The sequence below is a fragment of the Panulirus ornatus genome, chromosome 1 (genome assembly GCF_036320965.1).
Source record: "Panulirus ornatus isolate Po-2019 chromosome 1, ASM3632096v1, whole genome shotgun sequence".
Taxonomy (NCBI): Eukaryota; Metazoa; Arthropoda; class Malacostraca; order Decapoda; family Palinuridae; genus Panulirus; species Panulirus ornatus.
In genome coordinates, this window is record NC_092224.1 from 34,610,633 (window position 1) to 34,754,811 (window position 144,179).

A 144,179-nucleotide genomic window follows, 5' to 3' on the forward strand; every position below is an offset into this window, starting at 1 on the left:
CGTCAGTCAGTCGTACCTTCACAGAATGACTTTGATTCACAAGACTGCAGCAACTTGTGAATCGTCAGTCAATCGTACCTACATGGAAGATTTTGAATAAGGTCAGTAACTTGCGAATGCTTCCGCTGATCAACACACCAGTAACTGGCCATCGTTCTAACTATGCGATTAGAAATGTATAGGTATAAAGCCCACTACCACGTCCAGCTGATGAAACCATGATGCATGTACCAGACCCTTGCGCCTGTGATGAACACGTCAGCAGGATTGTTCCACTGAACACTTGATCCGCATTAAAGTTCACAAGAATATTCCATGATCCCGCACGGCAGTGTACCACATCTGGGAGGTTACGAAAATGGTTATTTGAATTATGGCAGTCTCTTCGTTATAGGCTTTCCTTTGTATGTACTACAGTCCCCAGTTTGTATATATGGGACTTTATATAATGAACAAGGTGCTGCAAACAGTGTCCTCCATAGGGTTGTGTCCCTTGCTATAATATAAAAGACCTCTTTTGTGGTGGAAAATAAGAACAGCTTATTCAGGCCCACCTTGGACAAAGCTTTGGTGTTGATATGAATGTTCCAAAATAAAGAGTTGAAATAGATAATCTTGTGTTAATACAGCTTAAGAGCGTTGAATATCTTACTGAATTTACAGACAGGCTGCAGACTTGGGGAAACGCATTGAATGCATTGAGAGATTTATTAAACGACTACAGGTCCAGTGTAACCTCGGGCAACCTACGCTTTGTTCATCGGAACAATTCGTCCTTGAGGGCCTCTCACCAAGTCCACACAGTGAAACACATGTTTGGTAACAATACATCACAATGATGTTAATGAACAAGATATTATCGAGTGATTTATTACGCATCTTTAGTCAGCAGTGAGTAGAGAGGAGGCCAGCATGAAATGTGGACAAGCGAATACTCAGAATTATGAATACCGCAGCCAAAGTATGACATGCAATCAACACATGTATACAACACAATACGACATAGTACATTGAACTCTGGTGTAGTTTGTAACAAAGGTTACGCACTGCGAAGGAATTTAAAATGCTTTCGTATAGCTACAGCAGCTTTAAGTTAGATCACCTTTCATTTACGGGGTGTAGTATCCTAGTACGAAGGATAAAAAGCAGCTTTGGCTTAACCTACAAAAGCAAGGGATGATCCAAAACGTCAAATTCTTAAAGTGTTGAAGTGGTGTTGTTAATCTTCGAGGAACAGAACCCGTATATATGCTGATGAAACATCGCCCTTAAAAGAATATTGCATCAGACAAGCGGACAAGGTACGCCTAAGAATTATTCAGCGGACAGCTAACCCACGATCCACGCAGCAGCTACCTAGCTAGCCCGACCTACTCTTGGCGCTAGTGAGCAACTCGCTTCCATGTAAACCAGTCACTTATAGATGGACTTTGTACGCTCGGTCCATTCAAAGCAAAGGTCCTAGATGGCTGGTATTAATTAAGTTACTATAGCTTTGTGTGTGTGTGTGTTATTACTAGTTGTGTAATACTTGAAGAAAGTTTTACACACGTGTTGCCCCATCTGTCTTAACCTTGTAATATTGTGTACCTTTTCTTTACTCCTTTATGTGTATATACACACTCACACACCCCAGCCTAAGCCAGGTACCCATACATAGACCAGCCCCGAGGAGAGGATGAACACGGGTTGTGTGTAGGCGAATGCCGTGGCCAGGATTCGAACTCATGTGGTTTCGGTTAATATATATCGCGGGAAATGGCGAATAGTATGAAAAAAAAAAAAAAAAATATATATATATATATATATATATATATATATATATATATATATATATATATATATTAACCGAAACCACAAATTTCTATGCCCAAATTCACTGCATTACACATGAGAGAGGGAATGGATTCCGGGCGCTGCATCGTTAACACGGCAAACTAGGAACAATATATATATATATATATATATATATATATATATATATATATATATATATATATATATATATATATATATAATGATTCTCATTAAACTTGTCCTCGGACACGTTACCTGAAAGGGTCCTAGAGATACTCGCGGACCCCGTCGCCCTCTGTCTACCACACCGTTCCTGTTTGCTCTCTCCTTGTATGTTCAGGCCCCGGTCCCTCAAAGCATCTTCCACTCCATCCTTCCATCTCCTCATCGGTTTACCCCCTTCTTATTCTCTCCGCTTTGACGCGTATATCCTTTTGGCACGTCCTTAGTTTTCTTTTCCACATTTCCGAAGCATTTCAGCACACTTTCTTCACTTCTCTGTCATACATATTCTTACTATTCCACCCCACTGAACCCTATCATTTCTTATTCGACCAACCCTCCTTTCATGCATTCACCTACCTCGCCACCCTATACACACACACACACAAACACATATATATATATATATATATATATATATATATATATAGAGAGAGAGAGAGAGAGAGAGAGAGAGAGAGAGAGAGAGAGAGAGAGAGGCAACTGCATATCGGTAAACAGACAGATATAGTGTCGAGAGGCCACCAGTCGATAAACAAATAGGCTGTTCAAAACAAAATTCGCTGGTGAAAACATTTGTTTTACGCTCATTGGTCTCGGTGACATCACGTCCGTCAGTTGTAGTGCTAATTGCACTTTGAATGATGAAGTGTTATTTTTGTTGAACCGCAATTAATTAATTCAGTTCGGCCGATGGCGCTTTTAGTATCAGATCATTAGTGTGTCCAATGCGTGAGAGTCTTTGTGCACCTGACGTAAGAGGTATGGTTGGTAAGGCTGCCATGAGGGGTGCCGTTGGTGAGTGTCTTATAAAGCAGTACAGCTGGTGGGCCTGACTGAGATGATACAGATGGTGAAATCGTCTGAAGTGGTACAGTCAATGGAACTGTCTTCTGTAAGTGGTACAGTTGGTAAGCCTGTCTAAAGTGGTGCAGCTGGTAAACCTGAATGAAGGTGTACCATTAGTTAACTTGAAAAGTGTTGCAACATCTTTTAGACAGGAAAGACAATATAGTATTGGCAAAGCCCACCCCAGTGCAACTTGATATTGGAGTGGTACACTAAAATACATGATAGACCCACAAAGGAGTAACTCCATACTGTAGTGGTACGCTGACGTACCGAGTAAGTCCACCAGTGTAAATTGATACAATATTAGTACACTGATGTATTGGGTATATCCACCAGTGTAACTTCATACTCTACACTGATGTACCGGTTAGGCTGTAAGGCGTAAACATTAATATTATGTAAACAATCATAGTGTAACCTTGTATGCTTAATTGATTACTCCAATGTCGTCAGGGAAAAGCTGTAAGCAGACTGCATATATATATATATATATATATATATATATATATATATATATATATATATATATATATATGTGTGTGTGTGTGTGTGTGTGTGTGTGTGTGTGTGTGTGTGTGTTTTAAGTTGATAATAATAAATTTCATTATCACAAAGATGGTCATACACACAATTCAGTCAGTCGATCCTCTATAATGATACATTCAAGCAGCTGGTCAGATCGTGTATACATCCCAGTCAGCTGATCAAGTCGTATATGAAATTTAAGGAAAAAAGGGGCGTAATTATGCAGGGTATTGCCAGCGGTAGAGGACTGTTGACATTCAGATTAAAAGATAGACAAGGTAATGATGGCTGGTTTGTGAAATGATGAATGTCGAACGAACGCGGACAGACAGGAGTTAGGATTGCGCCTCATCCCACATCACATCATCATGTACTGCGCGACAGAATGAGGAGTAATTAGGGTAGCGTTTAGTAATCATCGAAACGTCTCATCTCCGTCTGCTGATCTTTTGTACTTATGTATAACTTTGTATAGAATATGTGAGGAGACAAAGGGGGACAAAGAAAGAAAAGAAGGGGACATGAAGATAGAGAAATATGAAAGGAAAGAAACAGAGAATGTTAAATGAAAAAGGCAGAACGTGTATAGAAAGGCTATTAAGGAGCGAAGAAAGTCCATTCTCATCGTAGGGAGATGAATGAATGGTATTAGTTTTGAATCAGAGTTACAAACCATAAAGCTGTCATGGATGAAGGGTAAGATTCCCATTCACCTTCTATCATCAGTCATGAAATTATCATTTTGACAGTCTTGCTCTTCACTATCGGAGGACATTATGTCATTTTCACAAATTCACAGATGAGGACAAACTGTCATTTTGACACATGTCATAGTTGAGTTCTGAGAGGATTCTCGGGATTACATATGCCCTCTTTCCGTCCCTCTGTACGCCTTTCTCCCTTTCACAAACTTTATTTTTGTTTCTCTCCCCTTTTTCCGGGTTTCTTCCTCTTTTCCCTTGCTTGCTTACATTTTAAATCTTTTTTTCTTTTTACTTCCGATGTTGCTGCTAATATGACAGCGTAAGTAATGAACTTTGTAATCCCATTGGGGTCTGACAAAGACCCTTTGTGATCTCTCTAATCCTTTCGCGTTACCGCTCACACAGCTCATGTGCCACAACAGAGTAGCCGCTGACAGCGGCACATCTGTAATCAATAGAAGGGACTTCAGGGGCAAGAATTAAATAACCACCAACACCGACTTACGAAGGAATTGCATTCTTAGAAACTGTCTCAAGTCGAGGCATCTTGAGTTGCGATTAAAGCCCACTATGTAAGCCCCTCTTAGAAGTTACAATCCTGATGTATTATTTTTGTTTGTAACTCTTGAGTATGGAATACACAAGAAATTATTTAGGGCAAGAACTGTACAGCACAGTCTCTTCATTTGTTTTAGATTACGTACATAGAAAACAGTGTGTGGTGATGAGGGAGGGTTAGCGGGGAGGACGAGGAAAGGTTAGGGTTGTATAAACTTCCTTTCTCTCTCTCTCTCATCCGATCTAGCCATTATTTTAAATGGAGGAAGTGTTCTTACGTCTTTTGAAAAACTGTAGCATACCATTTCTCTCTCTATAAAGCTCCCTGTAGCAACACGGATGAGCTAAACCTTTAAGAGAACACGCAGTTCATGTTTGTGATTAGGATCCATGTCCCAAAGGAAGATTACCACTTTGTCACGGTGGTCGAACGCTTGCTAACCCCGTTTACAAAGTGGCGTATGGGATAAACATAGGTGGTAGACCAACTCATGGGAAACGAAAATACAAAAATTGAAAATCAGGAAAAAAAAATACTTTCATAATAGGAAAATCTTCAGTAAAGGCAGATATAATGCAACATATGCGCGTACCCATGTTACAAAGTAACTGAATAAAATGATTGAAAATACTAAAATTGTAGTGTTCCAAGAGTAAAGTCTTGAATGAAAGCATAGTAGTGCAATTTCAGGGATGTCATGTTCATTTGGCACTAGTGCCGGAAAATTCAATTTATTCTTAAAATGATTGTGTGTAGATAACAGTGCAAAACTTGGGACCCCGAAATATATAGAGATGATGGGAGGAAGCTGGGGGCCCAGGCCTGTGATGCCATGGCCCATTGTTACACTGTTATACACACTCGGTGTTCATCTCACGGATAAGTACTCTGTAGGATCATTTTGTGATATAGTAGCGATTTTGACTGAGGACGTTCTGGGCATCTTCCTTGGAAATCCTATTGCACACCATTGTCATTAGTCAGGTTAGTCACTTACACCCATAGTTTATCAGTTGTAATGCTATAATCCAGGTTCACCTCAAACAACCGACAGCGGAAAAGCTGTCCCAAGCTTGAACGTATTTCAAACCCTCAGCTCATGCCCATCCACTTCACTGATATCATTCGTCGATTTTGGGCAACAAACCCAAGTCAGCAACATATGTCCTTTTTCCCTACTTCATACATAATCCAAGTTTTAAAGTCCTTACAAGAGCAGCTTCTATATTTGCTCAGTAATGGTTTCTTGGATACAAACACAGAGTCATCTTACATGTGTTTAGTTTTTTCCTTAGAGCTTGTTATAGGCTTCATTCCCATATATGGTTCTTGTACTATAGGTAGAAAGTGTACATTTATTTAATCAAATTTCTTTAATTTTAGGTGGAGCAAATCCAGACTGAATACAAGGTACGCGCACTGCAGTTGCACCCTGACAAGAACCCAGATAATCCTGAGGCTGAGGCACAGTTTCAGAAGTTACAGGTTAGGCATAAACCAATGTCTTCTGCATATAATTTAGTAACTTGATGTACCTTCAGTAGTGACCTAACCCATACGAAATATCTAAGCATGTAAAAGTTATTGTACATAGCACCATTTATGATCGTGCATATTGTTATATAAGGCACAGTTATGTAGGTATGTGATGCACTGTATAAAGTATTTATGAAATGAAATCTGTCTGATGTTTATTTCTCTTGGAAAAAAATAAGGTAGCAATACTTGGTTGAAGGGCTTAATATGATATAGCACCCTATCTTGTACAGAACAGAGGACTTCCTTTTCATTCTTTTATGAATATATTGACAGCCTCGTCTCATGTGGATTGGTGAAAAGAGGTGGTGAGACTTGCATAAAATGAAGTGTGGCAAAGCAACTAGAGTCGGCAGAATTGATACTAAGAGGTATATGTTTGTTGAGTATACATAGCAAGTTGTATTGGAGAGTAGTGATTGAGAGAGCAAAAGCATGTACAGAGCATCAGACTGAGGGGGGAACAGTGTAGTTTCAGAAGTAGTATAGGATGGGTGAAACACAGGTGTTTGCTTTAAAGAATGTGTTTGAGAAATACTTAGAGAAATAGATGGATTTGTTTGTCATTTTTGGATCTTAAAAAAGGTATATGTTAGTGTTGATAGAGATGCCTTGAGGAAGGTCTTAAGAATATACAGTATAGAAGGAGAGTTGCAAGAAGCATTGGGACATTAGATAGATTTTTATGTCGTTTTTTGATTCTAAAAAAGGCACATGTTAGTTTTGATAGAGATGCCTTGAGGAAGGTCTTAAGAACATACGTTGTAGAAGGTAAGTTGCGAGAAGCAGTGGAACATTTTTATTAAGAGTGTAAGGCATGTGTACAAGTAGGAAGAGAGGAGAGAGAATGGTTCCAGGTGAAGGTTGGTCTGTGGCAGGGAAGTAAGATGTGACCATTATTCTTTAATTTGTTTATGATTGAGGTGGTAAGGGAGGTAAATACGAGAGTCTAAGAGAGATGGGCATCTCTAGAGGATGAGAGGGCGTAGGAAGTAAGGCAGTTGTTGTTTTCCTGATTATCCAGCACTGGTGGCAGGTTCACGTGAAAAACTGTTGATGATCGAGTTTGGAAGAGTGTGTGAAAGGAGAAAGTTGAATGCAAATGAAAATAAGGGTATTAGGTTTATCAGGGTTGAGGGACAGGTTAGTTGTGGTGTGAGTTTGAAATGTAGGAAAATTGGAAGAAGTAAAGTGTTTTAGATACCTGGGGTGGACATATCAGTGAATGGAACCATAGAAGTGAGTCGCAGGACAAGTGAGGAGGTAGAGGTTTTGGGAGCATTGAAGAATATGTGGAGAGATCATTATCTTGGAGGGCAAAAATGGGTATCTTTGAAGGTATAGTAGTCCCAACTATATGATATGGTTTTGAGGCATGGGCCATAGACAAGGCTGTGCATAGGAGGGTTGATGTGTTAGAAATGAAATGTTTTGGGACAACATATGGTATGAGGTGGCTTCATCAAGTATGTAGTGAAACAGTAAGAGAGCAGCATGGCAATAAAAAGAGTGTGGTTGAGAGAGCTGAAGAGTGTGCTGAAATAGTTTAGACATATTGAGAGAATGAGCAAGGAAAGATTGACAGAGAGGATATATATGTCAGAAGTGGAGGAACAAGGACAATAGGGAAACCAAATTAGAGATGGAAGGATGGAGTAAGAAACGAATTGAGCGATGAGGCCAGAACATGCAGGAGGGTGAAAATGCATGCACAGGATAGAATGAATAGGAAGAATATGGTATATAGGGGTTGACATGCTTTCAGTGGACTAAACCAGGCATGTGAAACATCCATGGTAAACCTTGGAAAGGGCTTTTGGGCCTGGTTGTAGATAGGGAGCTGTGGTTTCAGTGCTTTTCACATGACAGTTTGAAAATGCATGTGAACAGAAGTTGCCTTTTTTTGTCTATTCCTGTTGCTACTGTGCTAACTTGGGAAACAGAGCTCTTGTATGAAAAAAATAATGTGTGTGTGTGTGCATGTTTGTGATGAATGGCATTGCCCGACTATGCCTCCTTGTGGTTTTGGCATTGGTGAAAAGTTGCCTTCAGTAGGTTGCATCATCAAATTATAATCTCTTCAAGGATCTTCTCACTTCCAAGTTCATTTTCTCCCTGCTGTTGAGTGTAGCACACCCTTGGAGCTTTAGGAGCTTCTGGATTAGGGTTCTTTATATTATAGCCCTTTAAAGACCCCTTGGTGTTTAAAGGGGCCCTGGAGTAGCATTATGATAAATATTAATGAAATTCATCATTCAGAAATGACTTAAGCACTACAAGAAAACAAATACTTTATTAAATGCAGAGTCTTTTCATTTCCCTGTTCAGGTTGCCAAGGATACACTCACTGATCCAGACAAAAGGGCCCAGTATGATCGGTGGTTAAACAGTGGCATAACTGTTAGTTATGAACATTGGTGTGGCATGCAACAACACATGACAGCGGTAAGTTTTGTTGATAGATACTTTGTTTGCCCAAGTTATTTATAAAGATTGTTTTTCAGAAAAAGTGGGGAGACATAGTAACTTTAATACTTGTGATCAGAAAGTTAATCTTAATACCCTTCCTTTTGTTATGTTCACCTCAGAATGGACTGTATCATGGGGAAATCTAACCTATCCTATGATATCTAAAGGAATATTTCACAAAGCCCCACCAGCCTTTTCCTGAAAAAGGAAGTTAGTAGCAAGGTTTTGGTGCCAGTGAGTCCAGACAGTCTAGAAGACACGAGGATTCCTTCAGTCCCATTATGTCCTTTAGAGGCCTAACTGTTTCATTGTTGGTCAAAGGTAGGCAGCTTCATTACTGGCAGAGTTGTCTAAAAGATGCTTGGGTTTAAAATATCCTTAATAAGAACCTGACCTGGTCTTGGACCCAAACTTCCCTCCTTTCTCATCGCTAAGGCTAGCCACTCACCCATCTTACTCACCAGTTACATTCAGATTATTCTGCAAAGGGTCATACAGCCAGCAACAGACTCAGTGTACCAAAACGTTTTATTCACCATGGCTAAAACATTTATCCAAGAAAGGATTGATCCTGGATCTGTTCACCTTCAAGGTCATCAGCAAGATACCCTAATTCATTTCTCATACGTATACATGCATATACATACACAGACATATACATATATACACATATACATGTTCATACTTGCTGACTTCATCCATTCCCATCACCACCCCACCACACATGAAATGGCACCCCCCTCCCCCAGCATACGTCCAAGATAGAGTTAGGAAAAGACAACTAAGGCTACATTCGTTCACGCTCAGTCTCTAGCAGTCATGTGTAATGCACTGAAACCACAGCTCCCTTTCCACATTCAGGCCCCACAAAACTTTCCATGGTTTACCACAGACACTTCACATACCTTGGTTCAAGCCATTGACAGCACGTCAACACCGGTAAACCACATCCTTCCAATTCACTCAATTCCTTGCACGCCTTTCACCCTCCTGTATGTTCAAGCCCCGATCGCTCAAAATCTTTTTCACTTCATCCTTTCACCTCCAATTTGGTCTCCCACTTCTCCTCATTCCTTCAACCTCTGACACTTATATCTTCTTTGTCAATCTTGCCTCACTCATTCTTTCCATGTGACCAAACCATTTCAGTACACTCTTCTGTTCTGTCAACTACACTCTTTTCATTACCACACATCTCTTTTACCCTTTCATTACTTACTCGATCAAACCACCTCACACCACATATTGTCCTCAAACATCTCATTTCCAACACATCTGCCTCCTCTGCACAACCCTATCTATAGCTAATGCCTCGCAACCATATATCATTGTTGGAACCACTAGTCCTTCAAACATACCCATTTTGCTCTCCGAGATAACATTCTGGCCTTCCACACATTCTTCAACTCTCCCAGAACCTTCTCCCCCTCCCCCGACCTGTGACTCACTTCTGCTTTCATAGTTCCATTCGCTGCTAAATCCACTCCCAGATATCTAAAACACTTCACTTCCTCCAGTCTTTCTCCATTCAGACTTACCTCCCAATTGACTCTCAGCTTTTGTCTTTCACACACTTTACCAAACTCAGTCACCAGCTTCTGCAGTTTCTCACCCAAATCATCCACCAGCACTGTTTCATCAGCGAACAGCAACTGACTCACTTCCCAAACCCTGTCATCCACAACAGACTGCATACTTGCCCCTCTCTCTAAAACTCTTGCATTCACCTCCCTAACAACCCCATCCATAAACAAATTAGTCAACCATGGAGACATCATGCACCCCTGCCGCAAACCGACATTCACTGGGAACCAATCACTTTCCTCTCTTCCTACTCGTACACATGCCTTACACCCCCGATAAAAACTTTTCACTGCTTCTCTCAGCTTACCTCCCACACCATGTACTCTTAATACCTTCCACAGAGCATCTCTATCAACTCTTATCATGTTCCTTCTCCAGATCCATAGATACCACATACAAATCCATCTGTTTTTCTTAGTATTTCTCACATACATACTTCAAAGCAAACACCATTTCCCACATACATTCTTCAAAGCAAACACCTGATCCACACATCCTCTACCACTTCTGAAACCACACTGCTCTTCCCCAATCTGATGCTTTGTACATGCCATGACTCTCTCAGTCAATACCCTCCCATATGATTTCCCAGGAATACTCAACAAACTTATACCTCTGTAATTTGAACACTCACCTTCATCCCCTTTGCCTTTATACAGTGGCACTATGCATGCATTCTGCCAATTCTCAGGCACTTCACTATGAACCATACATACATTGAATATTCTCACCAACCGGTCAACAACACAGTCACCCCCTTTTTTATTGAATTCCACTGCAATACCATCCAAACCCTCCAGCTTTCATCTTCTATGTATGGATGAGGTGGTTAAAGAGTTAAAGATCATTACATGAAGTATTTTTAGGTGCTTGTATGAAAAAAATTTCATGCCTGAGCTAAACTGTACCTCTTTTGGATGCACTTACAGACATTTCACTGGGCAACACCTAATACAAAGGAGAGAATGTTAGAGCCTGGCACTTCCCAAGCTGCTCCCCCCAAGCCCAAGCCAGGAGCCAGAAGGAGTTCTGAGCAAGGTTTACTATATAGTAGGGGGCATGAATCTGTCAAAATTTCAAGACCCACTGAAGGATGGGAGCGTGATTCTTCTGAGGTTATGAGAAAGTTTAGGAATTATGAGATTTAGAATGTATTTTGATCATGTTACCATGTCCAGTACGGCAGGCCTGCAGAACTTGGAAAGTTTTCCTGAGTTGAAAAGACATTCACCACCCTAAAATATGCTTAATCTAGAGCAGATTACTGCCAAACAGAACATAGCTGTAGCTGGGAATAGTTATTGCTTATTAAGGAAGTCAGGAAAGTTAGATATCCATTTAATATATCTCTGGATCTGTAATTACACTTATTTATTACTATATTTTTAAGTGGAAGCTCAGATGTCTTTGTCAATTCTTCAAAATAGATTTCTATATGGCGTTTTTTCTTTAGTGGCATCATGTGTCACACCATATTTTGCAGGCCTGAAGTACGGTAGAGGAAATTATGATGATGGTTCATTCCAAAGTAACATTCATATATTTCATATATTGTAAGTGTTCTCATGCTGAAATTTTTATTTACTTGTAAATGTCTGTGATGTTTTACATGTTTTTGTATATAAATTACACCAAATTACTTGAATTCCTTTAATATTGTACACATAAAAGAACACATTAGCTTATTTTATGCATGTCGGTTATTTCACTTTGTTCTTGGCATTCATTTGAGGCAGTCAGGAGCACATGTTGCACATATTTCAAAGTTTCTCAATAATATCTGAACATTTATTGACTGTTGATGTGTAAAATAATTCATGGTACAGTATTTGTTAGCTTAAAATGACTTGTCACTTGCTGTTGTTATGTATCAAAGTTTTCCTATAAATTGGTACTTACCACATGCATGTTTAAATTAGTTTTGTAATTTTGTACTCCATAGTGAAACTAATACTCTTAGATCTGATACTTTAATATCCAGAAATACAAGTCTCAGTATATACTAGTACAGCTGGTTTCTCTGGTTTTATCTGTATGACCATAGTGTGCCACAAAATTATAAATTTTCAGTGGAATGGAAATGTTTATGTATAGGTACATGGGAAGTTCATGGCTGGTGAAAATGTTACCAAATAGTTGTTTTGAATTTGGTAACACACTATGTCTTAGATTAAATAAGGTACTGATTATCTTTTAAGTTGCTGCTCAAGAACAACTGTCTAACCACTTGTAACAGGATAAGCATACCTAACTGTGATCATATTCTGCAGTATATTTAGCTTTTCTTCTTTGGCCTCCCTACCAGTGCTACTAAGTTGTTTGAGCTGTAACTGTCTTATTCAGTAAATGTAAAAAAAGTTATATGTAACTTAAGATTGCTTATTTTTTACTGTACTATATTCCAGATTGAAGGTTAATTCTTCTTGGTGATTTAGCAAACCATTTCTGAATTAAATGTGTTACCATCATCATCTTTCATTTAGATAAGTCATAACTGAGAAGTTTTATAGATTAGAATATTCAGACCTATTGGTTAATGATCCAAGTTACAAACCAGGGTGGTATTCCTTAGTAAGTTGGAGTTCATGTCATGGTTAGCCAATGAAGTTTGCTTACAAGACATTGTCAACTCCTCACCCCTGTGGATGAGGGATATGTTATTGGGATTGAAGCATGAAGCTTTCTTTGCTTTGTCTTGGTTAGTTGGTAACTTTATAATTGGTATTGGGTTATTTGGTTACTTTATAACTGTTACTCGACAATGAGATGTATTTCCAAGGAAAAAGGCTATGCAATTATTGGCACATCTAGTCACCAGTGATTTGACAGGGCTTTGAGTTGGACATTTTATTGCTTCTTAGAAGTTCTATCCTGTGATGATGAATGGTATGGTTTCGTGTTTAGGATTTTGCACCACTCATCATTATGTGGCTGTAAATGCCTACCTTGCTCTTATCTAGTTCACCTCATTAAAGTTAGCTATATATGTATAGCTTATGGTATTCTTCTGGAATGTCTTTGCAGTGTATCATACCTGATAAAGTAACATCTATTAGTTATACAGAAAAAGTATAATGCTTTCATATTACACAGTAACATAAACCCCTAATTGTATATTTTAATCAGTAAAGGGTCCTTTATGATTGGCAATCTTTTAAAATACCAGTTGATAAAGTATAATTTTTGTAAGAAATTTTGGGGTGTCACTTTAGCTTTCCAAGCACAGATTCGTACTTTTTATGAATAACTGAAACTTATAGAATGATAATCATTCCAGACTCTAATGGCTCTTGCCATTGGTATGGACATCACAAGGAATTATTTTCTAAAACCTTAACCACATAGCTAGGTGCTCTACCAGGAACCACATTATACACTTCATTTTGATAATTCAGTCTTTGGGAATAGAAGTAAAATTATTAATATAAAAAGAATATTTACCTGTTAAGACAACAGAGTTGTAGTGTTTGAGTTCCTTAATTCAAAGTTCATAGGAACTAATCTGGTTATTTAACTAAAGAACTCTGCAACATCATGTTTCTCATGCTGTGAAAAAGATAGCATTATGGGACCACACTTTTTCGATATTATTAGTAGGTGATACTTTATCAGGTATAGATGGATATCTGTTCATATTTATGATACTGGAAAAATATAACATTATGGGACCACACTTTTTCTGTATGATTGATAGATGGTGGTACTTTATCAGGTATGGTGTAGTGCAAAACATTTTAGAAGAATACAGTTAGTTATGTAGCTACCTTTAGGGAGATGAACTAGAAGAAAACAAAAACAATTCAAATTACCCTTCCAAACATCACTCATTTTCCCAAATCACAAATTCTTCCACCTAGTATATTTAGCAATCTAAGTCTATAACTGTACTGTGACATAGATGAAGTGTTTGAGAACCACTAGCTAAAGGTATGAACTAAGTCCACATCAGCCAATTTTTGGGTTCTTTTGAATTTGTTGGAATCAGGTTTTTGAACTTAGTCATACATTGTTTTATTCAAGAGCCCATGGTAATATTTCAACTATTGAATATGATGTCTGATCATCACAGTATGATTACATTTTCTTAATCTCTAAAGTTGAGTGAATGATATTTCCTTGGCTGCCAGACAGCACATATCTTTTGAGATTTTGTGTTACAGTCTCTTAATAGATTTTTAATCAGTTGTTTGAGAAAATATTGTCCCACAAACCAGCAGCTTATCCAAGAATAGATTTCAGTGCACACATGTTTTTTTAAAATTACGCTATCTATGTTCTCTTTATACATAGATTTTATAGGCTAATGAATTATTATTTTTACTCTTTTGACCTTTTATGGGCGAATGAATTATTATTTCTACTCTTTTGACTTCTTATATTCAGTATCATAAATGTAAATTAAGTATTGCATTAGTGAATATTTAGTCTGTGAATACTACAAAGTCCTTTTGCTGTGAAATTAGTGGAATGTGTTTTATACACACAAGAGCTTCCCAAGTAGAGTATCCATTAACTATATTACATAGACTATATGTTTAGTTTTGTGTATTTTTAGTGTTATCCCTGTATGTAAATGTGTCTTTATGTGCATTTCTTGTGTCTCTTATCTTTGTGTATTTGTTGTCTGAAGTGGGTGACACAAAAGATTATAATGCTAAAGGCTTGCAGACATGCAGATTAATTAGATGAAGAAATGGGGAAGGAGGAGAGAAAAACGTATACTTACCAATCTACAAGTAACTACAGTATGATAAGATTTTGCTAAGAAAGCAAGGTGAGCACATAGCACTCACCCTGCATTTTGATTGATGAATGATATTGTTTCTCTGACACCACATGTGGTACATAATTGTCAGTTTGAGGTTCATCAGGGACTGATCTTAATGTATACTGATATCCCCAGGTTATGTGGGAGATACTTTCAGAAAACCGAGATGTAAGTGAAGAATCTGATATTGGAACCAGTATTATTATAAGATGCAGTAGGATATGGAGGTTATGCTCCTGTTGATGATTTTTTAACCTCATTTTCATGCACAAATGTAAAGGAAATGTCAAAAAACATAAAATACAGTGCAGATACACTATTAATCTAAGAATTATATAAAGAATAAAGCACAAAATGTTATATTTAAGTATGATATAGATAACACTTATCAGAAATGGTTCAGAATCTTGCATGTTGAGGCTGCTGAGGGTAGGGAGGACATGGTGGAGGTGTGCAGATAATGTGCCAGGATTGTCTGGCTTTTCATTTAAGGATAGACATTTGAAGAATTTGTCCAGCAGTAGCTAAGCACTTCTAACTCTCCATACCATAACCATCATTATGTTGACCAGTATCAAAGGACCTCAAAATGTCAAACTTTACATCCAAGCTAATGCTTTAACTGCTTTTCTTGCCAGAAGCAAGAGACTCATGTGGGCACTTTCAAATTATAAGGAATTTGATGAGGTTGTAATGCAGTACTACAATGTAAGAATGCAGGTTTTATCACCACTGTACAACCGTGTGATTTAAAATGCCAGCCTTGATATAAGCCTCCACATGCTAGCAGATGATCTTTCACCAAAGTAATTACCCTCTACTGCTACACAGTTTTAGAAACTTTTTTCTTCATTATTCTTTTAACACACCATATATGCAAATCTATTTTCCTAATACTGTATGGGACCCTGACTGCAGGTTTGAGATGATGTCAACTCGCACGTTCTTCTCTTGCATAAAATCCTTAACTTTAATTTTGTTTAGGTTGAATTTTATCAACCATGTTTCAAACTAACTTTGGAGTCTGTTTGGGTCCCATTGAAAGCTGATGCAATCCTCACTTTTCATCTTGTATGTGTGTGTGTTTGTGTACATTTGATTACCCATTTGTGCATATAAAGCGAGAATATTCCTCTCATGGGGTTTGATCTCAAGTATTTGTTATTCGATTTCTTTAACTTTTGAATTTTCAATTCTCACTACATTCACTGTTTCGTTGCGTAACTAATTTCATTCATCCATCACTTCTACGGCAGCGATTTCTTCACATCCTTCCCAAGTTTTTCTTGTTTAGTTTCTTGATGTGCTTTTTCAGTAATTGGTTCCTGTTTCAAAAAATTTTTGAATAGTAATATTGCTGTGTTTGAGAGTATTGCATTTTAATCATATCTCTTCATTTTCTCTTCCAATGGAGACATGTCTGTGGCTGCTATCGTCTTGTCCTACTTTATTGCCCATCATTGCACATTCTCTCGTAGTTCTGTAATTCACCTGAAGTTGGATGACCAAATTGATGCTTGTTGCATATTTTTTTTTGAGATTTTTGTCTTTTAGTCATAACAGCAATTTTGACACTGACAAGTATATCAATTACATTTCTTATAATGTGGTGTTATGCTGACAGGCTAGGCACATGTCTTCTCCCAGCCTCCAGAGTTCCTTTAACATGTAAGTTCCATGTTTGTATGCATTTACTTTTATAATAATGAAAATCTACTGGAAAGGCCAGAGAATAAGTTAAAGGATAGAGCTAGAGTCTGTGATTGAAAGGGATGTCACCTTAGTGGGGATTTTACCGGTGTAAAGTGGAAGTACTGTCTGGATGTTTCTGTATGGACCATCCAGCTGTAGAGCAGGAATGAAAATGTAAGAATAAAGATATATAAATATGTTCCTCATAATATTATTAATCTATGCATTCATTTCATGCATGGTCTGTGGCTGTCATTGTACCAGATGTTTAATAGTATCTGTTTGTTGCATCTGTGTTTGTCAGTGGATATCACTGTTGTTGCTCTTTATATTCATCTGCTTGTGTAGATTCTGTGTTAATGGTACTGTTTTTGTCATGATGTGTCTGTGTGTTTATATTTACAGAAACTTCATTCTGACATTGAAAAGAATCTCTTAGTATGAAGCAGTGAGGCCTTTCAGGATATGTCTTTCTGTTCATATTTACAGAAAATTCATTCTGACGTTGAAAAGAATTTCTTAGTGTGAAACATTGTTGCCTTTATGAAATAAAAGAAACAAAATTAGTCACATGAAATAAACTAAATCAAGAAAATCTTGTGTGCAGTAATTCATGCTTGATTACCGAGTCAGATACATTTTTCATTATCATCAGCTTTACAAAATTCCATCACATTTTACATGAAAGTTCTCATCTTTATAAGGGTTGCCATAAGATCAGTGGATATGAAATGTATGAGTTATTTATTCTGCCTGTGGGACCAAAATGTATAATTCCTATCATGTAATATTATTCATCTTTGATCAAAACATGAAAATTACTCATCATTTATTGGTATGAGTAATTATATGAAACATAATTATCAGTTTCTTATCCAGCTTAGCACTGTATTCTCATATGCAGTTAGAATATCAGTGTGTAATGAGTAATAAATATATCTTTATCTAACTTGTGATATTTATCCTGAATTGTAGCTTACTTGTTTTTTCTTCTTTTTTCTTTTTTACTGTTGAGCTGAGAAAGGAGTGTTCATTCTTCTTGAAAGCTCAGGTTAGGGTGTCTGAATATGTATGGATTTAACCGGGATGAGGAGAGTTAGGCAGCATGTTTGGAGAGAGGAAGCAGAATATTCTGGCTGTGAGAAAAACAGCTTAAGGGGAAGGGAGAAATATGAATTAGTTTTCCTTTGGGGTTAAAGTGTGGAATGGAATGGATGTAAGGTTAAAGGTAAAGGAGGGAGCACCACTTCTGTTGAGAGAGTTGTGAGAATACGCAAGTTTTAGTATGTGAACCCCCAAGCTGTTATTGGAAGTACAAAAGTGCACTGTGGGATGTTGATGATTGTTAGTTAAGTGTTTATACACCTGGTAACAAGAGGAGTGAAGATGAGAGTAGTGTTTTTGGAGGAGCTGAGTAAGTAAAGTTTTGATGTGAGACATTAAGTATCAGTAATAGGTGATTTGTGGCATGACTAGTGGCATTCCCATGGGATCAGTCTTGGGACTTCTATTCTTGAAGATATCTTCCATCGTTGCGAGCGAGCCATGAGTATAGATACAGAAACATACACATTCTGCACATAAATTCTCTAGAAAATACGAGAAGAAGGGTGACAAAAATAAAAAAAAAAAAGATATGCTTGCCATAAGAAATCTCGCGAGGAGAGACCAAGAAAATGACATTTACGTTTTCTGGGGTTAAAGCAAGGTATGATTTTACAAATGGACTGCAGGAATAAATAAAAGAAACAGGGGAGATAGAATATCAATATCTGCTTACCGATGACGTGTGGGCAACATGACCAGACAATATCCAGTCAAACAGGAATTCATTAACATGGGTAAGAAATTTATGAGGTTCGATTTGATATGAATATAAGAGTGGTGATTTGAAAAGTGTTGTTGAGCGGAAGAATAAGCTGCCAAATGGTAAAGAAAGTGAATCTTCAGTGCATACCAGAAGACATGAGTCAACATGCTTAGACTAGTTTCATCTCATTTGTTACCACACCTAAAACAGATAAATAATGATGCTTTTAGGGATTGTTAAATAGATATTGGTATCAAGTAACGAGAATATAACTACAAATGAGAAATCATATGCCTGACGGGAAAAGACTGTTATTAGTAAAAATAAGAAGCTGAGTTGTAAATATGCTTTACGTGTTATCTTCGGTAAAACTGAAAGAAAGATTTTGCCAATAAACTCACGAAGACTACAAGTCTCTTGAGGAAACTCAAAAGTTTAAAAAGAATACTACGAAACAAACGGGGTTGTTAGTGTAGCTTACACCGGACCTCGAATCATATCATTGCAATAGATTATTTACTATAACTTCTCTTTAATATCATCTATTTGTTGCTCTGCTATAATATGTGGGTTCGAAGTATGTTCACCAATGTAAATTATTGTTCTCTCGCATCATAATCCTCACGTGGTCAGTGATCCCCAAATTTGATTTTCCCCTTCCCCTCACACTCTTGTGTGCATCGATTTTACGTTTAGTCTGTAAGCCATTGATCGTTGTCTTGATTCGTGCACCAAGTGTGTACTCTTGTGCAAAAAAAAAAACTAAAAAAAAAAAAAATTATAGACGTAATTTTCCTGTTATCACATGTAGCGAATAATACTTTCACATGGTGATAGTCTGCGCTGGAAATCTTGTGCGTCCATATGTGTTTGTTTGGTGTATTGCTCGGCTGCGTGAGTGTCTGTTGTTGACTCGTTCAGTTGTACTCATGAGGGGTTGAGACTACTGCATGCACTAATAGATTTAAAACAAACTCCACTGCAAGGACAGAAGTAATTATGACTTCAGACATGGCAAATGATGATAATGCTCTCGAAGATATGCAGTCACTGGACGATTATGTGAAGGTGAGTTTGGGATAAACATTATTATGGTTGAAGGTTTACTTTAGGGACACCACAAAGGTAGCACATTTATTTAGCAGGAATGCAAATGAATTTAAGAGGAACTCACATGAGTGGATTCCTCGTGCTTTGTAGAAGTGGTTCAGAACGTGAGAGAATGGTTTAAGCCAATAGATATAAATTACATGGCAGGTATAAGACAAGAGGGCTCTGATGACCAAGGAAACCTTGGGTGCAGAATAAGTTCACTCACTAGAAAACAATAGAATCTATAAAAATCTCACGCATCATTATATAGCAGTTGATATTGACTGTAAATTTTCAATGTTATGATTGAACTAACCAACAACAAACTTCCTCTTTCTCCACACTGTTCCTGGACAGGTTGCTGTACAATCATTGAGCTTTGTTAATGAGCCTATGTTATGATTGAACTAACCAACAACAAACTTCCTCTTTCTCCACACTGTTCCTGGACAGGTTGCTGTACAATCATTGAGCTTTGTTAATGAGCCTTTATTGACCTCATATGTTTTGTGATGTTTTAAGTAGGTGAATCATCATCATGACACCTCATTTTTTGGGGTAAGATAGTGTTTTGAACCTCCCCTTCATTAAATAGTAAGTGTCCTTTCAGTTACTCATGTGGCTAGGATAGAGTAATGGGTGTTCATTCGTGATATCCTTCATTTATAGAATAAAGGGTTGCATTTGCTATGTGGGGAACATGGCATTTTATACTTGTTTCGCTTCATAGATATTTGCAGAGGTGTTTGTACCACAAGCTGTGTATAATTTTGTATAGTGAAACATTTTGCTCTCTGGTTAGCTTTTGCATTTATTTTACTTCATATTTACACAATCGACATAATATTTATAGGGTTACAGTGGACCTAGGTGGTGCAACATTTACTCAATAGTCCACACCATCCCATCACTGTCATAAAGTTACACCCACTTCTCCATAAATTGCCCTGTCATTGCTGCTTAAACTACCAATGAAGAAACTTGAAAGTGTCTCACAATAATTTGAAAGAGAAAAACGCAAGGTCTTTGTATTAAACAGTATGCTAGTTATTCAATGAAAAAATTCATGTTCTCTTATCTGCAACTGTGTCTTTACCTGATCATTTCAGAACATCATGAGTACTGTTCGGGGATGTCAAAAAGTGAGCAGCGAACTTCAGGGTTGGCATCATTACCGTGATTATGGCGGGGTTCAACGAACAATGGAACAAGTCAACTCCTGTGTTACATCACTGTAAGTATTCCCTATGCTCTGCATTGTGATTAAGTTCTGCAATGAATTTGGAACTACTGTAGGATATCTGTAGGATATACTGTAGGATATCTCTTAATTTGTTTTCTTCATTTCACAGAATTAGTAGCATCTTCAGTCATCAGGACATCAAGTTGGGTTTATCTGAGTACAAGCTACTTGACCAGTTTGACATGATAAGGGAAGGAAATGATGCTCTGCTTGAGAGAATAGTGAGTAGAATTTTTAGATTTGCACATTGTACATTTTCTGTGTTTCATTCTGTTGTTTATGTTTTGTTGTTGTAGTTGTTGTTTTGCTTTGTTTAGTGATGATAAGGAGACTGTATGCCTTGCCATTTAGGTTAGGCCTAATTACAACTACTACTTAGAAAGAAGTAGCTGCTATAGCATTTACCAGATCTTAGATATCAGACTAAATTATTTTGATTGCTTATGGTAACAGAACCATGGTACACTGTATGCTGTATTCTCAAACTTCAAACCATCCTTCACTATTCTACTTTTCTTTTTAATCTTTTTTATAATTGCTTCAGTCTTGTCATGCTCATGCTTCATTGCATTTTAATTCATTCCTTTTTATATACTTCCCAAGGTAAAGATTAGTTTGGACTTGCATCAGGATGTGGAACAAGAGAAGTGACTGATGCCTTTCAATGTTAGGAGGAAATTTAGAGGTATATGTATGTTGTCTTTTCCTAGCGCTACCTCGTGCATATGTGGGGGGGAGGGGGGGTGCCATTTCATGTGCGGTGGGGTGGCGATGGGAATGGATGAAGGCAGCAAGTATGAATATGTACATGTGTATATGTATATGTGTGTATGTATATGTATGTATACGTTGAAATGTATAGGTATGTATATATGCGTGTGTGGGTGTTTATTTATATACATGTGTAAGTTGGAAAGGATCACAATTTTGCGTGTGATCAAGATGTTCTTATGAGTCCACAGGGTAAATGAAACACAAAAAGTTCCCAAGTGCTTTTTCGAGTAATAATCACATCATCAGGGGAGACACAGAGAGAAATATAACAGTCAGTTGATATACATCGAAGAGACGAAGCTAGGATGCCATTTGGTAAACATGTGATTGTTTTGGACAATCACATGTTTACCAAATGGCGTCCAAGCTTCGTCTCTTCGATGTATATCAACTGACTGTTATATTTCTCTCTGTGTCTCCCCTGATGATGTGATTATTACATGAAAGTGCACTTGGGAACTTTTCGTGTTTCATTTTCCCTGTGGACTCATAAGAATACATGTGTATGTGCATGGGTTGGGCCATTTTTTTGTCTGTTTCCTTGCATTACCTCGCTAACGCGGGAGACAGCAACAAAGTATAATCAAATAGATAAAATATGTATCTTTTATTGACACTAAGAAGGCTTTTGTTAGAGTTCAATTGAATGTGGTAAGGAAAATATTGAACAACATGGGTACTGATTAGAGAGACTGAAGATTGAATTCAAAACTGTATTTTGGTCAGACTTTTACAACTCGAGCAACTGATAAGAAATCATGGGCTATAGTGAGAAAAAGCACTTTCAGACATTGATGAAGGAATGAAAGTTGGAGGTGAATAAGTTCAAGCAGCAAGTATGCCTTTTTCTTCTCTTCCACAACATTTCTAATCACATCTGTTCAACATGCGTTTTCCCCTTTATTCGTAATCTCACAAGTGGAGTTTCGTCATAGAGTTTGAATATTATTGTAGTGTGAGAATGTGAAAATAAATGACAACTCTTTCACCCTTGATGCTACATCCATGGGCAAGTACTACTTGAATGATCAAAGTGCACTCTGAGGAATTCTTGTTGCAGTTGCAATGAGCATATTATCTCTTATGGGAAGTTATGCTACAAGAAATGTGTAGGTCTTGAAATTTGATAAGAGCCTAACAACTGCTGATACAGATATTGGAGGTGGGTAAAGTCAGATATCAAGAGAAATAAGTGAAGAGGAGTAGAGAAGTGAGAAGATAGGGAAGTAAAATAGCAGTGGGTGAAAGACAGCCTTCTGTTTGGGTATACATGTATTACACCACCAAAGATGATTATGTACTGTTTATTGATAGAATACAAGTTATGAAGCATTATTAGAAGATATGGAAATGATTCTTATAACACGTAAGTTCTTCTGTTGATAAATTATGTTGTAAACTAAATAAGATAATTTGTTGAAAACATTTAAAGTTGCTTTGATATATAGCCAAATATTTCTTGATTTTCAGAATTCTGACATAGATGAGGCTTCTGGACTAAAGAAAAATTCAAGTGCTGAAGTGCTAGATACAGAAGTGAGGAAAGTTCAGGCAAGTATTATTTTTGTGATAAAGCAGTACACTGAGATACAATTTTTATGAACAAAACAGCAGTGTTTATCAACCCTCCCAGTACAGTTGGCATCATTGTGCATGTATTTTGCAGGTTGTTGCTAATGTCAATCTACATATTTGATTTGCTGCTACAAGCTGAATTCCATGCATTCAGTAGACTCTGTTGGCTAGCCACAGATGGCAACCCAAACAAAGGATGAGAAGCCTGGAGGCCTTAGTAATCTTCTAAGGAACATGTTTGGCAGTTATGCATCTTTACCCTTGGGTCATGCCACCTGAATCCACTTTGGGTGATAGGCATAATTGTTATTTAAGTGTAACAACAGTACTCTGATGGGCAAATTTTATTAGAATAAACCTGATTTGTGAAATTGTGTAGCTTCACTAATTCTTAAAACCTTTGGTGGTCAATTAATTGCATGGTAGTGAGCTACCCACCTTGATTTTTCAGTTTAGAGCCTGTTTAAAGTTTTTTTTTTTTTTTTTTTTTTTTTTTTTTTAGCTGACTTTTTTCTTAGGTATGTGTTTCCACAATTCATATATGTTTTAGTTAAGAAATATTTGTTTTATATTCCATATTTATATTCCATATGTGTGAAAGGAGAAAGTTGAGAGTAAATGTGAATAAGAGCAAGGTTATAAGGTTCAGCAGGGTTGAGGGACAAGTTAATTGGGAGGTAAGTTTGAATGAAGAAAAACTGGAGGAAGTTAAGTGTTTTAGATATCTGGGATTTGACTTAGCAGTGGATGGAACCATGGAAGCAGAAGTGAGTCACAGGGTGGGGGATGGGGCAAAGATACTGGGAGCGTTGAAGAATGTGTGGAAGGTGAGAATGTTATATTGGAGAGCAAAAATGGATATGTTTGAAGGAATAATTGTTTCAACAATGTTATATGGCTGCAAGGCGTGGGCGATGGATAGGGTTGTATGGAGGAGGGTGGATGTGTTGGAAATGAAATGTTTGAGGACAATATGTGGTGTGAGGTGGTTTGATCGAGTAAGTAATGAGAGGGTAAGAGGTATGTGTGGTAATAAAAAGAGTGTGGTTGAGAGAGCAGAAGAGGATGTGTTGAAATGGTTTGGACATATGGAGAGAATGAGTGAGGAAAGATTGACAAAGAGGATATGTGTGTCAGAGGTTGAGGGAAGAAGGAGAAGTGGGAGACCAAATTGGAGGCAGAAGGTTGGAGTGAAAAAGATTTTGAGCAATTATTGCCTGAACGCACAGGAGGGTGAAAGGTATGCAAGGAATAGAGTGAATGGGAATGATGTGGTATATAGGGGTTGATGTGCTGTCAATGGAATGAACCAGGGCATGTGAAATGTCTGGGATAATCCATGGAAAGTTTTGGGGGGCCTGGAGGTGGAAAGGGAGCTGTGGTTTCGGTGCATTACACATGACAGCTAGAGACTGGGTGTAAATGAATGTGGCCTTTGTTGTCTTTTCCTAGCGCTACCTGGCACGCATGTAGAGGGGGGGGGGATGTTATTTCATGTGTGGCATAGTGGCGACAGGAGTGGATGAAGGCAGCAAGTATGAATATGTGCATATGTCTGTATGTCTGTGTGTGTATATGTGTATATACATTGAAATGTACATGTATGTATATTGCGTGTATAGGCGTTTATGTATATACATGTGTGTGTGGGTGGGTTGGGCCATTCCTCGTCTATTTCCTTGCACTACCTTGCTGAAGCAGGAGACAGTGATTATGTATAATAAATGAATATATTTGCTTTTCCTTCATACTTGTACTTTTTGAGACTTGTATCATGAAAATCAGTTTTGCAACTCTGTATTTCTTTTCTTCAGGGCCCTGCTCCAAGCATTACTACTGGAAAGAGTGTTGTTCTGCTAGCATCCCGAAATGTCCAGAAGCCACAGATGTTCTTTGAAGTAAAGATCAATAATTCAGCTAAACAACCTTTTATCCCCATCATCAAAGAGAAACCCAACTCCCTCAAGCCACTTTCCATCTTGATATGTGTTGACAGTTGTGGTCGAGAATAGTGAGTTACTATAATTCTAAATGTCGATGGTTTTTGCTTATTTGAAGGTGAGTGGGTAAAAGAGGTGATGGCAGCTGTGTGAGCACTGGCTTCCTCTGTCATCTTGACCCATTTGCAGCACATCTAGCCTCACATCCCTATCACCTATCATCCCTATCATCATCTAGTACATCCCATCATTTCATACAACACTTCATATAACCTAGTTCCACACCCTTTTCACTTAGCCCCAGAACTTCACTGCCTGATCATACTCACCCATTACCATACTCCGCATCCCATCACCAAGCCCCACACCCTATTACCTGGTACCACTACCCAACAGAATGAAAAAGAAGGCTAAAGTTGATTGTCTATGTGCTTGAGATCTTTAGAATTAGTGGCAGGTAGATACCAGCCAGATGGCTAGTAGGATGATTAAGTCCTCATTTTGTGGAGGTTTGCTGATTGGTCATTTGGTGAATCCAGGCTGAGCCAGCATCTTCCAATCACTGAGAAGGTTGTTAGTAAAGGATGAGTGGTATTTACATCATTAAAACGCTGGGAGTTACAGGTTTGTAACACCCAGCCACACTGGAAAATGCCATATATGTAGCAAATTCCAATCCAGTTAAAAGTTGTCTTATGTATTCTTATTACTGAAAAGGAAGCTTTTTTTAGTACAGTTTGCAAGTGAGAAGCAGAAAAACCTTTATTCACATCTTACCTGGGAGTGTATAGGCCTGATCCTTCCTAATGCTCAGTGCTTTCCTGTTAAGGACCCTTTTTCCATTACCTCAGACTAGACATGTGCTTTTTCTTAAATTAGTCGCAGTTCATATCATATGTGGATTAAAGTACAGTATTAGGTAAAAGCAATGAAATCTAGAGTACATACTCTTTTTCATCTGTTTTACAAATCAAAGTTAGCATTACAAGTATAGTGACAATCAAAAATTTAATGATAATGCTTTTATTATAACACTGATAACGTTATTCAGACTGAGTATGAACGAATGTGGCCTTCGTTGTCTTTTCCTAGTGCTACCTCGTGCATGCACGCCGGGGGAGGGGGTGCCATTTCATGTGTGGCGGTTGGCATTGGAATAGATGAAGGCAGCAAGTGTGAATGTGTACATTTGTATATATGTATAATATGTATGTATACGTTAGCGAGGTAGCACAAGGAAACAGACGAAAGAAATGGCCCAACCCACCCACATACACATGTATATACATACACGTCCACACGCAAATATACATACCTATACATCTCAACATATACATATATATACACACAGACATATACATGTATACACATGTACATAATTCATACTGTTTGCCTTTATTTATTCCCATCACCACCCCGCCACACATAAAATAGACAACCCCCCCTCATGTGCATGAGGTAGCGCTAGGAAAAGACAACAAAGGCCACATTTGTTCACATTCAGTCTCTAGCTGTCAGGTAATAATGCACCGAAACCACAGCTCCCTTTCCACATCCAGGCCCCACAGAACTTTACATGGTTTACCCCAGACGCTTCACATGCCCTGGTTCAATCCATTGACAGCACGTCGACCCCAGTATACCACATCGTTCCAATTCACTCTAATCCTTGCATGCCTTTCACCCTCCTGCATGTTCAGGCCCCAATCACTCAAAATCTTTTTCACTCCATCTTTCCACCTCCAATTTGGTCTCCCACTTCTCCTCGTTCCCTCCACCTCTGACACATATATCCTCTTGGTCAATCTTTCCTCGCTCATTCTCTCCATGTTACCAAACCATTTCAAAACACCCTCTTCTGCTCTCTCAACCACACTCTTTTTATTACCACACATCTCTCTTACCCTATTATTACTTACTCGATCAAACCATCTCAAACCACATATTGTCCTCAAACATTTCATTTCTAGCACATCCACCCTCTTCCGCACAACTCTATCCATAGTCCACACCTCACGACATATTGTTGAAACCACCATTCCCTCAAACATACCCATTTTTGCTTTCCGAGATAATGTTCTCGACTTCCACACATTCTGCAACGCTCCCAGAACTTTCGCCCCCCTCCCCCACCCTATGATTCACTTCCGCTTTCATGGTTCCATCCGCTGCCAAATCCACTCCCACATATCTAAAACACTTCACTTCCTCCAGTTTTTCTCCATTCAAACTTACCTCCCAATTGGCTTGTCCCTCAACCCTACTGTACCTAATAACCTTGCTCTTATTCACATTTACTCTCAGCTTTCTTTTTTCACACACGTTACCGAACTCAGTCACCAGCTTCTGCAATTTCTCACATGAATCAGCCACCAGTGCTGTATCATCAGCGAACAACAACTGACTCACTTCCCAAGCTCTCTCATCCACAACAGACTGCATACTTGCCCCTCTTTCCAAAACTCTTGCATTCACCTCCCTAACAACCCCATCCATAAACAGCTTAAACAACCATGGAGACATCACACACCCCTGCTACAAACCTACATTCACTGAGAACCAATCACTTTCCTCTCTTCCTACACGCACACATGCCTTACATCCTCAATAAAAACTTTTCACTGCTTCTGACAACTTGCCTCCCACACCATATATTCTTAATACATTCCACAGAGCATCTCTATCAACTCTGTCATATGCCTTCTCCAGATCCATAAATGCTACATACAAATCCATTTGCTTTTCTAAGTATTTCTCACATACATTCTTCAAAGCAAACACCTGATCCACACATCCTCTACCATTTCTGAAACCACACTGCTCTTCCCCAATCTGATGCTCTGTACATGCCTTCACCCTCTCAATCAATACCCTCCCATATAATTTACCAGGAATACTCAACAAACTTATACCTCTATAATTTGAGCACTCGCTTTTATCCCCTTTGCCTTTGTACAATAGCACTATGCAAGCACTCCGCCAATCCTCAGGCACCTCACCATGAGTCATACATACATTAAATAACCTTACCAACCAGTCAACAATACAGTCACCCCCTTTTTTAATAAATTCTACTGCAATACCATCCAAACCCGCTGCCTTGCCGGCTTTCATCTTCCGCAAAGCTTTTACTACCTCTTCTCTGTATACCAAATCATTTTCCCTAACCCTCTCACTTTGCACAGTATATTATAGCATATTATAGTATATTATAGTATATTATAGCAATAAATCAGATGAATGCTGCTGCTTTATCACTTGCTTTGTGAACCATATATTTTCATATCATGGTTAATGATGGATGAATTTTAGCATTAGAAATCAGAGTTTGTCAACTCAACCGTCTTTTTGAATTAACGGAAATATATATTGTGCACATGGAGAGAATGAGTGAGGAAAGATTGACCAAGAGGATATATGTGTCGGAGGTGGAGGGAACGAGAAGTGGGAGACCAAATTGGAGGTGAAAAGATGGAGTGAAAAAGATTTTGTGTGATCGGGGCCTGAACATGCAGGAGGGTGAAAGGAGGGCAAGGAATAGAGTGAATTGGATCGATGTGGTATACCGGGGTTGACGTGCTGTCAGTGGATTGAATCAGGGCATGTGAAGCGTCTGGGGTAAACCATGGAAAGCTGTGTAGGTATGTATATTTGCGTGTGTGGACGTATGTATATACATGTGTATGGGGGTGGGTTGGGCCATTCTTTTGTCTGTTTCCTTGCGCTACCTCGCAAACGCGGGAGACAGCGACAAAGCAAAAAAAAAAAAAAAAAAATTGTGCACAGGTGTTTTGACTGCTCTACTGCAATGAAGGTTTCAGTAATGTAGCAGAAAGTAGGCATGATTTATACAGCAGTCAAAATGTGAAAAGTTAACTTACTTAAATATCTTTAAGGGAAGAAAATATTAGGGTTAGAGGTTGTGATGTTCAACCCATATAGGATGGAGTACATACCTAGGAGTGCCAGGATTTTACTTACCTCATCCTGTTTTGTGGGTAACTGACACTCTAGAATATTTCCCTTGTGCTACTCATAGTTGCCTGAGACATAAGGCATCCCTACATATACACACAGCATACTTTCCAGTTCAAATGAGAGCAAGAAAAGGCAAATTATACAAGTATGCCTTCAGTTTGGTTTGGGCTGAACAAGGTCAGGTTGTTTCACTTATCCTGTTGCTTACCTGTAGTGAGTGAAACCTACCCCACATTTTCTAAATCTGGTGTCAGAAAATGAAATGCATGAATGAAACTGCACATAATGGGCTCATGCCGAGCAGGGAAAAAGGTAAATACATTTCATTTTCATATCTGTTCATCATGTCTTTACTTAGGGAGGTAGCCTTTGAGGCAGAAATTATGCACAGTATTATTTCATGATTTCAAGGCTGTCTTTGAAAATATAGATGAAATGAAATATCTGTTTTAGTAATTGAACTGGTTAAATCAATATTGTATATAAAACTCCTTGGTTTGCAGTTACTCGCATCCATATGAATATGAGCTCCAGCACTGGAATCCACTACCCTCACAGCTGCAGCCTGTTACCCCAACACCCCCCAAACCTATGGCAGATACACCTTTCATTATGGTAAACACTGAAGATGACTTAAAGAAAATGGTTGCAGAACTCAGTACTTGCACAGAATTTGCTGTTGATTTAGAGGTAAGTTACCACAATTGAATGAAAGGCATATGTATATTTAAAAGAGTTTTGTATGCTTATCTTCCAAAAACGTTTTGGCTACTGACCACTTGCAAGTGCAAGGGGCATAATAGTCATACTCGGATCATAATAAGCTTTCTGTGGAAACAGTTGCTTGTTGCTTACATAGTGAAATATAAGTATGGAAAAAATAGTTAAGATTACCTTTGCAAGCATATATTAAAAAGAAAGTAGAGGCTAAGAAGTGAGAAAAGATAAAAGATATAAGTGAGAATAAAGAATAGAAGAAACAGAAAATGGTAATTTCTTCTACATAGGTAATCCCATTAGCATCAGAAAGAGAAATATAAAGAAAATGTTTTTCAGCATAATAGTCCCCATAATGAGATTTTGCCTAAAAGGCAGGCTAGTGTGAAGTGCTCGTTGCATGTCTTGCATGTTGAATTATTGTTTCTCTCTTCCTATATGACCATATGCTTTCTCCAATCTAAAGGAGAATTGTCATTTATGGATTGGATTTTAAAAGAAATGTTAGTAGGAGTATTAGACTATTTTCACACTTAGAATTAACACTTGTAAGAAAGCAGCCAGGTTACCACTGGTTGCACCATTTCTTCAGAATCCTGAAGCTCTTGGAGGCAAAAGAAAGATTAATGTACGTAATGGTCACACTTCTAACGCACCCAGTAAAATTGTTAATGTGAGTTTAAGTGCTCTTGATACATGATATTACACTCTTTCCATTTAAGATTTACCCTCCACTTCTGGTTATGACTAAGTAGATAGGTTTAAGATGTTATGGGTTCTATGCTCAAAAATAACACAGGTAAGGGATATTAAAGTAAGGGTATTAAAGTCTTGAACCAATCTTCAGGTTTAAGAGTTCAATGCAGTCCTTTAAAATGCCAGTATTATGGCAGTTGTTCATGTTGGAAATCATTGCATACTCAAATTCATTTTTCAATAAAAATCCTAACTAAAATTTGGAAGTGGTTCTCAAGGAATGTAGTATGACTTCTGCTATGTGGAAACAATATTTGCTGTGATATTACAAATGAAAATTGATTTCCTGGTGGATTAGTGGGATAGGAGAGAGGGAAAGAATACTACCCATATATCTCCTGCATGTTGTAGAAGTAGAAGATGACTAAAAGAGGCAGGAGCAAGGATCTAGTGGGAGCTAGAGGAGCTAGTGAAAGATAAAAAGAGGAAAAGTGAAGTGTATGGATGATACCTATAGGGAAGGAGTGTGAGTGATTGAGAGACGCACAAGAGAAAGCAACAGGAGGTCAAGAGAAAGTTACAGGGGCTGAAAAAGATGGCAAATGAAAGTTAGGGTGAGCATACATCAGCAAACTTCAGAGAGGGAAAAGATAATTTCTTTAAGGTGAATAATTGTGTAAGGAGAAAATGAGAACAAACTGGGACATCAATGATGGTAGCAGATAGGGAATTAGTATCAGGTAAGGATGGAAAGAGGAGCTGGAGCATTTTGAAGGACTTTTGAATGAGTTAGATGACAAGATGGCAGGTATTGGGTATTTGGGGCAAGGTATGCAAAGCAAGAGAGTCACAGCAAATGGTTTGATGAAAAGAGAAGAGGTGGTGAACACCTTGAATATGACGAAGTGTGGCAAAGGAGCTGATGTGGATGGGATTGCAGGTCAGTTTCTCAGGAAAGGGTTGTGTTATGGACTGGTTGGGTAGGATTTTCCATGTATGTACGGCCCAAGGTGAACATGAGGACTGGTAGAATGCCTATATAAAGAAGTGCCATTATTAAGAGGCATGACAAAAATTGATTCACAAATTACAGAAGTATGTCACTTTGATATACCTTGTAATTTGTACTGGAGAGTCATGATGGAGGGGATGGTGGCATGAATAGACATCAGATAGGAAAGAACAATGAGGCTTTAGGAGTTGTAAAGGATGTGTGGATCATATATGTGTTTTGAAAATTTGTTTAAAAAAAAGAATACTTAGAGGAAAAGAGGGATTTGTTTGTTGCATTTATGACACTGGAGAAAGTGATTGAAAGAGTTGACAGATGTGCCTTGTGGAAGACGCTACCATATATGGTATGGGAGGAAAGCTACTAGAAACACTGGAAAGTTTTTATGTGGAGAGTAAGGCATGTATGCAAGTAGAAAGTAAGGAAGGTGAGTGGTTTCAAATGAAGGTGGGTCTGTGTCAAGGGTGTGTGATGTCATAGTGGCTGTTTAGCTTGTCTGTGAATGGGGTAGTGACAGAGGCAAATGCAAGGGTCTAAGAGAGAGAGGCAAAACTTCAGAGGTAGAGGTTGTCTGAAAGGTGAGTCATTTCTTGATTGCAGATAACACATCTCTGTTGTCAGACTTGAATGTAAAAATTTCAGAATTAGGTGTCTGAGCTTCGAAGAGTGCTTAAGTGGAGGGAGTTGAGAGGGAATGTAAATAAAAGAAAGGTTTTGAGGTAGTAGGGCATGATGGGTTAGTCTGACTGTGAGTTGAAATGGAGAGAATTTGGAGGTAGAATGATTTAGGTACCTTGGAGTGAACAGAGCAACGGGTAGACCTATGTGAGCAGAAGGGTGATTCCTTGTTATCCAAACTGTGATTAAGGTATTATTCTCTTGATGTGGATAGAGTATGCCATTTTATGACAACGCTCTTTCTGAAAGCACACATGAAATTTACCCTGTCAGGTTATTCTCGAGTGTGATACAAGCAGCATCTGAAGCTCTTATATTATTATACTTAGTCGCTGTCTCCATGTTAGCGAGGAAGCACAAGGAAACAGCGAAAGAATGGCCCAACCCACCCGCATACACGTATATACATAAACGCCCACACACCTGCATATACATACCTATACATTTCAGTGTATACATACATACACATGCACAGACATCTGAAGCTATATCTTGAAAAATCATGTTATAAACTGAAAAGTGGGATGGGGTGCAGTTATCTGATAAAGACATTTGCATCTAAGTTACACATAAAATTTGCTTAATCACAGAAAAGTTCTTTATAATGCTATTATAGGGCTGCTCATTGTACAGCATATTATTATATGCCTTATTCCAGGATGTTCTTCAAATCATTGGAATGTGAGGTTTTCATCCTGACATTTTCATATCCATGATACATTAAGAAACATATGTCCTTTCATGATGATTGTTTATAAACATGATTTACCCTCTTTATTACAGCACCATGCATTTCGGTCGTATTTAGGACTTACTTGCCTAATTCAAATATCAACAAGGGAACAAGATTACATTGTTGACCCTCTCAAATTGAGAGGCAAATGCACTATACTTAATGAAGTATTCACGAATCCCAAAATAACAAAGGTGAGTTTTCTTTAAACTTTTTTCCATAACTACATAATTGTCATTTGCATGAAGTTTACCATATTCCATGTAAAAATTGTCTCTCTCCTTCTTTATCTCTTTCCTGATATAAGACACTTATTAGGATATTTGATCAAAAACAGCAACATAAACGAAGGCTATTATGGATTGGTATTAGAAAATGTATGCAAACTCATTTTTAGCCCATTACAATAACATACATATTTTATTGAGGGAGAAATGATGGATACTTTTTCTTGATTTTACAGGGGCATCTAACAAGGTAACAAACTCATAGGCAAACATTTTACCTTTTACTTTTTCCTCAACAAATTGAATGATTTACCTATTAGAGTGATTGAAAAGTAGCACCATCGATACATTTAAGAACACACTTGATAAATATTTTGCTTCAGATCCACATCCGTCATTGATTGTGCTTCCTTAGCTATATGAAAATATTATGATATTTTTCTAATATCTACTTTTACCACAGTGATGTATGACTTTCACATCTCTACTAATAGAAACAGCCTCAAAGTTACCAGTGGTCTGTTGCTGTTTGAATTCCTCTGTATTCCTTTCTATGTCCACTGGTTAATCTATCCTTACATATCTCAGAGATCTGTCCACTTCACCAATCTCTTTTAATATCTTAAAGTTTGTGATCAAGTCATCCTTCAGTCTTTTCTATTCCAAGGTGGGTAAATTTAAAGCCTCCAGCTTTTCCCAGTAGCTTAGCTCTCTTAATTTTTGTACTTTGTTGCACTCCATTAAACACTCCCATGATTTGGAAAGCAGACTTTATGATGTTGATTATGCAAAGTTTTTAGGTTAGAGTGGGGGATATAGTCATTTTCAACAAGTTTGTGTTATTACCATGTTGAATTGTAATGTTTTGAAATTCTTTGGAGGATGATGAATTATCAACACTGCTTTGCACTTCTTTCCCAGTGTTACTCTTTCCATTATGAACTGTTTGACTGGGCTATCCATCCTCTCCCCATTTGTCATCATTGCCTCATTGTTATCATTTTTTTCTGTCTGTATCTTTATCTCTGATGCCCAGTCCCTTTGGGGACTCCCTCAAATGGTTAGCCACAGCAAAAGAGTCTCCATAACTGTCAAACTCCATTGTTGCTCCTTTGCATTTAGTGATTCACCCTTAACAGGCCAATGGCATAGGGCAACTCTAGTCCAAAGTTTTCAGAGGCTCATACCTAATGTTCCTACCAACTACTACTAACCAGTGTGTTTATGTAATATTCCTGCATAATGCTATAACCTAATACTACTACTAGCTCATTCTCCCAGTTAATGCTCCTGCCGATTACTTTTACCAAATGTTTCTACCCAAAGCTCCTGTCTAACTTTTCTACCTACCTCTTCTATCTATTGCTCCTACCATTTTGCCAAAAGGTAGGGCTAGTGTGGAGCGCTCATTGCAGGAAAATCTGGAGTTCCCAAGAATGAGTTATGTAAGTTAATTGTTGTCAAGTGTTATTTGTGACAAGGAGAAACTTTATGTTTGTGGACAGAATACCAGCAGTCCATGTGTGGGTGAGGCAGAAAGAAAAGACAGCTACCTGGGTCAAAGGGGTACAACTAGACAACCACAGAAGTGTTGGTTTCAGTACACAGTCATCACTAACCCTCTCAATACCCAGGCAGGCAGTACCAGTAATATACCTCCCTGGTCAGTGGCTGCTTACCAACTACTACCTACCATTTATTATTTATCCATTTTAACAGATTCTATCTCTGTGCTAAGTTTTGTCTCCAGTTTTCCATTGAGAATGAACTGTTGGCTTTGTTCTTTCTAATTTGGTCCATGAACTATAGCTCATTTCCATCTACTACCAGTCCTAACATTTTATCGCCATACAAAGTTTTTTCTTTACTATTCCAGTAATACTGAACTGTATCAGGTTTGTTGTCCCAAATTTGGTCCATGAATTATAGCTCTTTTTCATATACTACCAGTCTGTTTGCATTCATCAACATTATTTTAAATCTGACATTCATATCACCAAACATTCTTGACCTTTTTGAGGTAGTGGCTTTGCTCTTTGCCCTCTAATCTCTTGACATCTCATGTTTTTTCCCATCTAACTATGTTCCTTGCTTTTTCCTCTTTCCTCCATAGGTCTGTTACCATTGATATGTATATATGTCTCTGTGTGTTTCTAATGTAACACAATTTTATTTCAGATATTGCATGGGTCTGATTATGACGTTCTTTGGTTACAAAGAGATTGTGGTGTGTATGTGGTCAACCTTTTTGATACTCATCAAGCAGCAGTAGTTCTTGAATACCCCCACCGCTCATTAGCTGCTCTCTTATCTCGTTTCTGTGAGATTCAAGCCAACAAGGTCTACCAGAGAGCAGACTGGAGAATAAGGTGATTTTTAATGTATTTGGTTTATTTTAAAGTTGAGGTTTATTTTCAAAGGCCCCATTTTACATGGCCCATTCCTTTTTTTTCTCCTTGGAGAAAATTATCCATAAATGTAACCAGATAAATTTTCTCCCAGATGTTGAATCAATCCACAAGAACCATAAAATTTCTTTGTCAAGGAGTTTCTTTTATCAGAGACTTTTCTTTTATCATATTTTTCTTCCTTCCTCATGTGATGTCTTTGTATTTTCTCATTGATAAGAATTTTTATGAATTTTTACCTCTGTGACAATTTTTACTCCTGATTGGAGAAAAATCCAAATAATCTGTGGCCTGCATGAATTTTTGTATCAGAGATTATTAATTTACTGTATTTAATGATTGAAGGAAAGTTGGGCAGAGGATTAGCAAACTTGATTGATAATATGATGTATTTGTTGTAGGTTGATATGGTATTGATCTGGTAATATTGTTTATTTTTTTTTTTTTTTTTTTTTTTATACTTTGTCGCTGTCTCCCGCGTTTGCGAGGTAGCGCAAGGAAACAGACGAAAGAAATGGCCCAACCCCCCCCATACACATGTATATACATACGTCCACACACGCAAATATACATACCTACACAGCTTTCCATGGTTTACCCCAGACACTTCACATGTCTTGATTCAATCCACTGACAGCACGTCAACCCCGGTATACCACATTGCTCCAATTCACTCTATTCCTTGCCCTCCTTTCACCCTCCTGCAAGTTCAGGCCCCGATCACACAAAATCTTTTTCACTCCATCTTTCCACCTCCAATTTGGTCTCCCTCTTCTCCTCGTTCCCTCCACCTCCGACACATATATCCTCTTGGTCAACCTTTCCTCACTCATTCTCTCCATGTGCCCAAACCATTTCAAAACACCCTCTTCTGCTCTCTCAACCACGCTCTTTTTATTTCCACACATCTCTCTCACCCTTACGTTACTTACTCGATCAAACCACCTCACACCACACATTGTCCTCAGACATCTCATTTCCAGCACATCCATCCTCCTGCGCACAACTCTATCCATAGCCCATGCCTCGCAACCATACAACATTGTTGGAACCACTATTCCTTCAAACATACCCATTTTTGCTTTCCGAGATAATGTTCTCGACTTCCACACATTCTTCAAGGCTCCCAGAATTTTCGCCCCCTCCCCCACCCTATGGTCCACTTCTGCTTCCATGGTTCCATCCGCTGCCAGATCCACTCCCAGATATCTAAAACACTTCACTTCCTCCAGTTTTTCTCCATTCAAACTCACCTCCCAATTTACTTGACCCTCAACCCTACTGTACCTAATAACCTTGCTCTTATTCACATTTACTCTTAACTTTCTTCTTCCACACACTTTATCAAACTCCGTCACCAGCTTCTGCAGTTTCTCACATGAATCAGCCACCAGCGCTGTATCATCAGCGAACAACAACTGACTCACTTCCCAAGCTCTCTCATCCCCAACAGACTTCATACTTGCCCCTCTTTCCAAAACTCTTGCCTTTACCTCCCTAACAACCCCATCCATAAACAAATTAAACAACCATGGAGACATCACACACCCCTGCCGCAAACCTACATTCACTGAGAACCAATCACTTTCCTCTCTTCCTACACGTACACATGCCTTACATCCTCGATAAAAACTTTTCACTGCTTCTAACAACTTGCCTCCCACACCATATATTCTTAATACCTTCCACAGAGCATCTCTATCAACTCTATCATATGCCTTCTCCAGATCCATAAATGCTACATACAAATCCATTTGCTTTTCTAAGTATTTCTCACATACATTCTTCAAAGCAAACACCTGATCCACACATCCTCTACCACTTCTGAAACCACACTGCTCTTCCCCAATCTGATGCTCTGTACATGCCTTGTTTATATAACTTTTATATTTTATTTGTTATATGCCTGGATCAGTGCAATATATTTACTGAACACCAAGGTTACTAAACATATTTGCATATCTGCCTTTCCTTGCATATTTGTCATACACACTGTTATTTCAGTGATTATGAAGAAAAGATGAATAGCAAGAATACTTTTAAAAAGAAATTTTCATGCATACTCGCCATATCCTATGTCAGCAATATAGCGTCAAGAACAGATGACAGAACCTTAGAGGGAAAATTCCTCAAATATTGGCTCCTTACTCTGTTCTTCCTTTTAGAAAGTAACACAGGAAGGGAGGATTTCCAGCCCCCTGCTTCTGCCCCTCTTAGTTGCCTTCTATGACATGCAGGGAATGTGGGGGCAGTATTCTCTTTCCCTTACCCCCAAGAATAACAAATAATTCGTATGTGTTAAACTGTTTTGGAAAATTGTTTTGGAGGATGTCTCTGATAGCGCTTTGTTTCAGTTACAGAATAAATGTTTCATTTTCTACCTTGTTTACCTGTTGATATAAATGAAAGAGTTTTTATAGTGCTTGTTAACAGTTAATTCTTTCTAATTTTATAGCATAGCTTTTCACCATTATCTAAGCAGCCCATGATATATGTTGAAAAAAAAATGCATATTATTAGTGTTAATGATCATCCATATTTTCAGGCCTCTTCCTGATGATTTCATTGACTATGCAAGACAAGATTCTCATTACTTATTGTACATATATGACATAATGAGAAATGAACTTATTGAACGTGGTAACCAGCTGAACAACTTGATTTCTGCTGTTTATAGCCGTTCTGCAGACATCTGTATGAAGGTAAGAGTTTCGTTGATACATTTATTATTCTTTACTTTGAATAGGCATTCTTATGATATGATTATTGTAATATTCTCATTTTCAGAAGCATAGATTGTGATTAAACAATTATTTTGGGGAGGATATCTGTAATGATGGTTATCTGTGACTGCTTGATAATGGATCTTGTAGAATATACATATTGTAATGGTTTACAGTTACCACACTACTCAGTAAGAACTTACTTCACATTGGAATTTTTTTTCAGCGATATGAAAAGCCAATTGTTGGGCCTGACAGTCACATGGACATGTATCGCCGCAGTCGTAAAACTTTTAATTCAAGACAAATGTTTGCTTTACGAGAACTGTATCTCTGGCGAGACAGAGTTGCACGAGAACAGGATGAAAGCCCAGAGTAAGTTCCCAAGTACTTATCACATTTTGTCCATAATTATAAGCCACCTTGAATACATTCTATAGTTATTTGCCTTTTGCCAAAACTGTGAGTGACTGCAACTGATTTTATTTTATTTTTTTTTTATTTTTTTTTTTGTCGCTGTCTCCCGCGTTTGTGAGGTAGCGCAAGGAAACAGACAAAAGAAATGGCCCAACCCCCCCCCCCCCCCATACACATGTATATACACACGTCCACACACGCAAATATACATACCTACACAGCTTTCCATGGTTTACCCCAGATGCTTCACATGCCTTGATTCAATCCACTGACAGCACGTCAACCCCGGTATACCACATCGCTCCAATTCACTCTATTCCTTGCCCTCCTTTCACCCTCCTGCATGTTCAGGCCCCGATCACACAAAATCTTTTTCACTCCATCTTTCCACCTCCAATTTGGTCTCCCTCTTCTCCTTGCTCCCTCCACCTCCGACACATATATCCTCTTGGTCAATCTTTCCTCACTCATCCTCTCCATGTGCCCAAACCACTTCAAAACACCCTCTTCTGCTCTCTCAACCACGCTCTTTTTATTTCCACACATCTCTCTTACCCTTACGTTACTCACTCGATCAAACCACCTCACACCACACATTGTCCTCAAACATCTCATTTCCAGCACATCCATCCTCCTGCGCACAACTCTATCCATAGCCCACGCCTCGCAACCATACAACATTGTTGGAACCACTATTCCTTCAAACATACCCATCTTTGCTTTCCGAGATAATGTTCTCGACTTCCACACATTCTTCAAGGCCCCCAGAATTTTCGCCCCCTCCCCCACCCTGTGATCCACTTCCGCTTCCATGGTTCCATCCGCTGCCAGATCCACTCCCAGATATCTAAAGCACTTCACTTCCTCCAGTTTTTCTCCATTCAAACTCACCTCCCAATTGACTTGACCCTCAACCCTACTGTACCTAATAACCTTGCTCTTATTCACATTTACTCTTAACTTTCTTCTTCCACACACTTTACCAAACTCAGTCACCAGCTTCTGCAGTTTCTCACATGAATCAGCCACCAGCGCTGTATCATCAGCGAACAACAACTGACTCACTTCCCAAGCTCTCTCATCCCCAACAGACTTCATACTTGCCCCTCTTTCCAAAACTCTTGCATTTACCTCCCTAACAACCCCATCCATAAACAAATTAAACAACCATGGAGACATCACACACCCCTGCCGCAAACCTACATTCACTGAGAACCAATCACTTTCCTCTCTTCCTACACGTACACATGCCTTACATCCTCGATAAAAACTTTTCACTGCTTCTAACAACTTTCCTCCCACACCATATATTCTTAATACCTTCCACAGAGCATCTCTATCAACTCTATCATATGCCTTCTCCAGATCCATAAATGCTACATACAAATCCATTTGCTTTTCTAAGTATTTCTCACATACATTCTTCAAAGCAAACACCTGATCCACACATCCTCTACCACTTCTGAAACCACACTGCTCTTCCCCAATCTGATGCTCTGTACATACCTTCACCCTCTCAATCAATACCCTCCCATATAATTTACCAGGAATACTCAACAAACTTATACCTCTGTAATTTGAGCGCTCACTCTTATCCCCTTTGCCTTTGTACAATGGCACTATGCACGCATTCCGCCAATCCTCAGGCACCTCACCATGAGTCATACATACATTAAATAACCTTACCAACCAGTCAACAATACAGTCACCCCCTTTTTTAATAAATTCCCCTGCAATACCATCCAAACCTGCTGCCTTGCCGGCTTTCATCTTCCGCAAAGCTTTCACTACCTCTTCTCTGTTTACCAAATCATTTTCCCTAACCCTCTCACTTTGCACACCACCTCGACCAAAACACCCTATATCTGCCACTCTATCATCAAACACATTCAACAAACCTTCAAAATACTCACTCCATCTCCTTCTCACATCACCACTACTTGTTATCACCTCCCCATTTGCGCCCTTCACTGAAGTTCCCATTTGCTCCCTTGTCTTACGCACTTTATTTACCTCCTTCCAGAACATCTTTTTATTCTCCCTAAAATTTAATGATACTCTCTCACCCCAACTCTCATTTGCCCTTTTTTTCACCTCTTGCACCTTTCTCTTGACCTCCTGTCTCTTTCTTTTATACATCTCCCACTCAATTACATTTTTTCCCTGCAAAAATCGTCCAAATGCCTCTCTCTTCTCTTTCACTAATACTCTTACTTCTTCATCCCACCACTCACTACCCTTTCTAATCAACCCACCTCCCACTCTTCTCATGCCACAAGCATCTTTTGCGCAATCCATCACTGATTCCCTAAATACATCCCATTCCTCCCCCACTCCCCTTGCTTCCATTGTTCTCACCTTTTTCCATTCTGTACTCAGTCTCTCCTGGTACTTCCTCACACAGGTCTCCTTCTCAAGCTCACTTACTCTCACCACCCTCTTCACCCCAACATTCACTCTTCTTTTCTGAAAACCCATACAAATCTTCACCTTAGCCTCCACAAGATAATGATCAGACATCCCTCCAGTTGCACCTCTCAGCACATTAACATCCAAAAGTCTCTCTTTCGCACGCCTGTCAATTAACACGTAATCCAATAACGCTCTCTGGCCATCTCTCCTACTTACATAAGTATACTTATGTATATCTCGCTTTTTAAACCAGGTATTCCCAATCATCAGTCCTTTTTCAGCACATAAATCTACAAGCTCTTCACCATTTCCATTTACAACACTGAACACCCCATGTATACCAATTATTCCCTCAACTGCCACATTACTCACCTTTGCATTCAAATCACCCATCACTATAACCCGGTCTCGTGCATCAAAACCACTAACACACTCATTCAGCTGCTCCCAAAACACTTGCCTCTCTTGATCTTTCTTCTCATGCCCAGGTGCGTATGCACCAATAATCACCCACCTCTCTCCATCAACTTTCAGTTTTACCCATATTAATCGAGAATTTACTTTCTTACACTCTATCACATACTCCCACAACTCCTGTTTCAGGAGTATTGCTACTCCTTCCCTTGCTCTTGTCCTCTCACTAACCCCTGACTTTACTCCCCAGACATTCCCAAACCACTCTTCCCCTTTACCCTTGAGCTTCGTTTCACTCAGAGCCAAAACATCCTGGTTCCTTTCCTCAAACATACTACCTATCTCTCCTTTTTTCATATCTTGGTTACATCCACACACATTTAGGCACCCCACTCTGAGCCTTCGAGGAGGATGAGCACTCCCCGCGTGACTCCTTCTTCTGTTTCCCATTTTAGAAAGTTAATACAAGGAGGGGAGGATTTCTGGCCCCCCGCTCCCGTCCCCTCTAGTCGCTTTCTACGACACGCGAGGAATACGTGGGAAGTATTCTTTCACCTAGTTTATCCCTGGGGATAGGGGAGAAAGAATACTTCCCACGTATTCCCTGTGTGTCGTAGAAGGCGACTAAAAGGGGAGGGAGCGGGTTGCTGGAAATCCTCCCCTCTTGTTTTTTTTTTTTTTTTTTAATTTTCCAAATGAAGGAACAGAGAAGGGGGCCAGGTGAGGATATTCCCTCTAAGGCCCAGTCCTCTGTTCTTAACGCTACCTCGCTAATGCGGGAAATGGCGAATAGTATGAAAGAAAGTTGACATGATTCTTTCCATTACCTTGTGTTCATATATTAATTGATTTTTTTCCTAGAACATCTAGTTTGATTAATTCCATGTTGATTTTTTCTTCTCCAGGGTCAAACAGATCCTTTGAACCTTAAGAGCATTACTAGAAACCCTAACCCCTTGCTTTTTGGTGAGGTGAATGATTTTCACTCCTTGCAAACCACCAGTTTGGTGCTAGTGGCCTTCTGGCTCAGCTTGGGTCTGTCCATCAACCAATCAGCAACCTCCACTTGTTGATGTTGTCATTGTTCTGTTGATAGTCAGGTTGGTATGTACAGACTCAATACGTGATTCTTAAGGTCTCAGTCACAAAAGAACATGACCCCAGCTTTCTTGTTTAGTCTGGCTTCTTCCACCTATCATGGATGGATATCCTTTTGCAAGTTAGGAAGGATGAAGATTTAGTAGTTCCAAGTGAACATGGGTTGATGTCAAGTTTTGTGTGATGTTACCATGGCTGTTTAAGCTGCTTTGGCAGGGGTAGTGAGGGAGGTAGATGTAAGGGTCTTAGAGAGAAGTGCAGGTCCACAGTGTTCTGGGGATGGGGAGGGACGCCTTGAAAGTAAATCAGATGCTGTTTGTAGATGATGTGGATCTGGTGGCACTTAGAAGCTGGTGTTCCTGTGTTTATAAAAGTTTATGTAAGTAAAAGTAGGAAAAGGGGTGAGACAGGATGATTCATATGCGAGTTTATTTGGGAAGAACCTGGAAGAACTAGATGTAGTGTTTTAGGTACTTGAGAATGGACATGATAGTGGATGAAACCATGAAAGTTAAAATCAGTCATAGGGTAGGAGAGGGGAAAAGGTTCTGGCTGCATTGAGGAGTGTGTGAAAGGAAAGGTCATTGTCTGTTAAGGTAAAGAGGGTATATTTGAAGGTATTGTTGTTTCAGTTGTTTCTTAAGGATGCAAGTCTTGTGCCTTGAATGCATAAAATCTGAAAGGATGGCTACATGTGGAATTGAGATGCCTAAGGACAGTGTGTAGTGTGAGGAAAGTTGATGATATAAGATATGACAGCATGATAGTGAGGTATGGTAATAATTTCTATTTCAGAGAGCTGGCCAGTGTGAAATGGTCTGGTCATATGTAGTGGATCATTATAGAATGATTGCCTAAGAGGATCTACATGGTAGAATTTGAGGGAGCAAAGGGTAGAGAAAAGATCAAGCAGGTGTTGTTGCTCTCCCATATCTAGCTTCCTCTCTGACCAGTCTTTTTCCATGGTTGTTGATGGCTCAACTTTACCCCTACCCTCTTCTCCATCAACATCATTGTCCTTCAAGGTTATGTCCTGTCTCCTAAACTTTTTCTCTGTTTCATCAATGATTTCCTTTCTTCCACAAATAACCAAGTGCACTCATACATTGTTGACTCAGTACTGCATTCCTCTACATCCTTCAATTCTACTCCTTCTCTCACTTCATTTGCATCTCATCTCAACACAACTTCCATTATAAACTCAGACTTGGATAAGATATCTCAGAGGGGTAAACAAAATCTGGTTAAGTGTAATACCTCCAAGACCCAGTTTCTACCCATCTCTCAAAAGTTCCTCACAGCTCTCTTCTGTCCTTTGATGGTTGTGTAATTCCACCTCTTGACTCAGTGAACATACTTGGTATTACTGTAACTTCCACTCTTTCTTTGAAACCCCACATACCAGAAATCAATAAGGCTGCCTGTAAGAAACTGAGAGTCCTATTTAGATGTCAAGATTTCTTTTCTTCCAAACAGTTGCTCTGTTTATACAAAGGATTGATCTATCCTTGAATGGAATACTGCTTCACATATGGGGTAGCTGTGGCCCTACATCCTTACTTGATGGAGTTGAGTCAAAAGTAGTGCAATGTATAAACTCTCACAGACTAACTTTGAAATGTGACCCACTTACTGTACACCTCAACATTGCAAGCTGATACATCACATGATTACTGTGTAGCCATCAGCAACTCAAGGGTGGGCCATTTTGATAACTATTTCTTTCCCTGCACTTTGAACCCTTGGAACTTTCTACCCTATCATGTCTTTCCAAATAACTATGACCTGACACATTTTAAAAGACATGTTTTTCACTTCCTTCAAAATTTGTTAACACTTTCCCTTGCCTCTTTCTTCCCCTCTTATTAACCTCTCTATATTTCAATTGAGGCCAGCCTTCATGTGTACTTTAGTCCATGACTGAAATCTCCAATGAAAATAAATGAAAAAATCCATGTAACTCATCTCTCTAAATTTTGGTATTGTCTTTGCTCCCTGCCTCCTATAGTTGGCAGTATGTACAAGCCCCAACTTTTGGCAAAATCTTATCTTAAGCACTCTTAAGTAAGTACTCTTCCAAGGCCTTGGTTTTAGAATGCCATTTGATTTTCTAGTAATTTGAAAATCAAAAGATGATTGTGACAGACAAGAGTTACAAGTCCGGAGTACTATTTGAGAAGCATTAATCAACCAAGAAAAGTCTCACTCGATTTGTTGGCAGAATTATAATTGACTCAGAATAGAGTGGTGCATTCATATCATTCTTTTTGTCTCTTAAGGTGACAAAGCTTTGGACTTTGTAAACACTGCCTTGATACTTGGCTCACCAGTCCGTAGTGTCTTTAACAGTGCCTTAAGCACTTTTAAGGAAAGTTTGATTTTGAAGCCCACAGCATTGATAGGGTGAGGTTACAGGTCAAGTGATGACATTCTCAGTAGACAAAGCTTATCCATCATTAAATAGAGATCTTCAGGAAGCTTTCCCTCAAATACTTCTCTTGATTCCTTAAGTTGGTGAAAAGATTTGAGGAATCTTTAAGGTTCTCCCATTTCCTTGATATTAAGGTTTAAATGGACATGACCTTCCAGAGGAGGCATGTAGACATGGGCTTTTAGGAGGAACAAAAGTCCTCATATGTTAATGTAAAAGTATTGTTAGTTCATATCCTTGAGGATAGGGGAGAAAGAATACTTCCCACATATTCCCTGCGTGTCGCAGAAGGCGACTAAAAGGGGAGGGAGCGGGGGGCTGGAAATCCTCCCCTCTCGTTTTTTTTTTAATTTTCCAAAAGAGGAACAGAGAAGAGGGCCAGGTGAGGATATTCCCTCAAAGGCCCAGTCCTCTGTTCTTAACGCTACCTCGCTAATGTGGTAAATGGCGAATAGTTTGAAAGAAAGAAAGATTGTTAGTTCATGGTTCTTCACCTCCTAGTATGTCCTGCATCTTGGTTCTGGATTCTTTTCTTCATGGATGACACTCCTGAAATCCATTGCCTAATGAACAAAGGCTCTTGCAAATCCCTTCCTTTATTCGAACTAATGGATAAATTACCTCTTGAACAGTGTACAAAAGAGAGCTTGAAGAAGCTTCCTGTCTAGAGAGAGTTTGCAGTGTATGGGCAGACACCTTATCACAATCAGTATCCATAACAACAGAAGTTATTTAGGGAGAGATGCGTTCTGTTAGACCCTTTCATTAGGGGTGGCTGCTCAAGTAGATCTATTTGCTATTAATGAAAATGCCTTGTTGTGAGCCTATTCTCTCCAGTCTTGAAAGAGGGTCTGTAGCAACAGATGCCCTTATCATGGACTGGAACTGTTGAAACAATTTATTTCCCCTCATCAACATATCTAGGGAGAGTTCATCCAAAAATGGATTAGATTGTGGGATTTATTGACTAATGTACCCCTAAAGCAGGTGAGACAAGGCTGGTACCTCAAGTTTAGTAGATCACTTTAACCTAGGTTCACCAACTTTGAAACTCGATTTTGGAATTTACATGAATTAATTTTCTTAAAATCTTTTGCTGTCAAAGATAATATCAACCAGTCTGGTAACTTTCCCACTTTCTCCTTGAAGATTTGATTCTTCTAAAGTTTTAGAATCTTCCTGTTTTGAATCCTTTTCTAGCCTTTTTCATGACAAAATCAGGGTTGATACACCAATTTTTTGTGTACCACCTGATTACCCCTGGGAACTACTTTCAGTGGGTTGTAGTATAAGTGGGTTATAGTATAGACCTCTCTCGACCTACTTGGAGTAAGCTTCTTCTTCTTCTTCTTTTGAGAATTTCATTAGTAATGTATTACTTCAACATCTTCTTGACTTGCCTGGGGAGCTGGTAGAGTTAGTGAGATACATGCAGTGCCTAGACTTCAGAACCTTCTCATTTTCTATGATAACATGTCTGGTTAAGGTCAATCTAAACCCTTGATGTTTGTCAAAATTGAAATAAATGAATTTGGAAATGCCCCTTTCTTTTCATTTGAACAGTTGCATTACTTACATTAAAGGTTGATTCATCTTTGGATGGAGTCCTGTTATCACTTCTGTGGAGGATCTGGCACTACATGCTTATTAGGTAGAGTGAAGCCCGTTATCACTTCTGTGGAGGATCTGGCACTACATGTTTATCAGGTAGAGTGTAGCCCAAAGTCAGTCAGACTTAGCTACTCTGCAATTGTCCTACTCTGGATTGTTGATACATTTTCCTTCTTCTGTAGTCATTACTCAGGTTTCTGCTTCTTAGAGCTGGTTGGTTTTGGACTTCTGTGGTTAGATTATCCACATGATACACAGCATGTTACTACATCTTATGAGTATTGTGCGACTGTTTGCAGCTCAGGGATGGGTGGTTTTGATAATTCTGTCTTTCCTTCTTTTTGAAGATTTGGAACTCTATTCCCATTATTTCTTTCTTAACAGTTACAGCATACCTCTTTTTAAGAGAATTTTCACATCCTTCGAAACTCTTTAGATATCTTTTCTCTTATTATTCTTGTCTTGAACACTATTTCTTATTTCCGTGAAGGCCTTGCTTTGAAAGAGTGTTTTCACTTCCTCAAAACTCGATATATTTTTCCTCTTATATCCCCTGTCTTTAACCCTTTTCTTATTTCAATTGAGCCATGGCTTCAATATGGACTTTTATTGATGACTGCAACCATAAAAATAGAAATAATTTTATTCTTGGAATACTGCAACAACAGAACATCATTCCATATGCCTAGTTAAGTCTCTGCACAATTTCTTGACATCACTAGAAACTCCTAAGGAGAATGGCTATTTGTGTGCCATAAGGCTTCAAACCTGTCTCAGTCTCAGTAAGGAACACTTTTGTTGACCCAGTCTTTCATGCGTGTTAGAGCCCATGATATTTGGAAGGTGCTTCTCCGTGCTGTTTTTGAGGAACTTCAAATAAAGAGAACTTTGGTATTCCTCAAACACATTTGCTAGACAGTGCCTTACTGTAGAGGTTGAGGATTGCTTTTGTGTGATGATAGGGTTACCAATTTTGGGGCAGTCAAACTCACCTGTGCCATAGTAAAACAGTTAAGACAACTTTTTGCCATGCTTTATCCTTTGTTTTGAGACAAGTTATGCTTTCAAGTCTAATAGGATGATCTGACCCTAGAGAGAAATGTTTTGTCAATTGATCACTTTTTCCAGATTGTTACATGCCCTTCCTTCCCTTCTCTCTTGAAATATTTTTTTCTGTGAATTAAATGTGCCCTCCATTGGGGTGGCTTCTGTGTTTCAAGAATTATGAGGTTGGTCATTACCATTTGACATTGCCGTCATCGTTGTATGGAGGTTGCTGATGAGTTGATAGGCAGATCACTGCTGAGCAAGCAGGCTGCTAGGTCTGACTTGGTGGTTAGTGAGGAATGAAAAGCACTCACCTCACCAGAATGCATTGGGTCAGAAGATTCTAGCCCCATGGATCCTAAAATCTTTCAAAATTCATGGGAAACCATATTGAGAAAAGGTTTTTATTCTTTAATGCTCACTCATATTTCTTTTATGGTGTCTGCATGACATGACATTCTTGTACAGAATATGTTTGGAAATAATGTGTAAAAACGGATGATATTTTTAAAGCTGTGAGAGCTTTAGTGTCACACTTTTAACAGTGAATTGGTTGATAATGGATACACATCTATTGTTTATGGGCAGACAGTTGAAGCTTTTGTTTGAGCTCACTTGTTGATAAACTGTTTTTGAAAGTGATGGAGTAAAACATGGGTAAGATTTGTTGGTGTGAAAATGCCTTCATCCACAAAAATCACAGTCCTTATTTGATCACTAAAAGTGAAATTTTGTGGATATTACTGTTGTGGACGGTTACAAACCTCTTTTTCCAAAGAATAATTTGTCTATGAAGAAATTCAAAATGCATGTATACAGTCAGTGATTGAGCACCACTGCTTGATTAAGTTGCACTCCTTTACCATTGCTATGTTCCTTTGTCAGTTACAAGGATAAAGGATGTAACATATATACAGTATTACTGAGAGTGAATATGACTGATAAAGTTGAAAGAGAAATACAATCTGTGAATTTAAACACTACTACTATTTGGAGTTTAAAGCTTTTAGCAAAGGATACTGCTTTAGAGGATCAAGAATGCAGGAGCCTGATGAATGAGATATCTTAAAACTGATACATAAAGAAAGATCATCGAGACCTATAATCAGTTTGTATTTTTCTTTCATTTAGAGTCATGTTTTAGCTTTTTATACAAGCCTTGACATTTGACACTTTTTTTCCCTCTATTCATTACTTTTTACATAACTTGCATGGCATGATAGACACTTTGTCCTTGCTCATTGTCATCTTCATCCATCCTTTGTCCTTCCATTTGTTATCTAAAGTTACACTTTAGTGTAATGGATACATTTAATCTAACCCATAAGGATGACATCAGTGCACCATTTGTTTCCTTGCATCTAAGAATTATTTTGCCTGATAAGAGTTATGCCCCTTTATAAGAAGTTTTAACCAGAAATTTAGCCTACCTCTTGTTTTAATTTGAAGGAAATTCCACCTTTAGTCAAGGAACTTCATACAGATATTTTCAGTCTTTTCTAATCGGTATTTCCATCAGTTCTTATGTCATTCCTATTAACTCTGTTGCAGTTAAGGAGAATTAAGTGTTTTTCTCCCCCACCAACTTCAGTAATCTTTTTTCATCCTACCCTTAAAGTCCAGCAGTCTTCTCTGGCAGCCATTATTAATGTGCTTTTTGAATGCATCCACAGCATCTAACCCTCATAAAGTACCATACTCTTCTCTTACAGCCTTCTAATTGGATGAGGACAGTTTCTTGTACAAGCAATAGAGATGTAGTTGTGATTTCATGGAATACTTATTATCTCCGTAGGTATGTACTCCCAAAGCACATGCTGCTACAGATATCAGAGGTTCTACCTAAAGAGATGCAAGGAGTTCTAGCATGTTGCAATCCCATCCCACCCCTAGTCAAGACTGAGCTGCTCACTATGCACACAATCATTAGGGAGGCTAGGGAGCAGCTTCTTATTGATGTAAGTTTTCTGAAGCTCAGCACTGTTGCATCTTGAGGCATGTTTTTTTTTTTTAAAAAGTCATCATATAAGTATGATTTATTGAGTCTGTATACCATGATTGATTGAATCCATCTCTGTGCAAAATCACTCACACACATCCCACACATCCTTAACGTATGACTAGTGTGTTAAAGTGAAACATAAATTTCCACATTTACCAAAGTGCTTCTTCCTTTTCGACTTTACACACTTGGTTCATCATTTGAGACAAAGTCTTCAGTTATAACACTTCCATACAGTATGCTTCTGTTGCTTTCAATCTGCAACCATTTCCTGTAATATTTTCATCTAAAATGTTGTAAGTCTTGATCAGTTCTTTCACTTCAGCCCTCTGTCTTTTTTGTTGTCTGCCCCTCCTTGTACCTTTTCGTGTACTACAGTTTATGTTCTTAACGAAAGTATCATCATCTGTTCTATCTAGATAAGTATACCATGCATAGACAATTCATCCATGTGCCATTCTGATAACTTCCACACACCATATAACTTCAAATCTTCATTTTTCATATCATTATGATTCCAGCTGTGCTCTGCAAATTATACATTTCTGCTGCTCTTGATTTTTACCTATTCATGTAAGCATAAACTTGAGTTAAACAACCATACATCAGCATAATAATAAGTACTCTTTGATGCAAGCATTTTGTGTACTCTGTGCTTAGATTTTTTCATTTACCATAGCTTTGTGTGCACCCCAAATTTTTCTTCCCTTCTTTACTCTCCATTTCAGTTTAGATTTTCATGTTACCATCCCAACTAAATTTCACTCTGAAATATTTAAACTCATTTACAACTTACAATTCACCTTGCAAACTGGTTTTACAGTCTATATTGGATTGTACATTTATTCACATGATTTTTCAGCATCCTTTTCCTATGTACATCATCAAAGCAGCTAACCACATATCCAAATCTCCCTCTAATTTAGCTAATAGCAGTATCATTTGCATACAACTGTTGCTGCATCTTCCAGTCTGTTTTGCATGATTAAGTATTACACCATCATCATTTCACTTTTGTTGAAATATGTTTTTGAAGTGTAAGACATGGGTCAGTTTTTATAACTATTAGGGAGTGGATGTTGATTCAGGAATGGTTTGGATCAAAAGGCTTTAGTGCTGTTTTAGAGAACTGAGTGCTAAGTAAGTTAAGGTGCAATTGTATTTCAAATATTTGTATTTCATTGTGCATATTGAATGTTTATGGTGGCAAGGCACTAAGTGCTTTATTTAGTGTGTTTTGCAGCTTTGTTATATTTGCATTTTACAAGGAGGATGACTAGGCTGGTTAAGTGTAGTTTAATATGGAGCAGAGAGATTTTTGGATGATTCTAAGACATTCTTTTTAATCTAAATCTTTTACAAGAGCTTTGAGTATTTAATTTGTTTATGACATTTTTTGTTGATTTTTGTGGTGTGGAGGGTGAGTGCTACGAGTTTGTCATACACAAAGCCCGTATGGCTGATGTTTTGTTGAGTTGGAGAAACAGGAAACAGGTGTTTGTAGGTTGGATTCTTGTCTGTTATGGGTTAAGAGTGACAGAAGACTTCTTTGGTGATGCAGTCATTCAGTTTTGAATGAACCAGTGTTCTGTTTGTATAATGTTGTGTTGCATGTTTGTTTTTGCTTGGGTAATTTCAGGATGCTGTTATGTGATATAATGTGCACACATTGAAAAGCTCCTAGTCATTCTAGTGGTATATGTATCCTCTTTCTTCATTGATATTTCTTTTCAGATTAAACAAACCTCTTTGGAACATCAACTCCCTTCAGTAACAACACAGTCATCAGATGACCTAAGCTTCAACCTCATCTGTAAACATGACTTATCACAATGTGAAGAACATCCATCAGACCTTCCTACCCTTCTCAGTCCAAGAAAGACTTTGTTAGGAGATCTCTTTTCACAGTCCAAAATTAGTGCCTCTTCAAAGGATTGGTCACAGATGTTTGGGTGCCCAAAGGTAATTAATTAGTATTGTTTTCATGAATGAGTCAGTTGGCATATTTGAATTAATTTATGTTCCTTTCAGTATTTTGATCGTTTTGCATTGGTGCCCTTGCTTAGATAACTGAAAATTGTGTTCAAATTCATGTTTCACTATAGAAACACATGAGTTTTTTGATTGTTAGGTTCCATTTGAAGGTAGAAAATAACCAGTTCACATTCAAGAAAGTAAAAACATATGTAGAAATTGATTATCCCTGGGAATAGGGGAGAAAGAATACTTCCCACGCATTCCTCACGTGTTGTAGAAGGCGACTGAAGGGGACAGGAGCAGGGGGCCAGAAACCCTCCCCTCCTTGTATTTTAACTTTCTAAAAGGGGAAACAGAAGAAGGAGTCTCGCGGGGAGTGCTCATCCTCCTCGAAGGCTCAGATTGGGGTGTCTAAATGTGTGTGGATGTAACCAAGATGAGAAAAAGGAGAGATATGTAGTATGCTTGAGGAAAGGAACCTGGATGTTTTGGCTCTGAGTGAAACGAAGCTCAAGGGTAAAGGGGAAGAGTGGTTTGGGAATGTCTTGGGAGTAAAGGCAGGGGTTAGTGAGAGGACAAGAGCAAGGGAAGGAGTAGCACTGCTCCTGAAACAGGAGTTGTGGGAGTATGTGATAGAGTGTAAGAAAGTAAATTCTAGATTGATATGGGTAAAACTGAAAGTTGATGGAGAGAGATGGGTGATTATTGGTGCATATGCACCTGGGCATGAGAAGAAAGATCATGAGAGGCAAGTGTTTTGGGAGCAGCTGAATGAGTGTGTTAGTGGTTTTGATGCACAAGACCAGGTTATAGTGATGGGTGATTTGAACGCAAAGGTGAGTAATGTGGCAGTTGAGGGAATAATTGGTATACATGGGGTGTTCAGTGTTGTAAATGGAAATGGTGAAGAGCTTGTAGATTTATGTGCTGAAAAAGGACTGGTGATTGGGAATACCTGGTTTAAAAAGCAAGATATACATAAGTATACGTATGTGAGTAGGAGAGATGGCCAGAGAGCGTTATTGGATTACGCGTTAATTGATAGGCACGCGAAAGAGAGACTTTTGGATGTTAATGTGCTGAGAGGTGCAACTGATCATTATCTTGTGGAGGCGAAGGTGAAGATTTGTATGGGTTTTCAGAAAAGAAGAGAGAATGTTGGGGTGAAGAGAGTGGTGAGAGTAAGTAAGCTTGGGAAGGAGACTTGTGTGAGGAAATACCAGGAGAGGCTGAGTACAGAATGGAAAAAGGTGAGAACAAAGGAGGTAAGAGGAGTGGGGGAGGAATGGGATGTATTTAGGGAAGCAGTGATGGCTTGCGCAAAAGATGCTTGTGGCATGAAAAGTGTGGGAGGTGGGTTGATTAGAAAGGGTAGTGAGTGGTGGCATAAAGAAGTAAGATTATTAGTGAAAGAGGAGAGAGAGGCTTTTGGATGATTTTTGCAGGGAAAAAATGCAAATGAGTGGGAGATTTATAAAAGAAAGAGGCAGGAGGTCAAGAGAAAGGTGCAAGAGGTGAAAAAGAGGGCAAATGAGAGTTGGGGTGAGAAAGTGTCATTAAATTTTAGGGAGAATAAAAAGATGTTTTGGAAGGAGGTAAATAAAGTGCATAAGACAAGGGAACAAATGGGAACTTCAGTGAGGGGGGCTAATGGGGAGGTGATAGCAAGTAGTGGTGATGTGAGAAGGAGATGGAGTGAGTACTTTGAAGGTTTGTTGAATGTGTTTGATGATAGAGTGGCAGATGTAGGATGTTTTGGTCAAGGTGGTGTGCAAAGTGAGAGGGTTAGGGAAAATGATTTGGTAAACAGAGAAGAGGTAGTAAAAGCTTTGTGGAAGATGAAAGCCGGCAAGGCAGCAGGTTTGAATGGTATTGCGGTGGAATTTATTAAAAAAGGGGGTGACTGTATTGTTGACTGGTTGGTAAGGTTATTTAATGTATGTATGATTCATGGTGAGGTGCCTGAGGATTGGTGGAATGCTTGCATAGTGCAAGATAAGTGGATAAGAGTGAGTGCTCAAATTACAGAGGTATAAGTTTGTTGAGTATTCCTGGTAAATTGTATGGGAGGGTATTGATTGAGAGGGTGAAGGCATGTACAGAGCATCAGATTGGGGAAGAGCAGTGTGGTTTCAGAAGTGGTAGAGGATGTGTGGATCAGGTGTTTGCTTTGAAGAATGTATGTGAGAAATACTTAGAAAAGCAAATGGATTTGTATGTAGCATTTATGGATCTGGAGAAGGCATATGATAGAGTTGATAGAGATGCTCTGTGGAAGGTATTAAGAATATATGGTGTGGGAGATTGTTAGAAGCAGTGAAAAGTTTTTATTGAGGATGTAAGGTATGTGTACGTGTAGGAAGAGAGGAAAGTGATTGGTTCTCAGTGAATGTAGGTTTGCGGCAGGGGTGTGTGATGTCTCCATGGTTGTTTAATCTGTTTATGGATGGGGTTGTTAGGGAGGTGAATGCAAGAGTTTTGGAAAGAGGGGCAAGTATGTAGTCTGTTGTGGATGAGAGAGCTTGGGAAGTGAGTCAGTTGTTGTTCACTGATGATACAGCGCTGGTGGCTGATTCATGTGAGAAACTGCAGAAGCTGGTGACTGAGTTTGGTAAAGTGTGTGAAAGAAGAAAGTTAAGAGTAAATGTGAATAAGAGTAAGGTTATTAGGTACAGTAGGGTTGAGGGTCAAGTCGATTGGGAGGTAAGTTTGAATGGAGAAAAACTGGAGGAAGTAAAGTGTTTTAGATATCTGGGAGTGGATCTGGCAGTGGATGGAACCATGGAAGCGGAAGTGAATCATAGGTTGGGGGAGGGGGCGAAAATTCTGGGAGCCTTGAAGAATGTTTGGAAGTCGAGAACATTATCTCGGAAAGCAAAAATGGGTATGTTTGAAGGAATAGGTGGTTCCAACAATGTTGTATGGTTGCGAGGCATGGGCTATGGATAGAGTTGTGCGCAGGAGGGTGGATGTTCTGGAAATGAGATGTTTGAGGACAATATGTGGTGTGAGGTGGTTTGATTGAGTAAGTAATGTAAGGTTAAGAGAGATGTGTGGAAATAAAAAGAGTGTGGTTGAGAGAGCAGAAGAGGGTGTTTTGAAATGGTTTGGTCATATGGAGAGAATGAGGGAGGAAAGATTGACCAAGAGGATATATGTGTCAGAGGTGGAGGGAACGAGGAGAAGTGGGAGACCAAATTGGAGGTGGAAAGATGGAGTGAAAAAGATTTTGAGTGATCGGGGCCTGAACATGCAGGAGGGTGAAAGGCGTGCAAGGAATAGAGTGAATTAGAACGATGTGGGATACCGGGGTCGACGTGCTGTCAGTGGATTGAACCAGGGCATGTGAAGCGTCTGGGGTAAACCATGGAAAGTTCTGTGGGGCCTGGATGTGGAAAGGGAGCTGTGGTTTCGGTGCATTATTACATGACAGCTAGAGACTGAATGTGAACGAATGGGGCCTTTGTTGTCTTTTCCTAGTGCTACCTCGCACACATGAGAGGGGAGGGATTGTTATTCCATGTGTGGTAGGGTGGCGATGGGAATAAATAAAGGCAGACTATGAATTATGTACATGTGTATATATGTATATGTCTGTGTGTGTATATATATGTGTACATTGAGATGTATAGGTATGTATATTTGCGTGTGTGGATGTGTATGTATATACATGTGTATGTGGGTGGGTTGGGCCATCCTTTCATCTGTTTCCTTGCGCTGCCTTGCTAACGTGGGAGACAGTGATAAAGCAAAATAAATAAATAATAAATAAAGAAATTGATTATGAATTTAGTATTTTTGACTGCTCTTAAGAATATTTATTTACTTTGATGTAATGGTGTCATTTCATGCATGGATAACTTTTTTGCAACACTGTTGTTGTTCTTTATTAGCAGCACATTTGGTGTATCTCCATTTATGACATTCCCGTATTGTCTCCTCCACTTTTAGCATATGTCCTCTTTATCAACCTTTCTTCTTTTATCCATTCTATATGACCAAACCATATTATAACACTCTTATCAACTCTTTCAGCCATACTCTTCTTATTTCCATACTTTTCCCTTATCATTTCTTATTCAGTCAACCCTCCTTGCACCACGTGTTGTCCTCAAACATTTCATTTCCAGTAAATTCTCACTCTTCTTACCGAATTAGATTTATGCATACAGAAATATGAAAAATGAAAAATGAAATCCATCATCTGCCCTTGTTTTGCTGTGGTGGAGTTTGGTTTGTTGTAAATGCAACACTTAAAACAGACTATATCAGACAAAGTTGATGCTATGCATGCAGAATTGTGAAAAATTAAAATTTTTTTTTTTTATTATACTTTGTCGCTGTCTCCCGCGTTTGTGAGGTAGCGCAAGGAAACAGACGAAAGAAATGGCCCAACCCCCCCCATACACATGTATATACATATGTCCACACATGCAACTATACATACCTACACAGCTTTCCATGGTTTACAAAGTAACAAAGTAAACCCATTTCATACAGATGTTTTACCATGGTAGAGCATTGACATTGGTGAATGCTGCACTTAGAATGTAAATTGAGAGATGCAGAAATCTTGTCTCAGGTAGTTCATGTAATTGATTGTGTGCCACCAATGATGTATGTTGTAGTTGAGGGTCGATATTTTCACCAGCTAATATGTGGTATTAACATTACAAACACCACTGTGCATGAGTAACTTTGAACCAGACTCCTCTTATACATATCCACCTCACTTCTGTTCAACAAAGACGGTAAAAAATAAATGCCAAAAACGTGTCACCCACACTACTAACTGAAATGCCAAAGAGTATAGGTTAATGTAGGAGAACTCTAATCTTTGTTTAATGCTACTTTTGTAGTCTTACTATCTTTATGTTTATTTAGTTAACTTTTTTCTTTTTTTATTAAGAAGGGTTTGAATGTGCCCAGGGAACATACATATAGGTAAGGAACTTTGGAATGCTGTCAGACACCAATCATAGGGTACTATTCAACCCTTAAGAGATGTACTTTTCAAAGGGGGTGACCCATGAATCTGAAGTTTTGCCATCATTCCCACCACCATTTGTAGCACTTGCCTACACACAGATAGAATCAGACATTCCACCTGTTGCCCCCTTTTGGCATGTTCACTTCCAGTAACAATTCACTTATCAACAAGGACATAATCCAGTAATATCCCTTTACCTGTTGATGTAAAAAAACGTTTAAAGGAAATTTTCTTGTGGGTATTACGCTGTACTGTGAGAAGTGTGGTGTGTTCATGAGTTTGTGATGCATATTTATTCATTTTGTTTATTTGTATAGTTTTATCAAGTACTTATTATTGTTTGAAATGTGAAAATGAAAAGTTTTCATACCCCGTAACAATTTTCTTTTCTAACCATTGAAGAACTTTAAGTGCAGATATTTAACATTTAGACATAAGTTTTGTTCAATACTTTTCATTTGTATGGTGTAGCCCAGATCTGATATTTCTTATATATAGTGTATAACTTTTGACTCTGAGTAACAAAGATAGCAAGAGCTCAGAAACAAGTAAATTTCCATTGGACCTGACTGTTACCACAAGGTAGGTGTAAAGGAGAGGTGACATTGGTATTTTGGGATGTTGGTGATAATGATCCTCTATGGTTGTGATAGACCAAGCTGCAGGCATGGGTCAGTCTGCCCTACTGATTGGCTCTCATGTCACTGTGGGTGAGGAATTCCTCATGTTAAACCTGAAGATGTAGCTGTAACATTTTTGCTATTACCTTTTCCTTGTGTTTTGCATGGAATTTTCGTACTAAATTGGCTTTGAAGATAATTTTCATGATAGTATATGCTGTACATTTATGGAAGGGTTTAATTGGTGTACTGGACCAACTCCTGCAAATGTACCAAAACTAGTTTTTGATTATTTCATTTGTCTTTCTTGACCAACATATAGTATTTTTCTTGATATAAACTTCCTTATCATGCAAGAAACAGCAAACATTTCGAAGTAATAAACTTACTTGCCAGTGATAGACAAGCATATGGTGTGTGTGTGTGTTTGTGTGTCTGTGTGTGTGATTCTGCTGTATTTTTGGAGAATCATTCATCAGCATTTTGATTGAAAGGGAGGAATGCAGGGATGCTTAAGGAAGGAGATAGAAGGAAGGAAACAAGTGAGAAAAGGAAGAAGATAAAAGGAGAAGAATAAGAAAGGAAGGATAAAGGGAAATACTGATGATAGAGAATGATGTTAGTACAGTATTAACAGTGATGAGAATAATTATAATGATATTGCAGGAAATGGCAAATGTTAAAATCATAATAATAAGTGCTTGGTTCAGATCCTTTTGTTATGGTGAAATACATCTGTACTTCAAATCTTCTGTAAGTGATTTGTTTCACAGCTTCTTGCTCTTTCCTTTAGTTGATCTTCCTTTGCTAATTTTGAAGACTGTACTGTCTGTTGACACTGTTAGATTAATGCAGAAGTTTGAAAGATGTAGTTATGTTTCCTGTCCTTCATCTGTCTTCCAAAATGTACAGGTTTGTAACCTTTAATGCCTCTATGAATTTGCTGTAGGAAGAAATTTTGTTGCCATGTGTCAGAAATTTTGTATCAGATCTGTGTGTTTCTTCAGGTGGAGTGAGCAAACTGATGATGCATCCTCTAGGCTTGGTTTGTCATATACATCTACTGTACTCACATATTATCAGTGAACTGTTCCCACTATGATATTAATCAGGCATGTAATACACCCAACATCACTCACAGACAACCTCAACCCCTGCCCAGTATTAAAGTGAAAGCATTGATTTCCTTACAAATAAAAGTCACTTTACACTCTGAATTGATTTATCATTGTAGACCAAGTAAAAGCACTGCTGGTATGGCAGTTCTTGTCAGATAGTATGAAAATATCTTACTCTGAGTTACATGCTCTCTGTATGGGGACTTATTTTGGGTAACAATGTTGTAGCTTTAGATTGTGATAATGATTCTGAGATGAAAGATAAATTGCACTGTTTTCATAATTTTTTGCAGAATCAGTTACAACACAGAGGACATGAACATATACAAGTAACGCAGATCTTTATGAGTCCATATGAGAGGTATACTGCATACGTGGAGATGAAGCCAGCACCAGATGAAGAGAAGAAAAAGAAGGAAGAAGGGACTGAAGATCTTGAGCGGATTGATAGGGTATGTGTGTTAGTCATTTTTTCGTTCATTATTTATAACCTGAGAAGTTTTGTATTCCTTCAGTAGTGGCAGAAGGAAGTTGAAATGAACTTTTGGGCAAAATTTCATAAGTATAACATTTTGTAAGAAATCTGGGTATTGTCTTGTTTTTAACAGGCATAATTTTATGCTTCAAAATCAGCCATATATATGTGACATTTTCAGTTCAGCATAAAAGTTACACCATGTGATTTAGGTAAGTAGCCTGTTACCATGTAACTTAATGAATAATAGATGTATTCTTTTACTTAAAATTCACAATCCAAAATGTTTGGTGTACATAGAAAGAAGAAATAGATTTTTTTGCACTACATTGCCGTTTCCCACATTAGTGAGATGGCAATAGGAACAGAATGAAAGGCCTCATCTGCTCACCATTCTTGAGCTGTCATATGTAAGGCACCAAAACTAAAGCTCCCTATCCACTAGCAGGCCCCACCAATGTTTCCATGGTTTACCCCAACTGCATTACAAGCCCTGGTTCAGTTAGTTGACAGCAGATCGACCCCAGTATACCACATCCTTCCAATTCACTCTGTCTCAGGCACACCTCTCACCCTCCACTTCTGACACGGATATCCTCTTTGTCAACTTCTCACTCATTCTCCAGACCATTTCAGCATACCCTCTTCAGCTCTCTCAACCGTACTTTTTTTTATTACACCTCTCTATTACCTTTTCATCACTGATGTAATCTAGAGTTTACTTTCTTACACTCTATCACATACTCCCACCACTCCTGTTTCAGGAGTAGTGCTACTCCTTCCCTTGCTCTTGTCCTCTCACTAACCCCTGACATTACTCCCAAGACATTCCCAAACCACTCTTCCCCTTTACCCTTGAGCTTCGTTTCACTCAGAGCCAAAACATCCAGGTTCCTTTCCTCAAACATACTACCTATCTCTCCTTTTTTCTCATCTTGGTTACATCCACACACATTTAGACACCCCAATCAGCCTTCAAGGAGGATGAGCACTCCCCGTGTGACTCCCTCTTTTGTTTCCCCTTTTAGAAAGTTAAAATACAAGGAGGGGAGGGTTTCCAGCCCCCCACTCCCGTCCCCTTAGTCGCCTTCTACGACACGTGAGGAATGCGTGGGAAGTATTCTTTCTCCCCTATCCCCAGGGATACTATGAAAATCCTTACTAACCAATCAACATAGTCTCCCTTTTTTGTAATAAATTCAACTACAGTACCATCCATTCCAGCTGCCTTGCCACATTTCATCTTACATAAAACTTTCACCACCTCTACTGTCTTCACCAAACCATTTTCCGTGACTGTTTCACTTTGCATACCACCTCAACCCAAAAAAAAAACTACATCTGCCACCCTGTCATCAAATACATTCCTCAGTCTTTCATAATACTCAGTTCTTCTCCAAATAACTTTATCATTACCTGTTACCACTTTCCCTTATTCCCCTTTCTCTGATGACCCTATTTGTCATCTTGTGTTTTGCACGTTATTAACTTCTTTCCAAAGCATCATCTTATTCTCCCTAAAGTTTATGGGTACTTGCTTACCCCAACTCATTTACCCTCTTTTTCAACCTCTGTACCCTCTTCTTGACCTCCTACCATTTTCCTTTATATTTTATTTATTTATTATACTTTTGTTGCTGTCTCCCACGTTAGCGAGGTAGCGCAAGGAAACAGACGAAAGAATGGCCCAACCCACCCACATACACATGCTTATACATACACGTCCACACACACACATATACATACCTATACATCTCAACATATATATATACACACACAGACATATACATATATACTCATGTATATAATTCATACTGTCTGCCCTTATTCATTCCCGTCACCACCCGCCACTGCAAGGTAGCACTAGGAAAAGACACAAAGGCCACATTCATTCACACTCAGTCTCTAGCTGTCGTGTATAATGTACTAAAACCACAGCTCCCTTTACACATCCAGGTCCCACAAAACATTCCATGGTTTACCCCAAACGCTTCACATGCCCTGGTTCAGTCCAGTGACAGCACGTCGGCCCCAGTATACCACATCATTCCAGTTCACTCTATTCCTTGCACTCCTTTCACCGTCCTGCATGTCCAGGCCCTGATCATTCAAAATCTTTTTCTTTCCATCTTTCCACCTCCAATTTAGTCTCCCACTTCTCCTTGTTCCCTCCACCTCTGACACATATATCCTCTTTATCATTCCTCTTTCATTCTCTCTATGTGACCAAACCATTTCAAAACACCCTCTTCTGCTCTCTCAACCACACTCTTTTTATCACCACACATCTCTCTTACCCTTTCATTACTTACTTGATTAAACCACCTCACACCACATATTGTCCTCAAACATCTCATTTCCAGCACATCCACCCTCCTTCGCACAACTCTATCTATAACCCACGCCTCGCAACCATATAACATTGTTGGAACCACAATTCCTTCAAACATACCCATTTTTGCTTTCAAAGATAACATTCTCGACTTCCACACATTTTTCAACACTCCCAGAACTTTCGCCCCTTCTCCCACCCTGTGATTCACTTCCACTTCCATGGTTCCATCCACTGCCAAATCCACTCCCAGATATCTAAAACTCTTCACTTCCTCCAGTTTTTCTCCATTCAAACTTACCTCCCAGTTGACTTGTCCCTCAACCCTACTGTACCAAATAACCTTGCTCTTGTTCACATTTACTCTCAGCTTTCTTCTTTCACACACTTTACCAAACTCAGTCACCAGCATTTGCAGTTTCTCACCCGAATCAGCCACCAGCGCTGTATCATCAGCAAAGAACAACTGACTCACTTCCCAAGCTCTCTCATCCACAACAGACTGCATACTTGCCCCTCTTTCCAAAACTCTTGCATTCACCTCCCTAACAACCCATCCATAAACCAATTAAACAACCATGGAGACATCATGCACCCCTGCTGCAAACCAACATTCCCTGAGAACCAATCACTTTCCTCTCTTCCTACATGTACATATGCCTTACATCCTCGATAAAAACTTTTCACTGCTTCTAACAACTTGCTTCCCACACCATATATTCGTAATACCTTCCACAGAGCATCTCTATCAACTCTGTATCATATGCCTTCTCCAGATCCATAAATGCTACATACAAATCCATTTGCTTTTCTAAGTATTTCTCACATACATTCTTCAAATTATTTGCACCTCTTTCATGTCTATGCCACCCAAATGCCTCTCTTTTCTCTTTCACTTGCAACTTTACTTTTTCATCCTACTACTTTTTACCCTTTCTAATCTGCCCACCACACACCTTTCACATGCCACATGTATTTCTCACACATGCCAGCACTGCTTTCTTAAATACCTCCCATTCCTTACTCGCTTCTGTTTATTCATGTACTCTCACCTTTTGCCATTTTACATTCAGTCTCTCCTGGTATTTTATCACACAAGTCTCTTTTCCAAGCTTGCTTACTCTCACAGCTCTTTTTTCACTGACATTGTTTCCTCTTTTCCTAAACCCTCTACAGATCTTCACCTTTGCCTCCACAAGATAATGATCAGACATTCCACGAGCTGCCCCTCTCAGTACATTGTGTCCAGAAGTCTCTTTCAGATGCTTATCCATTTATATATAATCCAATAATGCTCATGAACCATCTCTCCTTTTCACATACATATACTTGCGTATGCCTCTATTTTTAAACCAGGTATTCCCGATCACCATCCCTATTTCAGCACACAGCTCCTCAGGCTGTTCACCATTTCCATTCATGATACTGAATACCCCTTGTTCCCAAGTATACCTTCAGCTGCCTCATTACTTACCTTCTTATTGAAATCATCCCTCACTAACACCCTGTCTTTTACAACAAAACTGCTGACACTCACTCAGCGGCTACATAATACACTTGCCTCTCATTATCTTTCTTCTCACAGCCATGTGCATAAGCATAAAAAACCAGCCAGTTATTGCTGCCCATTTTCATTTTTCCCTGCACCAGTCAAGAATTTACATCCTTACACTCATTCACACTCCCACAACTCCTACTTCATGAGTAGTGGTACTCCTTCCCCTTTACACTTGAGTTTTGTTTCACTCATCCAGAACATCCAGCTTTCTTTCCTCAAACATACTTCCTATCTCTCCTCTCTTCTTATCATGTTTACATCTATACACATTGACACAGATTAGATGAATCAAGTCTTAAGCAACTTGTTAGATGAAGATTATCAAAGCTTTTGATCATTTTTTAATACTTATGTTAGATCACCTCTTAACTTTCTCTTTTCTAAGCTAAATAGATTCAAGTTGTTTAATCTCATCTCAAAGGATTTGTTTCCCAGTCAGAGAATCATCTTGTTAGCTCAGGGCTGTAGTCTGTACGTTCTGTCTTCGTCTTTTTTAGGTAGGGAAACCAATACTGAACACAGTATTCAAGATGTGGACGATTACCCTGGACATAGATTTGAAGGCTCTGCTTATTCAACCAAGAATTTCGTTTGCTCTTTTCATTGCTTCTATGCACTGCTTACTAGGTCACCAGAGATTATTACACCCAAGTCTTTTTCCTCATTTACCTTTTGTAATTCAACAGAATTCATTCTGTAGCTTGCCTTTTTGTTTCACTACCAATATGTAAAACTTTGCACTTATAGATATAAAAATTCATTTGCCACTTATGAGCCCAGTTCATCAGTTTGTGTATGTCAGTCTGAAGCTTAGGCATTCAAGTTCATTTGTATATATATTTTCCAGCTTTGTATCGTCAACAGATTTTGATATCTTACAATGCAGCCCATTGTCATTATCAGTGATATATATGAGAGAGAGAATTGGTCCCAAGATTGATACTTGTGGGACTTGACCATTAATCACTACTATTTATTTTTCAGCTAGTTAACCAGTTTCCTATCCAATGAAGTACAACCTCATCAAAGAGTGACTTAAATTTTGCTAGTAATCTTTGATGTGGAACCTTATTGAAAGCTCTGAAAGTCCAGATAGATAACATCATCTGCTTTACTTTCATCTTACATGTTGATTGTATCATAAAAGAAATCAAGCAGATTTGTCAGGCATGAGTGACTTCATCAAAAACCATGCTGAGAATCATTTATTAAGAGGTGGACTTTTAATGGTTTACAATTCTGTCTTGAATAATGGTTTCCATAAGTTTTCCAAATACAGACTTTAAGCTAATACGATGTTAATTTCTAGGCAGCAACTTATTAGTTTTTTTTTAATGTCAGTGTTATATTGGCAAACTTCCATTCATATGGAACTTTTCCTGTAGCAAGTGACTTATTCAGAAGAGCTGTCAAGGGCTTCACTATCTCATTTTTCATCTCTTTCATTGTTCTTGGATAAACTTATAAGGACCTGCTTTATATTTATTTTCATTCTGTTTATTGCTGAAAGTATGCCCTCAGCTTTTCAGTCAATTTGTCTCTGTCATTTTGAAGCTGTAGGCATTCAAGTTCATTTGTAGATTTATTTTCCATCTTTATATCGTCGACAAATTTTGATACCTTACAATACAGCCCATGGGTTGTATCTTCAATCGTAAATACAGATGCAAAAAAAGTCATTTAATATTTTTGCCATGGCTTCGCTGTCTTAAGTCGTCACCGTTTTCTGTAATTAATGGACCTGTTTACTTGGTAAAGACTCCCTGGCTTCTAATATAACTGCAAAACTCCTTAGTTTTTTCTATTTTGAGTAATGAATGCTTCATAATGTTTACTTTTTTTGTATAACTCTGTTACTTTCTCTATGCAGATTTACATACATTACTCTCATGTTTGTTATTAGATTCTCTGAGTTCCTTATGAGCTACTTTGTCAAACAACAGGCATTTTTTATTTCATCATTCCACCAGCTTGGCTTTGTTTTACAAATAGACCATGTAACTACCAGAGTTATGTGGAACATGATAAGCTTCTTAGGGAAGCACACTTCTCGTTATCAAGTCAGCTGAAATACACAGATGTATATACATAAAGTTTCCGAACCAAAGCTTACACTGAGTTCAGCAAACATGTTATATTGTTGTCTGCCACTTTTGCCAGTAAGCTAGACGTTACTTTACAATAGCAGATTAGTTTTCCAATTTACCTTATTAATTTCATACTTTGTATTTCAGGTTAAGGAGCACTTCTTTTCACTAACACAGAATACCCCAAACAATTCAGAAGAATCTAATAGTGTGGTAAGGAAGGATAATGTAGAAGGAGATTTGACAGTTACTGCTGAGCCAGTCCTGAAGTTTAGTGAGAAACATTCTCCACATCACGTAAAGTCAAAAATCTTACATTCTGAACAAGAATCAAGTACAGCAGAAAAAAAAAAGAAAAGAGGCCCTCATAGACCAATGATTTTAAGTGAGGAGGTAAGCAGTTTCTGAAATATTTTGTTAAGTACCTTTTCTGCAGGTTCAGGCCTGCCTAACATATTTGTTTTCTGACATTAATGTAATGAAATTGGTTTCCTTGAAATAAACAGTTTAGCTGTTTCCCACACATAGGCTGGATGATATATACATACGCAGATGATTTTCTAGATGCTTATATCACCATGTATTTCTTGCAGTTCATGTGTTTAAAACCCAGCATTCAAAACTAGTTGGAATGTTTTTTTATTTTGGATTAGGTATTGTTTACAGGCTTATCACTTTGCTTCCCTAATAATTATCATAACATACCACATCAGATTCCTGAAATGAAGAAAAAGTCATTGAAAAGAAGATCAGAAGAAGAGAATAAGGAATCATTAAAGATGAAACGAGTTGATCAGGTAAAGGAAACAGAGAAGGATGCTGAAATGGAAGAAGGAGAGTTATCAAATGATTCATCAGCACCCAGTGAAAATAAGGGTGATGGACTAACATCTAAGAAAAGTTTTGATTATGCATCTGCAGATTACACTATATTCCAGAAGGCAAAAGAGAAAGTGGAAAGAAATAAACAGCATATCAAGGAGAGATTCAGAGGGAAGGTATGTGATTAGTTGTTAATATTTGTCTGTGTTTTTTTGTGAATTATTTTGGTTAGCTTTCAGTAGTGGACCTGGAGTGCTTTTGGTACTTCCTATGAATGGATGTGGCAGCAGATTAAACCATATTGATGAAATGAGTCACAGGGAAGGAAATGGAGTAGATATCCTGGGTTTGGAAGGCAAGGTCATTGTCTGTTAGAGATGGGTATATTTGATGATATAGTAGTTCTGGTAGTATTATGTGGATGTAAGACTTGGGCCTTGAATGTATAAGAAAGAAAGATTGTGGATGTTTTGGAAATGGCACATGTGATGATGATTTGTGGTGTGAAATGGGTTGATCATGTATTAAATGATGGAGTAAAAGTGAGATGTGGCAGCAAATGTAGTTTAACTGAGAGGGCTGACCAGAATGTTCAGAAATGGTTCAAACACAGGGCGAGAATGAGTGAAAAAAAAGACTGGCTAAGAGGATCCACAAGTCAGAAATGGAGGGAAGAAGGAGAAAGGTTAGACCAAAAATCAGATGGAATGAAGGAGGCTTTGTGGTATCAAAGTTTAATCATTTAGGTGAGAGTTGTAGGTGTTATGAAATAATTGAATCGATGTGAGACACAAGTAGTGATGCATCTGAAGGAGTCAAGGTACACCATGCAATAATGTGTGGAGCTTATTTGTGATTGGTCGGCTTTGGTTTCAATACACTGTAAATTACAAAGAGTGGATCTCTGTAACTGAGGAATTTGTTTGTTTGCTCCTGTTGTTGCCTAGTTAAGGAAAAAGAAGCAATTAGGTATAAAAATTACTATTTTATTCTTATTCATTTTAATGACATAATTTGAGAATATGGATTACAGTGTACTTAGTGAAGAGGAACAACGCAGTGGAATCATGATTTTAGAAAGTTGAAAGACCAGAAGAAATTGAGCTTAGAAGAGATGCTAAATATTCTAGAAAAAATTGGTTTTGAATGGAGAGCAAAGAGTATTAAATACTGAGTCATAAATATATATCTATGTGTTATCATTGGTGATGTTCCCATCTCCTTGGGTGGATGAAGTGTATATGTGCCTCTTTTAGGGGATCTGATTTGGCAAAATTACGATCCCTAACTTTAAACGCCTTAAGAGCATGAATGCTTAATTCCCTAGAGTTAGACTTCTTCCTTGCTACCCAAAAATTTTGAATGAAAAAGAAACAAAATGACCTGTGAATAAAAGGAGAGCAAATGAGGATCGTGCATGAAGGATTGATAACAAGTTGTTAAGGAAGTAGAAGCATGGTCAGTGTGAAAAGCGAGAAGCTGGAAAGATTAATTATGACAGGATAAAGCTTGCAAGGGATGTAGAGGGCATTTAAAGAACTGATTTCAGAAGATGGTAAGAGAGCCATGGATATTGCCATTTTAAGATTGGAGGTAAGAAAATTGCCAAATCGAGAAGGGAGGTGAAGGTATCGTGAAAGAGGTGAGAAGAATGGTGAGGCATAAAGAAATGGAAAACTTTTGAGTGTTGATGAAATGATGGTTGCAATGAAGAGTGGATGTGAAGCTGGTGTTTAAGGATTTGAAAAGTGTGTATGGCACCTTGGAAAAATGGTATGCACGAGATGACTTTACAAATACATTGGATCATGGTAAGGTGTCTAAGAATTGGCAGAATGCATGGGTAGTGCCATTGCATAAAGGCAAGTGGGAACAAATGTGAGTTCAAACTACTAAGGTATAAGTCTGTTGAGTGTAGCTGGTAAGTTGTTTGGGAGAGCAGCAAAATTGAGAGGGTGGAATTGTGTACTGAACATCAGATTGGGAAAGAACTGTGGTTTTAGAAGTGGTAGAGGATGTGTGGGTCAGGTGCTTGCTGATGGATTTGTATATGGCATTTATGGATCTGGATAAAGCATATGATAGGGTTGATAGAGCTGCTTTGTTGAAAGTCTTAAAGGTATGTGGCATGGGAGGAAAACTGCTAGAAGTGAGAAGTTTGTATCAAGGGTGTAAGGCATGTGTACTAGTAGGAAAAGAGAAGAATGAGTGGTTCCAAGTGAAGGTTAGTTTGCACCAGGGGGTGTGTAGTGTCACCATGGCTGTTTAATTTGTTTATAGATGAGGTAGTGAGGGAGGTAAATATGAAAATCTTGGAGAGTGGGGCAAGTATGCAGTCCGCAGGGGATGCGAAGGGCCGTGGAAGCAAGTCATTTGTTGTTTGCTGATTCTAGAGAGAAACTGCAAATGTTGGTGATGGAGTTTGGAAGTGTGTGATAATAGAAAATTGAGGGTAAATATAAATGAAAGCAAAGTTATTAGGTTTATCAGGGTTAAGGGACAGGTTAGTTGGAGTTTAGGTTTGAAGTGAGAAAATAGAAAGTTAAATGTTTTAGATACCTGGAAGTGGACACATCCATGAATGGAACCATGGAAACAGGATTGAGTCATAGATTGGGTGAGGGGGCAAAAGTTCTGGGATCACTGATGAATATTTAGAAAGGGAGGGCAAAAATGGGTATGTTTGAGGGTATAGCAATCCCAACAAGATTATATAGATACAAGGCGTGGGCTATAGATGAGGATGTGCTGAGGAGAGTGGATGGGTTGGAAATGGAACGTTTGACAACAGTATATAGTGTGAGATGGTTTGACCAAGTAAGTAATGAGAGATTAAGAGTTTTTTTACTTGATCTCTGTTTCCCGTGTTAGCAAGGTCGTGCTAACATGGTAAGCAGCAATCAGGTATGGAAAAAAGTAGAAGTTGTAAAAATGATTTCACGAACTAGAAAGGAACAAGTTTAGCATTGTTTGCATGGTATATAATCTTTTATGTAAAGGTAGTGCAAGTTATTGTGCAAGTAGAAAGGGAGGAGGATGAGTGGTTCCCAATGAAGTTGGGTCTTTGTCAAGAATGTTTCATGTCTCTGTGGCTGCTTAATCTGTTCATAGATAGGGTGGTGAGGGAGATGAATGCAAGGGTCTTAGAGTTAGTAGCAGGTTTATGATATGCTGTGCATTGGTGGGGGTGGGGGGAGGCAAATCAGTTACTGTTTGCAGATGACATAGTGTTCTGTTTCGATGCGTAGTTTGTTAATGCACCAATATATTAGTGCAAAATATATACAGAGAGCAGCAAATGAAACCAATACAGTGACCAATAATGAGTTTAGAGCATGTTTAATAGGCAGGGCAGAAGAAGGTGTGCTTACACCTTAAGCTGTGACTGTGAACTGTCTCACCTAGCTATGGAGGGTTACAATGTAAACCAAGGGTTTCATTCGAAAACACTCGACTAACACATTTCATTTGTGTCTTTCACCCATGCTTATGTATTCAACTCTTGTTCGACTCTTGGCCTCAGTAGTTGCAAAACTCATTCATACTGAACGATGGTTAACACTGTAGCTTAACAATCACACACCTTCTCCAAGACATTTGTAGCTAACGACTTAATGTCTCACCTAACAACTAGGCTTCATTGCTGTAGGTGTGAGAGTCCAATCGCATTTTTAGCTGCTGCGGAAGCTTCCTTTGGCAGCCATTACATTGAGGCAGAGGCTGTGGGCTGGGAGGGTCTTGTTTATCTGCATGTGGAGACATCCTGTTGTGATGTTGTCTCAGGCATTAGTGGATAGTATGGTTTAAGGAATTTCCTGTTCCTCTATAGAGTGTGGCCACTGCCAATCCTCTCGAGGTAGTCTCATTGACGTCCTATCCCCTGGATAACACCAACTCACTATCACTGGCCATTCACATGGTTTTGCACATCAGCGTACACACCGACGTGTAGTGGAGGAAGTCATTTAGTTGTAGAGTCATGCCAAAGTTTCACTTGCTTCCTGAGGCATTTTGGTTTAGAATTACATTCATCTGCTGCTCATTGCTACTCAGGAGCAAATGAGTGATGGTGTACCAGAACCGAAGACCTCATGGGATGGCTGAACAGGATGAGTTGACGACCTTCCCTCAGCATGGGGCATGTTCCTGAATTCCACAATCTTCTGGCTAACTCATCTTTGGCTACATATCCTTTCTTCGTTGTTGTAACGATAAGTTTTTTCATTGACTTAACAGCTGCTTCTACATGTCCATTGATGCGTTGGTTGTGTGCTAAAGACACCTGATGCTCCACCCCCAGCAAGCCAGGAATCGCTGTACTGTTAAAGATGTGAACTGCAGATCACCATCATTCTGTAAATGACAGGAACTTCTCTGTGAGCATAAACAGCACAGAACCAGGACAAGATGATCCATTGATGCTGGTCGAGGACGTGCAGAAACATGTGGTCATCCGGAGACATCCGAACAATATACACCAACTATGTAAGACTAGCTACATAAAAGTCCGCTGAGACATTTGGACACTTTTTTGGGCTGTTGTCTTCCCACCAGAGTGGTTCGTTCTACTGACTGGGGTGGAGGGTCCAGCACTGAGAGCACCGAGGGATCATATTCTTGATGTCCAAGTCAATAGTGGGCCATTAGGTGTTCTGTCACACCTGTTCCGTGCATTCCATCCCCTGAAGAGAGTCATGTAGGCGCTCTAGTGTTTCCTGACGAAGACTATGAGGTATTCGTAACCTGCATCCGTACATGAGATTGTTGTCTATTGCAAGCAGACTGCACACTGGCCAGAATGCTCCCAGGTGAGGTTCAAGTTCATGTCGGTTGTCTAGGAAACCACCAAGTATGACATCCTTCAAAGTGATGTATGTATTCAGCATCGTGTTTCACATTGGCATGAACCTTCTCTAAGGTTTGGTCCTTAAGAGGTGCCAGACAGTTGCTCTCTTCACCAACAGTATGGAGAGCGGAGACAATGGCAGTGTGAAAAAAAATCCTTTCTGTTGTTATCTGCTGCATCATCCTGATTGACTGGATCTTGTACCGGCGCTTGACAGCACATCAGGAGCACAATGAGAAGAGCCCTATTGCCAACGTGATGTAAAGGAGTGTATGCAAAGCTTCTTCCTCATGTTCTGCAATCTAGGATTCTCTATCTCGCCAAGTAGCATGCTGTTGAGGATGGCTCAAAATGAGGTAAACCTGTCAGGTAAGTCCTGCTTCTCCTCATAGCCCAGAGAACAGCAGCTATCTCCAGTTTGATAACTGCATATTGTGACTCCGTATCGGTTAAGAATCTGGAGCTGCACTGCAATAGTTTGCACATTCCATATGTTTCTGAAAAAGGAGGAATCCAAATCCATGTATTCTCAATGCATCCACCAGCAGCATCCTGAGTAATTAAGGATCAAAGAATCCAGGGATGGGTGGTGTAGTGAAACACTGTTTAACCTTTTCAGATGCCTCCTCATGATGCAATAACCAGCGCCACTTGCTCTTGTGTTGTAGGAGATCTCCAAGAGGTTTTGCAGCATCCGATATTGCAGAAGAGAATCTACCTAACTGATTGGTAAGGCTCATGAACAATCGAAGATCCATGATATTTTGCGGCCTTAGAAAGTCCGCGATCACTTTCACCTTCCATGTGTCAGTGGTGTATCCCAAAGAGGAAGTGGAATAGCTGCAGAATTCGACTTTGTTTTCAGCGAACATGAACTTCTCAGAGTGTAACGTGTTGCCATATCGATTGCAACGTCACTGAGCGAGCTGATCTTTGTACACCATGTCATAGGCTACAATGTCGTCCTCGGTCTTGTTGGTCTATAGGGTATCTCCAAGGGCCTGGTCACCACGTCCACTATGCTCGTCACCAGACGAAACCAGCCCCATGACTGTATGTTTGAACTTGTAGCAGCCCTTCAGTGTTATAAAACATGTCAAGTCCTGTTCATCTTCTACAATCCCATTTTAGCGTCGAAGGAGGTGAACCTTTTAGCACCTGATCCAATGGAAGTGACTGCATCACATGGTGATCGCACAGGGCATAGCAGCCTTCGGACATAGCAGTTGAGATGGGTGGGGTTAATGCATAATCTTACTCTTGATGGCTTATTAGGGACTGGAACGATTGGATGACACCACGCCATTGGGTAGGCCACCATCTCCATTATGTCTTTGGTGAGCAGATCATCTGGCTGCTGCTTGATTTCTGCATGCCAGCTGTATGGGATCATGCAGGGAGCCATGGCTGCAAGTGGACAAACATCATCAGTCAGTTCAATTTGCATGGGACCCCCATCCATTTCCCTCAGCATTGTTGAAGTCCTAAAGACCCTTGGGAAGGCTTCCATTATAGCAGTGGCTTGTTCTGCACATTGAGGTGGTGTTGAGTCACATGCATGTAGCCAACTAGGCAACTCCACCGCTGAGGCAGGTTTGAATTTGCACGAGAAAATTTTCTAGGAGAATTTCAAGCGCGATAGAGTCATACCAATTGAGTAAGGCCTCCATTACTTTTTTCACAACAGACACTACTTGGTTTGCCTGCTTCCCAGCTCTAGGTTTGATGAGAAGGTCCCAAAGCAGGTGAGAGGGCAGTGTCCCGCAGCATAAAGACCCTCACTGTCAGCAATCTTGCTGTGTCGAGCGCAATTACCGTCGTCTCAGCCCCAGAATCGGGCTTTCATGGGATAGTGTCGCATCCAGCTGGGTGTGTGACCATTACTGCTACCCACAGTGCTGGTCGTGCTGTCACTCTGTTGGCATACACCCCTGCCAAAAGCTGGGAAACGGTTCTACCATCCCACCTAGTGCTGGAGTTTCATTTCTGGAACTGCTTCAGAGAGCCCTTAGAAGATTCACTTTGCAAATTCCCTGCTGTTTTCTCCTTTGTGCGGCAATTTAAGCAGGCCTTGCCGATTGCTTGACATCCTTGTTTATCTGCACAACAGTTTTTTTCACATCGAAAGCATGCACTGGGTTTCACCTTAATTGGTTTCTGTGTTTTCTTATAGTTTAACAGTCTCTTAACTGAATGGAATGGTGAGCCTTTTATCTGCACTACACTGGTTTGCACTTTCCAACGTTCTGCATATATCTATCACACTTTGCACTGTAAGTTCCTTGATTTCTAGCATGCGTTTCAATACCACCTCGTCACTTGTGTCACAGAAGTTGGCAGTTTTCTTCTGCACAAAAGAAACCATCAAAACTCTCCTGCTTCTGGCACTCGAGAGTAAAAGTCCCTTCAATCCACGATGACGTTGCTCTTGACTCCGAATGTACTCCTTCATAGTGTTGAGGGTGGATTCCAAATCTGCGTTGTCAGGTACACTGATGCCATAGCACAGGATCCATGTCCACTTATCATCTAAGACGGACATGAGTGTCACCCTCTGCTCAACCTGAGGTAAGAAGGATAATTTAGTAAGAGTAACATTCCCCTTAAACTTGTAGTGCCATGGATCAAACTGATGATGCCAGGTGTGGAGTTGCAGTGATAGTTACAGGAAACTTAACTGGACAGGCAGCATTATTGCTGGTCATGGCGCCACTGCTTCTAGCATCGCTGCTCGTTGTCAGTGTGCTGGGATTCGTCGGTGCTTGCTGCATTACCACGCACTCCAGTAGCTGGCTCATGCATTCTTCCTGGCATTTAGACTCCTCTTGAGGTTTTTCTGCTGCCTCAGCTTGCCGTACCATGAGCGAGGTCAACAACTTGAGTTGCTTCTCCATCTTGAAAGAGTGAGCCATGTAGTAGAGCAATCCTGTTCACTGCACCAGGTTCTGTTTCAGTCCATAATTTGCTTATTTTCAGGCTCAGGAAAACACAGCTTCCAGATGCAATAAATTGGTGCAAAATATATACAAAGTGTGGCAAATGAAACCAATAGTGTCCAATAATGAATCTAGAGCATGCTTAAGAAGTAGGGTGGAGGAAAGTGTTCACACCCCCTAGCTCTATCTGTGAACTGCCTCACCTAGCCATGGAGGGTTACAATGTAAACCTAGGGGTTCATTTGAACACACTTGACTAACATGCTTCGTTCATCTCCTTCACTCACGCTAATGTATTCGACTCTCGTTCCATTCTTGGCCTCATAGTTGCAAAACTCATTCACACTGAACAATATTTAACACTCATGCTTAACAATCACACACAGCTTTGGTGGTAAACTTGAGAAAAACTCCTGAAACTGCCAATATAGTTTGGGAGAGTGTGAGAAAGGAAGAAGTTGAGTGATGTGATCAAAAGCAAGGTAATGAGGTGCTGCACAGGGCTGAGACAGCATAGTTTAAATATAAGATTGAAGTGCAGGGACTTGAAGGACGAGGAGTGCTTTAGGTACCTGGGAGTGGATTTGGCAGCACATGAAACTATGGGGGCTGAAGTTAATCATAATGTGGGAGAGGGGCTAAGGTCCAATGTGCACTAGGGAGTGTGTGAGATGAGAGGTCAGTTTTTGTTAGGGCAAAAATGGCTTTAATTGAAGATAGAGTAAACCCTCATGGTGTTGAATGGATGTGATGCTTGGGCCATGAATGCAAAAGAATGGAAGATAGTGGAAATGTTGGAATTGGATTGCCTGAGGATGATATATGGTGTGAGGTGTATTGTAAGAGATAGATATATTAGTAAGTGGAATATGGTTGACAGCTAAGCCAGTTAGGAGCAAAGGAAAGTAAGAAGACTGAGATGGAAGGATTAAGTGAATGAGGCTTTAAGTGGTCCGGGTCTGAATATTTAGGAGAGTGAGAGACATGCATAGGATAAATCAAATTGTAGGATGCATGGAGTGGCATGCTGTCAGTGGGTTAAGCCAGGGGATAGAAAGTGGGCAAGGGAGACCTATGAATCATGAGTGGGGCTTGGTTGTGGATGTAGGGCTCTGGTTTCTGTATTGTATGTGCCAGTCAGAGGTTGTATGTGAGCAGGTTAGGCCATTTTGTTTGTTCTTGGCTCTTCTACACTAAAGTGGGAAATGGTAAACAAATGTGAAAAAGGTATTATAGGCAGTAGCTGATAAATAGGCAACATCTACGGAGGTACTACTTTTTGATAGTGCTAGCATTAGTGCTGTGCAGTCATGTTGGTTGGTTCCAGAACATCTTAAAAGTGATTATTGGTTAATCTTATCATTCACTATTTTCATATTCTTTAAATAAAGATCTTTGATCTAAAATTATAGGTGATACTCCTTTTTGCTGCAGAGTCAGAGAGGACGAAGTGGAAAGAGTAGCATGAAGAGCTTCTCTTGGGGTGGCAGTACGAGTCGAAGAGGTCATCGATAACTAAAAGGTCTTTTGAACATTTATTGAGTGTTTGAGTAGGTATCCATGTTTAAATGTATGTTGTTCTGGCATTGTGTGAAACAAAAAGTGACAGATTTTTATCACAAGGCTTTAGGGAATTACAAATGCTATTTTTGAATAATATGTTTATAAAAAGTTAGGTTTTTAAAAGTGAACTAAAAAGGAAACTATAGGTTTTTAAAAGTGAATTAAAAAGGAAACTATAATAGACTTTAGTTTCATCTCATAATGTTATACAAGTTACTGTAGTTAATGCTCAAGAAGTTAGAGTGATATGATTGACAAAATGGTTTTACTTTTGTATAATGGATATTCTTACAAATACTGCACAGTAAGGGATAATTTCATACCCATGCCTCATTTTAAAAGGTTTCTTATGATTTTTTTCCCATTTCTTCTGGTTATCATTCTTTCATTTATTCTTCTTTATCATTTGTGCCTCCAAACGTTTCTTCATTTGATTGCCAAATTTTACATGCTGATGCATTTTTGATGATAATATGCAAAATCATCCAAAAATGGCTACATATTTAAGAATGGAGACATATTGGTTATGACCTTTTGTATAAAGTCGGTTGAACCCCAGTTTCAGCCCTTGTTACAAGTATTTGGTTGGGGCCCTTTGTCTAGTTTATTCACGTAACTGTCTAGATAAAAGAGTAGACATGTTTTTGTTAACCAATAACAGTTTCTAGTACAAAAATCAGAACTGGGATTGGATTGTAATTCTCATTCTTTTTTGTGTTAATATTACATTAATTGTAACAATGGATGTGAGTGGATGTGGCCTTTCTTCTTCTGTTGCAGGCGCTACCTCGCAGATGTTGGAAATGTCGATCAAGTATGAAAAAAATTGTAATGGTGTTAAGCAGCAGCTTCACATCACTTGAAGCTTGAATTTTTATCTCCATACTTGATCGCCATTTTCCATGTTAGAGGTAATGCCAGAAACTGATGAAGAAAGACTGATTCCACACACATTCATTATCTACCTGTTGTGTGAAGTGCACTGAAACTACAGCTCCCTATCCACAACCAGGCTGCCCACAGATCTTTCTTTGATTTACCCAGGACACTTCACATGCCTTGGTTCATTCCATTGACAGCATATCGACCCTAGTATACTTCATTGTTCCATTTCATCCTGTCATGTGCACGCCTTTCACCCTCCTTCATGTTCAGACGCCAGTCATTCAAAACGTTTTTCACTTCATCCTTCCATATCCAATTTGGTCTCCCTTTCTCCTTGTTTCCTGCACTTCTGACACATAAATCCTCTTTGTCATTCTTTCCTCAGTCATTCTCCCCATATGTCCAAACCATTTCAGTATACCATCTTCAACTCTCTCAACCGCATTCATTTTATTACCACACCTCTCAGTTACTTTTTATTTCTTACTTGATCAAACCACCTCACACCACATATTGGCCTCAAAAATTTTAATTCCAGCAAATCCACCCTCCTCCGCATAGCCTTATCTATACCTCATGCCTTGTATCCATATAGTATTGTTGGGATTACTATATCTTCAAACATACTTGTTTTTGGGGATGATAATGAACCCTCTTTCCACACATTCTTCATTGCTCCCAGAACCTTCAACCCCCACCCACTCGATGACTCACTTCTTCTTCCAGGGTACCATTTGCTGTTATGTTCCACTCCCAGATATCTAAATCATTTCACTTCCTACAATTTTTCTCCATTTAAATTCACACTCCAGCGAATGTGTTCCTCCACCCTGGTAAATCTAATAATCTTGTTTTTTTCACATTTACTCTTATCTTCCTCCATTTATACAATAATCCAATCTCAGTCACCAACTTCTGCAGTTTCTTACTTGAATATTCCACCAATGCTCTGTCATCAGCAAACAACAACTGACTCACGTCCCAGGCCCTCTCATTCCCTATAGACTGCACACTTACCCCTCTCTCCAAGACACTTTCATTTACCTCTCTTACCACCCCTATCCATTATGAAATTAAACAAACCATAGAAGTCACAGACCCCTGCTGCGGGATAACTTTCACATGAAACCATTTGCTCTCCTCTCTTCCCTCTTGTACACATGCCTCACACCCCATATAAAAACTTTTGTCAGTGCTTCTAGAAGCTTTCCTCCTTCATTGGAAATTTTTTAGACCTTCCATTATGCATTAATGTCAACCCTGTCATATGCTTTCTCAAGATCCATAAATGCCTTACACAGATCTGTCTGTTTCTCTAAGTATTTCTTACACTCATTCTTTAAAGCATACAGCTGATCCACACATCCTCTATCACTTCTGAAATCACACTGCTCCTCCCCACTCCGATGCTCTGTACATACCTTTACCCTCTCAATCACTACCCTTCCATATGACTTACAGGTACAGTCAATAAACTTAAACCTGATGATAATGCTTTAAGCATTGATATTTGGTCTAAAGTTTTTGATAAATAATTTGCTCTAGTACTGTCTTTTAAATGCTGGAAGTGAATTCTTGAACAAATACTACAGTGGTTATTATCTGGCTGACCTTGAGGGACTTGTGAAACAGTAAAGAAAACAATTCTAATATTAGAGATGACAGAATATGATGTATTGCCCATAGAAGATATTTTACTCGATGTGTAAAAGATAATCCCTGTACACCTCCAGTTTTAGTATTTTAAAAAATGTACACTCATTTTGTTATGTCTAATAAGGCATATATAAGGTTAGACTGGCAATAAATTCTTTTGCATTCACTTCCTAACTTTATTCTTTCACCCTATGCATTTCATATTACGTCATCTTTTGCCTTCTGTATATACTTTTTTCTTTTCTTTTATCTTTGTTCTTACTTCAGTTCTTATGACCAGCTTATGCTCTCTTTTTCTATTTCCATAGATATTTTTTCTTTGTTTTCCAGACATCATATTTTCCACTAATTCCACAGTCAAAGACAACACAGCAGGGTAGTGTAGGGGACTTTGGCCTTCCAACTCTGTACTGAAACGAACTTTCAATTCTCTTTTTCACTGGAAAGATATATGCTGAGTAGTCACCTAAACAGTTCAGCATCTTTATTAAGATTTTATTTAGTTCTCCCATTTTGATTCATTATTATTAAGAAGAAAAGAAAAGAATTTCCACATGTGTGTGTGTGTGTGTGTGTGTGTGTGTGTGTGTGTGTGTGTGTTGGGGGGGGGGGAGGGCTTCCAGTTATTCTTAGAGCATGACATTCACAAATTTTAGTCCTCGGTTTCAAATATGCTTTGCTGCTCATGAATCATACCCCCTCTGCATCATATTATCATCACTCATAATCCATATGCCGTTTCACAGAAGTCCATTTCACTTGCTTAATATCAGTGGCTGAAGGATATAGTAATTGACAGTGTTCCAGGGTATCAAGGATTCTTAGTGACTTTTTGGTGTGAGGGACTGAAAATTTCATAGTGGACTTTGTGATGTTTGCAGTGTGAACATCAGGGCAGAAGGTTGAAGAGTTATGGAGAAGAGGAGAAACTTCAGTGTCCTCTGTCATTATTTCCCTTCATAGCCATGTTTCAATCCTTTGCATTATTTTAGGATTCTTTGTGACTTATGTAACATTTACTGAAATTTAAGTTTTGATGATATCTGTTTCCAATGTGTTATAAAAAGCTGTCTGTGGATTTAGTAGCTTCATTTTGTTTCAGCTACAAGCTCAAATGGATTGCAGTACTTTATTAAGAATTTTCTAATGCCTTGATTCTTTTTTAACATGCATAGATGTTCCTAAATTGTTAGTAAAATAGTTGAGTACGTATCTTCTTAGAATATTCCAATACTGAGAACAATTGGAAGAATGGTTACGGAATCATTGTAAGAAACACGATGTTTTATATATATTTTTTTTATTATATTTATTTTGCTTTGTCGCTGTCTCCCGCGTTTGCGAGGTAGCGCAAGGAAACAGACGAAAGAAATGGCCCAACCCACCCCCATACACATGTATATACACACACGTCCACACATGCAAATATACATGCCTATACATCTCAATGTACACATATATATACACACACAGACACATACATATATACCCATGCACACAATTCACACTGTCTGCCTTTATTCATTCCCCTCGCCACCTCGCCACACATGGAATACCATCCCCCTCCCCCCTCATGTGTGTGGGGTAGCGCTAGGAAAAGACAACAAAGGCCTCATTCGTTCACACTCAGTCTCTAGCTGTCATGCAATAATGCCCGAAACCACAGCTCCCTTTCCACATCCAGGCCCCACACAGCTTTCCATGGTTTACCCCAGACGCTTCACATGCCCTGATTCAATCCAATGACAGCACGTCAACCCCGGTATACCACATCGATCCAATTCACTCTATTCCTTGCCCGCCTTTCACCCTCCTGCATGTTCAGGCCCCGATCACTCAAAATCTTTTTCACTCCATCTTTCCACCTCCAATTTGGTCTCCCACTTCTCCTCGTTCCCTCCACCTCCGACACATATATCCTCTTGGTCAATCTTTCCTCACTCATTCTCTCCATGTGCCCAAACCATTTCAAAACACCCTCTTCTGCTCTCTCAACCACGCTCTTTTTATTTCCACACATCTCTCTTACCCTTACATTACTTACTCGATCAAACCACCTCACACCGCACATTGTCCTCAAACATCTCATTTCCAGCACATCCACCCTCCTGCGCTCAACTCTATCCATAGCCCACGCCTCGCAACCATACAACATTGTTGGAACCACTATTCCTTCAAACATACCCATTTTTGCTTTCCGAGATAATGTTCTCATCTTCCACACATTCTTCAAGGCTCCCAGGATTTTCGCCCCCTCCCCCACCCTATGATTCACTTCCGCTTCCATGGTTCCATCCGCTGCCAGATCCACTCCCAGATATCTAAAACACTTTACTTCCTCCAGTTTTTCTCCATTCAAACTTACCTCCCAATTGACTTGACCCTCAACCCTACTGTACCTAATAACCTTGCTCTTATTCACATTTACTCTTAACTTTCTTCTTTCACACACTTTACCAAACTCAGTCACCAGCTTCTGCAGTTTCTCACATGAATCAGCCACCAGCGCTGTATCATCAGCGAACAACAACTGACTCACTTCCCAAGCTCTCTCATCCACAACAGACTTCATTCTTGCCCCTCTTTCCAAAACTCTTGCATTCACCTCCCTAACAACCCCATCCATAAACAAATTAAACAACCATGGAGACATCACACACCCCTGCCGCAAACCTACATTCACTGAGAACCAATCACTTTCCTCTCTTCCTACACGTACACATGCCTTACATCCTCGATAAAAACTTTTCACTGCTTCTAACAACTTGCCACCCACACCATATATTCTTAATACCTTCCACAGAACATCTCTATCAACTCTATCATATGCCTTCTCCAGATCCATAAATGCTACATACAAATCCATTTGCTTTTCTAAGTATTTCTCACATACATTCTTCAAAGCGAACACCTGATCCACACATCCTCTACCACTTCTGAAACCACACTGCTCTTCCCCAATCTGATGCTCTGTACATGCCTTCACCCTCTCAATCAATACCCTCCCATATAATTTACCAGGAATACTCAACAAACTTATACCTCTATAATTTGAGCACTCACTCTTATCCCCTTTGCCTTTGTACAATGGCACTATGCATGCATTCCGCCAATCCTCAGGCATATCACCATGAGTCATACATACATTAAATAACCTTACCAACCAGTCAACAATACAGTCACCCCCTTTTTTAATAAATTCCACTGCAATACCATCCAAACCTGCTGCCTTGCTGGCTTCCATCTTCCGCAAAGCTTTTACTACCTCTTCTCTGTTTACCAAACCATTTTCCCCAACCCTCTCACTTTGCACACCACCTCGACCAAGACACCCTATATCTGCCACTCTATCATCAAACACATTCAACAAACCTTCAAAATACTCACTCCATCTCCTCACATCACCACTACTTGTTATCACCTCCCCATTAGCACCCTTCACTGAAGTTCCCATTTGCTCCTTTGTCTTACGCACTTTATTTACCTCCTTCCAGAACATCTTTTTATTCTCCCTAAAATTTAATGATACTCTCTCACCCCAACTCTCATTTGCCCTCTTTTTCACCTCTTGCACCTTTCTCTTGACCTCCTGTCTCTTTCTTTTATACATCTCCCACTCAATTGCATTTTTTCCCTGCAAAAATCATCCAAATGCCTATAAGAGTGAGTGCTCAAATTACAGAGGTATAAGTTTGTTGAGTATTCCTGGTAAATTATATGGGAGGGTATTGATTGAGAGGGTGAAGGCATGTACAGAGCATCAGATTGGGGAAGAGCAGTGTGGTTTCAGAAGTGGTAGAGGATGTGTGGATCAGGTGTTTGCTTTGAAGAATGTATGTGAGAAATACTTAGAAAAGCAAATGGATTTGTATGTAGCATTTACGGATCTGGAGAAGGCATATGATAGAGTTGATAGAGATGCTCTGTGGAAGGTATTAAGAATATATGGTGTGGGAGGCAAGTTGTTAGAAGCAGTGAAAAGTTTTTATCGAGGATGTAAGGCATGTGTACGTGTAGGAAGAGAGGAAAGTGATTGGTTCTCAGTGAATGTAGGTTTGCGGCAGGGGTGTGTGATGTCTCCATGGTTGTTTAATTTGTTTATGGATGGGGTTGTTAGGGAGGTGAATGCAAGAGTTTTGGAAAGAGGGGCAAGTATGAAGTCTGTTAGGGATGGGAGAGCTTGGGAAGTGAGTCAGTTGTTGTTCGCTGATGATACAGCGCTGGTGGCTGATTCATGTGAGAAACTGCAGAAGCTGGTGACTGAGTTTGGTAAAGTGTGTGAAAGAAGAAAGTTAAGAGTAAATGTGAATAAGAGTAAGGTTATTAGGTACAGTAGGGTTGAGGGTCAAGTCAATTGGGAGGTAAGTTTGAATGGAGAAAAACTGGAGGAAGTAAAGTGTTTTAGATATCTGGGAGTGGATCTGGCAGCGGATGGAACCATGGAAGCGGAAGTGAATCATAGGGTGGGGGAGGGGATGAAAATCCTGGGAGCCTTGAAGAATGTTTGGAAGTCGAGAACATTATCTCAGAAAGCAAAAATGGGTATGTTTGAAGGAATAGTGGTTCCAACAATGTTGTATGGTTGTGAGGCGTGGGCTATGGATAGAGTTGTGCGCAGGAGGGTGGATGTGCTGGAAATGAGATGTTTGAGAACAATGTGTGGTGTGAGGTGGTTTGATCGGTAAGTAATGTAAGGGTAAGAGAGATGTGTGGAAATAAAAAGAGCGTGGTTGAGAGAGCAGAAGAGGGTGTTTTGAAATGGTTTGGGCACATGGAGAGAATGAGTGAGGAAAGATTGACCAAGAGGATATATATGTCGGAGGTGGAGGGAACGAGGAGAAGTGGGAGACCAAATTGGAGGTGGAAAGATGGAGTGAAAAGGATTTTGTGTGATCGGGGCCTGAACATGCAGGAGGGTGAAAGGCGTGCAAGGAATAGAGTGAATTGAATCGATGTGGTATACCGGGGTCGACGTGCTGTCAGTGGATTGAATCAGGGCATGTGAAACGTCTGGGGTAAAGGTTGGAAAGTTCTGTGGGGCCTGGATGTGGAAAGGGAGCTGTAGTTTCGGGCATTATTGCATGACAGCTAGAGACGGTGTGAACGAATGGGGCCTTTGTTGTCTTTTCCTAGCGCTACCTCACACACGTGAGGGGGGGAGGGGACATTATTCCATGTGTGGCGAGGGGAATGAATAAAGGCAGATAGTGTGAATTATGTGCATGTGTATATATGTATGTGTCTGTGTGTGTATATACATGTGTACATTGAGATGTATGGGTATGTATATTTGTGTGGGTGGACATGTATGTATATATATGTGTATGGGGGTGGGTTGGGCCATTTCTTTTGTCTGTTTCCTTGCGCTACCTCGCAAACGCAGGAGACAGCGACAAAGCAAAATAAATAAAATAAACAAATATATGTAGTGTAACTTTTTTTTTTAAGGTGTTTAGATTTAAATATATCAGAACCCTCTGATAATAAACATTTTAAATGGGTCAGATTTTTGGTGTTTTTGTTTATGAGAAGCGATGGAACACATGCGAGCAAGCTAAACATAATGTTGAAGATAATGCTGAATGTTGCTGTTTACTGTATAGTAAATTACTTTCTATGTTATGTAATGAAATCTCATTGAGCAATTTTGTTTCCCAATTTAATATGCTGATATAAATACTGTTTTAGTGGGATCTTTGAGAACTGTATTGTTATCCACTGCTGATTCTGGGGTTTACTGTGAATTCAGATAGGTTTTGTAAACACTGTGCAGATATAGGCATTATATTTACTGAACCTTGTATACATTTTGTATTCTTTTTTCATACAAAAGGGCAACTTATCATCATATATGTATAGAATATGTAAGTGAATATATTGGATTTAAAAGATAGGGTTTCTAATGAATTCGTATTATCCCTATATCCACTCCAGTGTTTGAAAACAGCATTAGTTCAACAGCCTGGGCTCAGCGCAGGTTGTGGGGGGGCAACTCCAGATACATGCATCTTCATGGACCATTCACATGTACCCAAAGCATATAATTAGTGTAACAAAGTAAATGTAGCTTATATTGTTATTAAAGTTTTTATAGTTTTTCAATAGACACAACACTTTCATCCAATAATATCAGTACCCTTTCAGCCTTTCACCAGCATAAACAAAACACCTTATTTATTTCACATATGCCTTTAATGATTTTGTTGCCCCATAAATCTTTCTTAAGAGCTCTGGTTTGTGGTGCAGATAGGGTATCGATTAAGAGGATGAAAGCATGTACAGAGCATCAGATTGGGGAGGAGCAGTGGTTTCAGAAGTGGTCAAGAATGTGTAGATCAGGTGTTTGCTTTGAAGAATGTGCGTGAAAAATACTTAAAAAACAGATGGATTTGTATGTACCATTTATGGATCTGGAGAAGGCATATGACAGGGTTGATAGAGATGCTTTGTGGAAGGTCTTAAGAGTATATGGTGTGAAAGGTAAGTTGCTAGAAGCAGTGAAAAATTTTTATCAGGGATGTACAGCATGTGTATGAGTAGCAAGAGAGGAGAGTGATTGGTTCCCAGTGAAGGTTGGTCTGTGACAGGGGAGTGTGATGTCCCCATGGTTGTTTAATTTTCATGCGAGTAATTTCGTAATACAGTAATTACAATTTAGGAGACGTATGTCCCAAATATGAATTAAGATTCCAGGGTTTCCTTCCCCAGAATGCAGGATAATCCCAGTCAAAGTTTTATTTTGATAGATTCTTTGTGTCTTCCAAGAGATGCTACGTCAGTGTTATGATCCCAATTTAACAGTGCCTCAACACAATTCAAGCAACTGTTGGGTAAGTTCATTTTGCAGCTTAATGCAAAGACATGGCAAGGTTACATGCTAAGGTTCTGACTTTTGTGTGTATACTAAGCCTACAGATCCACTAAAAACCTTGCCCAAAGATTTTATCGTTTCACAGGGCTGGTAGACCTGTACCATGGAGGACTCTACTCTCCTGATGGCTTAGGCGGATGTCTCAAGCCACAGTTAAGGATTCCATTCTTGAGATCATCACGTAAGTGAGGACATTTGGTTTGAGGAACAGTAGTTGTTACATAAATACATTAATAGTATCTTTAGCATGTTTGTGTGACGTGTTTGCTCTCAGTGTATTCACAGACAGTCACTGAATAATTCGTGACCAAATCATAATGCAAGAACTCGATCATTAGTTCATAATATTAAAAGCTATGATATTAAGTAATGTCTCTGGAAGTAATACTTGATTCCTCAAGGCTGTGGAATCAGTACCTGATTTCTCCAGGCTCTGGACTTGGTACTCAATTTATCTAAGCTTTGGAAGTACTAGAGCTAAGTTCACTCTACATGAGGTCCCAAGTTATTTTCTTATGTTACGGTTGTAGTTTAATAACCTTAATCGTTTCTGTGAGCCAACAAGAACAGGCACCAAACGATGGCAGATACCAGTGGGGTGTGAGGTTAGGCTGGGTTACAGCCTAGCTTAGCTTAAGTTTTATTCAGTTAATACTGATAACAAACTTTGAACTTAGGGGTGTAATAGAAAATATTGTGGATATTAACCCTGGAAATTATTTCATGACAGATGAACAGAGGCAAAGTAACAGGTCAGGTTTAAAAGATAGCAGAAATCTATACTGTCTGTAAGTTAAGCATGAAAAGCTGGGAAGAATAGAGATAATGATGCAAGGTGGGAGGAGGGGAATAGAGTTCATGTGGAAACGAAACCTAACAAGGAACATGATTAAAGTAGCTCAATGCAGATTATGGGAGGAGGACGTAAGGAAGTGGTGAAGAAAGATTGAAGGCAGTATGGATGAAATAAACTTTCAAGTGTAGTTTGCAACAAGATTTTGATCAATCTGAAAGCCGAGACCCATCATATAACCCCGGAGAAGCCAGTGTTGTGCATCATACAGCAGTAGAAAGACCAATAACATATGATGCAAGAACTTTGGATTTAAAGGATAGAAATTATACGTCAGAGAACAAGAGAATTTCAGAATGGATAATTGGAATATGGCTGAGAGTTAGGGTAAAAATAGGGCAAGAGACTGATGATGATAATATAGCAATAGTAACAATCTCAAGTACATAGATGTGGCTGAAATGCTTCACAAGCAGGAAGAAAGACTCATAACTTAGAATATATGTATCATTTGTAAGGTAAGGAGGGATGACTAGGAGAGATAATATGACGGGGAGATGACGTGGAGAAGGGTGTGAAAAAGATGGGAATTATGAGAAGCGATGGACAAAAATTTTGGGGTAAAAAGCGAACGGCTAACCTTTAAGAGATGATGGGAATACTGTGGGTCATCAGAATGTGATGATGAAGGAAGAAAAAGGAAACATGGGACAGGTTACACCTAGGTAGGCGTCTCACCTTTTCCAGTTTTTACTTGGGAAAACATCCATAAGGTCGCTAGCCTTCCTTGGTGGTTAGCGAACCAGAAGTGTGGCAAGGAGGCAGTAGCAACATAATCGTTATCAGATGACTGTATTCTTATCGCCAGGTATGAGTTCATTGTGTACTTATCGTCTTCCCATAAAATGGTAGTTCATAGCACTTATGGCTCATTCCCATAAATCCTCACTGATTTGTATGTAAAGGATAAAAGAGACATAAACATCCATCATGACAGTACATTCAGGACGGTACACGACCTCACAATTAGTATAGGTCAGTAAAGTTAGCGTGTCACTCACGTGCTACACCACCACCACTTCAGAGTAAGTAGCTTGCATAAGTCGGAGGAGGGGCTTGGGAAACACCCAGCCAGCCAGGGATGCCTCAAGTGCCTTACCATTCACGCTAAGGAAAGGCCAGTTGACCATTCACATTAAGAGTTGATTGAGTTATAACGCCCAGTGGTGAGAGATAATGACGTGATTTCCTGGGATTAGAGTGATATGACGTAGCAAGATCTCTGTGCTGGATCTGGGGCCTTTTCCTGGATAAGTAAACAGGATTTTCGTAATTACGATAAAAAGATTAGAAGGCTACCGAGAAAGGGAAACTGTTATCTAATGCTCACTTACATTCCCTCTGCAAGCCTGGTACAGTACAGCACAAATATCATGATGAGATATATTGAGAAATCTTTACTTCGAAAAAAACAGGGATCACTATTCTTGGTGATGGAACTTGCATTGTGACACGAATTAATGTTAATAGGTGTGACAACGATAGATTCTATAGTCTTGTTAGGACAAGGAGCGTATAGGATTGGCTTGCAGCATCATTTGAGCTTTCCCTACTACAGGGTCGCACAGGGTCACCATGATAATAGCATCATGAGAAGGTGCATTTACGTCATTCTGAGTGAAGTGGAAAGTCATCTTGCTGTCGTGATACTTCAGCATACATTGTGACCAATCTTCAACCCTTACCCCACGCTAACACCACACCCATTACGGTTCCTCAGAGTTCAAGTTAGAGGGACTAAAATATACTGTTAGGACTCCGAAAGAAATGACGTGCATAACGGGGTCGGGTAAAAATTTTTCACATATACAACACCGAAAAAGCCTTCTGGATTCAGATTAAGTTCTCGTGAACTCCACAAGAAACGATTACATTGAGAATAAGTTAACATCCACACTGTAATAAGCGATTCCTACCTCTTTTAATCTGTACATTAAATTGCTTTAAGTCAGACCATCGAATTTCTTATACTATACTTCAAAATAAATACGATCCCAAATCTTTCCCTTGGCTTCAGCATTTGAAATACCCGTCGCCATAATCGATTCTCTCGTCGCATCTATCCTTCTTCGAGGTCTCCTACACACGCCCTCCTCAGTTGTAGTTATCCAGTTTTCTGAACTAGTTAGCCATCTGCCAAATTTTCAATATAACTATACCAACCTTAACTACTTTAGTCAAGCGCCCTTCTAGTGATTTCTTCACACCACATATCCTTATCACATCCACATTCTTTATCATTATCCCCCTAATTCCAAGACTACTACTTGATATCCATCTCTGCTACTCTTATTTTTAACCAATGCCGACCCACATAAATCAGAAAAGGGACAAGTAGTCATGTACTTATTGCACCCTGATCTCTGTCTCATTTGTAATTGTTTGTAGTCGTTGTTGATAGGAAGGAAATCTTCATTTATCAGACATAAATTATATTTCAACAAGGTGGAGTATAGAGAATTGTCCACGTCACCGGGAAGCTTGGGAGGGTTGGGGTAGGGGTGGGGGTGGAACTCTAGCCCTAAGTGGAGACCTTCCCGAGACCCTGAGAAAACTTCCCGCTGACAGCCTGTAGTAGGGCTTTTAAAGGAGTTGGTGTCGAGAACATATATCGCTATCTGTGACTTGTTATGGTAAGTCAGTAAACTAAAGGGTGAGCTAACTCGAACAAATTAGCTCATCTGTGTCGAGTCCATATGGCGGCTGGAGTGCTCTACACCAGTTCTGTTTAGAAAATGCAAGTATGTTGAGCGAAAAATGAAGCACTTAACTGTTCGTGAACAGTGCAGAGAGTGTTTAACCTTCATGAAGAGTGTAGTATAATATTCAAGGTATCCACCGTTAGGCTTCGTTCTACCTCGAGCGTAATTAAACACAAAACTGCTGACTCACAGTTCCGTTATCCTATCGCTAATGGACTGAGCTAAAGTGTATATTACACATTTGCCGAAGCTTTTAGAATGCCTCTAATTTTCCCCTGTTGTCAGCTTCTGCTTTCCCACAACCATCCGTATTGAACTTTATTCGAAAACACCTAAACTCAACCACATCTTTTCCTTACAACGTCGTCTAATCCGTTAAAAAAAATGCTGACTTATTTGCATCAATGTTCAGTTGCCAAGTTCAGCATACACCAAAGCAGGTCATAACCGTATTCAGTTCCACTAATTCAGCTTATAACGCAGCATCATGCGCATACAGCCTTGGGAACTTGCAATTTGTTTCTTTGAGACAATAGTACAATGTCATCTAACGTCGCTTCCTTCTCGCTTATTGCCCATCCATAATGATATTAACGACCATGATGAAATGATTCAATCCAGTAATGCCAGATTTATGTCATACTAATGACTCGTATCGTCTTTTAAATTCACACATTAACGAACAATATAAAAGATCTTAACAGTCTTCGCGTCTTCCATTTGCATGAAATCAGATCTTCTTAGAGAACTTTCCTATGAACTGTATCATATGCATATTCTAAATCCATTAGTACTAGATATATATATATATTCTTATTATCTAAATATTTTTTTTTTGTCCCACCTGACGAAGCACGCAACTCTGGTCTAGCACACCCTCTTCCCTTCCCACACCTCTTTGTTCTCCACTTATAACGGGTCCATGAATCCTTTTTTTGTTTTTACAGCAGTTAAGTAGGTTCTTTCATGTATTCTCTCTTCTTCTCACAGACTACTTCCTTTGCTACTGGCTTTGTCACAGACTTGCTTAAAACACTACTGTTTCGTAATATTAACATTTTGTGTCGCAGTTTATCAGTTTACGTAAAATAAGAAACAATTTAAAACAATTCAGAGACGTGTATGCAGTATTGGAGCGCCCTTCAGTTAAACCAAAGTTTCCCAGCCTAGACGACGACACAACAAGGTGCATGCGTGGGCACCCAGTGACAAAAGTGACCTTGAGCTGGGGTAAGCACTAGCCCGCAGTTAGTACAAAGGCAGCCTCAACCCTCAGCCTCCATCACAAGGTCAAGCATACAATTATCATATATTAACTAATTTTATAACATAAGGGTATGGGAATAATTTATTATTTCACAATATCAGTATATTGCAAATCCCATGGAGAATCTGTATACAGGGATGGATTAAATATCCCATGAGGCAGCCGCGATGGTCAAAGCAATAAGAAAAAATCGAGCATGCAAGAAGCAGTTTCGAAATTGGATTCAGTAAATAAGTATATATTGTTACACAGTTTACTTTAGGTCATATAGCTGCCCAGGGGGTATGAGCAATGGAGTGATTCTCATTGTTGCTTGATATGGTAGACGACGCCAGTGATTACATTAACCAGTTATAGCATCACGTAAGTCTATTCCTGTAATGTACCATATTTTGTAACGGGGTTGGGTACATATAATGGTTGAGCGCGGAGCAACGTCAGCTTATCCTACTGCTGCATTCCAATGAAGTCAGTGTTAGCCAGTTCTGGAGTTGGATCCATGGTTTGAAATAAAACCTAGCCAGTTCACGTCACTAGGGCAGTCATTGCAACCTACCACACAGCAGTCGCTATATTTGGTCACCATGTTAATGAGGCGAGAAAGAGTCCCTCGGCAATTCCCATGCTGTAATTGAGTCTGTGCATATGCACCATTCAATTCACTTAAGCCCAGGGTTGTTAAGAAAGTGGTATTTCAACAACATGCAGGAGTACTGGGGCAGTATTCTTCCTTCTCTGTCCTCAAAGATATGTATAAAGCTTAATGAACAAAACTCCTTATATGAAGCAAGTGCAACAAACGAAATAGCTACAATGCAGTAATAGAAGAAGTGACATCTTTGAGAAAGTATTCCGGGCGTGACAGATTTGAGTGAGAGAAGACATAGGGTTAAAGGGGGAGAGATAATACGATTATTCTGATTCAACACCAGACGATGGTGTTAAGATTCTCTGGTAAGTTGATGTAGTGGTCTAAAATAAGATGTGTAGGTAAAGAAAAAAACAGAGTGAAAGGATGCCTCTGAGTAGAGCGTAGCTCCAGGAAAGAACGCTGGAAAAAGTGTAAAAAGAAATGAGCAATTTCAAAAGTGTGATTCTACTGGCTTAAAGGTGAATGGGAAAGATAATTGTACCAAAATGAACTTGACGTAAGACTACGCACCTTTCTAGTTGCAGACTTTGCACTCATATGAACACTTTTGTGACACAAAGATATAAATGTGGTCATCATATGAACAGAACGAGACAATATGATATCATCTTCGCTAAGGTTCGAACTGAATATAGATACATCTGACAAATTTGAGACAGCGAATAGATACCAAAGTCTTCCACCGTAAAGATAATTATATGAAGAGAAGAGCCACTCATACTTTGAAGCAGTGCATTACAGAATGTATTGAAATACAAGAATTCGGACTTTTTGGTTTGCAAGTATGAATTGTGTGATTATTTCAACGAAAGAATTGCATTGGAAGATGCACATTTGTTTATGCCAGACCACAACTTTTGTTGATTTTATAACCAGATCCTCATAAGGTACAGTGTACGTGATATACCCATCCCTCAGTGATTTGTGGCCCATGGAGGATTCTTTATATGAAAAGATGTATCGTTAGTATTGTGAATTCAGAAGAGGAATTTTGAGGAATATTTGATATATGAACTGGATGAACGGCTTGGTGGAATGAGGGGATGAAATTGGCGGTGAGAGAAAGCCACTGTGGGATGAAGGAAATTGGCAGTCAGAGGGAAACAAGTGGCTTAATGGTGTTGCCTAGGGAGGGATTCATGAAGAAATTAATAGGCAACGAATAGACAGGTACAGTGCAGTATAGGTAAAGATATGTTGTTAGGAATATTACAAAGGGTTTATATGAGGATATGGAGAGGAAACTCATCTGAAATCAAAGATATGTTTACCAAAGTTTATTAAAGGAAAGGGAAGATACGATGATGATGATAATGATGACTAATTTGGAATCTTTAAATTGTTAAAATATTTAAAGGGGTGGAGGAGAAAGTCCGAAGAATCATTGAACGTTAAAGTTGTAAAATTTTTCTATTTGTGTTTTGTTGCAAAGGAAATTGATTAATTGTCAAGGGTCAATACTGAATAACGAATTAATATGAACAGCTGTTCAAGGCGACGCCTGGAACAGAGCAAGTGTTCGGGAAAAACCAGTGAAGGATGAGCATGACGCTGAGCTTATGTGTTGCGACGTTAACATGTGGGAAAGCCTGACAGATGGCCACAGTGGCGGCTGATAGTGCTGGAGGGGTGCATGAATCAAGGGGCTGCACCTTTATATAATGACAAAGGTGCAACCACGAATACAAAAAACTCAGGGGAGTTAATAGGTAAACATAGGAAACAGGTAAATAGTACATTACACTTTTTCAGGTGATTTGATAGGAATGCAAATGGTAAAGTGAAAGGTAAACAAGATGGATCAGTGGAGGCGAATTAGTGATTGGATCTCGCACTTATTATGAGAATGATTATGAAGAAATGGTTGGGGAATACAAAAAGTGTATGTAGTTCTGAGAGATATGTAAAACAGATATGAAACCCTTTTAAGTAGGAATACTTTACTGGTAATACCTTTAGACGTATCAACTTTACGTAGATACGTCTGGCAAGTGTGAGACAAAGAACAAATATCAGAGTACTCATTCACATGTAATGTGAAGATCCACTCAAGTATACTTTAGAGCATTACATTACAAAATGTACTGAAATAAGTGTATTCAGACATCTAAGCTTGCAGTATAAGGAGCTTTGGCAAAGAAAAAAAAAAATGGGCAGAGGTGAAACACTGGAAGAGGATTGACGTAGAGACAAAGAAGAAAGTATATAATACTTGAAAGGACTCTGAAGGAGTGGCTAAGAGGATTCATATAAATGATTGCCGTTTAAATGAAATTGATGTTTTTTTAGAGATGATAGAATGTTGGATAATGGAGGCTATAAAATCAAGCATGTAGGGAGTGCTCTCTGGGGGGCTGCAAGACTCTCAGGGAAAGGTTTTATGGGGTAAGAGCATGAATTTGCAGGTTTGTTAAGCTTTCTGAAAGGTATATTTCATATGTGATATGTAGCAGTAAAGAATGGATATGCAGCGTGAGAATTACAGAGTATGTCAGACATGGGGATGGAGTTCTTGAGACAGAGTGAGAAAGGTGGATAGTATGAGAAATAAAGATGCTGGAATGAGATGTAAGACAAAGGGAATCGTGTGAAACAAAAGAATAAAGGATTATCGAAACTGGAATCAAGGTGTTGAGGTTCGACTCCTTAATGATCACTAAAGCGTTACTGATGAGACATCTTTTATAAATAAAAAAAAAAATTTACTTCCACAGATGCCTCATATTATCTACTTCCACAGGTACCTCTTACTATCTGCATTCACAGTTGCCTCATACTATCTACTTCCAGAGGTGCCTCCAAATATCTACTTCCACAAGTGCCTCTTACTATCTGCTTCCACAGGTGCCTCATACTATCTGCTAAAGCAGGTGCAGATAGCATTGTTTCGACAAGAACAATGCGCTATCTTTTATTTTTTCCTTTACAAATTCATTAAAACTTTTTTTTTAAGGAATCAAGGTACATACCACCAGAGAGAGAGAGAGAGAGAGAGAGAGAGAGAGAGAGAGAGAGAGAGAGAATTCCTCTTTCCTCACATACATGTACCTTCAGACACAAAACCGGGCCGGATATCCTTCGACGAACGTCAAGGCCAGGAAACCACAGAGGTAAAAAGTGAAACTCGCTGGGGGGTTCAGGTTACGGGCAGGCAGCTTTACTGTGGCAGCGACCAAGTGCTGCCACACACACACACACACACACACACACTAAATTCAGAATCCAGCTGGCGGCCTTTGCCTCTCTTGGTGGAAAACGTCGAAGCTACAACTTCCATGGTAAATCTGCAAATGAAACTCAGCAGCCTGTTCTAGCTCCTATGTTTCATAAACTATGGTGATCACGTAAGTACAGTATTACGCAAATTTAGGCCTGACACAAAATGGATGTGAACGTATTTGAAATGTGTTATTCTCAAGTACGGTTGTCGCCGTACTTCGGTAACGACAGCGTAAGGAAGATTATTCACCCCAAAATTATATTCAACGTGAGGAAGTCTACTGTAATGCCCCATGGCGGACAAATGAACAAAAACCTACATATCCTCTGTAAGGACGAAATCTTATCCGTTCTTTATCTGACCAGTATCGAAAAATCTTCAATTAACTTTGTAATATACCGTACTCTCCTGAATTCTTTTGTTATACAATTTGCGAAAACGGCTGAAAATTTACGGGTTTTGTTACCTGGTCTAGTACTTGATCGTGTTTCTTTTAGAAATCACAGACAATTTACGTTCGAAAGTTGAGTGGATACCGAGTGGCAATACTGACTACGATACACAAGCAATGTGGAGCTGTCGTAGCTGAAACGACTGTAAAGGTTGATAGTGGCATTTTTGGCCTCCAACAAACAAATCCTACGTCTCTGTTAGTTTAACGGTTAACGTTCCTGACCATGACACATCCATGGGCCACCCATGGTCAAGCGGTTAGGTTCGAATCCGGCAGTCGGTTCATAGCAAAGCGAGTTGGCTGTTTGGTCGATAAAGTGTACGGTATCTGACTCGACGTCGCACTTCTGTAGTTCATACAATTCTATTCAACATGTAATGTTTCTATACATGTGGCACGACATGTTTCGTGGAGACAGTCCACCTCATCAGGTGCCAGTACTTAACAAAGTTATTTAAATCCCAACAACACTCTTGATTCCCGCCATCCAACACCAATATTTATAGACCACGCACAGTCTGTTTTGTCTGGCCATAACCGTTGTAAGGGTGATTAAGGGAGGGTCACGTGGCGGGGGTTGACCTGGGTAGCTGGGTGTGTCTTGAACAACTTTTTTTGTTTTCGTGTTTTGTCAGGTCTCTCATAATGAGTTTGTTAATGGTAGGATGGGCTTTACAATTGCATGGGGACAAATTAAAGTTCTTAGTAGGTATTAGCCAATAAGAGGGATTCAATGACGCTGCGTGTGGCATCATCAGCAGAGGGTAATAGAATAACGGAATTTTCAAAGATCGATGGAGTGATAATTTTCATGAGTGTTTAGCGATCGCATTTTTGTAGTCATCCCTGTGTGTGTGTGTGTGTGTGTGTGTGTGGAGCGGTAACAGTATATATATATATATATATATATATATATATATATATATATATATATATATATATATATATATAAGAGATACTAGCATGGCACGGGAAAGGCAAATAACACGACTCCGTTAAGGCCACTTGGGTGGATGAAAGAAAAAAATAGGGAAGGAAAAAGTAGACAACGTTCAGGGCTCCGCAAGTACCTGTCTGTAGACCTGAGCCACCTGACTCTTAAGTTTAGAAAAGTTACATGAAAGGGAAGGCGAAAGGAAGGGAGTTCCAAAGCTTAGCTGTTCTGTGTGAAGAAGGCAAAATAGCGGCCATTTCTTTAGGTCCATAGGCCGATCTCCAGACAGAAAAGCATTTGGAAGCAGCGACCTAACAGGTCCAAATTTATTATAAGTATACATTTATTTGGGAATGTCGGTCTTCTACCGACCTCTGTTAAGGTTTAATTTAGACCCTAAACTTCCCCTTCGGAAAACGCTAATGCACCGCTTCTTATAACAGCAAATGGCGGCAGCATATCACATACGCCGTCTACGACACGAAAAGGTCATGCAGAAGGATAGGAAAAAATAAATCCAACTCAACGATTATCTAAAACATGAGATTAGAATCAGTAACTAGTGGAACAATTAGAATCAAGGCTGCGAATGTTGATAAACTGAATAAAAGAAACAGGTCACAACACAATGATCAGAGACATGATTGGAGGCAATGATACTTATGGTATAGACTGTGGTCCACACTGTCTTTGTTTTCAACTACAGCACAACGTAGCACAGACACTTGTACTTGCAAACTAATTATTTGATTATATAGATACGTACAGTTCTCTCTTTTTTTTTTTTTTTTACTGATTTTGATGCCCATGGCGATGCTATACAACTTGATTTGATAATAATGTTACATTAATGCGGACAAGGAAGGTGACTACAGCTCATAAATAGAGCAAATTTCGAATATAGAAAGTCATTGGAAGTTAAACAACTATGTGGATCTATAAGCATGGATTACCATGATATTCTAGCAGACATCACAAAGTTACAAGACAGTGCTGACGTCAAGAATAAGCACGTGATGCTACAAGTGAAAAACTTGTATCAACAAAGACGGGACAACCCGGAAAAAAAAGGAACAACAAATTTACTTGAAATTTTAGCCGTTTGGTTATTTTGAGTACATTATAAGATTTTAATAAATAGTACACTTGTGAAATGAAGTAGAGTTTATTCATAAGGCTGCTGTCTGATGTGCTTCCGTGTCCGGTTTATTGATACAGTGTTGAGAATTCAGATAAAGCACTTTCCCAAATGATAAGGAGAATGGCGAGATTCATTGCATAAGGAGTGTATAGAATAGACCAATTGCTGTACTAATGTTGTTTTCCGTGTTGCATGCATGATTTACACCAATTTCTAGTGCGTCACTTCCTTAAAATTCACCAATTGTAAAAGGAATCCTACGGAAATGACACATGTTTGCTGTCATGGCGAGGCTCATTGGTTAGCTCTACCGCATCGGAAAGGAATTTTCATTTACATAAACGAAGTTTTAGGGTAATATGGCTCTTCCAATTGTAGTTTTATAAGATAAAGATGAATGCCATACGTTGCATGTATAACGTCTTCATCGCATGGGGTGTGAATTAAGTTTATTATATTGAAAACGAGTCTATCCTCTGTTGTTTAGGCCGTGACGTCATTCTCATATGAAAGATTGTGACTGAACAGACTGGCCGTACAACACCCAGGATGTCGCTCTCAGCTGATACTATTGGCATACCGCTTAAGAAAGCGTCTGACATCGACATTCTGAAGCCGCTGAAGAATCTAATAACATCGCGCTATCAGACAGCGGAGCAGGAAAGTTACGTAGGTGCCATCAATGAGCTAGCAAAGCTGAGAACTTCAGCGGTGTGTAGGACGTTAGACTACCATGAATCATCGTTGGAGACAATTTACAGGTTTGTTTTACTGACTGTTTCACTTTGATATGTCATGTTTGAACGACAGAGGTAATCTCTGGAAATAGGAGAAAGCACCTATCATTGTACTCTATTGTAGAAGTGAGTTAGAAGGGCGCAGGCGAGAAACGGTGACTTTAGTCTTGTGGGTTCTAATGAGTTGGTTTGGGGGGGGACTGTGGGGATCAGGGAAAATGTTTGGTAAAAGTAAAGCATATTTATAAGTCAACATGATAATTGTAAAACTTCACATAACTTCTACCAGGTAAAATTGACCAATGTTTTTAATTTAAAGAAAACGGATAAATTCCCATTTTAGCTATGCATTGAATCTCTCTCTGGATATTACATGATTTTGTTTTATAGTGGCAGGGTATTATTTAAAGAATGGATTAAAAAGTGCAGAACGTGATTTGGTGCTTAAGATTTAGTACAAGCAGCCGAGATCTATGGTTGAAGTGTACTAGCTTTGTGGGCTGCAACCTGGCACCACATGGGATGGCTGCTTGTAGGAAGGTTTGGATGGTAACAAGATTTGTTGTTCCGTCTCTTGTGACTTTGGATATTCATTAGCAGTTAGTGTATTGTTCAGTCAGGTGAGGTCTTGTATATTTCAAATAGTAGATTGAAAAGATAGAAAAGTAAAATCTTGGCTGCTTGGAAGGTTAGGTAAGGTTTTCTGTGGGTCTATTTTTTCTCTTTCTCCAAGGATTTTGCATATAAACTGACAAGTTGCCAAAGTTTTGAATGTTTTGTTCACTGTGTACATTTACATTCTTGGAGGATTTTGTATTGTGTTTGCATCCACACAAACTTCATTTCAGGAGGAAGTGAGCTAGATTTAAGCATAGGTCGCTGGCTGTAACCTAATTTTGTTTTACTTGTGTCATACTTCAGACACAGGCATATAACAGTCATAATGAAGCAAGTTTAATGCTGTTGATGATGAAAGAGAATCACTTACAATGAGACTATCACACTTATAGTTTTCAACATCTCTAAGCACCATAAGGATTGCAAATAGCTCCGTTTGGAGTGTGGGTGCTCAGATTATTGTAAGAACTGTGAGTACATGTTACAACAATAACGCTTCTGGCAGCAGCAGTGCTTTGTTGTAGGGAACTAACTGTATACGTAGTCTGTGGGGAATCGTAGGCAGTTCATGATATAAAGAAAAAGTGAGTGTCATTATTTACTTGTAGCACTACCTTGGCTGTGACTTAATTAGAGATTGGAGGGAATGTGGCAGTAGTTTTCAAAAGGGTTGATTTCCCATGGCGAAGGATAGTGCAGATGTTGTCTCTCATTGTAAAGTTCATGAATACCATACAATCTAAGCCTGTTCACAGTTGTATTTATCTCTCTGGATTGATGTCTCCCTCTGTAGAAGGTCTGCAAGGCTTCTTTACATGGACTTGGATGTTTGCCTGAGCAGCTGGATCCAAATGAAAAGATTGATTTCAGGTATCCATTTCTGATACTAAGAATACCAAGCTCTTTCTTGTTTAGGATCTTTGTTTTTTAGGGCAGCCAAGGATGATTCCCATAGCCTCATTTTGTATTTTTTCAAGCCTTCTAAGCTTTCTCTCAGGTGTTAGAGCAAGGAGACGCACAACATAATCAGTCATAGAATGGATATAAACAATGTACATCATTTTAACTAATCTGACGTTAGCCTCAGACTGAGGGGTGGGGAACATTTAAGATTGAGAGTGATTGCTTGGGAGGTATCACAGATTTTGTTGATTTTTTAAGTGATTACCTTTGTACTTAACCACTGTTTGTTCCATGCTTTGCTTTTATTGCCTTATTTGGTATTACAGTTTGTTTCTCTTTTGGGACCTGGCCATTGCCGGACCACTGAATATGCCGGAAAAGGAAATTAAATCCAACTCATACACTGTTGACGATCCATACGCTGTTGACGATCTTTACAGAAGTTCCTTTATCTTATTTTTTCAGTAACTTAACCTTTTCAAGTATAGTAGCTTATTAGCACTAGCATCATCATCTGCATCTCTTGGTTTTTTGGCGAACTGCAAAAAAATTAGCTGCATTATAAACAGATTTTTGTGCCTTAGTGCTACTAACAGCACTGCCCTGGTGGCAGATCCACAAACTAATGATTAATGGTGGCAGATTCAAAACGTGCCGGACTGCAGAGCACCGGGGAAGAGAGGTACAACTTGTAATTGGTAAAATGTAATTGTCCAGATCATATGCTACAAGTGTAATTGTATTCCCTAGGTACAGAACAGGAATCTGGCATTGTTTAAAATTTGAATAGCAATGTAGAGATATACAGCTGATTTGCTTTGTCTTCTTCCTTCCACTTCTGGGTGAAGACTTTTAGTACCATAAATATTGTAGGAGTAGAAAATATTGCCCTGGTTATTTTCCTTTGGTCCTGATTTTTTCTCCACAGTAAATCTGACAATTTTATTAAGATTTGATTAAATTCTACAGTTAATATGTAGTGCTAAGCTTATTCCTATTCCTTATATGCACCAACTTACCAGCAGTTTTTTCAATTTGCCTTGGAAAAAATGTTCAAAATATCAAAAGAAATTAACATATTTTTGGTAGGATATTCTCCAAAAGATTATTTCTGATAAATTTAGTTCTGATAAATTTGCTTGATGTTAGACGTGGGGTTCTGCAAATGATCAAACTTAACAGCAAGTGCATTCATTTTCATTCAAGGAATGTCATGTTTTTTAAGTTATTGTTACAAATTATATACTTGTGTTTCATGGTTATCAGTTTTCTTTATCTAAATTTTATGTACAAGTCTTGTACTGTATTTGTTTCTATTTTACTCTTTTCATGCTCCATTTTGCTTTTGTAAGATCTTTTCACTTTACTCGGGATAATTTGGTTACCCAGAAATATCAGCATTTGTGAGCAAATGGAACATGTCCCCCACAGTATTCAGTTGTAGGTTAGATTTATGGTCATTTCCACTAAACCCATATCTACACCACACCATCGTCATCACTACTTCCTTATGGGTCAGATCAGCGTCAGTCTTCAGATCACAGTCATCTTCAGTACATTTTTGTTGCCACAGGCCTTTAACATCATTAGCCCTTGATCTAACCCCTATGGGTTGGTTCAAAAAGTCATCTTCACCACACCTTCATCTTTCCTACACCCTGAAAGCCAACTAGTCTTCAGTTATATTGGACTTGATTTGACCTGTATGGTCCATGTCAAATATACCATTTCTCTGCCAGAGTTAGGATGGGTGCTGGTAGTTAGAAAGAAAACTAAGAACTGTATGAAAAACAAATGTTAGACTGAAATTTCTAGAAATCAACAGACCTTAAGAAATGTTCACCTTCTCTTAACAGCCAAAATTTACTTTATAATGTTTTTGAGGAAAAAAAAGCACGAGAACTTTCATGTAGTGTTTTGATATAGTTGGTGGTGGTGTGTGGGTGGGGAAGGAGGGCCACTGTGACTTCCCTGGTGGTAGTGCACTTAAGGCTTGAAGGATGGACTAGAGTATATGTAAGTGAAACACCTCTTGATACTAGCAGAATGTAGAAAACCCATCTAATTTCCCCTAGTAATAAACAAATTCTCTGTTATCAACATTGTTTGAGGAATGTGATTTTTCATGCCCTTGTGTTTTGACCTAGGTGCTTGGTTGTTTATACACTGAGTTGGAGGGCAATCAAAGATAAACATGCCAGATGTAGTGCACATTCTTTCCACAAGGTAGGAAAGTGCTGACAACATTGATGTACTTTGACAAACTTTGAAGAATAAGGTAAATCCTGGCAATTTAGGAAATGGACTATTGTGCTTTAGAACTTCCGATGTAAAATATATTGTTAGGGAATGATATTCTATGATCAGTAATGTTATGTAATTTCTCCAACATATGAGCACTTTTGGGTCAAAAGGTATTATATTGACATGATTGCATTTATGAATTTTGATTTGCATCCTTAAGATGTGATGATGTTTAGATTTGGTCAGTGATATCTGTTGATAGTATTTGGTTTGGTTTGGGCATGTTTCCTTGCCTTATGAAGTCTGCAACTTGAAAGGAGAGGTTCTGACTTTATTGCTCTCTATCATGGTATAATATTGCAGACTCTTTGTCCATATTAGTACTTTTTTGATTTTTTTGGTTATCCTTCATGCTTACTTTGTATAAAGTTTGTAGTCAGATGGAATGCAGAACTGAGAACATGAAAAGGAGTGGTTAAGGATGCATTTGATAGAGGCCCTATTTTTAGGGGTTATATCCAAGAGCCTGAACTAGGATAAGGTAAAGTATCAAAAGGGAACGTAGGTTTTAGAAGCAACTTACAAGGGTAGAAAGTTGGTGGGTTTATTATTTGCATTGTAGTCAGTCAGCAATAGGATTAATTCTTGTGATGTGTTTTAACCAGTGTGTTTGTAGGGTTGTGTGTAATAGTACTTTAAGTATAGGAACTGTGTTCAGTATGGTGAAGTTTTTAATAGAATTATGGGTAATTTGATGATTTTAGAGAAACAAAATTGTAGCTGCATGTTACATAAGCTTTGGAAATCTTGATTAAAGCACTTGAGTAGTCAAGCAATATCCCACATTAATGATTCCTTTAAGATTGCATGATCATTAAGGGTAATTAAAAAACATTACTGGTCACAGCTTGCAGTTTTTTTGATGTCTCATTTTTCTTTATATAGGTACTATGACCAAATTGTTGCACTTGAGTCTAAAATCCCAGCAGCAGAGATTCAGGTACCTTTCAAGTGGAAGGATGCATTTGACAGAGGCTCCATTTTTGGGGGTCGTATCAGCCTCAGTAAGTTTTTTTCAGAATTATGTAACCAATGTATTACACGTGTTTGTTCATGAAATTTGGGAATATACTTTCATTAAGGTAGTGTATCATTTTTATATTTCACTACTGACAATGATGCATATTTATTTTTGGATCTTTTAGGGCTTCTAAAGTTGAATATAAGGTAGGATTACTATTAAGAAAAGCTATCAAAACTTTGTGTAGATTCTTTACTTCTTAGCAACTTTTTTTACTTATTAGAAATTTCAATCTTTCCAAAAGCTGTGGCATCTTTATCATATGAGAAAGTATGTGTGCTGTACAACATTGCTGCCCTCCAGAGTCAGGTTGCTGCAGCACAGAGCTCAGACAATGATGAGGCTCTGAAATTGGCTGCTAAACTCTTTCAGGTATGAATTCATTCATTTAGTATTTTATTATTATTTTTCCACTGCTTAGAAACTGTGTTTTTACCTTATCACTTGTATATGGTGATGCTCCTTAGCAGTAAGATTTGTTTTGGTATATTCATTTTCTCTGCTGTTATACTTATGGTAAAATACACGATTCTGTATGTTAATGGTGATTTTTTGTGCATGTGGGAAAAGTTACATTTGCCTAAGCTGGGCCAGTGGGGTTTACAGGCAACAGGTTTAGTACATCCACTACTGTACTTAAAACAGCTGTATCAGTACTGAAACAGCCATAGCTGTAACTAGAAGAACCTAGAGCGAACAGTACCATAGCTAGAACAGCTGGCACCATACCTAGGAACAGTTGACAAGATATCTAGAACAACTTGCAACATCTCTTGATGGCTGTGGTTCCTGGTTTGGAATGAGATGCCATTAGGAACTAGTGACTTAAGTTTTTTATCTTGGTGCAAGAGATGCTTGTGGTTGCTGCTTGATATCAGAACACTGTTCGAATATCGAATACTGTTTTCACTTTATTTTTGTGAAAATATGAAAACTGTAGAAATGTAGATTTTAAAGGAAGAAAAATTATATCTATTTTAGGCAGCAGCCAGAGAGCATGTGAGAGTGCTTGCTTGATAGGGTTAATAGACCATTTTACTGTTTTACCATGTCACCAAGGCTTTCTTCCTTCCCCACCCACATGATGACTGTTCCCTCACTCACTTGTATCACCATATCTCCCTCCTCTTCTGCACATACCTCCATTGCTTCCTTCCTCCCTCACCCACACCACCACACTACTGCTGTCTCCTTCACTCTCCTCTGCAGCACCAGTATTGATTTATAATTTTCATTCATCCAATAAAATTTGCAAAATTTTGTTGTTAAGTCTTTCAGAGTAAGTACTTTTTTTTTCATACATGTTCACCATTTCCTGAATTAATGAAGTACCAGGAGCAAATGAAGAAGTAGCCTCATTCAGATGCATCGTCTCTTTACCTGTCATGTATAATGCACTGAAACCAGAGTGCATGAAGCTGAAAACAATTCAAATTTTCAAACATAAGTGTAACTTTGGCATTGGCTGGGAGCAGAACACCCTTTCTGCAATGTAAATGTGTGTTTGCGTACTGCTGACTTCTTCAAGGGAAGTAATTCTTGTTATGATTGAGGGAGACCAGCTTTTCCAAACATTTCCATCGGCCTGTAATGTTTGTCATTACTGTCATCTTAGATATTTGAGTTTTTGCTGAATCAGTGTTAGTATCCAGTACAAAATAGATTTAATGCACTGCTTGTTTGATTCAATTACTGTAAATCATGGAAGAGTACTAGTGAAGAATCTATATCATATTTGCATTGATGCTACATTGGGATTATTTGTTATCATATATAAAACTGCTTTGTAAGTGAAACTGAAATTTTTCACCAACTGTATTGATAGCTTGTAACTGTCAATGAACTCATCATACTTATTTTTACTTGTAGTTTCTGAAATAGATACCGAGCGGTGGTGTTTTAGAATGCCGATGACATAGAATGGTATTTGCTGCTGTTACCAAAAATATAGTTGCAGGACTGAGATCTCAACCTGGCAAATTGAGTTTCTGAACAGCTTAAGCTTGTCTCCCTTCTGGTTTCAAGCTATAAGATTATGAGAGTAGCAATCTATCTAAATATATCTCTGATGTCCGTTCCCTCTGGGAACTTCCATCGAGGGGTGGCCTTGGCAAGAGAATCTCCACTTATCCCATTCCTTACATGCTTTTCTTGCGTACACCATTCTTGCATTCTTCCTCTGATAACCAAGACATGCTCCTCTTCTACTTAAAAGGTAGCATAGACCTGAGGTGCTGCAGTATTGATGCATGAAGTGCATCAGACACCCATGAATTGATTCATGATATAGAAAAACTCCTCAGTATTTGTTTTCGAAGCTAATATTTAGATAACCTTTTCTTAATAAATGATTACCTAATACTCATTCACATTTGCTGTTTGCCATGTTAGGTAGAGTTTAAAGTTCTGTAACTGTTCTTACGTTCATGCCATTTATTTGTTGCATGAAATTATAGCTCAAGCTTTATATGACAGTTTACAACCCAAACTGATATGAACCTCACAAGCCTCTGATGCTGGTACTGTTTTGTCATGATTACCAATGGGTATCCATTAAGAAAAGAGAAATTCCAAGAGCTAATCTTTTGGACACTGACAGATACATTGATGATGAACAACACTGTTGTGTCTGTTGCTGAGTACCTGTATTGCTTTACGCATAAGGAATCTGAAACATAAGAATGACTTTTGTCATGGTGTAACCACATTGACTTACTAACAGGTAGTGGATGTGAATAGATGAAGCCATTGTTTGCCTTTTTTCTGTCAGTATCCTGCAAAGGTGGGAAATGATGAATGTCAATGAAAAAACAATGAAATGATAGATATTGAAATTTGACTTTGATTTAGTGTGAGAGTAATGAATAGATTTAGTAACAGATATATTTTTTCAGAGTGCATCTGGGATTTACAATCATTTGAAGGGCATTGTCCATTCATCTGTACAGCAAGATCCAACTCCAGATCTTCAGCCAGACACATTGGCTGCTCTAACTGATCTGTGTGTTGCTCAGGCTCAGGAGGTCATCACTGTCAAGGCAGTCAATGGTAATGTAGACTTTTATCAGTATTGCCTACGAATTTTCAAAGTTATCTGAATTTGACAGATGTTAATGAATACATAGCATGTATATCAAGCATTTGATTTCATGGTCTCCACCCACAACTTGAAATATGTCTAAGACAGATTTACTCTCATAGAAATTTAGCAGGTTCATTACATGTGACTTCCTTTCCCAAAAACCATAGTGCCTCACACTTAGATACTTTCTCCCCTATAGATGCGAATTCATTTGCTTTTAGATTATCTTTAGAGGTCATTCTTGTCAAGGACAATGGTCTGTAGTTCAGCACATCTTCTTCGTCTCATTTCTTTCCACTCCTTAGGCACGATAGCCTTTCTTCAGTGAAATCTTGAATAGTATTTCAAGGGATCTTTTTAGTGTATGGGTTAAACCTCTTTAATCCTGCAACCTTGGGACCTGGCCATTGCCGGACCACAGAAAATACCGGAAAACAGAAATTGACCCCCTAAGGGAACCCCTACGTAAACATATTCCTAACAACTAGCCTTGCCAGCTTATTTAACATACTTATTGCTGTTATTGAAGGTAGAACAAAGCTTATGATAGGAAATAATACAACCATCAAGTCTTTCAATCAAGGTTTTTATTGTTTTATCAAAAGTATCCTAAGATGGAGACTCCTCATTTTCTTGGGCAAGGGTTTTTTGTGGCAAATGATGCTAATAGAGGGCAGATTCCTTAGCAATATACACTTGTTCTAGGGCTAAGTTTGTCACTACCACTAACTGTGCAAATCCATCCTCAAACTTTGTTGCAGCTTTGTGTTGAATTGTTAATGTACAGTTAATGTAACAATTGACCATAGGTTGGTAGTTGGCTTTTGTCGACTCTTGTTACTATTGTTGTTACATTATCATCATCAAGGCAGGTGGCCTGTGCTGCGTCAGTCCCAGCCAGGCGATGGGCCACATGTATAGTGAGAGTGTATGTGGTCTTAGAATTGTCTTTAGCACCTGGAGGTGATAGAGATTTTTCGGTTGGTGGATGTAACTTATGTTGAGGGCCGTAATGACCCTGGCAATTAATAGGCCTAAAGCCCAAATTACCAGCGAGGCAGCTGGCTCGTACACTCTCTCTTGCCCTGTTCTTATTGCTGTTGGTTGTTTATTAGAAAATTGGAGTTTTTATCAATTCTTTTAACACAACCTATTACTACAAGCCTCCATGTCAGCACTGTGCTTTTCTCCGCACACACTATGTGCTGAAATACCATGTCTCCACTTACTTGTGTAATCGTCCTTGCAAATATTCGCAGTCACAGTTTAGCTTTAGTTTTCTATAAAAAATACTTTGGCCTGCTCAGTAAGCATCTCCCCAGAAGTTCTTACACCTTCGTGGTGACGGAGCTTAAACAACTTTACGGATGCGGTCTAATTCTGTACTACTGGCACCTTTCAAAGTTTTCTGAAACTGTAAACTTTTCTGGCTCTCATTTTCTGCAAAAAACTTAACATAAGAAGTTAACAGAACTGTTAGTTAGCTCTGCTGCAGTGTTAACAGATTTTGATGCCTTAGCACCGTTAACAGTGCCGCCCTGGTGGTAGATCCACAAGCTAATGGCAGCAGATTCAGAAAATGCTTTGACTAGGGGAGTTGCCTGAACACAGAGGGCTGGATTATAGAGGTACAACCCATATCAGCTTACTTCTTCATCCATATGGTGAAATTTCATCTGGACCATGTTCCTTGTATGGGTCAAGACCTTTCAGTATTAATAGTGACATTACTAGGAACTGCATCTCTGTTTTCTACAACCTCCTCCCTATCCAGTCTCACTAGAGTTGGGGCTGCAGCATCTTAAACTTCAAACACTTTTGACCTTACTACTCATTTTCTCGCATATCCTTGCATCATCCTTCACACCTCTTCCCACTGAATGCTTTAGCTTGATTAGCTTCTCTTTAATTGAAAATATATTCTCACTGAAATTATAAAAACTTTTGAAATTTCTTCTTCCATGTTCTTGATGTTCTTTTCAAAGTTCTTTTGTTCTTCCTTTCTCATCCTGTTATACTTGTTCCTTGGTTTCTTGTTCCTATCAAATGCTGGCTGGCTGAAGTGCCATTTGTATTTTCTCTGTTGCACATCTCAAAGCTTCCCAGCTTTTTGACATTTATTGAATAATATTTCTCTCTTTCCTAATATCCCCTATGTATTTGTGTCAAAAGATACCCATATGAGCGTGCTATGTTATTATGGAGTAATGTACTTGACACAGAAGCAAAGTAAGGTGGGGTCATTTGGGTTGAAAAGGTCCTTGATGATGCTGTACTCTCTTATGTCTACGGACAATGATACAGCCTCATCAAAGGTGAGGTGCTTTTACATTACTACTTATGGAAAAGATAATCTTTGGTTCCTGACTATAAAGTTTTTTTATCTAGTGGTAACAAGCTGTCCTTGGTTTAATGATTTTATTTAAGTTGCAAGTGAGAAATACCTGATATGAAAACATCAGAATATTTAATGGCAGTATACATCAATATCAAGCTTGTGACATGATAATGAGGTAGGGAGGGAACAAGTAATAAAATAGGTGTTCCTGGCATCGGAGTTCTTTGCATTCCCTTCCTCGAATGTCGATAACATCACCCAAATTGTTGTTATGATATTGCATATGTTAATTTGTTTTACAAATTGATACATACAGCTTAAGAAAGGGTCATGTATAGATTTTTCCATCTGAAATAATGCATATCCCATGTGTGTCATTTATCTACTTTTTTTACATGATATACTTATTTTTGTGCATATGCATTATTTACGTATTTACTTATTATTTGTGCACACAAAAACATTATTTATAAGATTAAATGAAAAGAATAGGTTTATTTTCATCCTGGATATAAATGCTAATGCAGGAATACAAGAGATATTTTTTGTTGTAAAATTTCCCAACGCTTGTCCAGTAAATCTGGCTTCCCACCCTTATGACACTGACATGCTCAAACGATGTATGGGTATCTTTGATTCATTGATATTTTTTCTTGCTGTGGAGCTAGGTTGCAAGTAACATCTGTTTATAAGATTTGAAATAGTACATCAGCTGGTAATTTAAGATACTGTTGCCAGTCTGCTGGCATGTTGTAGGCAGTGGAGTGATTCATTGCACTGGCAAGTCACAGCCCTACAGTTAAGCATCTTGTGCAAGGTAATGGGGTTATTGGTTTGTCTAATTCAATGGGCTGAGTTGAATCTAGTGTCTTTACTATAGGGAAATTTAACCCTTTTAGTGCTATGGCCATCAATTGATGCCTATGTATTAGAGTGCTATAGATTTGAATCAACATAATTTCCTGCTTTAAGTTTAACTCCACATATGTTGTAAGCTCTGTTAGTTAGATCACTGGAGTTGCCTGGAAGCCGCCGTAACCTGCTAGTGACTGTGATTGAGATGTGCCTGTACCACTTGCATGTACCATTTACAAAATGTAGAGAAAAATTGGGGAAGTTCACATTGTATGGTTGCTAGAATTCACTCTTTTGGGTTTAGAATGTGTGCTTTTGTGATGGACCTCATTCATGGGGCTTGTCTCCCTTCAGTAACTTAAGTACAGCTAAACTGTTGAACCTGTAAAATCTAATTGGTCCTACGAAAGCATTCACTTTATCTACTTTTTTAGGTGTTTGATATTTTGATGCTGTGACAATCTTATGAGCTTTAGGAGAAACACCATATGCTTCTTTTACTGCGTGACATTTCTTGAGTTGTTTTGAGGAAACTACACATAGATGGTTGGGTGATAAGACTGCATTTATGGACTTTTAAGAGGTTTCTTCAGATTTAACTAATTGTTAGAGAAGTTGTGACTCATAAACTCTTATATCATTGAGATATACCATAGGTTCTGATCTTGGAATAGTTAGGTAAGCTGTGACTCATAAACTCGTATCATTGAGATATACCTCAGGTTCTGATCTTGGAAGCTGCTGAAATGTATTAGTCATAAGCTGTGAGGAAATTATGGAACTTGCGCAGTTGCACGAACTCTCATTATCCAGTTGGCATGCTTAAAGCAGTCATAAGGGTAATCTTGAAAATTAGTTGGAATTTGCCAAGTCATAGAGGAGATTGTGTTGAAAAAAATGTTGCCCAGGCTCAGGAGAAAGACATATATGCATGTATCCTCTAATGCATCCTAGCTTTTCATCTTCATTTTTTTTCCTCCATGTCTGTTTATGTGTCTCAAGTGAAGGCACTCAGATGTAGATTTGAGAAAAAGTAACCCATATAGGAGACAGTTAGGTTGGAAGATTTGTATTTCTGGATGTGGATGTGAGCAATGAAGCCCATTTCTTCATCTGCTCCTGGTGTTACCTCGCTAATGTGGGAGATGGCGAATAGGTATCAAAGAAAGAAAAGGCTTTAATTCCGCTCATTTGCTTGTTTTCCAATTTCAGTGGTTTTCTGTTGTATTAGCTCTTTGTCTGTCATGTTGTAAGTGATTAACTAGACAGCTGAGAAGATTGTTTTCATTTATAAATGACTACCGGTAACTCATGATTTTCTTTATACCTTGATTACTGGTAACAGACCGAATGAAAGATGCGGTAGTGGCCAAACTGTGCTCGCAGTGTGATGAGATGTTTGGGGATGCTCTTAAGCACTTACAGAGAGAGTCCCTGAAAAGTCTTTGGGACCGTGATTGGATACCACGTGTTGCTGGGAAGCAAGCCGGATATCATGCTCTTGCAGAATATTACCAGAGTAGGGTAAGTATTTCATTTATCAAATGATATTAAGGTAATACATACATTCTTCATGATTCCAGCTCATATAAGAGGGCTTACAAAACCTTGAGGGTCTCTTAAAGTAAAAAAATCTGGATTTTATTTTTTTATTATATGTTTAAGTGGATTCTCTCTCTCTCTCTCTCTCTCTCTCTCTCTCTCTCTCTCTCTCTCTCTCTCTCTCTCTCTCTCTTGTACCTGAAATAGGATTTTTAAGTAATGTTTAGAACAGTGTATTAATAGGTATTAATAGTGTATGTTCCAGTCTTGGACATTATGAAACCAGAATACTCCAGGACGAGGATGTTTTGTTATGTCATGGGTTAATTTTTTTCATACCTGATCACCGTTTCCTACATAGGAAGGTAGTGGCAAGAGCAGATCAAGAATGGCCTCATTTGCTTGCATTCACTCTCTAGCTGTCATGAATAATGATTATTTGTTGTTTCCTTCTTGAGCAAGGCAGGGCTAGGAACAGAAAAGGAAATTGGCCTCATTTATTCGTGTCCAGTCTCAAGCTGTCATGTAAAGTGCACTGAAACCATATCTAACTATCCACAGCCAAAACCCTCTGACCATGTTGTGGTTTCCCTTGTCAGCTTTATATTCCTTGGTTCAGTCTGTTGACAGCACTTCACCCAATTCACTTTATCATGTAGATGCCATTCACCAACCTGCACTGAAACCATATCTTACTATCCACAGCCAAAACCCTCTGACCATGTTGTGGTTTCCCTTGACAGCTTTATATTCCTTGGTTCAGTCTGTTGACAGCACTTCACCCAGTTCACTTTATCATGTAGATGCCATTCACCAACCTGCATGTTCAGAGGCTATACATATTGTGATTGGAGGGAACAAGACTAAGGGGAAATCAAAGAGGAGATGAAAGTTGTTTGGAGTGATCGGGTCAGAGTATGCAGGAGAAGGGGGGCGTAAGGTGTGCATTGGATAGAGTAAGTATGGTATACAGGGAATGATTTCAGTTGGCTGAGCCAGAGCATATGAAGTGTTCAGGGAAAACCTTGGATAGGTTTGTAAGGCTTAGCTGTAGAAAGGATGATTATATTTTGGTGCATTATGCATAATGGCCTAAGAATGGATGTGAGCACTGAGGCCATTCTTTGTTCCTGTAGAGGAAAGTATTGAACAGGTTTGAAATAAAGATTTTTTTTTTTTTTTTTCCCGCTGTCTCCCGCGTTTGTGAGGTAGCGCAAGGAAACAGACGAAAGAAATGGCCCAACCCACCCCCATACACATGTATATACATATACATGTGTATATACATACACATGTATATACATACGTCCACACACGCAAATATACATACTTACACAGCTTTCCATGGTTTACCCCAGACGCTTCACATGCCCTGATTCAATCCACTGACAGCACGTCAACCCCGGTATACCACATCGATCCAATCCACTCTATTCCTTGCCCTCCTTTCACCCTCCTGCATGCTCAGGCCCCGATCACTCAAAATCTTTTTCACTCCATCTTTCCACCTCCAATTTGGTCTCCCACTTCTCCTCGTTCCCTCCACCTCCGACACATATATCCTCTTGGTCACTCTTTCCTCACTCATTCTCTCCATGTGCCCAAACCATTTCAAAACACCCTCTTCTGCTCTCTCAACCACGCTCTTTTTATTTCCACACATCTCTCTTACCCTTTCGTTGCTTACTCGATCAAACCACCTCACACCACACATTGTCCTCAAACATCTCATTTCCAGCACATCCATCCTCCTGCACACAACTCTATCCATAGCCCACGCCTCGCAACCATACAACATTGTTGGAACCACTATTCCTTCAAACATACCCATTTTTGCTTTCCGAGATAATGTTCTCGACTTCCACACATTCTTCAAGGCTCCCAGAATTTTCGCCCCCTCCCCCACCCTATGATCCACTTCTGCTTCCATGGTTCCATCCGCTGCCAGATCCACTCCCAGATATCTGAAACACTTTACTTCCTCCAGTTTTTCTCCATTCAAACTTACCTCCCAATTGACTTGACCCTCAACCCTACTGTACCTAATAACCTTGCTCTTATTCACATTTACTCTTAACTTTCTTCTTTCACACACTTTACCAAACTCAGTCACCAGCTTCTGCAGTTTCTCACATGAATCAGCCACCAGCGCTGTATTATCAGCGAACAACAACTGACTCACTTCCCAAGCTCTCTCATCCCCAACAGACTTCATACTTGCCCCTCTCTCCAAAACTCTTGCATTCACCTCCCTAACAACCCCATCCATAAACAAATTAAACAACCATGGAGACATCACACACCCCTGCCGCAAACCCACATTCACTGAGAACCAATCACTTTCCTCTCTTCCTACACATACACATGCCTTACATCCTCGATAAAAACTTTTCACTGCTTCTAACAACTTGCCTCCCACACCATATATTCTTAATACCTTCCACAGAGCATTTCTATCAACTCTATCATATGCCTTCTCCAGATCCATAAATGCTACATTTTCTTCATATATATTCATTATTTAATGTGTGAACAAGATAGCCTCTAGAACAGATGACTGAGCTCTTTCATCCATTCCTTCTTTTGGAAAGTAATACAGGAGGGAAAGAAATCTAGCTCCTTGCTTCCAACCCTCTTAGTCACTTTCTGCAACATGGAGGAGGTACAGAGGTAATGTTCTGTAAGAACATTATATCATATATCATAACATCATATACCCAGGGGTACATATTAATATTTTATTTCAGTGCATGCCCATCAGAAAAGAAAGATTTATTTATTTTTTATTCTAAATGTCCTGTACTTTCATTATGAATGAACTTATGTAATTTTGTTTCCTTTCACTGATATTCATTCTGCCACATTCTTAGTAATGCATGTGAGCATTACATATTGTACTAATGTACCATTGTTAGATTAGAAGTGTTTATGTAGTTAGAAATGTGACATTCTTTGTATGCCAAAGGTATTCTTTACTTTTGCAGGTCTGCAATAGTAAGAAGACCGTTGGTGAGGAGATTGCTCGCTTGCGACATGCTGTTGAACTCTTTAAAGCTGCACAGACACGTTATGGAGATGTAACGTTTTTTGAAGACCACCTTGCTCGTGCTCAGCGTGCTCTTGATGAAGCTGTTAAGGACAACGACTTCATCTATCATGAAAGGATCCCAGATGTAGGAAAAGTTTACAAGATTTCTTTGTCATTCTGTTAATAGTTTTGTTTTTTTTATTCTTATTTTGTCATTGCAATTAGTATTTCATAGTGAATGGACATCATGTTGTGAGTATTGGTTACTTTTGTATTCCTCACCAGTAAGGACTACAAGTAAAGGAGTGTGATGTTATTTGTATGTTTGCATGAGGTTAGTGCTGGACCTATTTCATAAGTGTAAAGGTCGCATCTTGGGCATGAGGGCCTTTGTAATAAGCTTAATTAGTGTTTTTGATGTTTTAGAGATGGATTATGTCTGAAACATATGAGCAAGAGTAACTTCTACATGCTTATGGAGTGATGCTTCAGATGGGTGTGTAACTTGTAGAGTGGAGTCTTAGATGGATAAGGAGTGTGGTAGATTAGTATTTGTCGAGTCATTGTTGTGTACATGTGATTTGTCGTTGTAACTGTAGGATGAGATATTTGTAAGTATAGACTGCTGAAGCATGAAGGAGGGATAAGTTTTTGTGTCCGATTGTAACTGGTGACTGGGTATGATGTGTTTTGGGTTGGAGGTTGCATCTAATGCGGTTGCAAGGAATTGAATGGTGAGCATAGTGAAGTGAAGTGAGACCCTATGAGGAGTATTTTGTTTCATTGTGTAGATGTCGAATGTTTATAGTTTCTAGACATCTGGTGATTGTTGTGAAAGCCTTATTTTGTGTGGTTTGCATATATGTAACATTAGTTTTTGGCTTGGTGGATGACTAGGTAGGAGAGGCATAGTTTATGGTAGAGCAAAGGAATTGTTTGTAAGAGGATATTAAAGATTTTTTTCCTTGATCAAAACTAGTGCTACCACCTCTGACATTTTTTTCTCCCTCCATAGCTTTGCCACTCACTCAAAACCACCACCACTTTTGTCTTATTTACCTTCATCAGAATGTTTGGAAGTCGAGAACATTATCTCGGAAAGCAAAAATGGGTATGTTTGAAGGAATAGTGGTTCCAACAATGTTGTATGGTTGCGAGGCATGGGCTAAGGATAGAGTTGTGTGCAGGAGGGTGGATTTGCTGGAAATGAGATGTTTGAGGACAATATGTGGTGTGAGGTGGTTTGATCGAGTAAGTAATGTAAGGGTAAGAGAGATGTGTGGAAATAAAAAGAGTGTGGTTGAGAGAGCAGAAGAGGGTGTTTTGAAATGGTTTGGTCATATGGAGAGAATGAGTGAGGAAAGATTGACCAAGAGGATATATTTGTCAAAGGTGGAGGGAACGAGGAGAAGTGGGAGACCAAATTGGAGGTGGAAAGATGGAGTGAAAAAGATTTTGAGTGATCGGGGCCTGAACATGCAGGAGGGTGAAAGGTGTGCAAGGAATAGAGTGAGTTGGAATGATGTGGTATACCGGGGTCGACGTGCTGTCAATGGATTGAACCAGGGCATGTGAAGCGTCTGGGGTAAACCATGGAAAGTTTTGTGGGGCCTGGATGTGGAAAGGGAGCTATGGTTTCGGTGCATTATTACATGACAGTTAGAGACTGAGTGTGAACGAATGGGGCCTTTGGTGTCTTTTCCTAGTGCTACCTCGCACACATGAGGGGGGAGGGGGTTGTTATTCCATGTGTGGCGAGGTGGCGATGGGAACAAATAAAGGCAGACAGTATGAATTATGTACATGTGTATATATGTATATGTCTGTATGTGTATATATATGTGTACATTGAGATGTATAGGTATGTATATTTGCGTGTGTGGACGTGTATGTATATACATGTGTATGTGGGCGGGTTGGGCCATTCTTTCGTCTGTTTCCTTGCGCTACCTCGCTAACGCAGGGGAGCGACAAAGCAAAATAAATAAATAAAATAAACCTTCATCACAACCACCCACTTTGCAACAACCACTACCACCATATCTGCCATCTCCTTTGTTACTATCACAGCCTTTATCTCTGTCAACCCTTTGCAACCACCACTTAGACCACCTCTACCATTTTCTTTGCCACCATTACATCCTCTGCCTCTTCCATTCTTTCTCTTACCACCCCCCTGTTGCCATATCTTCTGCCATCTTTGCCCACACCACTGCCATCACCCTTACAAGCAGTCTCTGCCACCACTTGTACTACCCCTTTTGCATCATTGCCACCATCTGTACCACTCCCTTTTGCCACTAAGGCTACCACCACTTCTGCCATTTCCTTTCCAACTATGTACTATTACCACCAACCTTTAGCATTACCTCTGCCCCCACTTCTGCTTTCCTTCCTGCTATCACCACTACCCCGTCTGTGCTTCTTTTAGCACTCTTGCTACCATCATTACCACCACCCCTGCCACCTTGCTAACACTGCTAACTATACCTCTGTCCATCTATCTGTCTATATCTCTGATGCCTGTTCCCTTTGGGAGGTCCCTCAAGGGGGAATAGCCATAGCAAAAGTCTCCATAACTGGTAACTCCACTGTTGCTTCTTAGCCTATATGCCTCACCCTTAACAGGCCACACGCAAAGGGCAACTCTAGTGCAGTTTTTCGATACATATACCTCTACAGCCAAAGAATATATCATACTTTTTACCATCCCTTTTGCATATCTGCCACCCATTTGCCATCACCAAGGTCTATGTCATTGGACATTGGTTATCTTGTATATCTAAATCTGTCTAAGCCTCTGTCTGACTTGTGGGCATGTTACTTCATAGGCAGATGCATATTTATTAGTGTTTTAGCATCTTGTCAAAAGTAGGTCACCCTGATGATTTAGTAACTGGTTCCTGGTTCAAAGTTCAAGACTTGGCTAAGTTTAGGTGTAAGTCTATCTCAGCCCCTATTTCATGTATGGCTATATATCTTTTTTAGCAAATGTGTGGTGTGAGGTGGTTTGATCGAGTAAGTAACGTAAGGGTAAGAGAGATGTGTGGAAATAAAAAGAGCATGGTTGAGAGAGCAGAAGAGGGTGTTTTGAAATGGTTCGGGCACATGGAGAGAATGAGTGAGGAAAGATTGACCAAGAGAATATATGTGTCGGAGGTGGAGGGAACGAGGAGAAGAGGGAGACCAAATTGGAGGTGGAAAGATGGAGTGAAAAAGATTTTGAGTGATCGGGGCCTGAACATGCAGGAGGGTGAAAGGAGGGCAAGGAATAGAGTGAATTGGAGCGATGTGGTATACCGGGGTTGACGTGCTGTCAGTGGATTGAATCAAGGCATGTGAAGCGTCTGGGGTGAACCATGGAAAGCTGTGTAGGTATGTATATTTGCGTGTGTGGACGTATGTATATACATGTGTATGGGGTGGGTTGGGCCATTTCTTTTGTCTGTTTCCTTGCGCTACCTCGCAAACGCGGGAGACAGTGACAAAGCAAAAAAAAAAAAATGTATGGCTGTTAAGTTAATGATCTTAGATTATTTCACATTAAACTGAGCCTTCCTAATTATGTTCATGCACACATTTCAAAATATTGGTCATTGCAACACTTTTTTCAAATATAATTTTTCATATGTAATTTCATGGAAATATTTTCCACTTATATTGTGTACATTGTTCCACTCCAAAGACTATTTTAGTAATCATTGATTTATTTATATTTGTGGTCTTTGTTCCAGCTGAAATCACTTGGCAGTATTGGTAAGGCCTCTGTTGCAAAACCAACACCAGTACCCGAGAGATTCAGCTCCTCTTTCACAGATCTCTTTGAATCCTTGGTGCCAGTTGCGGTTCAGCAAGCTTTGGTATCTTATGATACTCGCAAGCAGGAAATAGTAACGGGAGAAATAGGCAAACTTCGGGAGAGCACTCAGCTGCTAAATTCAATCCTGGCATCACTCAACTTGCCTGCTGCCATTGAAGATGTTGGTGGAGAGAAGGTTCCTCAATCAGTGCATGACAAGTCATCCTCTGTAGTTGAGGCTGGAGGGTTAGAGGTATGTTTTGTTCTTCTTTTTCTTTTATGTAAGATTATATTTCAATTTATTCTTGACGTGATTTTTTTTCTATGATTCATTTTTGGTTTGTTATAGAAAACTACAGGTTGATGTACATACTTGTATGTAAACACTGGCAAGCCTCGTGTTGTGTGGACAACATGTTAGATATACTTACAGGACACTTTATAGAATTTATCTCATTCCCATATACCAAATTATTTGAGTAGCATTTAAAAACATGGTAAAAGAAAGTTGGACAAATTATTCATAATGTATAATAGACTAAAGCTAGATTACAGTTCTCAAGTTTGGTAACTACATTTACAGAAGCACAAAGATTTGATTAAGAGGGTCCAGAGGGTAACAGATATAGTACCAGAATCAAGATAAGTGAGCTACATAGAGAGGCTGAGACTGCTGATATACCTACCATAGAAGAGAAAAGAGTGACTTGCTCTAAACCTTTAAGTTTCTAAATCACTTTTATTTTTAGTTCTTTTTGAGATGCAGTGGTGAGCAAGCAGACAGCATAACACGCTAACTAATAAGTACAAGGGGAGGATATCGAGAAGTATTTTTTATGTTGCCTGCTTAGCATAACATATAATTATATAGTCATAAGGTAGTGGATAACTGGAATAAACTGAGTGATGAAATTGTGAAGGCTGTTAGAGGGCTGGCACATTTTAAAAGACAGGTTTTTCACTTCCTCCAAAATTCATAGATGTGTCCCCTTGTCTCTTCTTTTTCCTTTTCATAATCCTCTCTACATTTTAGCTAAGGCCTGGCCTTGATATGGACATGATATGGAGCCTCAAGCCAAAAAAAAAAAAAAAAAGTTAATGTTAGAGAAAGTTTAAAGTGACAGAACTCCATGAAAGTATACTTCCTCCTTATGTTGTACAAATTGATTATTACTTAAACTCACATATCAGACTAAGCTTACCAATAGAGGCCATACCTTTACAGAAGTTTCAAAGCTAAAAGAAATGCTGGAGTTAGAATAAGTGGATGCATGGGTCTTTTAGACACTGAGTTTAGCATATTTCATTTTCTTGTAGAGCTTGATGATGTTGAAAAGGCTGTGAAGAATTTTGGGCACAGGGTTGAAATATTGGTTGTGGATGAATATTACTTGTTATGAGAAAAGATTATATGGAGAGCATGGATAATGGATATATAGAAGCTCTTTAAACATGGCTGCATTGTATGTTTATCATTTTTGCCAGCCCATTAGCACCTCAGCAATCTGTTGCCTTCACTGCCAGGATACTTAACCTGGCCAGGAATAAATGGCAAAATACGTTATCTTATGAGAAGTACATTCAGCAGAATCTGATGTATTTTCAACAGAAATGTGTGACCTACGTCTCTTTTTTTTCACTGGGTTTTAGTACTTGCTTTCAATGATTCATAAGGATATCTTCCAGTTGGGAACAGTCATTGGAAATAGACAGATGAATGAATATCTTTGGAGGCATCCAGCCAGGAGGTCTTTAGGCAGGCAGAGAAATTAAGAAATGAGTTGGTATTAATTTGGGAGTCACTGGTTAAAGGCAAAGAGTTGATGGAGTAGAAAAAGGCAACATTTTGTTGTATGAAATACGGGACAAGGAAGAGGCGTTGAACTACAGACCACTCACTAATGAGTTTGGTCTGCAATGTACTGGAAAAGATAATCAGAAAGTAAAGGGATAACACCCTTTAGAGGAGAAATTACCTTAATGAGATACCGCAGGGTTGTAGAGAATGAAGGTCATGTTTAAAAGAAATTGAAAATATACCTCATTATGAGACCAAAGAGAAAGCTGGCTGGATTGTTTTTATTTTGACTGCCAGAAAGCATTGAACACCAAACTGTGCAGAAGGATGATTAAGGAGATGAATAGCCAGTCAGGAATAAGGTAGAGAATAGAAGATAGAATGCATGTCAGAGAAGCCTTCTCAAAATAGGTACTGATCACTGTCGGAGTGGTGCATGGTTCTGTTCATGATTTATGTGAATGACTCGTCAGAAGGTATGGACTCTTACCTGAATATGTTTGCAAGTGATGCAAAGGTCATGAGGGAAGTGATAGGTGTGGAGGACTGCACCAGGATACACGGGGACCTTGACAGACTCCAAAGTTGGTATGATACATGGCTGTACGTTTGAAAGACAGACTACAGAAGGCCCGTTGATCCATGTTAAGGCTATCTATTTTGGACTTGAAGTTCAACCTTAGTAAATGTTACTTGATGGGGATGGATCACAATGTGAAAGTGACTTTGATATTAATATCTTGTAGGAAATAAGCTGCAGGAATCTGTGTTTGAGAAAGATTTGGGTACTGATATCATATGTAACCTTTCACCAACTTCTGACCATAGGAAAATAGTTGAGGAAAACAACTATTTTAAAGCAAATATTAGAATTACATTTAAATTCATGTATAAGGAAATTTTAGCATCTGTTCACAATTTTCTTCAGGCCAAAACTAGAATATGCTTCTCAAGTTCAGTCACTGCACTTGAAGAAGATCAAAGAGCTAATAGAGCAGGTCCAGAGGAAATTAACAAGGATGTTGCCTGCATTAAGATATGTGAGTTACAAAAAATGGATAGAGGCCTTGAATTTGCCCACATTGGAAAAGAGGAGAGTGAGGGATGACCTGATCACAACCTTTAAGTTTCTAAGACAGATTGATGACATATATAGTAAACAATTCATCAGTTGAGTGGGAGATGTATAAAAGAAAGAGACAGGAGGTCAAGAGAAGGTGCAAGAGGTGAAAAAAAGGGCAAATGAGAGTTGGGGTGAGAGAGTATCATTAAATTTTAGGGAGAATAAAAAGATGTTCTGGAAGGAGGTAAATAAAGTGCATAAGACAAGGGAGCAAATGGGAACTTCAGTGAAGGGCGCAAATGGTGAGGTGATAACAAGTAGTGGTGATGTGAGAAGGAGATGGAGTGAGTATTTTGAAGGTTTGTTGAATGTGTTTGATGATAGAGTGGCAGATATAGGGTGTTTTGGTCGAGGTGGTGTGCAAAGTGAGAGGGTTAGGGAAAATGATTTGGTAGAGAAGAGGTAGTAAAAGCTTTGAGGAAGATGAAAGCCGGCAAGGCAGCAGGTTTGGATGGTATTGCAGTGGAATTTATTAAAAAAGGGGGTGACTGTATTGTTGACTGGTTGGTAAGGTTATTTAATGTATGTATGACTCATGGTGAGGTGCCTGAGGATTGGCGGAATGCGTGCATAGTGCCATTGTACAAAGGCAAAGGGGATAAGAGTGAGTGCTCAAATTACAGAGGTATAAGTTTGTTGAGTATTCCTGGTAAATTATATGGGAGGGTATTGATTGAGAGGGTGAAGGCATGTACAGAGCATCAGATTGGGGAAGAGCAGTGTGGTTTCAGAAGTGGTAGAGGATGTGTGGATCAGGTGTTTGCTTTGAAGAATGTATGTGAGAAATACTTAGAAAAGCAAATGGATTTGTATGTAGCATTTATGGATCTGGAGAAGGCATATGATAGAGTTGATAGAGATGCTCTGTGGAAGGTATTAAGAATATATGGTGTGGGAGGCAAGTTGTTAGAAGCAGTGAAAAGTTTTTATCAAGGATGTAAGGCATGTGTACGTGTAGGAAGAGAGGAAAGTGATTGGTTCTCAGTGAATGTAGGTTTGCGGCAGGGGTGTGTGATGTCTCCATGGTTGTTTAATTTGTTTATGGATGGGGTTGTTAGGGAGGTGAATGCAAGAGTTTTGGAAAGATGGGCAAGTATGAAGTCTGTTGGGGATGAGAGAGCTTGGGAAGTGAGTCAGTTGTTGTTCGCTGATGATACAGCGCTGGTGGCTGATTCATGTGAGAAACTGCAGAAGCTGGTGACTGAGTTTGGTAAAGTGTGTGAAAGAAGAAAGTTAAGAGTAAATGTGAATAAGAGCAAGGTTATTAGGTACAGTAGGGTTGAGGGTCAAGTCAATTGGGAGGTGAGTTTGAATGGAGAAATGATGAGGAAAGTTTTGACCAAGAAAAATATATTGTCGGGGGTGGGGGGAACGGGGAGAAGGGGGGAGACCAATTGGAGGGAAAGATGGAGTGAAAAAGATTTTGTGTGATCGGGGCCTGAACATGCAGGAGGGTGAAAGGAGGGCAAGGAATAGAGTGAATTGGAGCGATGTGGTATACCGGGGTTGACGTGCTGTCAGTGGATTGAATCAAGGCATGTGAAGCGTCTGGGGTGAACCATGGAAAGCTGTGTAGGTATGTATATTTGCGTGTGTGGACGTATGTATATACATGTGTATGGGGTGGGTTGGGCCATTTCTTTCGTCTGTTTCCTTGCGCTACCTCGCAAACGCGGGAGACAGTGACAAAGCAAAAAAAAAAAAATGTATGGCTGTTAAGTTAATGATCTTAGATTATTTCACATTAAACTGAGCCTTCCTAATTATGTTCATGCACACATTTCAAAATATTGGTCATTGCAACACTTTTTTCAAATATAATTTTTCATATGTAATTTCATGGAAATATTTTCCACTTATATTGTGTACATTGTTCCACTCCAAAGACTATTTTAGTAATCATTGATTTATTTATATTTGTGGTCTTTGTTCCAGCTGAAATCACTTGGCAGTATTGGTAAGGCCTCTGTTGCAAAACCAACACCAGTACCCGAGAGATTCAGCTCCTCTTTCACAGATCTCTTTGAATCCTTGGTGCCAGTTGCGGTTCAGCAAGCTTTGGTATCTTATGATACTCGCAAGCAGGAAATAGTAACGGGAGAAATAGGCAAACTTCGGGAGAGCACTCAGCTGCTAAATTCAATCCTGGCATCACTCAACTTGCCTGCTGCCATTGAAGATGTTGGTGGAGAGAAGGTTCCTCAATCAGTGCATGACAAGTCATCCTCTGTAGTTGAGGCTGGAGGGTTAGAGGTATGTTTTGTTCTTCTTTTTCTTTTATGTAAGATTATATTTCAATTTATTCTTGACGTGATTTTTTTTCTATGATTCATTTTTGGTTTGTTATAGAAAACTACAGGTTGATGTACATACTTGTATGTAAACACTGGCAAGCCTCGTGTTGTGTGGACAACATGTTAGATATACTTACAGGACACTTTATAGAATTTATCTCACTCCCATATACCAAATTATTTGAGTAGCATTTAAAAACATGGTAAAAGAAAGTTGGACAAATTATTCATAATGTATAATAGACTAAAGCTAGATTACAGTTCTCAAGTTTGGTAACTACATTTACAGAAGCACAAAGATTTGATTAAGAGGGTCCAGAGGGTAACAGATATAGTACCAGAATCAAGATAAGTGAGCTACATAGAGAGGCTGAGACTGCTGATATACCTACCATAGAAGAGAAAAGAGTGACTTGCTCTAAACCTTTAAGTTTCTAAATCAGTTTTATTTTTAGTTCTTTTTGAGATGCAGTGGTGAGCAAGCAGACAGCATAACACGCTAACTAATAAGTACAAGGGGAGGATATCGAGAAGTATTTTTTATGTTGCCTGCTTAGCATAACATATAATTATATAGTCATAAGGTAGTGGATAACTGGAATAAACTGAGTGATGAAATTGTGAAGGCTGTTAGAGGGCTGGCACATTTTAAAAGACAGGTTTTTCACTTCCTCCAAAATTCATAGATGTGTCCCCTTGTCTCTTCTTTTTCCTTTTCATAATCCTCTCTACATTTTAGCTAAGGCCTGGCCTTGATATGGACATGATATGGAGCCTCAAGCCAAAAAAAAAAAAAAAAAGTTAATGTTAGAGAAAGTTTAAAGTGACAGAACTCCATGAAAGTATACTTCCTCCTTATGTTGTACAAATTGATTATTACTTAAACTCACATATCAGACTAAGCTTACCAATAGAGGCCATACCTTTACAGAAGTTTCAAAGCTAAAAGAAATGCTGGAGTTAGAATAAGTGGATGCATGGGTCTTTTAGACACTGAGTTTAGCATATTTCATTTTCTTGTAGAGCTTGATGATGTTGAAAAGGCTGTGAAGAATTTTGGGCACAGGGTTGAAATATTGGTTGTGGATGAATATTACTTGTTATGAGAAAAGATTATATGGAGAGCATGGATAATGGATATATAGAAGCTCTTTAAACATGGCTGCATTGTATGTTTATCATTTTTGCCAGCCCATTAGCACCTCAGCAATCTGTTGCCTTCACTGCCAGGATACTTAACCTGGCCAGGAATAAATGGCAAAATACGTTATCTTATGAGAAGTACATTCAGCATAATCTGATGTATTTTCAACAGAAATGTGTGACCTACGTCTCTTTGTTTTCACTGGGTTTTAGTACTTGCTTTCAATGATTCATAAGGATATCTTCCAGTTGGGAACAGTCATTGGAAATAGACAGATGAATGAATATCTTTGGAGGCATCCAGCCAGGAGGTCTTTAGGCAGGCAGAGAAATTAAGAAATGAGTTGGTATTAATTTGGGAGTCACTGGTTAAAGGCAAAGAGTTGATGGAGTAGAAAAAGGCAACATTTTGTTGTATGAAATACGGGACAAGGAAGAGGCGTTGAACTACAGACCACTCACTAATGAGTTTGGTCTGCAATGTACTGGAAAAGATAATCGGAAAGTAAAGGGATAACACCCTTTAGAGGAGAAATTACCTTAATGAGATACTGCAGGGTTGTAGAGAATGAAGGTCATGTTTAAAAAAAATTGAAAATATACCTCATTATGAGACCAAAGAGAGCTGGCTGGATTGTTTTTATTTTGACTGCCAGAAAGCATTGAACACCAAACTGTGCAGAAGGATGATTAAGGAGATGAATAGCCAGTCAGGAATAAGGTAGAGAATAGAAGATAGAATGCATGTCAGAGAAGCCTTCTCAAAATAGGTACTGATCACTGTCGGAGTGGTGCATGGTTCTGTTCATGATTTATGTGAATGACTCGTCAGAAGGTATGGACTCTTACCTGAATATGTTTGCAAGTGATGCAAAGGTCATGAGGGAAGTGATAGGTGTGGAGGACTGCACCAGGATACACGGGGACCTTGACAGACTCCAAAGTTGGTATGATACATGGCTGTACGTTTGAAAGACAGACTACAGAAGGCCCGTTGATCCATGTTAAGGCTATCTATTTTGGACTTGAAGTTCAACCTTAGTAAATGTTACTTGATGGGGATGGATCACAATGTGAAAGTGACTTTGATATTAATATCTTGTAGGAAATAAGCTGCAGGAATCTGTGTTTGAGAAAGATTTGGGTACTGATATCATATGTAACCTTTCACCAACTTCTGACCATAGGAAAATAGTTGAGGAAAACAACTATTTTAAAGCAAATATTAGAATTACATTTAAATTCATGTATAAGGAAATTTTAGCATCTGTTCACAATTTTCTTCAGGCCAAAACTAGAATATGCTTCTCAAGTTCAGTCACTGCACTTGAAGAAGATCAAAGAGCTAATAGAGCAGGTCCAGAGGAAATTAACAAGGATGTTGCCTGCATTAAGATATGTGAGTTACAAAAAAAGGATAGAGGCCTTGAATTTGCCCACATTGGAAAAGAGGAGAGTGAGGGATGACCTGATCACAACCTTTAAGTTTCTAAGACAGATTGATGACATATATAGTAAACAATTCATCAGTTGAGTGGGAGATGTATAAAAGAAAGAGACAGGAGGTCAAGAGAAAGGTGCAAGAGGTGAAAAAAAGGGCAAATGAGAGTTGGGGTGAGAGAGTATCATTAAATTTTAGGGAGAATAAAAAGATGTTCTGGAAGGAGGTAAATAAAGTGCATAAGACAAGGGAGCAAATGGGAACTTCAGTGAAGGGCACAAATGGTGAGGTGATAACAAGTAGTGGTGATGTGAGAAGGAGATGGAGTGAGTATTTTGAAGGTTTGTTGAATGTGTTTGATGATAGAGTGGCAGATATAGGGTGTTTTGGTCGAGGTGGTGTGCAAAGTGAGAGGGTTAGGGAAAATGATTTGGTAGAGAAGAGGTAGTAAAAGCTTTGAGGAAGATGAAAGCTGGCAAGGCAGCAGGTTTGGATGGTATTGCAGTGGAATTTATTAAAAAAGGGGGTGACTGTATTGTTGACTGGTTGGTAAGGTTATTTAATGTATGTATGACTCATGGTGAGGTGCCTGAGGATTGGCGGAATGCGTGCATAGTGCCATTGTACAAAGGCAAAGGGGATAAGAGTGAGTGCTCAAATTACAGAGGTATAAGTTTGTTGAGTATTCCTGGTAAATTATATGGGAGGGTATTGATTGAGAGGGTGAAGGCATGTACAGAGCATCAGATTGGGGAAGAGCAGTGTGGTTTCAGAAGTGGTAGAGGATGTGTGGATCAGGTGTTTGCTTTGAAGAATGTATGTGAGAAATACTTAGAAAAGCAAATGGATTTGTATGTAGCATTTATGGATCTGGAGAAGGCATATGATAGAGTTGATAGAGATGCTCTGTGGAAGGTATTAAGAATATATGGTGTGGGAGGCAAGTTGTTAGAAGCAGTGAAAAGTTTTTATCAAGGATGTAAGGCATGTGTACGTGTAGGAAGAGAGGAAAGTGATTGGTTCTCAGTGAATGTAGGTTTGCGGCAGGGGTGTGTGATGTCTCCATGGTTGTTTAATTTGTTTATGGATGGGGTTGTTAGGGAGGTGAATGCAAGAGTTTTGGAAAGATGGGCAAGTATGAAGTCTGTTGGGGATGAGAGAGCTTGGGAAGTGAGTCAGTTGTTCGCTGATGATACAGCGCTGGTGGCTGATTCATGTGAGAAACTGCAGAAGCTGGTGACTGAGTTTGGTAAAGTGTGTGAAAGAAGAAAGTTAAGAGTAAATGTGAATAAGAGCAAGGTTATTAGGTACAGTAGGGTTGAGGGTCAAGTCAATTGGGAGGTGAGTTTGAATGGAGAAAAACTGGAGGAAGTGAAGTGTTTTAGATATCTGGGAGTGGATCTGGCAGCGGATGGAACCATGGAAGCGGAAGTGGATCATAGGGTGGGGGAGGGGGCGAAAATTCTGGGAGCCTTGAAGAATGTGTGGAAGTCGAGAACATTATCTCGGAAAGCAAAAATGGGTATGTTTGAAGGAATAGTGGTTCCAACAATGTTGTATGGTTGCGAGGCGTGGGCTATGGATAGAGTGGTGCGCAGGAGGATGGATGTGCTGGAAATGAGATGTTTGAGGACAATGTGTGGTGTGAGGTGGTTTGATCGAATAAGTAACGTAAGGGTAAGAGAGATGTGTGGAAATAAAAAGAGCATGGTTGAGAGAGCAGAAGAGGGTGTTTTGAAATGGTTTGGGCACATGGAGAGAATGAGTGAGGAAAGATTGACCAAGAGGATATATGTGTCGGAGGTGGAGGGAACGAGGAGAAGAGGGAGACCAAATTGGAGGTGGAAAGATGGAGTGAAAAAGATTTTGTGTGATCGGGGCCTGAACATGCAGGAGGGTGAAAGGAGGGCAAGGAATAGAGTGAATTGGAGCGATGTGGTATACCGGGGTTGACGTGCTGTCAGTGGATTGAATCAGGGCATGTGAAGCGTCTGGGGTAAACCATGGAAAGCTGTGTAGGTATGTATATTTGCGTGTGTGGACGTATGTATATACATGTGTATGGGGGGGGGTTGGGCCATTTCTTTCGTCTGTTTCCTTGCGCTACCTCGCAAATGCGGGAGACAGCGACAAAGCAAAAAAAAAAAAAAAAAAAAAAATCATCAGGAGATATAGGAATGGAACAGCCAGAAGACATAACATGAAATTAAGCAAGAAGCTTTTAAAGAAAATATCAAGAACTTCTTTCGTATGTTTGATAAATGATTAAAATAGAATGAACATAAATGTGGTTGATGCAGACAGCATGCAGAATTGTTAAAAGTTGTGTGTAAAGTGAGAATCTTTGAAAGATGGAGCCCCATGAGTGTAAAACGCCCTCTCCATACAGAACAGATGGGTAATTACACACACAAGGGCTTTGAAGGATCAAAAACTATTTCTTACCATAACTTGACTTCTTTTGATGTCCAGTTATATTTTATACTCTTCCTTCTCTTTCATTTTCAAAATACATACCTAATTACTTTGATGAAGGGGCTCATGTCACAGACCATAGTGAATCAGTAATTGATGGGGTGGTTGGCTGCTTAGTGCTCTCATAACATCATATGCATGGTTTGGTTGCTGTATTGTTGTTTTCCTTATGGATGAGCATCTGCTAAGCTCATGAATATTGTTGAGTATGAAGAGGGTGAATTCCCAGGGTTATATCCAAATTTTAGGGTGAAATGATGTTTTCATCCAACACTGGGTGGTTGCCCTCAGATGCTCATAAAGCTCTGCATTTGGGAAGGAAATGAGTTTTCTTCCTTCAAAACCTACATTACCCTATGGTGATAACCCCTTTCTTAACATGAATTACTTCTTTTCCAGGCATTGGACAAAATGATCACTGAGCTACCAGAACTACTTACCCGTAACAGAGAACTCCTTGAAGAATGTGAAAGACAGTTGAATGAAGAGAGAGAATCAGACAACCAGTTGCGCACCCAGTTCAAGGAACGGTGGACACGAACACCATCTGACAAGCTCACAAGTACATTCCAAACTAATGCACAGAAATACAGGTACAGTATTGCCTTCTTATTTTCCTCTATACAGTTTTAGGAAAAATGGTGCCTGCAGAAAATTTTGCACTAAAAGAGAAATGAAACAATGAATGAATGAAACATGAATTGGATTGATTTTTAGGCAGTATACCATTTACTGAATTGTATCATCCCTGAAACAAGTTATGTGTTCCCTTGAGTAAAATGAAGCCATTGTGTGTAAGAACATTTTGTTCCTGGTTGTATTTTTCAAAAAAATTATTTTTGTGGTTATTGCTTCAATTTTTATGGAGTTGATATTTTGAAACTTGGACCATTTAAGTACAGTCTAAAGTCAGTGTTGTGTACCATAATTGAAGTTTAAGGTTAACGCCAAAGTTAGATATGTGGCTATTTTATGAACTTCGCTTGTCTTGCCCATAACTGTCTTTCTTGTAGAATTAGCTATGTGAAACGTGGACAAGCATTCTGGGTTGTAACATCAGTCTTTATTGTAATAGCTTTGTGAAGGTGTAGATGGCAGGCATGGGCTACTCAGTGAGGTGAATAGGAATACTGACCAGCTTGTGGAGTTGTGTGCTGAAAATGTGATTGGGAATACCTGCTTCAAGACGAGGGACATACATAAGTATATGTAAGTGAGTAAGAAAGATGGTAAGAGGGCATAATTGGATTACACACTAATTGATAGGCATGCAAAAGAGAGACTTGGAGCTGAATGTGTTGAGAAGGACAGCTGGCAGGATGCTTGATCAATACTCAGTGAGGCATGGGTGTAGATTTGTAGGAGTTTTCAGAAAAGAGGAAATTATATTAGTGAGAAGTGGGTGGTGAAAGTGAGTGAACTTGGAAAAGAGACTTGTGTGAGGAAATACCAGGAGATTTTGGGAACAGAATCGTAAGAGGTATGAATGAATGAGGGAAGGTGAGTGGTTGAAGAATAGGAGAGATTTAGGGAAGCAATACAGGCGTGTGCAACAAGAGAAATGCATGGCTCGTGGAAGGTGGGCAGGTGAGAAAAGGTAGTGAGTGGTGGGATGATGAAATAAAGTGGCTAGTGAAAGAGAAATGATTGGGAAGGAGTGCAAATGATTGGGAGAATTACAAAAGAAAGTAGCAGGAGATCAGTAGGAAGGTGCATTGGTTGAAAAAGTTGACAAATGAGAGTTGGAGTGAACTATTAATTGTAGATTTCAGGGAGAACAAGATGTTTTGGAAGGAGTGAATAGTGTTGAGAAAAACTAAAGAACAAATGGGAACATTGGTGAAAGACCAGAGGGACAAGTGGGATAAACGTGTATTCGAGCTACAGATGTATGGGAGAGTGGTGATTAATAGGGTGGTTTTAGGAGTGGTAAAGGACAAGTGGATCTGGTGTTTGGTTTAAGAATGTGTGTGAGAAGTACTTAGAGAAAGAGAAGGATTTGTAAGTGGCATTTATTGATTGTGATGTTCCCATGGCTGTTTAATTTATGTATGGATGAGATAGTGAGGGAGGTAAATGCAAAGGTCTTGGAGCAAGGGAGGTAAGGAGGCAAGAGTGCAGTCTGGAGCTGGTGAGTAGGCTTGGGAAGTGAGTCAATTTTTGTTTGTATGTGACACAGCACTGTTGGCAGATTCGAGTTAGAAACTTCAGAAGTTGGTGACACTGAGTAAAAGCTGTGCACAGGATATGTTGAACTGGAACAAAGTATATAGGAGTTGATGTGTTGTCATTGTATTAAACCAGGGCATGTGAAGTGTCCAAGGGAAACCATGGAAAGGTTCTTGGAGTCTGGTTGTGGATGGGGGTTTTGGAGAATAGCACATGACAGCTAGAGAATGGATATGATCAAATATGGCCTTTCTACGTTTGCTCTTTCTTAGTGCTACTACACCATTGTGGGAATCTGGAGACAAGTATGATTACATAGGCAAGGTAGTTGGTTAATGGGCAGTGCTTGGAGTAAATGAGAATGGAAGTTATCTTGTGGATGTGTGTGCTTAGAGGGGTCTGTTCTTTGCCAACATGTTTTTTCAGCTCAAGATGATCCACAGATACATGTGGATGAGAAATGATGGAAGAGAAGGAAAAAGAATTTGATTCATAGTGGATGAATGGGTATGAAGAGTGGAAGGAAAAGAATACAAATGCAGGGGCTGATAGCAAGAGGGGAAGTAAAAAGGATGATAATGAGGTTGAAGAAGGAACAGAGAAGGGGGCCAGATGAGGATATTCCCTCAAAGGCCCAGTCCTCTGTTCTTAACGCTACCTCGCTAACGCAGGGAAATGGCGAATAGTATGAAAGAAAGAAAAGAAAATGAGGTTGAAGGTAGGAAAGGTGCTTGAAGTGGATGGAATTATCGCTGAAATGTTGAAATATGGAGGAGAAAGAATGATAGAGTGGATTTTGATTTAGCACGAAAGTGGAAGGTTGTGCTTAAGGATAAGGTGAGAGCTAATATTGTTCCTTTATTCAATAGAAAAAGTGCTAAGAATGTATGTAGCAGTTATAGGGGAATGAATCTGTTAAGTATACCAGGAAAAGTGTCTGCATGTGTGTGCTTAGAGGGGTCTGTTCTTTGCCAACATGTTTTTTCAGCTCAAGATGATCCACAGATACATGTGGATGAGAAATGATGGAAGAGAAGGAAAAAGAATTTGATTCATAGTGGATGAATGGGTATGAAGAATGGAAGGAAAAGAATACAAATGCAGGGGCTGATAGCAAGAGGGGAAGTAAAAAGGATGATAATGAGGTTGAAGAAGGAACAGAGAAGGGGGCCAGATGAGGATATTCCCTCAAAGGCCCAGTCCTCTGTTCTTAACGCTACCTCGCTAACGCGGGAAATGGCGAATAGTATGAAAGAAAGAAAAGAAAATGAGGTTGAAGGTAGGAAAGGTGCTTGAAGTGGATGGAATTATCGCTGAAATGTTGAAATATGGAGGAGAAAGAATGATAGAGTGGATTTTGATTTAGCACGAAAGTGGAAGGTTGTGCTTAAGGATAAGGTGAGAGCTAATATTGTTCCTTTATTCAATAGAAAAAGTGCTAAGAATGTATGTAGCAGTTATAGGGGAATGAATCTGTTAAGTATACCAGGAAAAGTGTCTGCATGGTGTTGTGAATTAGGGAGGGCTTGTCTGGTGTGAAGCAGGGTGATTGTTTTAGAATAAGCTAGACAGCAGAAGAGGGTTTGTTGAAATGTTTTGGACATAAGAAGAGAATGAGTGAGGAAAGGTTGATAAAGAGGATGTATGAGTCAGAGTGGAAGGAACAAGGAGTGAGGAAAGGTTGATAAAGAGGATATGTGAGTCAGAGTGGAAGGAACAAGGAGAAGTGGGAAACCAAATTAGAGGTGGAAGAATGGGGTGAAAAAGGTTTTGAGTGATTGGGGCCTGAACATACAAGAGGGTGAAAGGCATGTAAGGAATAGAATGAATTGGAACGAAGTGGTATACCGGGGTCTACGTGTTGTCAGTGGACTGAACCAGGGCATGTAAAGTGTGTGGGGTAAACCATGGAAAGGTATGAGAGGCCTAGATGTGGATAGGGAGCTGTGATTTCGGTGCATTACACATGATAACTAGAGACTGAGTGTGAATGATTGTGGCCTTTTTGTCTGTTTTTCTGGCACTTCCTCGCTGAAGTTGGGGTAGTGGCACTGTTTCATGTGTGGCGGGGTGGCGACAGGAATGGATGAAGGCAAACAAGTATGAATATGTACATGTGTATATATGTATATGTTTGTGTATTTTTATGTATCTGTTCGTTTATGGGCATTTATGTATATGTGTATATGAGTGGTGTGGGCTATTCTTCGTCTTTTTCCTGGCGCTACCTCACTGTTACGAGAAACAGCGATTAACTTTGATAATGATAATGATTGTCTTCTATATCGTTCAGAAAAGTGATAGAGACAGCTGTGTCTGCTGATAGTACCATTCGTGAAAAGTATGAAGCTCACAAAGAGGGCATGGAGTTATTATCATCTGGTCCAGAAAATTTGGCTTCATCCTTACCTTCTGCTGGAGCAAACACCAATAGCAGTAACCCAGCCGTTCAAAAGTTAAAACAGCTCATGGAAGATGTTGAAACTCTCAAAGTAAGTTTTTATATTCTCATCTTTTGATTTGGTTTGTTTATGAAGCTTGTATTGATGCCATTTTCATGCTAATTTGATTTATATTTCAGCAAACATACCATCTCCACTTGTCATAAGTAACACTTGACAACACTTAACTCACGCAGCTCATTCTTCTTTACTATAGATTTTCTTGTGGTAAGCATTATGCGGTAGCCCTGTCTTCTGGCAGAATGGTAGGAGCAGCAGATAGAAGTAGAAGGTAGGAGATTTATACGGGAGCATTAGGTAGTAGGTAAGAGTATTAGATAGAAGAAGTAGTCATTAGGAACATTAGGTAGAAGCCTCTGCAAACTCTGCACTAGACTTGCCCTCTGCCATTGGCCTGTTAAGGGTGAAGCACTAAAGGTTAATAGGTAGTACTAAAGTTCACTTGTTATGGAGACTGTTGCAGTGGCTACCCCTTTTAGGGAGTTCCATTTGGAACAGGCATAGATATAGATAGATAGATGATGAAGAGAGTGTGGTTGAGAGAGCTGAAGAAGAGAATGTGCTGAAATGATTTGGATGTGTGGTGAGAATGAGTGAGAAGATATCAACAGAGAGGATATGCATGTCAGAAGTGATGGGAATAAGGAATGTAGGTAGACCAAATTGGATATGGAAGGATGGAGTGAAAAGACAGTGATAGGGGCCTGATCACCAGTATGGCTTCCATAAGGGGAGATCCATTGGTAATATTTTTCCAATCTTTTTGATGTCTGATCATCCCTGAAAGACTTTGGGGTGTCATGTGTAGTTGCCCTTGACATATCCAAAGCTTTTGACAGGGTGTGGCATCGGGGTCTCATCTCTGAGCTCTCCTCTTTTAGCTTCCCTCCTTCATTTTGCCCCTTTCTCTCTGGCTGATCTATTTCTGCGGTTGTTGAAGGATCAGCCTCTTCTCCTTTCTCCATCAGCATTGGTGTCCCTCAAGGTTCTGTCTTGTCCACTACACTTTTTCTCCTTTTGACTATTTCCTCTCTTCTACAAATAACCAAATGCAGTGGTATGCGGACAGCTCAACACTACATTCATCCACATCCTTCAATTCTGCTCCTTCTTTTCTCACTCGATCAGCATCTTGTCTTGACAAAGCCTTCTCAGTAAACTCAGACTTGGACAAAATATCTCAGGGGGGTAGATGAAATTTAGTTTTGTTCAATGCTTCCAAGACCCAGTTTCTACTCATCTCCCTGTCAAAAACTCCTCACAACTCTCATCTCTCCTTTAATGGCTCTGTAATTCCACCTCGTGACTCAGTAAACATACTTGGTATTACTGTAACATCCACTGTTTCTTAGAAATCACACATTATGGAAATAGCTAAATCTACTTCCTTCCAACCCTAGCTTTCAGCCCTAGCTTCCAGCCCCAGCCTCCCTCTCCAATGGTCTACATACTTACACTTTTCTCTAAAACCCTTGCATTCACCTATTTCCCACCTAATCCATAAACAAATTAAACAGCCATGGTAACATCATCATGACCCACTCTCATAACTGGAACTAGTCACCTTCCACTTTTTCCCCTTAAAAGCAGGAAAGGTGATTAAGTACAATGCTTTCATGAAGGTTGGATAGGTTGTTGCCACCTAGTGTTTAGGTTAAGCCAAGGCTTGCTTGCTTAATGATTGGTGGCTTCCTTTTTGAATCCTGGGTCTTGTTTGACATGATTTGTATTCATTGTAACGTTCTTCACAATATATTGTTGGTTTAGTAATTACATGGATCATAGGAGGGGAAACATTGCTTTTTGTGTTTTTCTCCATCAGCATAGAAATATTAACTAATGTGTTTAAATTGTAGCTTATGGTGTAATTCTTGATTTTTTTTCTTTAGGCAGAAAGAGATGCTATTGAGTGTGAGCTAAAGAGTGCCACAGTGGATATGAAGGATGTCTTCTTAAATGCACTTTCCCAAGATGGAACAATTAGTGAGCCTGGCATTTCTACTGAGAGTTTGGGACGTGTGTTTGGACCCCTACAGAAACAGGTAGATACAGAAAGTTTTGTTTATTCCACTAATTCTGTGTTTTTAGGTAGTGCAGGTAGATATCCATATAAGAAGCTTATAAAATCTTAATGCCCACACTTTTAAGAATCCCACTTAAATGGTTTAAAGGGTTCCAGACTGAATTTGAAGTGGCATTGCTCCATGCATTTTTCAGTTGTTTCTGTTATTTTTGTGGCTTTTGCCTTTATAATGACATTCAGGAAGCATCAGAGTGATAGTGGTGCAAAGAGACCTGACTCAACTGGTTTACCTTAGTCTTCATTACATATGTTAAAAGTTGAGACAAGGTATTTACGGTGAGTGCAATAGATTAATGTGTTAAGATGTTTTATACGATATATATTTGCTTACATTACATACAGATGATATTTAAAAACATCTCCCTGCTGCATCACATCACCTTGTCATTCAACAGTTTACGTCCTACCATATATATATCCTTTACGCATACCATAAAGTATTCCATATACCTCTGTCATGTGCTTTCTCCAGTCTTAAAAGCTGCATATGACTTCTTACTTTTCACTAGATTCTTTTCTACAGTCATGCTTATCACAAAAATCTTGGCCACGCATCCCCTACCTTTCCTTAAACCCTTTTGCCCCTCGCTTATTCTGCATCCAGTCACTTGCATCACTATGTCAGTCAACAATCTTGCATACACCTTTCCCATGATTAATACATACATCCTTAGCACCTTTTCTCAGAATAAAGGAACAATGATAGCTTTCACCCAAGCTTCAGACTCAACCTTCTGCTTCCATGCTAAATTTCATATCAAATGCTCCCACTCTATCACACTTTCTCTTCCATACTTCAACATTTCAGCCATAATCCCATCGGCACTAGGAGACTTTCCTACCTTCACTCTCCCTTCTTGCTGTAGGCCCCTACACATGTATCCTTTTCCTTCCATCCTCCATACCCATGCATGCAACAACTGCTGCCTAACCTTGTCACTTATTCGTCATTTCTACACATTTCTGTTACCTTCTTCCTTTCATTTTTTCATTTAATTCATCAACTCCCTTACTTCTCACATTCACATTCCACCCTTACATCCACCTCTTTCCAATTTCACCTTCCAGTGCAGTTTCTTATTTTCCTTGATCTTTTCATTCAACTTCCAAAATCTTCATCTACACTTTCTTTGCTTCCCACTATCAGCCCCTTAACATTCCACTGACACATCTTATGTTCTTTCCTGCTTTGATGAACTTCCATTGGTACATTCCCTTCAAGCAGTCTACCAAATGCCTTTTTCTTCTCATCCCTAGCATTTTTAATCTCATCTGTCCACTGTATATTCCACTTTACATCTCACAATATTGTATCCTGCTACTAATTCTACAATCTTTAAGAGTCTTCTCTAAAGATTTTAAGCACATCATTCACGCATGACTGCATCCCTACATTTACTACACTTTCATCTAAACTTTGTCGGTCTTCTTACATACTCATAGCATTCATTCGGATTTATCATCTCCCTTGCCCACACTTTTTATACATTTTTGTTGTTTTATTCCAACATCTGTCCACATTCTTCATTCCTCTTTTAATTTTTGTTTAACCTAATTATTATGGATGTTATAAAAGTTCATTTGTATGTTAACTGTTCTGATTTTGAGATTTGTTAAGTATTATGCATGTGTGCATGAGTGGGTCATCCTTGCATATAGAGTACTACCCAACTCTTTAAATTGCTGTGCCCAGTCAGTCACACCAGAGTTAGGCTAACAATGAATATTCACATTTTACATTTTCATGGCATGACAAAAGGAAAATATTCCTTTGGAAGATTGTTACCAATAAACATTCTTAAGGCCTCAGAAGGAGGGAAAGTTGAGTAGTTTTTAACCCCTTTCTGTGTTATTTTCAGTTAAAGGCACTGCTATGCTTCTCATGTATTTTTTCAGTAATAGAAGACAAATATTGACACTGTAAGGTGATTATGGGAGAAGGACTTGGATGTAAAGATAATGAGTTAGACTAAATAGACACGTAAAATGGTTTGGGGGCATTGCTTAGCTGTAGTAGGTATAGGATCATTGCTTTGGTACTAAATCCATGTTGGGAGGTCTTTGGTTAGAAAAGATATGCTGGTGTTAGTGATTGAATAGTAAAGATACAATGTGACTACTTTTGAGATAGTAATTATATGCCTCATTCTTTCATCATCCATCATCAACTATTGACACATCCAGCTGGCATTAAGATACTACTTAGAATATTGATAGATTTATACGACTAAGAATATAGATAGAGAAAAACAAATCTAGAAGAATGTCAAAATCTACTTTTTTACTTTTGAGATAATGTTGGAACAGGCTTTTCCCATAGTTCAAAGATAATTCAACAAGCATTTTGCATGTATAAGTGGAGTGCATTTTCAGTTTTAAGGCATCTTGAAGTTAAAGGAATTTATGAAGGCATTTCTGTCTGACAACTACACAGTTATGGACTTTTATAGGCTATCCTTACATTGTAAGTGCTTCTACCTCTCTGTGAAATGGATACTTAGGAAATATAAGGTTTGCTAAGACCTCAGTTATTTGCCAACGTTTGTTTTTATTTCTTCCCAGTTGCATTTATTCATCACTTCTTCTGCTTTGAGTACAGCACAGAGCATCATGTTACTGAAGATTAATCTCTTGTTGGTCATTATCTTCCCTCCTTTGTCACAGGTGAAGGAAAGTGTAGAGCGCCAGGAAGGTTTGGTGAAAGACATTCAAGAAGCTCATGCTGACTTCTGCAAGGCTGCGACAGGTGTAGGAGGTAAACGTGAAGAAGTGTTAAAGAAATTGGCAGCAGCTTATGACAATTTCAATGAGTTACGAAGTAATCTTTCTGAGGGCACCAAGTTCTACAATGACCTTACACAATTGTTGGTTAACTTCCAAAGCAAAATTAATGACTTTTGCTTTGCTCGTCGCACCGAGAAGGAAGAATTAATGAGAGATTTGACCCAGGGCCTTGCTAATCAAAATGTAGGCTCAGCACCAAATCCTCCAGCTCATCATCAAGAAGCTCAGAGTGCACCCAAAGTCGCACCACCACGCCCACCACCTCCTACTGCCAACCCTTACCAGGGAGCTCCACAGGCAGCAGCCCCTGTAGTGCAGTCCCCACCAGCACAAGCCCCTCCGGCACAAGCTCCTACAGCTGGAGCACCTCCATCTTATGGTGCCCCTCAGCCTGGGACTTTGCCTTATCCCATCAACCCAGCAGGGATGCCTGCACCCCAGGGATATGTGTACCAGAGTTATCCTGTATATACACCTATGCCTCAGGGATACAATCCATATTTTCAACAGCATCAGCCCCAGCAGCCAGGTGGCTACCCAGGGAGTTATCCTGCCCCACCATACCCACAGCAGCCATATGCCAATTATCCTTACCCTCCTCAGGCACAGCCTCCACAGCAGCAGTGGCCTCAGCATTAAAGGTACAATAGTGCACTTACCAATGCAAATACTCATTGTTAGACACATATCAGTGTCAGTGATGTATTGACTATGATCGTGAGATGTAAACACATTTGAAATTTGAGGGGTTGTAATACCAGATATGATTGTTTTAGAAAGGACGCTGTATTGTAGTTTTCTTTAATTGCCGTTTTTAATTGTATTGAAGTCAGTGCAAGTTGGTTTTGTAAAAGTGTTTTGTTCTAGCTTTCTTAAGTTGTTTACCCATAACTGTAATGTTACTATGGCCTGTAGCTGCATAGAATATAGTCATTGTTTTGTTATTGTGAATGATTTTTTTTTCCCAGCTGTGTAAGTTGTCAGTGCCAACAAATAGAAAACAGCCACAAATATATACTTTTCTGCAAATATTAATTTAGTGTATGAGATATTTTTTTTATCTCTTTGACCCATGGAGTATTCTGGTTACCTCCTCTCCAATTTGTCTTGAAAGCATAGGGAGTTGTTGAAGATATTGTCCTTAGCTTATTTTGAACTAATTTTGGGGAATATTTGATATACTGTGTTCAGATCCTGTTCATTCTCATCCATAATGTAAGAATGTTGGGACTGATTTACTAATGCTGACACATGTCATATGCTTGATGCATGTATGCTTTGCAACCTTAGTCCAGCCATGTGTTTTACCAAAGCAGTGCTTTTGTACATATTTGATCAGTGAAATGTTCAGAGTCCATTTGTCAGAATATTTTTGTTACAGGAGAATTCTAATAGTTATTGGTAGAGATATGTAATTTATGCATGTGTGTTTACATAAATGAGTATATTCATACATACAAGAAGCATAAATAAGAATGCATCCTATATGGATGAATATCAGTATTTTACACACAAACTTTCACAGGTACAGTAGGTCCTTGATACATATGAATTCAGTTTATGTGAGTTCAGAGATATGCATGTACCTCCACATATACCGGAAATTCATTATGTGCAAGAAAGATTCAAAGATATGTGAGTTGTTCCTAGAGTTTTTGGTGCTTTTTGTGTTTAACAATGCCTCTAGGCACCGCGAAAACCTTAAAAGCATCCATCCCAACATCAGCTTGTTGTTTCTACCCCCGTGATACCATTTCATTGCCTTAGCCCCATCCTCAGACAACATAGGACATTGGTTCTAATTTGGAAAGAAGTGTAGTCTGAATGCAGTTTGATTTCTACCCTTTCTCCTTACAAAAGCATTTATGCACAGATGTGAAGATTGTCTAACCAGTTATGTATGTTTCGGTTCTGGAAACCATGCTCAGACTTTCCTGGCCCTTTATCATCCAGACACTTGCCTATTGCATCTCCTTCTTCCATCACACCTATGCCATTGTTGTTTTCTCCTGAGGACTGCTCCGTACCCTCTGCCTTTGATATAACCTCATGAATGCAGCCTGTCGGTAATGATGACCACAACGACTTGTCACCACCCTGGCCTCATGTGTAAATCTCACCAACCAGCACCAATCGGCTGTGTGAGACAATGAGTCTGGTTTCTTTTCTTGAGTACTTGTGTAAAATTCTATTTATCTATATTTCTTTATCTTTTTACTTTGGCTTCTCTTTTTATTGAGTTGTTATTACCTGACTGTCATGGAAGTGGTAGAATTGGGTCTAGGGTGGCAGTACAGAATAGGGTATGGAACACATCTCTGCTGTTGTATAATAAAAACAGTATTGAATATATGTAAATTCGATTTGTACAGACCTCACTTAGAGGACAACCCTAACTTGTATTGAGGACCTGTTTACAGGAATTTACCCATTGTCACGTGTGAATTATTTACATATATGACCCTTTTATGGGGTTTATGAAGCTACAAGACACAGGAGGTACAGTCTCTCTCCGCTGTCCCAAGACACAGCTAGAGAAAGAATGTGAGCAGATGAGGCCTTTATGTGTCTGTTTCCTGGCACTACCTTGCTGATGCAGGGGGGTGGTGATGCTGTTTCCTGTGGGATGGGATAGCGTTGGAAATGGATGAAGGCAAGCAAGTATGAATGTACTTGTGCACTTATGTATATGTATTTATCTTTTTTTTTTTTTATACTATTCGCCATTTCCCGCATTAGCGAGGTAGCGTTAAGAACAGAGGACTGGGCCTTTGAGGGAATATCCTCATATGGCCCCCTTCTCTGTTCCTTCTTTTGGAAAATTTAAAAAAAAATGAGAGGGGAGGATTTCCAGCCCCCCGCTCCCTTCCCTTTTAGTCGCCTTCTACGACATGCAGGGAATACGTGGGAAGTATTCTTTCTCCCCTATATATATTTATCTATTTATTCACTTTGCTCCGTCGCTGTCTCCCGTGCCAGCGAGGTAGTGCAAGGAAACAGACGAAAGAATGGCCCAACCCACCCACACACACATGCACACACATACACGTCCACACACACCACATATACACACCCATACATCTCAACGTATACACATACATACACACACAGACATATACATATATACCCATGTACACAATTCACACTGTCTGCCCTTATTCATTCCCATCGCCACCCCGCCACACATGGAATAACAACATCCTTCCCCCTCATGTGTGTGAGGTAGTGCTAGGAAAAGACAACAAAGGCCCTATTCGTTCACACTCAGTCTCTAGCTGTCATGTAATAATGCACCGAAACCACAGCTCCCTTTCCACATCCAGGCCCCACAGAACTTTCCATGGTTTACCCCAAACGCTTCACATGCCCTGGTTCAATCCATTGACACCATGTCGACCCCAGTATACCACATCGTTCCAATTCACTCTATTCCTTGCACGCCTTTCACCCTCCTGCATGTTCAGGCCCCGATCACTCAAAATCTTTTTCACTCCATCTTTCCCCCTCCAATTTGGTCTCCCACTTCTCCTCGTTCCCTCCATCTTTGACACGTACATCCTCTTTGTTAATCCTCCTTACTCATCCTCACGAGTCCAAATCATTTCAACAAAGCCACTTCTGCTCTCTCAACCACTCTTTTTATTACCACACATATCTTTTACCCTTTCATTACTTAGTCAATCAAACCACATATATTTTATTTCATATATATTTGTCATTTCCCATATTAGTGAGGTAGTGTTAAGAACATGAGGATAGAGGACAAAGAGGATATATGCAAGAGTGGGTAATATGGCCATTGATGGCATAATTGCAAGAGTGAGTAATGTGGCCACTGATGGCATAATTGCAAGTGAGCAATCTGGTCATTGATTACATAATTGCAAGAGTGAGTAATGCAGCCATTGATGGCATAATTGCAAGAGTGAGTGATGTGGCCATTGATGGCATAATTGCAAGAGTGAGTAATGGGGCCATTGATGGCATAATTGCAAGAGTGAGTAATGTGGCCATTGATGGCATAATTGCAAGAGTGAGTAATGTGGCCATTGATGGCATAATTGCAAGAGTGAGTAATGTGGCCATTGATGGCATAATTGCAAGAGTGAGTAATGTGGCCATTGATGTCATAATTGCAAGAGTAAGTAATGTGGCCATTGATGGCAGAATTAGGAGACATTGGGTATTACTGAGGTGAAATATGAATAGTCAACAGCTTGTGGAGTTGTGTGCAGAAAATGGTATGGTGATTAGGAATATTTTTTTTTTTTTTTTTTTTTTTTTTTTTTTTTAAAGGGACATGCATAAATATACATCAGTGAGTAGGGAACCTGGTCAGAGAGAAGTGTTGGACTCTGTACAAATTTATAGGTGTGCAAAAGATAGACTCCTAGATGTTAATGTGTTGGGAGGGGAAACTAATATGAATGAGAAGAGGGTGAGAAAGAAATGAGCTTGGAAAAAAGAGGTGTGTGTGTGTGTGTGTGTGAAATACTAAAAGAGATTGGGTATAGAATAGCTAAAGTTGTAAGCAAATGTATGTGTGTGTCTTCATCTTTTTCCTGGCGCTACCTTGCTAATGTGGGAAACAGTGATCAATTATAAAGAGTTACTTATACTTTATACTTAATAGCTGTTTCCTGCGCCAGTGAGGTAGCACCAGGAAACAGACAGAAGGATGGGCCAGCCACTCATATACATGTATATATACATGAATGCCCGTACATGCACATGTACATACTTTTACATATCAACTTATACACATATACATACCCATACACAGACATAAACATATATACACATGTACATAATCATAATTGCTTGCTCTTTTCCCATTCCTGGCACCACCCCACCCCACAGGAAACAGCATCACTATCCCCTGCTTCAGCAAGGTAGTGCCAGGAAAACGAAGACAAAAAAGGCCACATTCGTTCACACTCTGTCTCTACCTGTCATGTGTGATGCAGCAAAACCACAGCTCCCCATCCACATCCAGGCCCCACAGACATTATTTTTTATTTATTTATTTATTTATTTTGCTTTGTCGCTGTCTCCCGCATTACCGAGGTAGCACAAGGAAACAGACAAAAGAATGGCCCAACCCACCTGCATACACATGTATATACATACACATCCACACATGCAAATATACATACTTATACATCTCAATGTATACATATATGTACACACAGACATATACATATTACACATGCACATAATTCATATTGTCTGCCTTTATTCATTCCCATCGCCACCCCACCGCACATGAAATAACCACCCCCTCCCCCAAATGTGCGCGAGGTAGCGCTAGGAAAAGATTATTATTATTACAGCTAGAGACTGAGTGTGAACGAATGGGGCCTTTGGTGTTTTTCCTAGCGCTACCTCGCACACATGAGGGGGGAGGGGGTTGTTATTCCATGTGTGGCGAGGTGGCGATGGGAACAAATAAAGGCAGACAGTATGAATTATGTACATGTGTATATGTCTGTGTGTGTATATATATGTGTACATTGAGATGTATAGGTATGTATATTGTGCGTGTGTGGACATGTATGTATATACATTTGTATATGGGCGGGTTGGGCCATTCTTTCGTCTGTTTCCTTGCCCTACCTCGCTAACGTGGGAGACAGCGATAAAGCAAAATAATAATAATAATTATTATCATTATTTTCATTTATTTATATTTATATTATCTCGCTGATGCGGGAGACAGCGACAAAGTATAATGAAAATATGAAAATAATGATTATACTTAACCATTGTCTCCCATGTTAGGGAAGGTTAGCCTGGGTAACAAGCTTTATGTTTAACTACTGATTGATAATAGGATGTGCTTTAAAGTTACTGGGACAAATTAAAGTTCTAAGTATTAGCATGTAAGACAAATTCTTTGACGTTACAGGTAGCATAATCAGATGAGGGGTACAATGTGACTAGATTGTTAAGGTCTACTGGATGATCATTTAGTGTTTAGTGATTGCATTCCTGTGGTCAACCTTGCATACTGAATGAATGTGCATTTGACAGCATACACACTTCCAATTTTCTGATAATTTGGCCTACTTTTGATTAAGGTCTTACTGATAGTTTTATTGTATTGTAGGGCAACATTAAAAGAACTGCGTTTTGGTACCTGTCCCACATTAGCTGAGCTAGGAGAATAGGGCAACACCAATATTTCACTGCATTACACATGACACCTAGAGACTGAGTGTGAACGAATGTGGCCTTTGTTGTCTTTTCCTAGTGCTACCTTGCATGTGTGCAGGGGGAGGAGGGTGCCATTTCAAGGCTCCAGTCATGCATAATAGTCCACATCAAGGCTGGGCCTTAATTGAAATATAGAGAGAATTATAAAACAAGTGAAAAACCTATCTTTAGACCTATCATCCTTTTTCACATTTTTGTTACTACAGTATATGCATAGAATTTCTTCCTAGCTTAAGCCTTGTTTACAAACCACTCAGGATACCATAACTGCCTAAAGGTTCATCTCATATGACTACGTTCATCTACCAGACTTATGGGATCACATATCTATAATGCCCTTAAAAGGATAGATATAACTACAGATATTTTTACATAAGGATCATGTACTGAAAAATAATGAATATATCTCTCAGCCTTGGTATTTTTACGCCTCAATCAGGCTGTCCCTTTGCCATGCTAAACCTAATAATCTTCCTTTTATTTTCATTTCACACACACATCCTAACTCGGTCATTAACTTTTGCAGTTTGTCGTCAGCAAACAACAGCTGACAGTTTCCAGGCCTCCCTCATCCCCTGTAGATTGCATTCTTGCCCCTCTTTGAAATTTCTATTTACCTCCTTTACTGTCTTATCCATAAGTAGATTAAACAGCCATATTGACATCTCACAACGGAGCCACAGACTAACTCTCTTGGAACCACTCACTTCTGTCTTACATTCTTGATAAAGAACTTCTCAGTGATTCTAGCATCTTTTCCTTCCACACCATGTATTCATAAGACATGCCACAAGTTATCTCTATCCACCCTATCATATGCTTTCTGTAAATCCATAAATGCACATACAGATCCTTCTGTTTCTCTAAGTATAATTCATACACATTTTTTAAAGCATACATCATATCCACACATCCTCAGCTAATTTTAAAACTACAATGTTCCTCCATAATCTAATGTTCTGTAAATGCCTACACCCTTTCAATCTACTATCTGATACAATTTAACGGGAACATTCAACAAACGTATACCTTTGTCATTTGAACACTCATCTTGATATGCCTTGCCTTTATACAATGGCACTACATATGCATTTTGCCAATCCTCAGTCCCCTTACCATGATCCACACATAGTGAAATTCCTAATTAACCACTCACCAACACAGTCACCCTCCTTTAAAGATTCGAGTGCAGTACTGTTCACTGCAGCCACCTTGCAATATTTCATTTTATGCAAGGTTTCTGTTATTATTATTATTATTATTATTATTATTATTATTATTATTATTATTCCATGTAGAAGATGCTGGTAGGTAGTAGTTGTTGGACAGCCAATGACCAGGGAGGTATATTACCTGTATCAGGGGGGTTAGTGACAGCAGTTTAGTGAGGCAGCACTTCAGTGGTTGTCAAGTTGCACTCTTCTGACCCAAGGAGATGTCTTTTCTTTCTGCCTCACTTACATGTGGACTACTGGCATTCTGTTCACAAACATGCAATCTCTCCTTGTCACACATAACACTTGACAACACTTAACTCATACTGCTCATTCTTGTGATCTAGATTTTCTTGTGATCACTATGCGTTATCCCTGCCTTTTAGCAAGATGGTAGGAGTAGCAGGCAGTAGTTTGTAGGAACATTAGGTAGAAACATTCGATAGCAGTAGTATGTAGGAACATTAGGCTGGAGCATTAGGTAGAAGTTATCTGTAGGAACATTAGGTAGGGGGCCTCTGCAAACATTGTGCTGAACTTGTAATCTGCCATAGGCCTGTTAAGGATGAGGCACTAAAGGCTATGAAGTGGCACTAGATTTCACTAGTTATGGAGACTCTGTTGCCATAGCCAACTCCTTGAGGGAGTTCCAGAAGGGAAAAAGCATTTAGAGATATAGATAGAAAGTAGAAGATGCTATAAATACTTGGTGTGGTGGGAAAGCTACTAGATGCAGTACGATTTTATCAGGAAAGAAAGGTATATGTGTGAGAAGGAAGAGAGGATGATGAGTGGTTACTAGTGGAGGTGCATCGGTGTCAGGTAAGGGTGATTTCCTCATGACTTAGATTTTATATTGGATGGGGTGGTGTGGGAGGTATATGTAAGGGATCTAAAGGATAGTAGTGGGCCTACAGTGTGATTAGGTGGGTTAGGAGGGGCCATCAGTAGTGAATAATTTCCTTTATGCATTTGGTACAGCTTTTTCATTGGGAGACTGCAGAGGCAGGAGTTTGAGTCTAGGAGAGTGTGTGAAAGGAAGGGT

General features: G+C 39.2%; 3 protein-coding genes across 7 annotated transcripts in view; all 3 read left to right on the plus strand.

The window, feature by feature from the left end:
* jdp (DnaJ domain-containing protein) overlaps window positions 1-17,657 on the plus strand; it is a 148,950-nt gene extending 131,293 nt beyond the window's left edge. For all 3 annotated transcript variants that reach the window (XM_071660682.1, XM_071660766.1, XM_071660852.1), the window contains 3 exons: window positions 6,043-6,144; window positions 8,524-8,640; window positions 11,178-17,657. In XM_071660682.1, the coding sequence (XP_071516783.1) occupies window positions 6,043-6,144; window positions 8,524-8,640; window positions 11,178-11,396 (438 nt within the window). In that variant the 3' untranslated portion in view covers window positions 11,397-17,657. The remainder of the gene's footprint in view (window positions 1-6,042; window positions 6,145-8,523; window positions 8,641-11,177) is intronic.
* A 1,730-nt stretch (window positions 17,658-19,387) lies between these two features.
* Rrp6 (exosome component Rrp6) lies at window positions 19,388-84,844 on the plus strand. Of its 3 annotated transcripts, none has more exons than XM_071661056.1 (17): window positions 19,388-19,586; window positions 20,720-20,844; window positions 20,963-21,074; window positions 23,098-23,178; window positions 25,017-25,213; window positions 29,624-29,810; window positions 33,007-33,150; window positions 35,362-35,552; window positions 38,137-38,293; window positions 38,541-38,689; window positions 49,540-49,702; window positions 51,481-51,708; window positions 58,745-58,903; window positions 65,051-65,296; window positions 65,617-65,901; window positions 74,942-75,057; window positions 84,568-84,844. In XM_071661056.1, the coding sequence occupies exons 1-16, from the start codon at window positions 19,518-19,520 to the stop codon at window positions 75,020-75,022; spliced, it is 2,574 nt and encodes an 857-aa protein (XP_071517157.1). In that variant the 5' UTR covers window positions 19,388-19,517; the 3' UTR covers window positions 75,023-75,057; window positions 84,568-84,844. The 3 variants fall into 3 exon arrangements, with proteins under 3 accessions (XP_071517157.1, XP_071517232.1, XP_071517092.1); XM_071661131.1 differs by lacking the exon at window positions 84,568-84,844 and adding an exon at window positions 78,493-79,496; XM_071660991.1 differs by lacking the exon at window positions 84,568-84,844 and having other exon boundaries at window positions 19,389-19,586; window positions 74,942-75,884.
* An 11,363-nt stretch (window positions 84,845-96,207) lies between these two features.
* ALiX (programmed cell death 6-interacting protein-like protein AliX) lies at window positions 96,208-137,424 on the plus strand. The gene is made up of 11 exons (XM_071661583.1): window positions 96,208-96,466; window positions 101,153-101,271; window positions 101,533-101,660; window positions 104,183-104,336; window positions 108,909-109,087; window positions 112,090-112,278; window positions 115,868-116,185; window positions 126,606-126,799; window positions 130,669-130,867; window positions 132,727-132,879; window positions 135,585-137,424. The coding sequence occupies exons 1-11, from the start codon at window positions 96,255-96,257 to the stop codon at window positions 136,341-136,343; spliced, it is 2,604 nt and encodes an 867-aa protein (XP_071517684.1). The 5' UTR covers window positions 96,208-96,254; the 3' UTR covers window positions 136,344-137,424.
* The last annotated feature ends 6,755 nt before the right edge of the window (window positions 137,425-144,179 follow it).

Excerpts from the sequence above, each read along its gene's own strand:
- ALiX (XM_071661583.1), top strand. The coding sequence starts at position 96,255 with ATGTCGCTCTCAGCTGATACTATTGGCATACCGCTTAAGAAAGCGTCT. Across the intron at positions 96,467-101,152 it reads TCGTTGGAGACAATTTACAG|GTACTATGACCAAATTGTTG; the intron begins GTTTGTTTTACT and ends TTCTTTATATAG. Across the intron at positions 104,337-108,908 it reads CACTGTCAAGGCAGTCAATG|ACCGAATGAAAGATGCGGTA; the intron begins GTAATGTAGACT and ends TACTGGTAACAG.
- Rrp6 (XM_071661056.1), top strand. The coding sequence starts at position 19,518 with ATGACTTCAGACATGGCAAATGATGATAATGCTCTCGAAGATATGCAG. Across the intron at positions 38,690-49,539 it reads GAACAGGATGAAAGCCCAGA|GTATGTACTCCCAAAGCACA; the intron begins GTAAGTTCCCAA and ends TTATCTCCGTAG. Across the intron at positions 51,709-58,744 it reads AGATGTTTGGGTGCCCAAAG|AATCAGTTACAACACAGAGG; the intron begins GTAATTAATTAG and ends AATTTTTTGCAG.